At 37.2% G+C, this 121,896-nt stretch overlaps 11 protein-coding genes and 1 long non-coding RNA gene across 13 annotated transcripts in view; 8 read left to right on the top strand and 4 right to left on the bottom strand.

The window, feature by feature from the left end:
* Nucleotides 1–17,422: 17,422 nt before the first annotated feature.
* LOC147760838 (uncharacterized) lies at nt 17,423–51,549 on the top strand. Its single transcript, XR_015335507.1, has 3 exons — nt 17,423–17,505; nt 25,023–25,163; nt 51,402–51,549. It is a non-coding gene; the product is annotated as an uncharacterized LOC147760838 (long non-coding RNA).
* Nucleotides 44,370–46,651, bottom strand: LOC106151422 (uncharacterized). The gene is made up of 5 exons (XM_013524675.3): nt 46,552–46,651; nt 45,927–46,205; nt 45,404–45,585; nt 44,913–45,070; nt 44,370–44,696 (listed from the first exon to the last, which is right to left on the bottom strand). Exons 1-5 carry the CDS (start codon nt 46,557–46,559, stop codon nt 44,481–44,483), a joined length of 843 nt encoding a protein of 280 aa, XP_013380129.2. The 5' UTR covers nt 46,560–46,651; the 3' UTR covers nt 44,370–44,480.
* LOC112041354 (uncharacterized) lies at nt 47,567–50,487 on the bottom strand. The gene is made up of 4 exons (XM_024074435.2): nt 49,748–50,487; nt 48,858–49,039; nt 48,452–48,609; nt 47,567–48,330 (listed from the first exon to the last, which is right to left on the bottom strand). Exons 1-4 carry the CDS (start codon nt 50,041–50,043, stop codon nt 48,115–48,117), a joined length of 852 nt encoding a protein of 283 aa, XP_023930203.2. The 5' UTR covers nt 50,044–50,487; the 3' UTR covers nt 47,567–48,114.
* An 866-nt stretch (nt 51,550–52,415) lies between the features above and the next one.
* LOC106151429 (uncharacterized) lies at nt 52,416–65,317 on the bottom strand. Its single transcript, XM_087018018.1, has 17 exons — nt 65,014–65,317; nt 60,683–60,784; nt 60,078–60,189; nt 59,405–59,519; nt 58,937–59,000; nt 58,479–58,518; nt 57,739–57,784; nt 57,299–57,359; nt 57,037–57,130; nt 56,647–56,721; nt 56,198–56,261; nt 55,801–55,877; nt 55,416–55,497; nt 54,982–55,039; nt 54,747–54,772; nt 54,145–54,224; nt 52,416–53,845 (listed from the first exon to the last, which is right to left on the bottom strand). Exons 1-17 carry the CDS (start codon nt 65,096–65,098, stop codon nt 52,555–52,557), a joined length of 2,472 nt encoding a protein of 823 aa, XP_086874144.1. The 5' UTR covers nt 65,099–65,317; the 3' UTR covers nt 52,416–52,554.
* A 3,282-nt stretch (nt 65,318–68,599) lies between these two features.
* On the top strand, nt 68,600–79,196 carry LOC106151495 (sodium/myo-inositol cotransporter). Its single transcript, XM_087017507.1, is given in 17 exon segments — nt 68,600–68,837; nt 70,236–70,413; nt 70,757–70,828; nt 71,135–71,239; nt 72,089–72,148; nt 72,824–72,928; nt 73,240–73,345; nt 73,654–73,740; nt 74,005–74,210; nt 74,534–74,669; nt 75,114–75,221; nt 75,503–75,653; nt 76,112–76,280; nt 76,695–76,913; nt 77,299–77,470; nt 77,671–77,778; nt 78,241–79,196. Coding segments are annotated over 16 exon segments (2,184 nt in total). The 5' UTR covers nt 68,600–68,837; nt 70,236–70,263; the 3' UTR covers nt 78,471–79,196.
* A 4,726-nt stretch (nt 79,197–83,922) lies between these two features.
* LOC147760837 (sodium/glucose cotransporter 4-like) lies at nt 83,923–93,059 on the top strand. The gene is made up of 16 exons (XM_087017506.1): nt 83,923–84,133; nt 84,477–84,548; nt 84,850–84,954; nt 85,319–85,378; nt 86,113–86,217; nt 86,532–86,637; nt 87,877–87,957; nt 88,223–88,428; nt 88,763–88,898; nt 89,306–89,413; nt 89,686–89,836; nt 90,296–90,464; nt 90,906–91,124; nt 91,440–91,611; nt 91,812–91,895; nt 92,339–93,059. Exons 1-16 carry the CDS (start codon nt 83,984–83,986, stop codon nt 92,566–92,568), a joined length of 2,154 nt encoding a protein of 717 aa, XP_086873632.1. The 5' UTR covers nt 83,923–83,983; the 3' UTR covers nt 92,569–93,059.
* Nucleotides 93,060–93,270: 211 nt separating this feature from the next.
* Nucleotides 93,271–96,795, bottom strand: LOC106151496 (trafficking protein particle complex subunit 4). The gene is made up of 5 exons (XM_013524788.2): nt 96,362–96,795; nt 95,516–95,690; nt 95,022–95,125; nt 94,570–94,696; nt 93,271–93,709 (listed from the first exon to the last, which is right to left on the bottom strand). The coding sequence occupies exons 1-5, from the start codon at nt 96,534–96,536 to the stop codon at nt 93,637–93,639; spliced, it is 654 nt and encodes a 217-aa protein (XP_013380242.1). The 5' UTR covers nt 96,537–96,795; the 3' UTR covers nt 93,271–93,636.
* A 166-nt stretch (nt 96,796–96,961) lies between these two features.
* On the top strand, nt 96,962–98,718 carry LOC106151475 (uncharacterized). Its single transcript, XM_013524743.2, has 2 exons — nt 96,962–97,152; nt 97,559–98,718. The coding sequence occupies exons 1-2, from the start codon at nt 97,066–97,068 to the stop codon at nt 98,282–98,284; spliced, it is 813 nt and encodes a 270-aa protein (XP_013380197.2). The 5' UTR covers nt 96,962–97,065; the 3' UTR covers nt 98,285–98,718.
* Nucleotides 98,719–106,450: 7,732 nt separating this feature from the next.
* On the top strand, nt 106,451–112,691 carry LOC106151419 (big defensin). Its single transcript, XM_013524673.3, has 5 exons — nt 106,451–106,715; nt 110,405–110,559; nt 110,872–110,988; nt 111,291–111,422; nt 111,983–112,691. The coding sequence occupies exons 2-5, from the start codon at nt 110,412–110,414 to the stop codon at nt 112,072–112,074; spliced, it is 489 nt and encodes a 162-aa protein (XP_013380127.1). The 5' UTR covers nt 106,451–106,715; nt 110,405–110,411; the 3' UTR covers nt 112,075–112,691.
* A 1,425-nt stretch (nt 112,692–114,116) lies between these two features.
* On the top strand, nt 114,117–116,390 carry LOC106151482 (uncharacterized). The gene is made up of 2 exons (XM_013524754.2): nt 114,117–114,807; nt 115,278–116,390. Exons 1-2 carry the CDS (start codon nt 114,595–114,597, stop codon nt 116,082–116,084), a joined length of 1,020 nt encoding a protein of 339 aa, XP_013380208.2. The 5' UTR covers nt 114,117–114,594; the 3' UTR covers nt 116,085–116,390.
* Nucleotides 116,391–117,581: 1,191 nt separating this feature from the next.
* On the top strand, nt 117,582–119,842 carry LOC106151424 (uncharacterized). Of its 2 annotated transcripts, none has more exons than XM_087016583.1 (2): nt 117,582–117,892; nt 118,952–119,842. In XM_087016583.1, the coding sequence occupies exons 1-2, from the start codon at nt 117,689–117,691 to the stop codon at nt 119,768–119,770; spliced, it is 1,023 nt and encodes a 340-aa protein (XP_086872709.1). In that variant the 5' UTR covers nt 117,582–117,688; the 3' UTR covers nt 119,771–119,842. The 2 variants fall into 2 exon arrangements, with proteins under 2 accessions (XP_086872709.1, XP_086872710.1); XM_087016584.1 differs by lacking the exon at nt 117,582–117,892 and adding an exon at nt 117,906–118,012.
* A 2,022-nt stretch (nt 119,843–121,864) lies between these two features.
* Nucleotides 121,865–121,896, top strand: part of LOC106151425 (uncharacterized) — a 2,475-nt gene continuing 2,443 nt past the window's right edge. The window contains exon 1 of the mRNA XM_013524678.2: nt 121,865–121,896. This exon is cut by the window's right edge and continues 560 nt beyond it. The gene's annotated coding sequence lies outside the window, so the exon portion shown is untranslated.

The following is a 121,896-nucleotide window of genomic DNA, read 5'->3' as shown; positions in this document are numbered from 1 at the left end:
TTTCATATCTACTGCTTGGCATTTTCACCTTGAGAACACCCAGACGGAACATAGTGAATTATGAGAGCGTTACTAATGACGCCACACTAACACACTATTAGTGAAGAAAGGCAACCACTACATGTACAGCACTGTATCGGTCCCTTCAATATCATTTCTTATATGAGATTTGAGTTATTTGAAAAAAGAACGCATTTTTACCTTCTCTAATTGATGTACGGTTTTGGAGTGCACCCCCTTATTTTTGGATCTTCTTTATTTTGTTTATGTTGTTGAAGAAAGCGAGCTATATCTACATGCAGAGAGGACCAAAATCAGTTTAAATGTACCGGATTCAGAAGTGGGGTATTCTAGAATTGATCTGGTGATGATCCGTGATAAGGTTCATCAGGGTTTTGACACCATCTTGCTGACAAACAAAAATGACAGAGGCGAGTCACGAAGGTGGGAATAAAAATACATATGTTCTTGGATTATGCATGCAGTTTACATGCATTCATTCATTTACGTTTGACAAAAGATAAATTCTTTTAAGACCAAGGCGATAAAACCGATCAGAATAACTTCAGTTATTTTCCTTTTTCTAGTCTACCATTGTGCACACTTATAGTCTTATTTGTATCAGAGCATTTTTATCTGGCCTTGCCATTCTCGATTATGGCACCGTCAGCTGAAGTTGTAAGCCAAGACTTTGTTGAAATTAAGTTTCATTATTTTGTCATAAGGCGAAATACCAGATTCACTTTAATAACAACACCGCTGATAACAAAAGCAATAAATAAAGGTAAATATAAATAAAGATAAATAAAGAAATTGAACAAGAAATACAGACTTGACATTTAATATGGAATATTTCAGTTTGAAAGGTATGCCTAGGTAAAAATGCGTTCTTTTTTTCATAAAACTCAGATCTCATATAAGATATCTGACTGGAGAAGTGTGAAGTCAGGTGTGTCGCTACCAATTAACTGACTACCAAGTCTGTTGCACTGCTGCATTGTGTAATATGCGGTGATTTAATTGGGTAGTGCTCCTTTAGGCTGGTCAAAGCTTGGCTTTGGCAAAGCATGGTTCTGTCAAAAAAGTATCCATATGTCGGCAACTACTGCATAGAAGAATTTGAAATTTTGCATGTAAGCGGTCAGTTTTGCAGTGCGTAAAATGAATTAAACAATGTTTTACAGAAATGTTAAACTGTGCCAGAATGGCGCGAAAAAAACAGACATTGCCAGACAGATTATTGTGTCAAACGGAATAGTCTGCACAGTTTTATGAAGTTATGCCCAGACTGATGTACCTACACAGAGACCACGCCCAATGTATCGACATCTTACCACCAGGGCACAGGACTCACCGTCCTTCAGGATATGCTGCTGCAACTAAACAAAACCCACCCAGTCCGTTCAGAATGAGGGGCAAATTGTGACCAAAACGCGTTTTTCAAGGCTCTTAGCGAATATCAAACTGGTTTTAGCAGGTTAGAAAACCAAACGACCTCTGAGGAAGCCACTGTAAACAGCAGAACAGCGTCGTCTGTTTCTCTAATGAATTGAGGACCATGACCGTTTCTGGGTAGAACACTGAAACCGCGTGGCTTTCTTTATTGAGGTCAGATTTCGCCTGTACCGCTTAACTGGTTAAAACAGAGTTTACAGACATCCTGCAGAGGCCTACGACAAGGCGTGTGCCGCTTCTAAAGTGACTAGGGTCATTGACAGCGTTAGTATTTGGGGTGAATATCACATTGGTGCCAAAACACCAATGATAGTCATCGACGAAAACCTGAACCAGATCAAATAAAGGGATAAGCTGGGAACCATTTGACTATCATTTGATAGGGGGGAACTTAGGAACAATTTTAGGTTGCACGATGAGAGTGCCGGTTCACACAGCGCACTTTTAATGGCAGATTTCTTACAGAACCAAGGGAATGAGCAGATACATTGGTCATCAAAATCGCCATATTTGAACCACATAGACAATACATGGGTAGGTTATTACTCTCCGAATTAACGGCCTACATGTCCTAAAACAAAACTGAACCAAATTGGACAGGTTTTGACCGTTGCCTGGAATTTTTTTCCATATTAAACTCTAAAAACCTATCCTAAGGAATGCCTTGCCACTTGAAAGCTCTGGTAGCAGCCAGATGAGGTCAGGTGTAACGGTAACCGTTGCTGTGACAAGACACTAACATGAGGGTCCTTTGGGGGGCGCAAAACTCTTTTAAAGACGATAATTTCGAAAATATGGAGATCCAAAATATCGCTTTCAATGGTTGTCGTACGACTTAAAATAGGCAATGCATTTTTGTTTGCTTCACTGGCGAATTCAATTAATGAACTGATGTCACAATGACATCAAAGAGATAGATAAAAGTTATAAAAACACGATTTTAATCCTTATTTTCATTTATCAGTCATGAAAATATGAAAAAAACCGATGAAAAATAATTTGGAAAAAATATTCCATATTAAATGTCAAGTCTGTATATCATAGTAATACAGCATATATATAAGACTGACAATAAACTACAATTAAGATAATTAATTGTATTTATGTAGGAAATGGTTTGTTTTTAGTGGTGGTAATAGCTTTGTTGGTAATCCATCTACGCTTTGTTTATAGGAAGTAGTCTGGGTTTAGGTCTTGTGTCTGCACATTTTGATCTTAAGTAGTTGACCAAGGCAAGGTGATAACAGATGTCCAGGGTCAAATTGTCTTAGCTGCTGTGTATCTAGGCACACAGTTAATTTTATATGAGTTTTAGGAAACTACTTCTTGCGAGCTGCATTAGCGAGAAGTCATTCAGCCTTTTAGCTGCGATGATATGTACACGCAATTTCAGCAGCTTCACAGTATTATAATTTCTTGCGTTTCTTTATTTTAATTTTACATTGGTTACCAGCCATCAACTTTTGTGATTTCAAGATTTGGGGACGGCCAGTTTCTTGATACTTGGTGACTGTATTTTCTTCGGATATTATTCTGTTTTTCCAAGCCACCAGTTTTGTTATCAAGTTTCGGCGACGGCTGTTTCCTTTTATTTGGGAGACTTCAACTTCAAGTTCTTGGATCATACACAGGCCAGTAATTTTATATTATCTTCATTTCCCCCTTATTCACGTGTTCTAATAATCAGATTTATAGTCTGTCATGTGCTGCAGTTGTTAATTAATTTGTTTAGATGTCACTTTATCGTGTTATTCTTCAAAATTTTGTTTTCCTCTTTGTGTGTAGCTATTTTATTCATATTGATATTTTTACCGGGCCAGGAATTCCGCTGTTTTTACATTTTCGGCTGTCGTTGACATGCCGTAATCTGTACGTTTCTGTCTTCATATTGTTTCCGTGTCCGCATTACCAGGTGCCGTGTTTTTATGGGTTTCTGGTCGACTAGGCTACATGCATTTTTGGAGTTGTTATGCTCTTTGTTTTGGGTGTACTTCCCCGTTGTTTACTTGTTCTGGGTGTATTTCCCAGGTGTTTAATTGTTTGCCTAGTAGTGAGAGCCCTGTGTGGTATCTGGTATACTAGGTTCTGGGAGTTTTTCCCAGGTGTTTAATTGTTTGCCTAGTAGTGAGAGCCCTGTGTGGTATCTGGTATACTAGGCTCTGGGAGTATTTCCCAGGTGTTTAATTGTTTGCCTAGTAGTGAGAGCCCTGTGTGGTATCTGGTATACTAGGTCCTGGGTGTATTTCCCAGGTTTTTTAATTGTTTGCCTAGTAGTGAGAGCCCTGTGTGGTATCTGGTATACTAGGTTTTTATTTTGGGGAGTTGTTATACTCCTGGTTTTTGGGGAGTCACCCAGCTGTTTGTGTGTTTGTCTAGTCAATTTTTACCGGATATCCCTGTTTTCAAATGCAAGGCTGAGCTGAGGCTGTTGCCTGCTTGGATAGGCTCTGGCGGCGGACTAGGAAATATAATATATATATATAATTTTTTTTTTGTTACACTTTTAATAAAACTATGGCTTATGGCATATCTACTCAGGCTATTTGTGGGTAGATGCCGTTTACTTTATTTACCTGGCCCGAAGAATTTTCTTTCTGATTATGTCATATGTACATTCAGTTGCCTTAGTGTGACCTTATTAGTTTCCTTTGTCTTTAGTTACTATGCCTCCCAAGACCACTCCCGGGAGGAGTAGGCGGCCGAGGATGTCGGGTGTCTCCAATGCGCGCTCAGTTTCCAGCATACGACGACCGACCCTATTGGGCTCCCCTATTTTTATTCATGGTTGCCAGTTTCTATTCCTTCCCCCCAATTCAACTGTACATTTTCTTTCTAGGATGTGGATTTGCAGTTACACACTAAATTTTTATTTAGTAGCACATAGTTCAGATGTCAGATCGAATGTGGTTTATCATTCCAATCTTTAACAAGCACTCCTCGGTTGGCGGGGATGTGAGCTTCTCTCACATCTTATGGCCTTTTTTATTTTTATTTGTGCCAACTTTTTGCTCCTTAAGCTGTTGTTATTACTTATAATTTTCTTCATTAATTTGGTTACACTTATTACACTTTATTAATTTTATATTATGGCACTTATATAGTTGGGGAGATGTTATATTATCTCCCCAGTTTTGTAACTACGTATTTTATTAGCTTCGTCATTAATAAATGACAATTATCAATCATATGGACTTTTCTTATTTACTTTGGAGCAAAAACAGAGCTTCGTTGTGCTTGTTAACATTTGGCTACATAAAACTACAATTAAGATAATTAATTGTATTTATGTAGGAAATGGTTTGTTTTTAGTGGTGGTAATAGCTTTGTTGGTAATCCATCTACGCTTTGTTTATAGGAAGTAGTCTGGGTTTAGGTCTTGTGTCTGCACATTTTGATCTTAAGTAGTTGACCAAGGCAAGGTGATAACAGATGTCCAGGGTCAAATTGTCTTAGCTGCTGTGTATCTAGGCACACAGTTAATTTTATATGAGTTTTAGGAAACTACTTCTTGCGAGCTGCATTAGCGAGAAGTCATTCAGCCTTTTAGCTGCGATGATATGTACACGCAATTTCAGCAGCTTCACAGTATTATAATTTCTTGCGTTTCTTTATTTTAATTTTACACCCTCCGCCATCCCCTGTCACCTGCCTTGTGTTGTCTTTATATATATATATATATATATATTTTTTTTTTTTTGCATTTGTTGAAGCCTTTGATTTTCATTTATGCCAGCCTTTGGCTCTTACAGCTGTTGTTATTTCTTATAATTTGGCCTTTTTTATTTTTATTTGTGCCAACTTTTTGCTCCTTAAGCTGTTGTTATTACTTATAATTTTCTTCATTAATTTGGTTACACTTATTACACTTTATTAATTTTATATTATGGCACTTATATAGTTGGGGAGATGTTATATTATCTCCCCAGTTTTGTAACTACGTATTTTATTAGCTTCGTCATTAATAAATGACAATTATCAATCATATGGACTTTTCTTATTTACTTTGGAGCAAAAACAGAGCTTCGTTGTGCTTGTTAACATTTGGCTACATAAATCTGTTTCTTAACATTAAATTATGAAACACTGTACTCGAACATATTACCATTACAATTGGGAGGAAAAATCTGCCTCTAAATCTTTTAACGTACAAAAGGTGTTCACATGGCCTGTTTACAATTGCTTTCAAGATATTGAATTAACATATACCGCTACCTGTAGATATCATGAATTTAAAATAAAAAGTGACACATCAGTTACGTTTGTAACACTATTCTTGGGCGTTTGCACACTTATCAGGGATCACATCTCCAATTAAGTAACAGTAAGTTGAATTTTGTATAAACTTGACAAGAACATAAAGCAAGTTGTGATTATCGGGCTAAGTTTACTGATCATCTAGGTAGTAATTGAATTTGAATATACAGGTATAAAGACATTGTTCATATAAACTATAGGTCTTTTGTTTACCTTGATAATTTCAAATATATATATATATATATATATATACACACACACACACACACACACACACACACACACACACACACACAGAGGTCACGGTGCAACACGGTGCGACAAAAGTGAATATCTGACTATAATATGTTAAATGTACCTAACAGCTAGCACTCAAATAATCACAAATAGGAATAAAACTTACACATTCACTGTTATGTAACATAAAAAACGCATGCCATGTGCGTTGTGAATTCATATAGCAATATAGTGAATTCTCCCGGGCATTTCAATAATATTCCCTTTTTCCAATATCTTATCCAAAACATTTCACAAAAACACGATGTGTAAATCTGTTTCCAAGTTCTTAATTTCAAAATTTTATTGTCACAAGTCTCCATTACGAGAGTGACCCAAAATTGTATCAACTGTATCTATTCCTTTTTCCTTTTGGTTTATCGTTTTTTTTTTTTTTTAATTCCCATTAGTAAACGCCGCAACCACAGAGCGCCTCCAAGAGCCTAATGTTTCAACTAACAATTTTTATACTAAAATATCAATTCTTTCACGACGTAAAATTAAATAAATAAATAATTAAATAAATAAATAAATAAAACATTCATAGAGCACAGACATATGGGACCAAAAAAATTCGTTTGTTTATGCTCTTTGAGTGCGTCTTTGGTTGTGCCATGTTAGTATTGATACTCTAGTTTAGCTATACTTAGCTATTTTTCAGTTAGCGCTACGTTGAAACTTTCCAATTCAGATACATTTATCTATTATGGGAGAACAGTGTTGTTTCTTAAGGCCAGAGTAACTGCCAGCATGATAATGCCTTGGAGACACCTAGATACAGAGTCCAAGTAGCAAAAGTCTCCAACTGATGCTACGGACAGGCTTACAAAGATTAAGCCCACACAACCAGTCAAGGTTACACCAAAGCTCAAGAACACCATCTTATAGCAGGAATTTATGCTCAGTAAATTTGGATAAACAGCATATGCAGTTAACTTTCCGGATATTTTATATACAACCAGAACAATGCAAATCACCGCATTGAATAATGCAGCCAGTGAGGCAGGTGTCACTACGAGAAGAAGGTAGGATTGGATATTACCAAAGAAACATTTTCCTTGGCAGTAGAGCATTTTCACCGGGACAACATCCCACATGTCTGACACAATCCCAGCCGACATCATCAACAATGAAACTATATATGTAGTTCCAAAACATGTCAATAGATGTCTCTTTGGGCTTTTGCTCCAAGACAGACTGCCTGTGACGCCGTGTAATGCCGTTAAGGACATACTAGCTAGCCAAAGAAAACTTACCAGCCAAAAGAAATGGGCAGTAGCTATCAAAGCCATGCACACAGTGCCATCAGTTTTCACGGAGATCATTGCTGGAAGGGAGGAGAATAACTGAACCAAGAGAAATATGACTGTGAGGTGTATGATCATTCCATCTGCAATATTCTTACAACCAGACTGAATAACACATAAGATAAGGTGGACCAGAAATATAGCCAGTGAAATGGAAGGTAAAGCCCAAATTTCAAAAATAGTCACGGAAATTATATTTCCAGTCCTTGATTTAATTATGTTTTTATTTCTTGTTTGGGATATAGATTCTAGGAACTTTTCAATACCCTGCCTGCAGATAAATATGTTGCTCTCAAAAATAACAATCTGATTCCGGTTTATGGTGACTTTTTCTGCGGCATATTCAATATAAAAATTAAATACATCAGATTGAACGCTTGTAAGGTCTGCCATTGAAACAACAACAGCAGAGCATAAAGAAGAGTCTGCACCATTTGCTAGTCTGAATGCCTCACCTAATTTCGTCCAAGGCGCAGTTTCGAACACAGATTTATCATTTGCAACACGCATGGTCATATCTATTTTGTATTTTCCACTAAATAAATCAAGGGAAATGTTAACATTTGGCAAAGTGCTGGTTAAATTTTCTCGTATTGACCCTTCTGCAAATTGAATAGATTTATATGTTGGCTGTTTACCTCCTAGTCTTATTGAGAAACTTCCTAACACTTCTATTTGTGAGAAAGGTTGTGAGGAGAACGCTGCCTGGCAACAGACATCATTCCTGTGGTTTACATCAGCTATTCCTAAGTTACTGAAACTGTGTTTAATTGCAGAAGTAATAAATCTGTGATTGGTGTATACATTGATTGGGATGTTCTCATAATCCGTGAATGTAAAGATAATATCAATGACCGTGTGCACCCCAGAAAATTGCTGTAGCAAAGGTTTACAGTCTCCGTAAATGACGTCGTAGTTAAACTGAGAATGACAGTCTTCATTACCACTGGCACACTGAAAAGAGAATGAAAAAGGTGGCTAATTGGGTCGAGATTTGCATGACGGATATTAATAAATGCAACAGCGAATGTTTATTCCATAGTTTTTTTTACAGATTTAAAAATGCACAAATATGTACTAGTAGGTCTAAAGGCAAGGCAAATCTTTTTATCACGGATTTCCAGCCCAACGGCAAAAAATCCTTTTAAACAAATATTATAACGGATTTCCAGTGCTACTTTATGTTATGGGGCTTTAACAAAGAGAAACACGGTTGATCGATGGTCACTTTATTGCTATCGAGTAAATGAAGATTCTATTCTACGGATCCTTTTTTTGTTATATCTTCTGACAATACCCGAAGAACACAAGCGGAAGTCATTGTCATTTGGCAAAAGAAGTCAAAGCAACAAAACAGAGTGATGAAGTTCTGCTCTGCTGGTAGAATTATGAATAACAAGTATTATTTTCTGAACTCTGGATAAGAGTTTTCAACTGCAGTATTGTTCTCACTGACATCTTGGTGGTAAAGAATCGTCAAATATAATCGTCTTAAGTATGCTATTATGTACAGCGTCCATTTCTTCATGGGGCAAAAGCCCCTAAAAGAGACTTCTCTTGGTGTGTATTAGAGGCACACTGTTGTACGAAACACTAAGCGTTTTAAATCCCCACACGTTCTATTCAAATATTGCCTACCGAGTATATGTGGTGATATATAGTATTTTTATAACTAGAGTTTGCAATGCGTAACATTGTCTTTATTATTCACAATCACAATCATAGTTTTATGAAACGCATTATTTTCATATAAAATAAAATAAAAAAATGTATGTGGTTATTTCATTGCCAAATTCGTGACTGCTATATAGTATACATACCGGGTCGGAGCTGAACTGCGGGTGTTGTGAAACTCTGCAATGGTATCTATTGTTTTCTTTAGCCAATGCTGGGCCAACAGATAGAGTTGAAGAGAATCCCGTGGGATTGTACACGTATCCAGGATCCCCTGGCAATGTATGATCGGAAATGTGCCAAACATTTAACTGACATTTAAAACCAATTCCAGCACAAGATGCAAAAATGTAAGGTGTGTGTGTGTGTGTTTTTGCATGTGTATCTGTGTGTGTTTGTTTGTGTGTATTTGTGTGCGTGAGAGAGAGAGAGAGAGAGAGAGAGAGAGAGAGAGAGAACAATTTTATCTTCATTATATAAAAAAGAACATATAAGTAAGCAAAGCGCGTACGAGAATATTTGAACATGTTTAAAAAAAGAAAAAAGTTAAATCTCTTATTGTTACCTAAGAATGGAACACTAAGGGTAAACTGATTGTTATATAGAGGTAAGCCTATGGAAAGCTTATAGAAAAATTGATAAATACATCAAGAACAATATATAGATTTTTGTACTCACTGTTATTCTGACAGCTGTATGTTCCGAGAAAGTAAGGACCATCCCAACAAAGAAAACAGAATAAATTCCTAAAGAGTCTGCTTTGTAAGTTTACAATATTAGTTGGTCCTTCAAAGCACAGATTCTCCAGCACGTCATATGGTATACCCGTATTGACACCTTTCCAATAAATAAATTCAAAGTATTTTACCATCGGGCACTCTACTAGCATTGCTACACTTTCGTCAGCCGCACACAGACGCATGGCCAAATTTCTTGTAGAAAAGTAGTTGATGAAGCAATCGGAGTCGGTCTTCAAAACCTCCCGAATAGCTTCATCTGCAGATGACACGTTTTGGAATTTCAGTGGGCCTTGCTGATAACAGCCAAAGGTGGCATTCCAGGGATCAATGTCTGAGATACTGTGACATTGTGTACAGAAAATGTTCTTGAAAGAGAGTCCAGATACTTCGTCGTACACAGGGGTATAATGTAAAGCGAGGTCTGTCATATCGGGACTGTTACTTTCACACTTCATTCGAATGTCTTCATCTTGCCAACTTTTGGGGCATGTCGAGACAAACCAAAAATAGATTAGGTTGTTTTTTGAATGTGCCAGTGGAGCCTTCAGGCATTTCATTTGAGGTAGGGTAATATTTCGGTTAATAGTTTGCTCCGTGTGGTTTGAAGCACAGTCACGCTCCATTAGCCAACAACAATCATTAAACATGTGACAGTATTTGTCACAGGAACATTGTATTTGGAAGAACCTATCAGCGAGAGAATTTCCAGTAAGACAATATTGAACGTTTGGTTTTGGAATTTGGATGATCTTGGCAATCTCAGCTAGATTCGTATTGGCTCTAATGGAAGCTTCTGTGCTCGATGCAAGTATAACTTCATTATTTTCGGATTGATTCGGAGTGGCATCTGGAAAATCAGCCATGCCATCGGCCAATAAATGACGCCGAAACCTACCAGGTATCCAGGGCTCAGAAAAATCTAAACTTTGGATGGGGCGCCGTTTGATATGTCTTTTGGCCACTGCTCTTGTTTTGGTCCCCTCATGTTTAGCGTCCGATTTCGATCCTCTCCCAAGATACCCTCTCTTGTCTTTCATTAAAGGTGGGTTTACTTTTTCTGCCACTTCCAAATTTGCTGTCGATTTTCCTCTTGGCATCTGTTTGATAGCTTTTGAATGACAAAGGAAAACCATTACAAGGAGGAAAGATGTAACAAACACTTTTAATTTCCCCATTGGGAATTGCAAAATTGCAACCAACGAAAGTATGCCTTGTCAATAACAAAAAGTAAATTTTGCTGATTCGAACAGGTAGTAAATTTTGCTGATTCTAACAAGTAGCAAATCTGTGATGATTGGAAGCAGCGGAGTGCTTTAAATAATTATCGGTAGCTAACTTATGGCTTTGAAACAGACAACAGATGATAACTGTAATTAGTTTACTTGAACTTATAATGCTTCTTTAAACGTCACTATAGCCTTGGTTATTATCTTGTAGCAATGAAGACTGAAGCCTCTTTCGAAGGGTCCATTTATTAGAAGTCACCTTTCATAAGTAGAATGAGAAATATTCAATGTTTAACTTATTTAATTTATTTTTTATCAGTTTATTTTATTAATAATTTTTGTTTATTTGTTTTAATTTCAGAATATTTGACATAGGCTACATTTATGACCTTTTCCACACTTTGTAAATTCTTCTTGTCAAGTTTGGATGTTTCGTTATGCTTAATCATAAAATGACCATTGCGCCACAGGAAGTTATTAAGTTCTAGAAAATTAACTTTCATAACATTTCGCAATTAATGGGTTTCTCTGACGCCGAGTGCAAGTCGTTGAAGTCATGCTGTTAAGGTTTGGCCCGTCTTAGCTGTTATGCAACATCGGCGGAGATAGCATTTTACTTTTTTGACTAGAGCACGCGCTTATCATAGTTATGTTCTGAACATTAAAAGTCACTAATTCCCGCAATGAGGTAAGACTTTATGAATCATTTAGTAATTTAAACAGTTAATAAGAACTTTATAAGTTATAATTGTAACATAATTTAAGGATAATTTCTTAATTTGATGTATTTTGTTCATTTCAGTTTCTACGTGACAATTTCAATGACAAGCAAATAAAATAGATGTGAAAAGGACTAAAGAAGTTTGTTTATTCGTAACACGTGCAGGTGAAAAGCAGTTAACATTATGGTGGGCAAATTAGTCTCGTTTGCTTGATTTTCATATAATTGGCATCTGGTTGCATGAGGAGTGATGAGAGACAGGAAAATGAACTTTATGATGATGCCTTTCACGGGGTGATCATATTTATGGCCAAATTAGTTTCGTCTGCTTGATTTTCATTGGCATCTGGCTGCATAAGTAGTGATGAAAGATAGGAAAATTAAATTGGTTCTTCTTCTTTGTATTAAGAAGTTAATATCTGAGCTATCACTTAAGATGAAATTGGTCTGTAACTGCCAGTTTCTGCCAAAAAGTACCAAACTTCATCACTTTTTCATCATAAACTACGAAGCACGTAGAGTTTTATCGAAACATCATGTTTAAATTGGAAGTTTTCTGAACTCACCCGTTTTGGGGTTATTTAGTTCATTTTACAGGATACTGTCACCTTTCGCCCAAAACTCCTTATTTACTGCCTTAATGCCTTCTTTCGGGTAATATATATATATCATCATTGATCAGTGACTAAATTTATCAACATATACAGATATGTCATCTTACGGGTGGCGTCATAATTGCGTTTTTGGGTGAAAACTGAAAAATCGGTTTCTCAAATCTCTCTTTTAGGCCTACCTGAGCACCCGCCATCGCCTTTTCAACACCGATTTAATAAATATAATTACTGATGCATCTCTGCTGCAGGTATGCCCCATACCGATTGCTATATCACCTCAAAATAGAAATATGTTAAATTGACGATTAAAGCTTTGATATTTTCGTGGGGTTTTTCATTGTTTTAAATCATCCGAAGGTAGATGCATTATTGAATAATTACGTGCAAGAAAAAACTCATATCCGGTATCTGGATGATAACAAAGGGTTACAATATCCTTAAACAAACGTGATAATTTTAAAATAAGCTAGGTCCAATATGTGTTATATCCAATATAAAGTTTCATTCGATAAAAATGTAAAAAAAAAATGGTATACAAATGAAACACATTTACAAATACCAGATGTTTTGGTTAATCTCTTAATCTTTTTCTGCTTTTTCAAAATAATAATGCAATATATATAATGCTGATGAAGCCACTAGTGATGGATTTATTTTATTTTATTCTTGAGCTCAAGAGAAACTTAGAAAACGATGTGGCATGGGCGGTGAGTTGACAGGACAAGCGATCCTCAGAGCCATAGAAAAATTACACCGAACAACTGAATTATTGCCAATATGGCTAATAAAAAGGGGTCGGTACGTGAAAGTTTTATGTGTATGTAGTTTCTGTTTTTGGTTACTGTAAGTCACCATATGCATTTACAACTTTACAAACTTTTTGAATAGTGTAATTGCATCATTTGTAAATGAAACGTTTGTTATGAAATTGACTTTACTGATGGAAAAAATGACTTCTTATTTTGTTCGATGTGCAGATTTTTGCATATCTTTGGTTCGATTTATTTTCGTTATTTTCCTGCTGTTAATTCATTCAAACGCTTTTTCAGTAATAAATTCTGTAGTGATTACAGTCTTTGTTTATACACATGCGTATGTATGTACCAGTACATGTTGATTCTTCGTGCCTTGCATTGCTTTTTTGTTGAGTCAAATATACCCTGTACATCTCGCGGAAAAATGTGTGTTTCTCTAGTAATTAATTGGGATGTATCATGATTTATCTCAGACAAAAGGAAAGTGCTCCCCTTGCCATATAGAGGGTGGGATAACTTAGCATTCCAAACCACGAAACGACCATTTCCGGTGATATATTGTGGTTCCTTGGATTCGGTTGTGATTATAATTCTGCCGCCTCGAGGGTTTTCTCGGGATGTCTGGAAATATGTCAAAATGAGATGATTTCGAATGACTCCCTTACCTGTATCTATCATTTATGTCTTATATCTTATAACGTATGTAACGTTGGGTTTTTTCATATACAAGTACATATCATATTGTGATCATAACTTATGCATGTTTTTCGACGCAGAATCTACTTATGAATTTCAAAGTACACAGTAAGACGCCATTAAAAGTTCCAATTGTACGATTTCGTGTTCAAGAAACATTATTATTACTACACTCACATAAAACAGATATTCCCCATGGTAGATGCTATTCTTGCATGGTTCATCTCTGCCAGAGTAATCTGGTCCAGTTAAGTTGACTGGTTCTATTACTTCAATGATCCAGCCGGCGATACTGAAACGTTCTTATAAGACCAGCTTCCGTAGGAGTTTAATTCTAAAGAAGCAGCATGAACAAAAATATGTAGCACGTGATCATCCAGCAAATTATTATTGAGATAGTCTTTGGTTTATGCAGATGAGCGATTGATCTTGTTCATTCCTAATTGTATTTTACTCTAAAAATTTTGATTCATTTATATCTTACTTGATTGATCAAATAGATGCAGTTTACCTAATATCAACCTCACGTTTGCTCCCGGGCTGAAGTGATATGAATGAAACAACAGTTTTCCCCCAAGAAGGGGAACTCTCCCGTCGAGGAGATCGGTATCCTTCACCGGTGACGTATCTATCCCAAAATGGTCCTCAAAGGATTTGATGCGCTTTCTCCTTTCGGCAATGATGCTAGCATTGCTGTATGAAAATAACAAATGTAGGCCTACCCTAAATCTCTAAAGTTGCTGGAAGACACCTAGATATTTACCTTTTTTCATACATATTTCTTAAATAAATTATGTCATAGATTGAGACTATTCATAACAAGAGAATGGATAAAAAATGATATAGGCCTAAATCGCGCTTAACAATAGATTGCAAGCTATAGTAGGACCTCCTCCTTTTTAGCCGATGTCATACACTGTTAATTGACCGTTCTTTATATAGTGTGATCACACTTTCGTTCTTCCCCCTGTTGCACGCTGGAGTTAAATTGTCCTTGCGCCACTGCTAGATATTTTCTCCTATTCTGTAGTTTATATAAACCTTCTCATTTATTGTTGAATATTATCATATCATTACCCATTGTGCTCTCTTAGAAACGGGGGATTTAGCAATTTTTCTCATAACTATGACAGGGCGCCCTTTTTTCTCGTTGTTGTTTAAAAATGGACGTTAGTTTGTCGAGGTTTATTGCTTAGCTCTTATCGCGTTATATTTGTGTGCATCAAAAAGATGTGATGTCAATTTTTTACTTGACTATTATTGTCCGGTGTCGCACGTATGCCTTCTTACTACAGTGATCTAAAACAGTATTTAAATATAGCAAAATCTCGTTCGTTTCTCCACAGCAGCGGGACACACAGGCGTGGTTTTACATGTAGCTTGCTTGAGAATGATAACAATCGTGTTTAACAATAGATTGCGAACTATAGCAGGACTCCCCCCCTCCTCTTTAAGCGACGTCACAATTAACAGTACTATAATGTAAAGGCGACAAGTTATTAGATTGTCAGTCTTTTCCCCTGGCGCACATTGGTCTTCAATTAACCTTTCTCTACTGCTACATATTAGCTTTTATTGGCACCCCAAACATGTACAGAACCACCTCTTCCAGCTATGAGAGTGCGTACGCTCCCTGGGGAGAGCATGTTAAATGAAAATATCCAGGAAACAATAGCTGGAGGAGGTGGTTCTGAACATGTTTGGGGTGCCATTTGCAGCAACGGCATTTGCCCATTGCTTCCTCTGGACGAAAACCTTAACGCTGCCAGATACAGAGACATTCTCCAGCAGAACCTGAAGCCGTTCACAAGAGGGATATACAGAGACAATTTAAGATTGCTGTATTTAAAATTGCAACATGACAATGCAACTCCCCACACAGCCCGCTTAATTGCAGACTATATCCGACAAAACAACATTTAGCTGATGCCACAGCCAGCAAGAAGCCCAGATGCAAACCCAAATGAGCACATGTGGGACGAACTTGGTCGTGCTATTCAGAGGAGAAACCCTCCCCTGCAAATCTAGATGAACTGCGAGATGCCCTTCAAGATGAATGGACCAGAATTCCTCTCCAAAGAGCTGTAACTCTAGTTCACAGTATGCCACGCCGTCTGGCGGCCATTATCCAAGCTCGGGGTTGGGCATACCCGCTATTGAGATTAATAATGAAACTCTGAAGATGTTTCTTGACAATTCCCCCTAATTTCACATTAATTGTCAATCACAGTATAAATTTGTTTAATTTTTCACTTGGAACTGTTATGTAAAAAAAAAGTATTCTTTTGGGGGGCAAGAGAAAAAAAACCCCTAAATAAATTAACGCTTTTTTCACATTTGCATTGGTTGTTTCTCCTTGACTTTACCAATCCTCCAGCTTCACATATTTAACAATATAAACAGTATTAATTTGGTAATATCAATAATAATGAAAGAAACAGGGCGATGAGCATCCCAAAATTTCCGGGTACCAACCATTTTGGGCAAGAGTGTATATTGAGGTTCCTTGGATTCAAATTTTATGAGTACCATGCCGCCATAAGGGTTTTCTCGAGATGTCTGAAGAAAAAGACTAAGAATTAATTCGGCTATTAAGTGCATGGAAATAAATTGCATGATTTTATATGACATAACTTTTTTAACGTTAGGAAAATGAGTAAAATATGATAATATCATGAGATTTAATTCTCTGTTATTTTCGAGGGGAACAATAAAACATAGATATTTTTAATGATTTTTTCATATATAGCTGTTTTAAGCGCATTATCATGTTGCACTTCTTAATTTGCGAAAAAGGGATTAAACATGCAAGAGAAGTTATATTAGCTAATGTGTATTTTTAGGTAAAAAATCTAAAATGGTAAAACAGGCATTTGTGTTAAGGCGTCTTAGTGAGTTATCTGAATGAATTCAAGTATCTCATTATCATATCACACTAAAAGTAAACTGATTTTCCTTCACACTTATATCAAATAGAAACTCCCCTTGGTAGATGCCAGAACCGGCAGCCACTGAGCCTTTGTAACCCGGTCCGGTTATGTTGACGTCTTTTATGGCCTCTATAACCCAATCTGCATCAGACACTATCACGTTCTCGTAGGACCAACTCCCAAAACGATTAGACTATAAATGTATATCCGTTATTTAAAGAGCAGAGAAAACGGATATATTGTCAATTTTGGATGGTAAAAGAATGTCGTTTTGACATATCAACTCGATTATGGAACAATTCCCCAAAATGTATCTCTTTCTCTACAAATAGCTACCGCGTATTTGATACTTGTTTTTTTATCTGAAGGAGAGCACCCATAAGCTTCGACGGCCCTGAAACTAACTTGCAGTTGTCCTTTTATGTCTCAACCCTTCAGTATGCGCCATTTCAGGTCAACTCTTTTTTTTTTTTTTTTTTTTTACAAGTTGTTTGAAATCCCACCAACCAGATTCCTTTTTGTACTGCCCTACAACCAATACTTATACCATTTTTAACATACAAAAAAAAGTTGAATGCTGAGCACGCCTCTCAATCACCTTGTTTACTTCGCAGTAGTGTGCTGTGGGGAGGTTAGGGCCTGGTGCTTTATTCCTTGCAAAAGAATTTTGCAAGGCTATTGCTCGTTTGACCAGATTCGGCGTAGGAAGGCAGTGTATGGTTGTGCGAGTAGGTTGCCCCGTTATATGGCTTTTGTGCCCGTTAAAACGGAAGAGGCCGTTGAACGGCAACCATTACCTCGCCGATGAAACACGCAAATTGGACGTTTTTGACGTGGAAATCATTTTTAGAGATGAGGTAGGTGTTATACGGGGTAAATGTGTGCATCATATATCATCCGGTTGCTTCCGTTAGGCCACTGGGACGTTCAATTTGCAGTTATTATGTGTTAAAGTGCGGCTGGAAAACGACGGTTTACTCATATTTCAAGGTCAAGCACGAGTGAGATTCGAAGAAGGACTGTTTAGACAATCTTGTTATGGAATGTGAAGTATGTGTATTTTAGTGCCAAGATTTAGATGAAAAGGCCGGATAGGTCAGGCGGTAGAGCAGTCGATCTGTATAGTAAGCGGGAGGTTCCGGGTTCGTTTTAGCCCCATGGGTTGGCGCTGAATAAAATAGGTTTGTCGAGATTGAGAAGCAATCATTCAAACAATATAAGGGAATATCATAGGTAGCACTAGCTATCATATATTTGAAATATTGTGGATATTTCATCTTGTATTTGTCTTCATTTCAATTACAATCTTCGGTTTGAAGATTTTGTTAACGAAATTCAAATGTGCAATCAATATCAAGGTAGCAAAATGTAGATACCCTTTTTAACTCACATAAAATAACTTCAAACGGCTCTTCATTTTAAGCCGGATGCATCCACATTGCGTTTATTTTAAACAGGGAACCAATTCATTGCCATAGGCTTTAATAAGCACAATTTTGCGCTTCGCAAATAGGAGATGGAATACGTGTTCATATGTAATCAGGGTTGGATGAAATTGACACTTATCAGGTTGATGTTTCTCATTTGCTATACTTCCGTATCATGATGAGTCACGTTTCCTCTAATTGCATGACACACACACACACACACACACACACACACAAACACACGCAAAAATAATACATCCAGTTTAACGACAATAAAGGGCATCCCTGGAGAGAGGGATATACAGACTTGACATTTAATATGGATTATTTCAGTTTCGAAGGTGTGCCTAGGTAGAAATGCGTTCTTTTTTCTAAAAACTAATATCTCATATAAGATATGTGAATGGAGAAGTGTGTAGTCAGGTGTGTCGCTTCCAATTAACTGAATACCAGGTTTGTTACGCTGCTGCATTATGTATTATGAAGTAATTTAATTGGGTAGTGCTCCTTTGGGCAGGTCAAAGCTTGGCTTTGTCAAAGCACGGTTCTGTCAAAAAAGTATCTATATGTCGGCAACTACTGCATAGAATAATTTGAAATTTTGCATGCAAGTGGTCGGTTTTGCAGTGTGTAAAATGAGCTATGCAGTGCTTTGCAAGTTTGTTAATCTGTGGCAAAATGGCGCGAAAAAGACAGACATTGCCAGACAGTTAATTGCGCCAAACGAAACGGTCCGCACAGTTTTATAGAGTAATGCCCAGACTGATGTACCTACATAGAGGCCACACCCAATGTATTAAAATCTTACCACCAGAGTACAGGACCCACTGTCTTTCAGGATATGTGGTTGCAACTAAACAAAAACCACCCAGTCCGTTCAGAATGAGGGGTAAATTGCCACCAAAACACATTTTTCAAGGCCCTTAGCGAACACCAAACTGGTTTTTGCAGGTTAGAATATCAGACGACCTCCGAGGAACCCACTGTAAACAGCAAAACATCGTTGTATGTTTCTCTAATGAATTAGGGACCATGACCGTTTCTGGGTTGAACACTGAAACCTCGTGGCTTTCTTTCTTGAGGTCAGATTTCACCTGTACCGCTCAACTAGTCAAAACAGAGTTTACAGACATCCAGAAGAGGCCAACGACGAAGAGTGTGCCGCCTCTAAAGTGACTTAGGTCATTAACAGCGTCAGTATTTGAAGTGGATACCACATTGGTGCCAAAACACCAATGGCAGTCATCGACGAAAACCTGAACCAGATTAAATAGAGGAATAATCTGGGAACCACTTGACTATCATTTGATAGGGGGCACATTAAGAACAATTTTAGGTTGTAGGGTGGGATTGCCGGTTCACAAAGAGCACTTTTAATAACAGATTACTTAGAGAACCAAGGGAATGAACAGCTACCTTGGTCATCAAAACCGCCATATTTGAACCACGTAGACAATATGTGGGTAGGCCATTACTCGCCAAATGAATGGCCTACATGTCCTACAACAAAACTGGGCCAAATTGGACAGATTTCGACCGATGCCTGGAATGTTATTCCAGATTGAACTCTAAAAACATATCCCAAGGAATGCCTTGCCGCTTGAGAGCGCTGGTAGCAGCCAGAAGAGGTCAGGCGTAACAGCGACGGTTACTGTGACTAGACACTGACATGAGGGTCCTTTGTGGAGCGTGTAACTCTGTTACAGACAATAATTTGGAAAATATGGAGATCTAAAATATCTCATTTAATGGTTGCCGTATGAAGTAGAAAAGGCAATGTGTTTTTGTTTGCTTCTCTGGTGAATTCCATTAATGAACTGATGTCACAATGACATCAAAGATAAAATTAAAAGTTATTAGAACACGATTTTAATCCTTATTTTCATTTATCAGTCAGTAAAATAGGAAAAAAACTGATGAAAAATGATTTGGAAAAAATATTCCATATTAAATGTCAAGTCTGTATGTATATATATGCACGTCCACGATACTGAGTAACAACAATGAGACATGGGCAACATGGCGCCGATCTTGTGAGCACGGTTTGGACGCTTAGAATATGCATGTATTTTGCTTTATATTCATAAGTTTGGAAAATATCACATTAAACACATATAAAAATTATCAGAGAAGAGTACACTTAACTTCACAGAGTTGGGAAAGCACGCTGCGATCCTGAAACGGCGGTTAAACAGCAATGTCATGAAGTCGTTTTTCGTGAACTACACGCCAAAAGGTGTGGACGGGTATAACCAATTTAATTAGTCTCATTTAATATTCATGTGACCGGGTCATTGCGTCATCAGTGGAAATCTCCACTCTTTACTCTAAGTCCCTGGGCCATATCTGAATGGGGAAACGAAACTACACGCCAGCTGTGGTCTCGTTGTCGTGCGAGTCTGGAGGAAACGAAACCGGATTGAGTCGTAACATCTGTGATTACCCGCTCAGATGACAGGATTTTCTTACACATTGTTGTTTTATGAAAATCAGAGTGTATTTCATGTATTTAAATCCCGATTACACTTTGTACGTGTACTGAAGTTGAAAGGGGAAACGATAGTAACGCACAACAACCCGTTTTCCTTGCCCATCAAAATTTGCGCCGATGAGTAATTTTTGTTTTTCTCTAGCGTTTGTGCCGTAAATGATCCCTGACATGGCCAAAACAAGAGATTTCTTTTCCATAATGCAAAGCTTCAAAAGAGACTGGTATGTATGTGTCTCATATTTAAGCGATGTTTTAGTGTCATATTCGGCTAAGAATTTAAAGGTCAAAAATACACAGCAATGTTTGGAAATATAAAATTGTTTGTTGTACTAAGAAAAAGCACCCACACTGCAATCCAACGCACATGAATATTTTGACAGACTTTCTAAGATGATCACCCATTGCTGTTACCAAGTATCGTGGACGTGCAGATATATATAAGACTGACAATTATCTGTTTCTTTACATTAAATTATGAAATACTGTACTCGAGAAATATTACCATTACAGTTGAGAGGGAAAATCTGCCTCTAAATCTTTTAACGTACAAAAGGTGTTCACATGGCCTGTTTACAATTGCTTTCAAGATATTGAATTAACATATACCGCTACCTGTAGATATCACGAATGTAAAATAAAAAGTGACACATCAGTTACGTTTGTAACACTATTCATGGGCGTTTGCACAGTTATCAGGGTTCACATCTCCAATTAAGCAACAGTAAGTTGAATTTTGGATAAACTTGACAAGAACATAAAGCAAGTTGTGATTATCGGGCTAAGTTTACTGATCATCTAGGTAGTAATTGAATTTGAATATATACTGTAGGTATATGGACGTTGTTCATATCAACTATAGGTCTTTTGTTTACCTTGATAATTTCAAATATATATATAAAAAAAAATAATCACAAATAGGAATATATAACTTACACATTCACTGTTATGTAACATAAAAAACGCATGCCATATGCGTTGTGACTTAATATAGCAAAATAGTGAATTCTCCTGGGCATTTCAATAATATTCCCTTTTTCCAATATCTTATCCAAAACATTTCACAAAAACACGATGTGTAAATCTGTTTCCAAGTTCTTAATTTCAAAATTTTACTGTCACAAGTCTCCATAACGAGAGTGACCCAAAACTGTATTAGCTGTATCTATTCCTTCTGGTTTATCGTTTTTTTTTAAATTCCCATTATTAAACGCCGCAACCACAGAGCGCCTCCACGAGCCCAATGTTTCAACTAACAATTTTTATACTAAAATATCAATTCTTTCACGACGTAAAAATAAATAAATAAATAAATAAATAATTAAATAAATAAATAAATAAAACATTTATAGAGCACGGACATATGGGACCGAAAAATTCGTTTGTTTATGCTCTTTGAGTGCGTCTTTGGTTGTGCCATGTTAGTATTGATACTCTAGTTTAGCTATACGTAGCTATTTTTCAGTTAGCGCTACGTTGAAACTTTCCAATTCAGATACATTTATCTAGTATGGGGGAACAGTGTTGTTTCTTAAGGCCAGAGTAACTGCCAGCATGATAATGCCTTGGAGACACCTAAATACAGAGTCCAAGTAGCAAAAGTCTCCAACTGATGCTACAGACAGGCTTACAAAGATCAAGCCCACACAACCAGTCAAGGTTACACCAGAGCTCATGAACACCATCTTATAGCAGGAATTTATGCTCAGTAAGTTTGGATAAATAGCATATGCAGTTAACTTTCCGGATATTTTATATACAACCAGAACAATGCAAATCACCGCATTGAATAATGTAGCCAGTGAGGCCGGTGCCACTACGAGAAGAAGGTAGGATTGGATATTACCAAAGAAACATGTTCCTTGGCAGTAGAGCATTTTCACCGGGACAACATCCCACATGTCTGACACAATCCCAGCCGACATCATCAACAATGGAATTATATATGTAGTTCCAAAACATGCCAATAGATGTCTCTTTGGGCTTTTGCTCCAAGACAGACTGCCTGTGACGCCGTGTAATGCCGTTAAAGACATACTTGCTAGCCAAAGAAAACTTACCAGCCAAAAGAAATGGGCAGTAGCTATCAAAGCTATGCACACAGTGCCATCAGTTCTCACGGAGATCATTGCTGGAAGGGAGGAGAATAACTGAACCAAGAGAAATATGACTGTGAGGTGTATGATCATTCCATCTGCAATTTTCTTACAACCAGACTGAATAACACATAGGATAAGGTGGACCAGAAATATAGCCAATGACATGGAAGGCAAAGCCCAAATTTCAAAAATAGTCACGGGAATTAGATTTCCAGTCCTTGATTTAATTATGGTTTTATTTCTTGTTTGGGATATAGATTCGAGGAACTTTTCAATACCCTGCCTGCAAATAAATATATTGCCCTCAAAAATAACAACTTGTTTCCGTTTTATGGTGACTTTTTCTGCGGCATTTTCAATATAAAAATTAAATACATCAGATTGAACGCTTGTAAGATCTGCCATTGAAACAACAACAGCAGAGCATAAAGAAGAGTCTGCACCATTTGCTAGTCTGAATGCCTCACCTAAGTCCGACCAAGTCGCACTTTTGAACACAGATTTATCATTTGAAACACGCATGGTCATATCTATTTTGTATTTTCCGTTAAATAAATCAAGGGAAAAGTTAACCTTTGGCAAAGTGCTGGTTAAATTTTCTCGTAATGATCCCTCTGCAAATTGAATAGATTTATATGTTGCCTGTTTACCTCCTAGTCTTAATGAGAAACTTGCTAACACTTCTATTTGTGAGAATGGTTGAGAGGAGAATATTGCCTGGCAACAGTTACGTTTCCTGTGGTTTACATCAGCTATACCTAACTCACTGAAACTGTGTTCAATTGCAGAACTAATAAATCTGTGATTGGTGTGTACATGGATTGGGATGTTCTCATAGTCAGTGAATGTAAAGATAATATCAATGTCCGTGTGTACCCCAGAAAATTGCTGAAGCAAAGGTATACAGTCTCCGTGAATGACGTCGTAGTTAAACTGAGGAGGGCAGTCTTCATTACCACTGGCACACTGAAAAGAGAACGAAAAAGGTGGCTAACTGGGTCGAGATTTGCATGACGGATATTAATAAATGCAACAGCGAATTTTTATTCCATAGCTTTTTTACACATTTAAAAATGCACTAATATGTACTAGTAGGTCCATAGGCAAGGCATTTTTTTTACGGATTTCCAGCCCAACGGCAAAAAATTCTTTTAAACAAATTTTAAAACGGATTTCCAGTGTGTACTTTATGTTATGGGGCTTTAACAAAGAGAAACACGGTTGGTCGATAATCACTTTATTGCTATCAAGTAAATGAAGATTCTGTTCTATGGATCCTATGGATCCACAAGCGGAAATCATTATGTTGTCGCTTATGACAACAATTTGCGTTTACAATCGTATCACTAGTCAGCTTTGTATTATTATGCAAATCATTTACTCTGTATATATACTGTATGCAGCAGTTCTGGGCGCGGCCACGTTGTATTTGACGAGCGAAGGCTCAGGTCGTCGAGACTGAAGTTTTAGTAGGCAAAATTTGTGGATCAACACTGGACGGGAAAGCCACATTTCTCTGTACGTATTGTATTCAATTCTATTGTTAATCATTTGCACAACATTTCCGTTTCTTATAATTAATTTATTATTTCTTTTTATATTTGTAATCAATTTATGTTATATTTGTGTATTTTGTATAATTAGTTTGGTATTTATATTTCATTATTTTGTTATTTTTAGTTTCACCATATCCATGTCAGTGTGCGTGAAATAAAGTGTGAACATTTCCCGTCGTTTGTTTGTTTTGGTGTGGGATCCGCAACACATTATCATTTGGCAAAAAGAAGTCAAAGCAATAAAAACAACAGAGTGATGAAATTCTGCTCTACAGGTATTGGTATTGTTTTCTGAACTCTGGATAAGAGTAATAAAGGTACTGCAGGCTTTTTATTTCGACTGCAGTATTGTTCTCACTGACATCTTGGTGGTGAAGAATTGCATATGTAATCGTCTTAAATATGTTATAATGTAGAGCGTCCATTTCTTCGTGGAGCAAAAGCCCCTAAAAGAGACTTCTCTTGGTGTGTATTAGAGGTGTATTAGAGGCACACTGTTGTACGAAAGCGTTTTAAATCCCCGCACGTATGTACAGGGTACTGTTCAATTATTGCGTACTGAGTATATGTGGTGATATATAGTATTTTTATAACTGTTATCTAGAGTTTGCAATGCATTACATTTTCTTTATTATTCACAATCACAATCATAGTTTTATGAAAAGCATTATTTTCATATAAAATAATAAAAAATGTCTGTTATTTCATTGCCAAATTCTTGAATGCTATATAGTATACATACCGGGTCGGAGCTGAACTGGGAGTGTTCTGAAACTCTGCAATGGTATCTATTGTTTTCTTTAGCCAGTACTGGGCCAACAGATAGAGATGAAGAGAATCCCGTGGGATTGTACACGTATCCAGGATCCCCTGGCAATATATGATAGGAAATGTGCCAAACATTTAACTGACATTTAAAACCAATTCCAGTACAAGATGCTAAAGGTAAGCTGTGTGTGTGTGTGTGTTTGTGCATGAGTGTGTGTGTGTGTGTTTGTGTGTATTTGTGTGTTTGAGAGAGAGAGAGAGAGAGAGAGAGAGAGAGAGAGAACAATTTTATCTTCATTATATAAAAAAGAATAAGAAAGAACATATGAGTAAACAAAGCGCGTACGGGAATATTTGAACATGTTTAAAAAAAGAAAAAAGGAGTTCGATCTCTTATTGTTACCTAAGAATGGAACACTAAGGGTTAACTGATTGCAAAATAGAGATAATTAATCTTTTCATTTATCCCTTTTTTTAGAAAAATTGATGAATACATCAAGAACAATATATAGATGTTTGTACTCACTGTTATTCTGACAGCTGTCTGTTCCGTAAAAGTAATGACCATCCCAACAAAAAAAACAGAAGAAATTCCTAAAGAGTCTGCTTTGCAAGTTTACAATATTAGTTGGTCCTTCAAAGCACAGATCCTCCAGCACGTCATATGGTATACCCGTATTGACATCTTTCCAATATAATTCAAGGTATCTTACAGTCGGACAGTCTGCTAGCATTGCTTCACTTTCGTCAGCCGCACAGAGACGCATGGCCAAATTTCTTGTAGAAAAGTAGTTGATGAAGCAATCTGAGTCGGTCTTCAAAACCTCCCGAATGGCTTCATCTGCAGATGAAACGTTTTGGAATTTCAGTGGGCCTTGGTGATAACAACCAAAGGTGGCATTCCAGGGATCGATATCTGAGATATTGTGACACTGTGTACAGAAAATGTTCTTAAAAGAGAGTCCAGATACTTCGTCGTACACAGGGGTATAATGTAAAGCGAGGTCTGTCATATCGGGACTGTTACTTTCACACTTCATTCGAATGCCTTCATCCTGCCAACTTTTGGGGCATTTCGAGACAAACCAAAAATAAACTAGGTTGTTCTTTGAATGTGCCAGTGGAGCCTTCAGGCATTTCATTTGAGGTAGGGTAATATTTCGTTTAATAGTTTGCTCTGTGTGGTTTGAAGCACAGTCCCGCTCCGTTAGCCAACAACAATCATCAAACATGTGGCAGTTTTTGTCACAGGAACATTGTATTTGGAAGAACCTATCACCGAGAGAATTTCCAGTAAGACAATATTGAACGTTTGGTTTTGGAATTTGGATGATCTTGGTAATCTCAGCTAGATTCGTATTAGCTCTAATGGAAGCTTCTGTGCTCGATGCAGGTGTAACTTCATTATTTTCGGATTGATTCGTAGTGGCATCTGGAAAATCAGTCATGCCATCGGCCAATAAATGACGCCGAAACCTACCAGGTATCCAGGGCTCAGAAAAATCTAAACTTTGGATGGGGCGCCGTTTGATATGTCTTTTTGCCACTGCTCTTGTTTTGGTCCCCTCATGTTTAGCGTCCGATTTCGATCCTCTTCCAAGATACCCTCTCTTGTCTTTCATTAAAGGTGGGTTTACTTTTTCTGCCACTTCCAAATTTGCTGTCGATTTCCCTCTTGACATCTGTTTGATAGCTTTTGAATGACAAAGGAAAACCATTACAAGGAGGAAAGATGTAACAAGCACTTTTAATTTCCCCATTGGGAATTGCAAAATTGCAACCAACGAAAGTATGCCTTGTCAATAACAAAAAGTAAATTTTGCTGATTCGAACAGGTAGTAAATTTTGCTGATGCGAACAGGTAGCAAATTTGTGATGATTGGAAGCAGCGTAGTGCTTTAAAAAGTTATCGGTAGCTAACTTATGACTTTGAAACAGACAACAGATGATAACTGTAATTAGTTTACTCGAACTTATAATGCTTCTTTAAACGTCACTAGCCTTGGTTATTATCTTGTAGCAATGAAGACTGAAGCCTCTTTCGAAGTGCCATTTATTAGAAGTCACCTTTCATAAGTAGAATGAGAAATATTCAATGTTTAACTTATTTAATTTATTTTTATCAGTTTATTTTATTAATAATTTTTGTTTATTTATTTTAATTTCAGAATATTTGACATACATATATGACCTTATCCACACTTTTTAAATTCTTCTTGTCAAATTTGGATGTTTCGTTATGCTTAATCATAAAATGACCATTGCGCGACAGGAAGTCATTAAGTGCTAGAAAATTAACTTTCATAACATTTCGCAATTAATGGGTTTCTCTGACGCCGAGTGCAAGTCGTTGAAGTCGTGCAAGTGAAAAGCAGTTATCATTTTGGTGGGCAAATTAGTCTCGTCTGCTCGATTTTCATTGGCATCTGGTTGCATGAGAAGTAATGAGAGCTAGGAAAATTAACTTTATAACGCTGTCTTCCTCGGGGTGATCATATTGATGGGCAAATTAATCTCGTCTGCTTGATTTTCATTGGCATCTGGTTGCATAAGAAGTGATGAAAGACAGGAAAATTAACTTTTCAATTATGCCCTCCTCGGGGAATTGGTTTTTCTTCTTTGTATTAAGAAGTTAAAGTCTGAACTATCACTTAAGATGGAGTTGGTCTGTAACTGCCAATTTCTGCCGAAAAGTACCAAACTTCATCGCTTTTTCATCATAAACAACAAAGCAACGTAGAGTTTTATCGAGACAGCATGTTTGAATTGGAAGTTGTTCTGAACTCACTGGTTTTGGGGTTATTACTTCATTTTATAGGATACTGTCACCTTTCGCCCAAAACTCCTTATATTTACTGCCTTAATACTTTCTTTCGGGTAATAAATATATCTTCAGTGTTCAGTGACTAAATTTATCAACAATTACACATACATCACAAATTAATTTATATCTTACATCTTATTTATATAACGTATATAACGTTGGTTTTTTTCATATACACGTACATATCATGTTGTGATCATAACTTATGCATGTTTTTCCACGCAAAATCTACGAATGAATTTCAAAGAACAGTGACGCGCACAGAAAGACGCCATTAAAAGTTTCAATTGTACGATTTCGTGTTGAAGAAACATTATTATTACTACACTCACATAAAACAGATATTCCCCATGGCAGATGCTATTCCCTGGTTCAACTCCGCCAGAGAAACCCGGTCCAGTTAAGTTTACTGGTTCTATTACTGCAGCCGGCATCAGATACTGAAACGTTCTTATAAGACCAGCTTCCGTAGGAGTTTAACTCTAAAGAAGCAGCATGAACAAAAATATGTAGCACGTGATCATATAGCAAATTATTATTGAGATAGTCTTTGATTCATGTTGATGACCGATTGATCTTGTTCATTCCTGATTATATTTTACTCTAAAAAATTTGATTCATTTATATCTTACTTGATTGATCAAATAGATGCAGTTTACCTAATATCAACATCATGTTTGCTGCCGGGCTGAAGTGATATGAATGAAACAACAGTTTTCCCCCAAGAAGGGGAACTCTCCCGTCGAGGAGATCGGTATCCTTCACCGGTGACATATCCATCCCATAATGGTCCTCAAAGGATTTGATGCGCTTTCTCCCTTCGGCAATGATGCTAGCATTGCTGTACGAAAATAACAAATGTACCCTAAATCTCTTAAGTTGCTCGAATACACCTATATATTTTACCTTTTTTCATACATATTTCTTAAATAATTAATGTCATAGATTGAGACTATTCATAAGAAGAGAATGGATAAAAAATGGAAATTGAGACCAGATTTTGAAAGATCATATAATTTTATCTTCATTTTTACTTTATTTTAGATAAAAGATAAAAATAATTACTATTGGTTTCAACATATCTGGTACGCCAAACATACCCTGAAATAAATCATCATTACAAACGGAATAATATTTTTTTCAAAATAAGAAAAGGATTGAATGTGTCAGATTTACACGTTTAATAGACATGGGTTTTCTTAATGCTGTTTTGTCTTTACAGGCCGGTCCGCAAGCGTGAAATATAGGCCTATTGACATGGTTTGATGTTTATGTTGACCTTGGTGATGAAAAAAGGAGAACGCTTTACAAAAAGGCCCCACAAAGGTCGTATAAAAGGTATATATACTTACTCGCCTCTGCCTGCATATCTATGGTGCTCCTTGAAACGGGGAAATCCTGGTCAGTTATACTAAAATGTCCTCTATTATTTGTAAACACAAATGCCTGTGTAACTCCAGTGTTATCTGGTAAACTCCTTGCCTCGCATTTCTCCTGCGGGCCATGAAACCATCTAAACAAGCGATAAAACGACCATGGTGTGGACCTATCTAGTAACCCCCCGTGGGCTGTGGAGGTTAGACAACCGCACAGAAGGGAAAAAGCGAGTGGTATTAACAGTTCTATTCTGGTAAAAAAAAAATAAAAAAGTAGAATAAAAAATATGCAGACCTGCCATAACGACCACTCGCTAATGCGTATAATATTGACATTTTACTTAAACGACATCTCTGTTTTATATATATTCGATTGTAAGGTAAATTTCAGTACAAGACAGTGACCGCCAACTTGCCTGTATAACACGCTCTTACCTCTTTATCTCACTTACCATTCTATTTTCTGCATTGTGTATTTCTACTAGTATGTATTTTTAACAAAGTCCAATTTGTGGACCCTTTCCCAGATTGGTTATTTGGTGAACTGTATAAATACTGTTGTAAGATGGCATTGGATGGCGGTTTGCCATGTTACGAGTTTATACTCGTTTGTACAGGAAATTGAATGGCATGATTTCTTTATTTATGTATCCTCTTCAGATGATCTTGCTAGCATAATTTCAACACTTGTCGCTCAAAATGAATAAAGAAAAAATCACCAAGTAAGTCGAACCAGAAAAAGCTATTGGACATAGTTCTGATTGGAAGAATAAATGGTTATTGCTGCACAATAGCATAAAATAATGATGAAATTATATTTATTTAGATGTCGTGGTACTGAATAACCACTGTTTATTTTAAAAAGTTAACATAAAACAGGCATGATGTAGTACGTCTGTGATAATCATGACTACCCAGCGGGCAAATTATGTTGTTTTAACGTTGAAACAACGTTGAACCATAACGTTGATAATACGTTGGATTAATATTGGATTTGAAAGTTGACTCAACCTCAGATAACAACGTTATATCAATGTCAGATAACAACATTGTATCAACCCCAGTTGTTAGACAGCATTCTTGCATGAAAAGACATTAAAATGACCTGAAATGTTTTTATTTTTGGTACAAAACACAGGTACACAATTATAATGTACACCGTAAAAACATCCAAGTGCCTGCTTTGTCTGATTTTTTCAACGCATTTAGCTCCTAAACATGTTTTGCACCTAAGTATGGTACACCCTTTTAGCCTGGATGTGTTTAGCAGTAGGACATGTTTGATGGAGAAATATATATAGGGTATATATGTATGGCCTTTAAGTTAAAATTTCCAAGATTTATATATATATATATATATATATATATATATATATATGTGTGTGTGTGTGTGTGTGTGTGTGTGTGTGTGTGTTTAACAAAGTCACAGTCACCTCAACCTATCTATAACAGGGTATTGAGAACTGTCAACTTTATTAACTTCATTCCACCACATTTACAGCAAAGTATTCATCCTAGTGTTAGCTGACCTTGCAAGGAATTCAGTTTATTGGAATGTATTTATGAATAACAAGCTAAGAAAATTCACTAGTTCGCTGAAGACACAAAACAACTGTCACTTTTACTTTAAACAATTTTTTATTATTTTGATAAAGTTAGTTACAGTATTGATAAACAAATTATCACGTTTTCAACAATTAATATTTTAAAATACAATCCATGTCTGCAAGGTTGTGTGAATGACCAAAATACAACGTTGAGTCAACGTCACATTATGACGGTGTTTCGATGTGGCTGGACCAACGTTGATTTTACGTTGAATTTAGGTAGATCAACGGCAACCTGTTTTCAACGTTGATCCAACGCGACTATGCCTGCTGGGTAATTTCACAGTCAAAAGTCAATTGCAAATTCTTTTCAAAACGAATATCTCTTCTTAAAATGAATATCCCGTGTGCAATTGTATGTTTAATAGAAATATATATATACATCTTAAAAAAGCAATTTATATATTTGTTTAGCTAATAATTATCATTAAATATCTTGTCTACCAGCGTGCACGTTTAGACTCCATTTGTATGACAACGTGTACCTAACATTTACCACAGGGTAAGGTTTATTGGTATTCTTTATATACAGTTTTAAAGGTTAAAGTAACGTTTGCTGTAAGATTTAGTGTAATGTGACTGTGGTACTTTGATATGTAGTATATTATGACATTCCATGTACTGTGGAAGGTTAAGCGTATTGTAGCTTTTCATGTACTGTGTTTATCAGTATGTTGTGACAGTATGTATACTGGACCTTTCGTGTAATGTGATGTTGAGTGTTTTTTTTTTTTTTTTTTTTTTCAAAGAAAAGTTTAAAAAGAACATCATTATCTGAAACGTACCAAAGGAAATCTAGAATTTCATCAACAAAAATTAAATGTACTACAGTGTGTCATATGTCTTTTCCTATGTTTCAGGGGTTGTAGAATCCATTTCTGATGTTAATACTGAGATTGGTACTTTTTAAAGTGAGTTAAGTTACCATGCGAGCTGACAGTTAACTGTCAAGCTAGGCTTAAGAGCCAGAATCTTGATAATGGGGACAATGAACCTCCTCAGTCATCTAGCTCAATCAAAATGAGAAGTGATAAGATTTCAGAATTCCCTAACATCTGTTGGTTGGGAATTATAATGAAGAATCAATTATCCATACAAAAATGAGAATATTTTTAACTATTACAATAGGATGTATTATACTCCTTTGTTTTACATGTATGAAGCCGGAAGAAATTTCTGTCATAAGCTGAGGCCAGCATAGAAGTTGCCAAGGAAATCTCCAATGTCAGAATGTCCAAAAAGTGATTTTCCTATCTTTGTGAAGAACATTCTCAACAGATATATGTTGGATTATAATATATTTGTGGAACGACGTACAAGGAAGCATTAACTGTCTGTTAAATACAAGGATTAAAAGTGGTGATATATGAAAGTGAAATAGTTCAATTAAAACTTGACCAAGAGTGTTTATGATACAAGATGCATCATATACAAGCACAATGCTTTTTACATGTAGCCCCAATATGCAGTTTTTCTGTTGGAAATGTTCTCAAAGAGAGGAAAGATTTTCTTGGACATCCAGACATTGGATATGTCCTTGGCAACTTTTTTGCTGGTCTCAGTTCATGATAGTGATTGCTTCTCGGGATTATTTTGTGCAGAACAAACATATTCCATCCATCTCTTTTTAATAATTTAAAGACATTCACCCTTAGGTTGCTTGAGGTTAGGATAATTCTGATTCTTCCTTATAATTCACATGCAGCAGAACTTGAGATATCCTATCACTCCTTGCTTTGACTGACTGAGATCTGGCTCTTCCATCAAGCTTGACCGTAAACTATCAACCAACAAGGTAACCAAACTCCATTTAAAATGTCAGAATGGCAAAATCAACATAAGGGAAATATATTTTATAACCCTAAAAACATAAGAAAAGGGATATTACAAACAGAGGGACGTTTAATTGTCGATGTTGCAACTCTTGTTAGGGTGTTTTGTCTGCCATTTTGTAAATCGTTATTTTACCAAACTAAATGGCTGTTGTGAAAATACTGTAGTTGCACATATGTGTTAAGTATCATTTTCTGCCATAGAAAACACTAACTTATCCAAAATTTGTGCTTCAATCAACCCTATTCAATACAGGTATATACATGCATGTAGTTACTACAGTTACTGTATATGTAGTACACATGCTTTGTATGCGTTTCCAAAATAGTGAAATTACCGACCTAAAGAATGTTCCTAGCTCACATTTCTCATCTGAAATAAACTTTTTGACCCATTTAGCCTCTAAAATCACTTGTTCCTCGAGAGATTTCCAAAAAAGTTATTGTTTACCCTAACCTAAATATAGTCTTAGGTTTTGGTGATTTTGTTTGGGAAATTCAAATGTGCAATCAATATCAAGGTAGCAAAATGTAGATACCCGTTTTAACTCACATAAGATAACTTCAAATGGCTCTTCATTTGAAGCCGGATGCATCCACATTGCGTTTATCATATACGGGGAACCAATTCATTGCCATAGGCTTTAATAAGCACAATTTTGCGCTTCACAAATAGGAGATGGATGTTCGTATGTGTTGGAGGAAAGTGACACTTATCAGGTTGATGTTTCTCATTTGCTATCATGATGAGTCACGTTTCCTCTAATCACATGACACACACACACACACATAAATAAATAAATAAATAATACAGCCAATTAAACGACAATAAAGGATATTCCTGGACAGAGGTTTACGTGGGAAACGGCTTTGCATTCATATCTACTGCTGAGCATTTTCACGGTGAGAACACCCAGACAGAACATAGTGAATTGTGAGAGCGTTACTAATGACGCCGCACTAACACACTATTAGTGATGAAACGCAACCACTACATGTACAGCACTGTTTCGGTCCCCTCTATATCATATCTTGTATTAGATCTGAGTTATTTGAAAAAAGAACGCATTTTTACCTTCTCATATCTTTGAAACTGAAATATTCCATATTAAATTTCAAGTCCATATCTACCCATCTATCTTCTTTTTCCCTGTAGTAGGTAGAGAGCCTTAATAAATGTAAAACGTTCCAGTGGTCAATAAAATAATTATTATTACGGCCCAAGCACATCCTGATGAGCGAACTATCAATAAATCCCCAAATCCCCAAAAGTACATCATCTGATGGTCTCGGGAAGATAAATAAAGGGGCAGATTGATAAAGGGATGATTCCCGATATCTGTGATGTGATAGTTGTTTGGCATTACGGTGTGATTTACAAATAGGTTTCGACACTGAAGCCAATTGTACATTATATGGTTTTGGGATCTCAAAACACAAACAATATATACATTGGATTATCAAAAGCACTATATAATTAAGTGTTGCACATTTTCTTAAAAATTTTTATAACTGTTTAGTTGTGAAATTACACCATGTATGCAATTATGCGACTGAAGAGCAAAACGCAATTAAATAACAGTGACATTTTTTATCCTTAATTTCAGTTTCCGGGTTTTATTTTTTGATAATTAAATTATGGTACTGAATATAAACCTAGGCGCTAAAACCGATCAGAATTTCTTCAGTTATTTTCCTTTTTCTAGTCTACCTCTGGGCATGCTTAGTCGTCTTTGTATCAGAGCATTTTTATCTGGCCTTGCCATTCTTCATTATGGCACCATCTGTTGAAGTTTTAAGCCAAGACTTTGTTGAAATGAAGTTTCTTTATTTTGTCATATGCCGAAATACCAGCTTCACTTTACACTTTAATAACAACACCGCTGATAACAATAGCAATTAAATATAAATAAATAAATAAATTGAACAAGAAATAAATCACGATAAATCTTCAATGCTATAAAATAAATAATAGTAATACTATATATATATATATATATATATATATATATATATATATATATATATATGCACGTCCGCGATACTGAGTAACAACATTGTGACATGGACAACATGGCACCGATCTTGTGAGCACGGTTTCCGCTTTGAATATGCATGTTTTTGGCTTTGTATTCATAAGTTTGGAAAATTATCATATTAAACACATATAAAAATTATCAGAGAAGAGTACACTTTACTTCACAGAGTTGGGATAGCACGCTGCGATCCTGAGACGGCGGTTAAACAGCGATGTCGTGAAGTCGTTTTTCGTGAGTTACACTCCAAAACTTTCCAATTCAAATACATTGCATCTATTAAGGGGGAGCCATGTTGTTTCTTAAGGCCAGAGTAACTGCCAGCATGATAATGCCTTGGAGACACCTAAATACAGAGTCCAAGTAGCAAAAGTCTCCAATTGAGGCTACGGATAGGCTTACAAAGATCAAGCCCACACAACCAGCCAAGGTTACACCAGAGCTCATGAACACCATCTTATAGCAGGAATTTATGCTCAATAAGTCTGGATAAACAACATGTGCAGATAACTTTCCAGATCTTTTATGTACAACCAGAACAATGCATATCACCGCATTGAATAATGCAGCCAGTGAGGCCGGTGCCAGTATGAGAAGAAGGTAGGATTGGATATTACCAAAGAAACATTTTCCTTGACAGTAAAGCATTTTCACCGGGACAACATCCCACATGTCTGACACAATCCCAGCCGACATCATCAACAATGGAACTGTATATGTAGTTCCAAAACATGCTAATAGATGTCTCTTTGGACTTTTGCTGAAAGACAGACTGCCTTTGACGCCGTGTAATGCCATTAAGGACATTCTTGCAAGCCAAAGAAAACTTACCAGCCAAAAGAAATGGGCAGTAGCTATCAGAGCCATGCACACAGTGCCATCGGTTTTCACGGAGATGATTGCTGGAAGGGAGAATAATAACTGAACCAAGAGAAATATGACTGTGAGGTGTATGGTCATTCCATCTGCAATATTCTTACAACCAGACTGAATAACACATAAGATAAGGTGGACCAGAAATATAGCCAGTGAAATGGAAGGTAAAGCCCAAATTTCAAAAATAGTCACGGAAATTAGATTTCCAGTCTTTGGTTTAATTTTGGTTTTATTTCTTGTTTGGGATATAGATTCTAGCAACTTTTCAATACCCTGCCTGCAGATAAATATGTTGCCCTCAAAAACAACAACTTGTTTCCGGTTTATGGTGACTTTTTCTGCGACATATTCAAAATAAAAATTAAATGCATCAGATTGAACGTTTGTAACGTCTGCCATTGAAACAACAACAACAGAGCATAAAGAGTCTGCATCATTTGCTAGTCTGAATGCATCACCTAAGTCCGACCAAAACACAGTTTTGAACACAGGATTATCATTTGAAACACGCATGGTCATATCTATTTTGTATTTTCCATTAAATAAGTCAAGGGAAATGTTTACCTTTGGCAAAATGCTGGTTAAATTTTGTCGCATTGACCCCTCTGCAAATTCAATAGATTTATATGTTGCTTGTTTACCTCCTAGTTTTAATGAGAAACTTGCTAACACTTCTATTTGTGAGAATGGTTGAGAGGAGAACACTGCCTGGCAACCGATATATGTCCTGCGGTTAACATCAGCTATTCCTAACTTATTGAAACTGCCCTTAATTGCAGAACAAATAAATCTGTGATTGGTTGGAACATTGACTGGGATGTTCTTATAGTCAGTGAATGTAAAGATAATATCAATGACCGTGTGCACCCCAGAAAATTGCTGAAGCAAAGGTATACAATATCCGTGAATGGCGTCGTAGTTAAACTGAGGAGGGCAGTCTTCATTATCACTGGCACACTGAAAAGAGAACGAAAAAGGTGAACAATTGGGTCGAGATTTGTAAAATGATGCATGATGCATGATGGATACTAATAAATACAACAGCATTTTTTTTATTCCATAGTTTTTTTAAAGATTTAAAAATACACTAATATGTAGGTCCAAAGGCAAGGCAAATAACTTTTTTTAACCAATTATATTAGTACGGATTTCCAGCTCAACGGCACGGCAAAAAAAATTTTTAAACGAATTCTTATAGCAGATTCCCAGTGTTTACTTTACGCTGTGGAGCTTCAACAAAGAGAAACACCATTGATCGATAATCACTGCTCTGGTATCGGGTAAATGAAGATTCTATTCTACGGTTCAATTTTGGTATATCTTCTTATAAAAACCCGAGGGACACAAACGGGAGTCATATGGCATTTGGCAAAAAGAAGTTCTGCTCTGCAGGTAGATTTATGAATAACAAGTTATTATTCTCTTAAGTCTGGATTAAAGTCATAAAAGTACTGTAGGCTTTTTATTTCAATTGCAGTATTGTTCTCACTAACATCTTGGTGGTGACGAATCGTTATACCACCTTAAGTATGTTATAATGTAGAGCGTCCAGTTCCTCGTGGAGTAAAAGCCCCTAAAAGAGAATCCTCTTGGTGTGTAATTGAGCTACATGTACACCTGCACTGTTGTACGAAACACTAAGCATTTTAAATCACCGCACGTACTATTCAAATATTGCCTACCGAGTTTATGTGGTTATATATAGTACATTTTAAAGCCATATAAAATTACTTAAAAATTCATGTGGTTATTTCATTGTCAAATTCGTGACTGCTATATAGTATACATACCGGGTCGGAGCTGAATTGGGAGTGTTGTGAAATTCTGCAATGGTACCTGTTGTTTTCTTTAGCCAATATTGGGCCCACAGATAGAGTTGAAGAGAATCCTTTGGGATTGTACACATAACCAGGATCCCCTGGTAATGTATGATTGGAAATGAGCCAAACATTAACTGACATTTAAAAACATCTCCAGAACAAGATGAAAAAGATAAGGTGTGTGTGTGTGCGTGTGTGTGCGTGTTTGCGCATGTGTGTGTTTGTATGTGTGTATGTGTGTGCTGCGTGAGAGAGAAAGAGAGAGAGAAAAGGGGAGAGGAAAAAGAACAATTTTACCTTCACTACTTAATAAATATTAAGAAAGAACATATAAAGGAAAAAACGTGTACGGGAATATTTGAACATGTTTAAAAAAGGAGAAAAGAAGTTCAATCTCTTATTGCTCACTAAGAATGGAAAACTAATGGTAAATTGATAGCTAAAAAGAGGCACGCTTTTTTAGTATCTTTTTTTAGAAAAATTGTTAAATATATGAAAAACAATATATAGATGTTTGTACTCACTGTTATTCTGACAGCTATCTGTTCCGTAAAAGTAAGGACCATCCCAACAAAGAAAACAGAAGAAATTCTTAAAGAGTCTATTTCGCACGGTTACAATATTAGTTGGTCCTTCAAAGCACAGATCCACCAGTGCGTCATATGATATACCCGTAATGACACCTTTCCAATAAATAAATTCAAAGTCTTTTATCATCGGGCAATTTACTAGCACTGCTTCATTTTCTTCAGCCGCACACAGACGCATGGCCAGATCTCTCGTTGAAAAATAGTTGATGAAGCAATCTGAGTCGGTCTTCAAAACTTCTCGAATGGCTTCATCTGCAGATGTCATGTTTTGGAATTTCAGTGGGCTTTGGGTCGCGCAGCCAAAGGTGGCATTCCAGGGATCAGTGTCTGAGATACTGTGACATTGTGTACAGAATATGTTCTTGAAGGAGAGTCCAGATACTTTGTCGTACACAGGAGTATAATGTAAAGCGAAGTCTGTCATATTGGGACTGTTACTTTCACACTTCATTCGAATGCCTTCATCCTGCCAACTTTTGGGGCATTTCGAGACAAACCAAAGATAGACATGTCTGTTCTCTGAATGTGCCAGTGGAGCTTTCAGGCATTTCATTTGAGGTAGGGTAATATTTCGGTTGATAGTTTGCTCAGTGTGATTTGAAGCACAGTCCCGCTCCCTTAGCCAACAACAATCATTAAACATGTGGCAGTATTTGTCACATGAACATTGTATTTGGTACAGCCGCTCAGTGAGAAAAAATCCAGCAAGACAATGTTGAACATTTGGTTTTGGAATTTGGATGATCTTGTCAATCTCAGTGATACTCGTATCAGCTCCAATGGAAGCTTCTGTGCTCAATGCAAGTGTAACTTCATTATTTTCGGATTGATTCGGAGTGGCGTCTGGAAAATCAGCCATGCCATCGGCCAATAAATGACGCCGAAACCTACCAGATATCCAGGGCTCAGAAAAATCTAAACTTTGGATGGGGTGTATTTTGATATGTCTTTTTACCACTGCCCTTCTTTTTGTCCCCCTGAGTTTAGCTTCCGTATTCCATCCTCTTCCAAGATACCCTCTCTTGTCTTTCATTAAAGGTGGGCTTACTTTTTTCATTACAGGTGGGTTAACTTTTTTTGCCACTTCGAAATTTGCTGTCGATTTTCCTCTTGGCATCTGTTTGATAGCTTTTGAATGGCAAAGGAAAACCATTACCAGGAGGGTAAATGTAGCAAGCACTCTTAATTTCCCCATTAGAAATTGCAAAATTGCAACCAACGAAAGTATGCCTTGTCAATAACAAAATGTAAATTTTCCTGATTTGAACAGGTAGCAAATCTGCGATGTTTGGAAGCAACGGAATGCTTTAAATACTTTTCGGTACCGAACTTATGATTTTGAAACAGACAATATATGATAACTGTTATTATTTTACTCTAACTTATAATGCTTCTTTAAATGTCATTTGGCTTGGTTATTATCTTGTGGCCATGAAGACTGAGGCCTCTTTGGAAGGGTCCATTTATTAACAGTCACAAGAGTAGAATGAGAAATATTTATTTAATTAATAATTTTTTGTTTATTTATTTTAATTCTTTTTTTTTTTTTCAAAAATTTCAGAATATTTGACATACATATATGACCTTATCCACACTTTTTAAATTCTTCTTGTCAAGTTTGGATGTTTCATTATGCTTAATAATAAAATTACCAATGCATCACAGGAAGTCATTAAGTGCTAGAAAATTAACTTCCATAACATTTTGCAATTAATGAGTTTCTCTGACGCCGAGTGCAACTCGTTAAAGCCGTGCAAGTGAAAAGCACTTATCATTTTGGTGGCCAAATTAGCTTCGTCTGCTTGATTTTCATTGGCATCTGGTTGCATAAGAAGTGATGAGAGCTAGGAAAATTAACTTTACAACTATGTCGTCCTCGGGATGATCATATTGGTGGCCCAATTAGTCTCGTCTGCTTGATTTTCATTGGCATCTGGTTGCATAAGAAGTGATGTGGGCTAGGAAAATTAACTTTACAACTATGTCCTCCATGGGGAATTGGTTATTCTTCTTGTATAAACAAGTTTCTATCTGAGCTACAGGTAGCATTTAAGATGGAGTTGGTCCGTAACTGCCAATTTCTGACAAAATGTACAAAACTTCATCACGTTTTCGCCAAAAACTACAAACCACGTAGAGTATTATCGAGACAGCATGTGTTCTGAACTCACCGGTGTTGGGGTTATTTGTGCATTTTTAAGGATATTGTCAGCCAAAATTATTTATTTACTGCCTTACATACATTCTTTAGGATAAATTATATATCTTCAGTGTTCAGTGACTATATTCATCGACATTTACACATATGTCATCTTACGGGTGGCTTCACAATTGCATTTTGGGGTGAAAACTGAAAAATCGGGTTCTCACATTTCTCTTTTACCTGAGCACCCACCATCGCCGTTTAAACGCCGATTTAATTACACGATTTACAGGGTAGTACTCCAAAACACTGCCAGCGAAAGTCTTAGTTCAGATTTTATCGTTGATGAAGCAAAATAATGCCTTTGTTTAATGAAAAACTGTAATTGGGGGCTCGCATCTCCATAACGAAAATTTATACCAAAATGACGGCACGGGATTGTAGCATATACACCTCATTTAAACCTCATTTTCTGTATCTGGATGATAATAAAGGGTTGCAATATCCTTAAACAAGCGTGATAATTTTAAAATAAGCTAGGTCCAATATATGTTATATCCAATATTAAGTTTCATACTATAGAAATGTAACAATGGTATACAAATGAAACACACTTATACCAGATGTTTTTGGTAAGTCTCTTAATCTTTTTCTGCTTTTTGAAAATAATAATGCAATGTATGAAATGCTGCTGAAACCACAAGTTATGAACTTATTTTATTCTAGAGCTCAGGAGAGACTTAGAAAACTTGATGTGGCATGAGACAGTGAGTTGACAGGACAAGCGTTCCTCTGAGCCATAAAAAAATCACACCAAACAACTGAATTATTGCCAACATTGCTAATGTTAATTCATTCAAACGCTTTTTCAGTAATAAATTCTGTTAATGGTTACATTTTTTGTTTATAGACATGCGTATGCATGGACCAGTACATGTTGATTCTTAGTGGATTGCATTGCTTTTTGGTTGAGTCAATTATGCATCCCGCGGAAAAATAAGTGTTTCTCTCGTAATGAATTCGGATGTATCATGATTAATCTCAGACAAAAGGAAAGTGCGCCCCTTGCCATATTGAGGGTGGGATAACTCAGCATTCCATACCACGAAACGACCATTTCCGGCGATATATTGTGGTTCCTTGGATTCGGTTGTGATTATAATTCTGCCGCCGCGAGGGTTTTCTCGGGATGTCTGGAAATGTGTCAAAACGAGATGATTTCGATTTTTTCAAAATTCATTGAGACACTTTCATGTATATATAATTTTTGTCTTACATCTTATTTATATAAGGTAGGTCACGTTGGGTTTTTTCATATATACATGTACGTATCATTTTGTGATCATAACTTATGCATGTATTTCGACGAAGAATCTACTAATGAATTTCAGTACAGTGACGAGCACAGAAAGACAGAAAGGCAATTTCAGTACAGTGACGCGCACAGAAAGACAGCATCAAATGTTCCAATTGTACGATTTCATGTTCAATAAACATAATTATAACTATACTCACATAAAACAGATATTCCCCATGGTAGATGCTATTCCCTGGTTCAACTCTGCCAGAGTAACCCGGTCCAGTTAAATTGACAGGTTCTATTACTTCAATGATCCAACCGGCATCAGATACTGGAACGTTCTTATAAGACCAGCTTCCGTAGGAGTTTAGCTCTAAAGAAGCAGCATGAACAAAAAAAAGTAGCACGTGATCATATAGCAAATTATTATTGAGATAGTCTTTGGTTTATGCAGATGAGCAATTGATCTTGTTCATTCCTAATTATATTTTACTCTAAAAGTTTTGTTGCATTTTTATCTTACTTGATTGATCAAATATGTGCAGTTTACCTAATATCAACCTCACGTTTGCTCCCGGGCTGAAGTGATATGGATGAAACAACAGTTTTCCCCCAAGAAGGGGAACTCTTCCGTCCAGGAGATCGGTGTCCTTCACCGGTGACATATCAATCCCAAAATGGTCCTCAAAGGATTTGATGCGCTTTCTCCCTTCGGCAATGATGCTAGCATTGCTGTACGAAAATAACAAAATTTTAACTTCATTACTATTTTATTTTAGATAAAAATAAAAAAATAAGATTAATAACTATTGATTTCAACATATCCGATATGCCAAACACACCCTGAAATAAATCAGCGTTACAAACGGAATAACAATTTTTCCAAAATAAAAATAGGATTTAATGTCTCAGATTTACGCGTTTAATAGACGTCGTTTTTCTTAATGTTGCTTTGGCTTTATAGGCCGCCCTGCAAGCGTGAAATATAGGCCTATTGACTAACATGGTTCGATGTGCACAAAAGTCGTGTGAAAGGCATATGTACTTACTCGCCTCTGCCTGCACATCTATGGTGCTCCTTGAAACGGGGAAAATCCTGGTCAGTTATACTAAAATGCCCTTTATGTGTTAACACAAATGCCTGTGTAACTCCAGTGTTATCTGGTAGACTCCTTGCCTCGCATTTCTCCTGTGGACCATGAAGCCATCTAAACAAGCGATAAAACGACCATGGTGTGGACCTATCCACTATCCCCCCATGGGCCGTGGCGGTAGGACAACCGCACAGAAGGGAAAAAGCGAGTAGTAGTAACAGTTCTCTTCTGGTAAAATAAAAATAACAAAAACAGATTTAAAATAAGGGTTATTTTTCATAGTAACCATACCGAATTAAGAAATACATAATATGATACCGAACTTATGTACACAGTGTATGCCCACAGACGTAAGAGTCAACATTAAAAAAATTTCATGAAGCAGTAGATGCCATCCATGTATTAACTCAAATTGCCATTATTATATGTTTGCCTCCTGGTTTAAGCTATCATGTATACGTGGCTTTTTGAAAAAAAATTATATGCCTTTTATATCTTCAAAATGTAAAAGGAAAAAACTTACCTTCCCATTACTTTGCGAACTCGAGTTAACACGCTCCCCGACCGAGCTGATTTCATACCTTTAAAGACTTACAGCCTACCAAAATATGCAGACCTGTCCTAACGACCACTTGCTAATGCGTATAATATTGACATTTGACTTAAACGACATCTCTGTATGAGCACACCTGGGACTTGTTTTATATACATTCGATTGTAAGGTAAATTTCAGTCCAAGACAGTGACCGCCAACCTGCCTGTATATAACACGCTCTTACCTTTTTTATCTCACTTGTCATTCTATATTCTGCGTTGTGTATTTCTACTAGTGCGTGTTTTTAACAAAGTCCAATTTTTTACCCATTCCCGGATTGATTATTTGGCGAAGTGGATAAATATTATTGTAAGATGACATTGAATGGCGGTTTGCCATGTTATGAGTTTATACTCGTTTGTACAGGAAATTGAATCGCATGATTTTTTTTTATTTATGTATTCTCTTCGGATGGTCTTGCTAGCATAATTTCAACACTCATAATAAATAAATAAATAAATAGTCATCAACTCAGTCGAACCAGAAAAAGCTCTTGGACATAGCTCTGATTGGAAGAATAAATGGTTACTGCTGCACAATATGATAAAATAATGATGAAATTATATTTCATTTAGATGTCGTGACACTGAATAACCACTTTTTTTATTAAAAGTAAACATAAAGCATGCATGATGTATGCTAATCTATGTTAATCTATGTCTATGTTAATCATGACTTATTTCACAGCCAAACAGTCAATTGCAAATTCTTTTCAAAACGAATATCCCGTGTGCAATTGTATGTTTAATAGAAATATATATATATACATCTTTAAAAAGCAATTTATATATTTGTTTAGCTAATAATTATCATTAAATATCTTGACTACCAGCGTGCACTTTTAGACCCCATTTGTATGACAACGTGTACCTAACATTTACCACAGGGTAAGGTTTGTTGGGATTCTTTATATACAGTTTTAAATGTTAAAGTAACGTTTTCTCTAAGATTTTGTGTAATGTGACTGTGGTACTTTGATATGTAGTATATTATGACAGTCCATGTACTGTGGAAGGTTAAGCGTATTGTAACTTTTTATTTGCTGTGTTTATCAGTATGCCTTGACAGTATGTATACTGGTCCTTTCGTGTAATGTGACCTTTAGTGTGTGTGTGTGTGTTTTTTTTTTTTTTTTTTTTTTTTTTTTTTTTTTTTTTTTTTGTTTGTTTGTTTGTTTTGCGAAGAAAAGATTAAAAAGAACATTATTATCTGAAACGTGCCAAACTGTCCCCAATACCTCTCTGTGCTGAAATAAGAGAGACAGAGAGAGAAGCTTTAAGCAAATCGAACTTCTAGCTCCATAAGATTTATTAATCAACGTCTGGAAAATTAAATGTATGTTATGACTTAATCTCTGTTAAGTATTAAAAAGTACATCGATCACAAAATGTAGCTTAGCGATTATGCATCTACTGGGAAGGTTTGCACTTCTCTGCTTGCAAATTTGGATGTAACAGGATCTGCCTCTAAGAAATGGACAGTACGCCCCTTGCCATACACAGGATGGGATAATTCTGCTTTCCAAATAAGGAAGCGACCATCGTTTGTAATATATTGAGGTTCCTTGGATTCAAATTTGATGAGTACTCTGCCGCCGTAAGGGTTCTCTCGAGATGTCTGAAGAAAAAGACTAAGAAATTAATTCGGCGGTGAAGTGCATGGAAATAAATTGCATGGTTTTATATGACATAACTTTATAAACAATAGGAAAATGAGTAAAATATGATAATATTCCGAGATTTGATACTCTGTTATTTTCGAGAGGAACAATAAAACAGAGATTTTTTTCATGAACCAGAAGTGATTTGTAAACTGATTTTTATTCACACTTACATCAAATAGAAACTCTCCTTGGTAGATGCCAGAACCGGCAGACACTGAGCCTTTGTAACCCGGTCCGGTTATGTTGACGTCTTTTATGGCCTCTATAACCCAACCTGCATCAGACACTATCACGTTCTCGTAGGACCAACTGCCAAAAGGATTAGACTCTGAAATAACAGCATATCCATTATTTAAACCGTCTATTCGCCAAGCGGGTCTTAGCGGTAGTACGTGTATATATATGTGAATTCAATCCCACAGCCTCTTTACCTTATACCTACCGTGTAGGTTTACATGTACGCCTTGAATCCTGCCTCCAGGATTAAATGTACAACATCGAGAAAAGCAACTATTTAAAACTACGTACACAAGTACTAGGACGCTACAGGTAGGCCTACAATAAAAGCACACAGAAATACCTAAATTGTAATACATATAGCGCGATGGTATGACAATAAAGCTTAATTACTTTTACAAGAATGGTTGATAACGGCATTTACCGAGAATAACTCTACAGTCTATCGCTGGGCTTAAGCGATATGGACGAAACAACAATTTGCCGCCAAGGAGGGGAACTCGTCCGTCAAGAAGATCTTGGTCTTTAATGGTGGATAAATCTATCCCATAATAATACTCGAATATCTGGATGCGCTTTCTCCCTTCAGCAATTATACTGGCGTTGCTGTAAAAGAATCACACTTCTTAAAGCTTTGATTGAAACTGAAATTCTATTAAACAACAGAAGAAAAAGATTAAAACAATATTAGTTCACCTTGTATGGCAGTGTTTTTACATACCACAACACAATAAGACTGAACACTGGTAGCTGTTAGGAAACAGTACACTTAGAAACATGACAAAATTTCCATTTACTACTGTTTTTATTTCAATAGCGAACTTTTCTTCTAATCCTTTTCGTCAGCTGGCTTAGCAAAGGCATTTTGTATCTAAGCAGTCTGATTTTTAGATATTCATTCCTATTTACAAGGAAACGTTAATAAGAACACAGTAAAGACCACTCACTCGCTTCGGCCTGCGCATCTATGATGTTCTTCGAAAAGATTAAAATCTGGGTTAACCACATCATTTAAATTTCCACTGTATGTAAGCACCAACGCCTGCTTAACTTCACTGTTTTTCGGCAGACATTTTGCCTCACATGTGTGTTGTTTGTTAAGTCCGGGAAGCCATTTAAACAAGCCATAAAAGGACCATGGTGTAGACCAATGCCCATAACCAGCGGTAGGGAGGTTTCCGTATACAAGTAGTGTATACAACGTGAACACTATAAATGTTTCTCGTCTGGTAAAAAATATATCAGATAATTTTCAAAATTGTAGGCCTACGGTAGGCCCCATACCTGTACTTTAAGCTTGTTTCATATTAAAAAGCGCCTAATTTGTAGACATTGCCGTTTAGCAATATAGTCAAATGAGTCATTTGATTTACAGTTACATAGGAAAATATTTAACTTTAAATTCTATATGGCTGCTATGTACATGTATGCGCAACAGAATATAATTTAGGCAGAAAGATATCAATTCTGAAATGTATTCAAAACATTGCGTATATTGTAGTAATAGCAATACATACTAATGTAAACCAATGATTTAAATGCTGCCCTTTAAAACAAATAACATACCAGTACCTGCCCATTTCTAATCTTCACTTAATAACACTGCACTACAGTAGCATGGGCCTTTCCGACTGCTGCAATGCTAATAGGGGCATATTGACATTTACTGCGATGTGGTTATAATGTCCACATTCCATGCAAATGATACCTCAAGTGATTTAATTGGGAATAAATAGTATAAACACAACATTAAATTAGGTTAACCTTCTGCTTGCTATTCTAATGTACATGTAGCAGCCCCGCGAATGAAGCAAATTTCAGTATGTTGGGTAGAACGTTGTTACTTGTTACTGTATAGCTGCGGTTGTCGCTAGCAGACGGCTTCGTTTTGTGAGGGACCTGGAAAAAAACCTGATTGTAATTGGTCGCTCGGAGGAAAAAGACCTACTGGGTGCCAGAGAACCACTCACGAGAGGAAGTGTGTATATTGAGAGTGTGAACGGTTTAAAAAAAACAACTGGCATGAGATCACGTGGACTGATCTAGTCCTTCAAGTGTACAAGCAAGCAGTTAGACGGGCCAATGGCATTTTGACTTAGCTACGTCAGAGCTGACCCGATGTGACAGAGATGGAGGTCCTCCAGATCAGGAACCGTAGTTCGCTCTCCCTTACTTTGTATAGCTGATATCCGTCCCATATACTTCCTCCATAAATTTAATTGAGAAGGCATCTATTAATATCAACTATAATTGGTATAAAGCACCCGGATTCTCAGCTTGGGTGCCTTCTTCAGGGACAAAAAAAAACTACTCAGCTTTATATAAATTTTAGTTGATCTTAACAGATGCATTTTTAATATATTTATTTCTTATATGAGATCACACGTCGATTATGATGAATCTTTATATTCTAACCCCAATACTCCAACTAACCCTAACCTGTACTAACCACATGGGACTCAAAACTTTATTCCCACGACTACCATTCCTATCTCACCGGCACCTTGAGTGATAGATAGATTGGCGCTTTACAGTTTATTCAAATACATTTTACTAGTCCAAGAACCGGAATGATTACCCCTGATTTTTGAAATGTTTTTATAAAAACTGTTTGTTGTTATACTTGATTATTTCCGCTATAAAATCGATTTTAAATGCATTTATCCAGTTTATTGGTCGCATAACATAAAAGCTTTTAGAAAATACACATGAACATCATGCTCTTTCATATCGCAGTTATACACATGCAGTAACAAATCAAGACGCAAAATGAAACATACATGTATACCTTTGGTGAATATAAGCCAAGTAAGTACATATGTATGTAAATAAAATTATTGTTTACGGCCTCTTCTTCACTCCCAACACCAAATAAAGACATCAAAATAAAACAATTTAATATCTAACATATTTTAACTTTCACAATTCTGAGCCGAACGAATACCGTATTGAATTTGCACTATTGTAAGTTATAATAGATCATATTACTGCAAATTATTGGCCAGTGTCGTGTTTTTCATATTAGGCCAGCAAATGGTTAGAATCCATTGAACGTCGTTTCTATACAGCATGTATTTCCCCTTCCATTCTGCTGTTGTTGACTGCTGTCTTCTTTCCCATTTTACCACCACTCATTTATGCATCTGGTGAAAAAGTCAGCACCTCTCTAGCAGAAAATCTTCCTGTGACAGGGTCCAGCTCAGCCACGTGGGCATCACGTCCCTTTCCGTACACGGGATGAAACGGTTCAGGGTTCCAGAGAAACAAACGCCCATTCTCAATCACATAGCTGGGTGTTTTGGACTCGTATTGGATCAAAACTTTCCCGCCGTGTGGGTTTTCTCGAGATGTCTGAAATGTGAATTTAAACAGCTAAGCGAGATAAATAAAAATGGCACGGCAAATGAGCAATCCTATCTGGCTTGGTCCTACTTTTTTCTGATATATTGTACATATAGACCCCGATACTTACATAGAACAAGAACTCTCCCTGGAAGATTGCAGACCCTGGCATAAGAATTCCTGAAAATCCTGGACCACTAACGTTAACAGTCTGAAGGGCCTCTACCATCCACCCGGCATCTGACACTGGGACGTTCTTATACGCCCGGCTCTCATGCCGATTTGAGTCTGAAAAGAAAGACATAAAACCATATGAAACGCCATAGTGGTGCTGCCTTTCGGTTGCATATGCAAAGTACCTGTATGAGTCGTTTTGCTCCAGAATGTCAAACATGGGGCTATTTTTTTCTTCTTTGAGTTGTTTTACTTTTACCGTGTATATATTTTACAAATACTTCATAAGTCCTCTTTCTTGTTTATCTTATAACACGTGGCCTCATAAAATGCATATTTTCTAAAAACAATTCCCATCTTACCTAAGATAACTCTACATTTGGCTGCTGGGTTGATGTGGTATGGATGGAAACTTAGTTTTCCTCCAAGCAATGGTACTTTTCCGTCTAAGAGATCTTGGTCAGTTAAAGCCGGCAACTTCATTCCAAAATGCTCCTCGAATATTTTGATACGTTTTCTTCCTTGGGCAACAATACTCTCGTTACTACAACAAATTGTTCGCATGATTATTAAATTATTGTGCTATGCCAAGTAATATTATATCAAGATTTCATTCAAACCGATCCTCAAATTTATGACTTTCTGATGATCTTCATATATAAAAATAAACTCAATTTTTGTGCATAATAATTAAGTGATGAGAAACAATACCAATTTCTCTCACCACAGAACGATTGCAACAGGACATTAGATACGACATTAGAGGACGGTTAAGTCTAGGATGGAAGATAGTTTGGCTTTTATTTTAAGTGGATATATACATTATCTTGTGAAAATAAGAGACGGTATTTTAAGCATATTGCAAATGTACGCCTTATAATCACCGTGTATTTTGTTGTCTACATGTTTGAAATACTCTGTATGGAGATATAAGCAAGCAATTTTTCTTTGCATGTTTGCTGAAGGAACATGTGATAAGTTGGCGTAAAAACAGTTTGCTTCTTAAGATTCAAGTATTGAGTAAAATAAATGGCATGAAGATATTAAGAGAAATTAACCTGCGACACAGTCAATTAAATAGCTAGAAACTACATGTAGAAGTTTTCAACCCACTATATTAGTAAAATAAATCGGTTAAATATAGACAGTGGACAATGACACATACGAAAAGCACAGTACCAATGAAATCGTTAGAAATATGGAACGGTTACACCACACCGCCTTTTACATAACAAAACAAAAAATAACTTACTCCTTTCGACCAGCGCAACTGTGATGCTCCTTGAAGCGAGCAAAATTTTGAATATCTAAATTCCAGTTCCCTTCATAAGTATACACAAATATTTGACGATAGGCGATGTCGCGTGATATTTGTCTGGCCTCGCATGCATCCTGTCTGAAGAGTCCATGGTACCACTTGAGCCACCTATGCATGGCCGATGGCCAGAGTGAAGATAGTGGGGCGTGGTTCCCAATACTACCTCCATTGGCCGTTGAAGGGATTGATAGGTAAACCAGTAGCATGTACAATAAAGCAGACATGACCATATATGTCGCCTTTAATAGATACAAATATATAGAACAATGAGGTAAATTGTTGTCGATGAATCAATTAAGGCAACTGCAGTGCATCTTTTTAGTTTATAATTCATCGTCGAGAAACAAAATTTTCTCCAGCCACCCATACACATAGTTGAAATATTAAAGGAGAAAAGGGTTTAAACTGATTTAAACTACAAGATGAAAAGAACATACCTTCGAATTCCCCATGAAATTACACAGGGATTGTCTTACAGAGAAGGCATTTACTTGGCATTAAGAACATTTTATACATTAGTCTGGCCTATAGACCACTGGCCTAGTGCGGACACAAAATATTTAACCTACGCTACATTAAGACTAATGTTGTCCATAAAATCAAAACGATTGCCCGTCACCATCGCATAAAGTTAGCCATTAATGGCGATTATAGTTAAACCTAGCAGCATGGGAAAGGTCAGACAAGGCACCTAACAAATTCCAACACTCACCTGTAACAATAACATTTCGTAGTGGGAGTTAGGTGGGATTGAACAGATGAAGACTATTTTAATAAATGTTAAAAACTGTACCCTGTACCATATTCCATATTTCATAGACCTCGCCAAGAACCACAAGGGATGGGAAGGGACTTGTAAGAAAAATGTTAGTTTGATATTGAAATGGTTTAATCCAAACAGGTTATTTTTTACATAAACGATCAGTAAGTTAGGTATTGCAGTGGTTTCCTGACAGGCATAATCCACGGTCAAATTATTTCCGAAAAGGGGGCAGGAACTTGTCCTGCATGTTATAAAGCATCTTTAAGCTAGCGGTTTTACTGAACTCCAGGTGTCAGAATAAACATTGACTATGCCCACCTGTGCTTTGGACTAATGAATTATGTACTGCTTTATTATTTACACAAGATAGCTGTCCGTGATTATGTATGAATTATGTTGACAGTTTTTGAATTGCCAAGTTCAAAGTTGCTATAAGTCACAGTAATCATGACGCACTAGATGTGACATAGACTTGGACTTCATTCACCAACTGACCAAATGTGTTTAATTTTTGTGAAATGATATATTTTTATGTCTGGTGACCAAAAACACGTGCGCATTCCTTATATCTGTGACATTCAAAGCGCTACTTATTGTAAGGAAAGCGGTCGCTTTTAAAAGCGGTAAAGTGAAGGGATTTATTTCCAGGTTGCGGGGTAAAACACATGTTTAAACAGATATATAACTTGGAGCTCTTTTTCGGTTCGTTTCTCTTAATATGTAATGACGCGCAACATTCAATATGGTGAACAATTCGGGCTCAGTAGGGCGACTATGAGATTAATATAATTATATTGATTTCAAATCGATTTGATTTTCTTTCAGATTGAAAAGCCACTGACACCGGTACCGAGTTTGCTAGAGTTGGCCAAATTTCGTCTCCAAGTGGTCGCCAAAGCAAAAGCAACAGGTCTCTATTATGTCAGAACGCTTGAGATTATATTAAGAACTATACGTAGAGATATGTTGTTGTAATAAATTGGATTTTATTATCACCAGTCAAAACAGATCAAAGTCAGCTCCGCAGACATAACATTTCTGAGTTGTTCAACTTATCAAACTTAACATAATCCATGTTGTTATGATGAGTGAATCAGTAAAAGTCACCAATATATGTATTGCGCTGCCATAACACAGTCGACGCGGTGGATATTCTGAATAAGGTGGCAACCATCCCTTACACGAGTTGACTCGACTCCATGTTGTACAGAGATCAAACAGTCTTTTTCATCTCACTTCAAGTAGCCCGTTCAAGCATTAGGCCTACTTCAATTTCTTGTTAAACATTAAAATTATTATTTAAGCACGCCTTTGTGGAAGCCATGTCCACTTCGTATATCTCACTCTGGTATCAATTGATTTTCTTTGCGGCCACGCCTGCATGGTACAATATCATTTATCATAGCTTTCAACAAAAATATGAGCACCGTATGATGACGATGATGATGGACATATGCCACTTCCTAGGCCACGCCCATTCGACTATTTTAAACCCAGATATTACACGGTAAGTTACGTCATTATGGACGGATAAGACTGAGGTATAAGGATATATCTGTCAGTGATTTGCACACGACAGAAATGCCATGGTACAATGTAACTGCAAAGTATCACCACGTTAATTCGAATTTTGTAGTGAACATTTGTCAGTATAGATATGGTGGGTCGTCTTCTTCGTTCATTTAACTTGAAGTCCAAGAGTAACTAAAGTTGATAACTAGTCAAAGACATTTCTCTTTAAGTTCATTTCAAAAGCGATGAAGACCGCTTTAATGATTATCATTAAAGCAATGAAGACCGCTTTAATGATAATTGTTCATATTCCAAAGAACTCAAATATAACAAGAGCGAATGATATTCTTTTTTCAATGATTGTGAAGAGTGCCCATTGAAATGAGAGTCATCACTACATCAGATTAATGAATGCGTCGCAACGGTAAATATCAGCATGTAACTGTCGGTCGATTCTCTTTCACATTTAACAGCCCACGTAAAGAATTGCATTTTGACATTCCATACTTTCTGATGTTGGAAACGGCACTGCAGCCGTAGTTGTAGTTGTGGGTGTGGTTGTAGTTGTAGTAGGCGTGGTTGTGGTTGTGGGCGTAGTTGTTGTGGTAGTAGGTGTGGTGGTAGTGGGCGTGGTTGTAGTAGTGGGCGTGGTTGTGGTAGTAGTGGGTGTGGTTGTGGTAGTTGTAGTAGGTGTGGTTGTAGTAGTAGTAGGTGTGGTTGTGGTAGTTGTAGTAGGTGTCGTTGTAGTAGTAGTGGGTGTAGTTGTTGTGGTTGTAGGGGTAGTTGTCGTCGTTGTTGGTCGCTGCGTGGTGGGTGCTGCTTGTGGAGCCCGGAAGAAAAAGGGATTTCTAAAGAAGAAAAACCATGGTGGCCGTCGGGTGGTGATAGAATCAACCACGGGCGCCACAGTGGTCGTCGAAGTTGTTGACGTCGTCGTTGGCGTCGTTGTTGTCGTTGTTGTTGGCGTCGTTGTTGTTGTTGCTTTGGTAGTGGTCGTCGGCTTAGGAGTTGTTGTAGTTGTTGGTCGTGGTGTCGTGGCGACATTAGGGCTTCGGTAAAAGATCGAAAACTGTCTCCAATATCGACGAATCAATTCATAGAAATTTATAGCGACATGCAAATTCGCCTCTCCGTTTCGTTCCAAATCTTCTCTGATGTCATGGAGGAAATTGTCTTTAACGCTCTGCTGTTTGTGAGAGTTGATTATGTAATTTTGCAGGTCCGCGATTGTATTAACGCCAGATCTTTGTAGGTCCGCGGAGACCTCTTCTAAAATGGCCTGCACAGCCGGATCGTCGATGGATAATGGCTTTGCAGTGGAAGGAGGGGGAGTAGTGGTTGTTGGTATAGTCGTGGTTGTAGGCGCAGCAGTAGTAGTAGTAGTAGTAGTAGTAGTAGTAGTAGTAGTAGTAGTTGTAGTTGTAGAAGTAGTAGTAGTGGGTGGAGCAGTGGTTTGAACAGTCGGCCGCATTGCAAAGATGTTTCCGAACCTCTTCAGCCAGTAGTTGTGAATGAACCCAAACGATGGGCTGCCCCCTGCTGACCTACTTCCGCTTGGTCTCCTTCCGGGTGACCTATTTCCATTTGACCAGCTTGGGTTTCGGTTGTTATTATTGTTAAAATTATTTAGCTGCGAATTTCCTTTATTCGATGATCCAAATCCATTTATAAAGCCATTGACAACCCAACGCTTTTTGCGACTGTTTGTGCATTGCGCACTCTTAGTATCAAAATTGCCTATCCTGCCTATTGTCGCTCTGAAATTTGATAAAGGTTAAATAACGTTTGTCAGGACCATCCATTGGTATATTTGTACAGATGAAACACAATTTGAAATTGGCGTTTACACTACAGTAAATTGTATATGGTATATACGTTGACATTCTTAAATCACCAATGTGTTACCCAAGACTATGGATCACTAACGTAACCGCAAAAATAAAGTGCACACAGGCAACCAAGAATTGCTTATATATATTAATTACCATACTGCAAGTAGCACACGGTAGAATGTTTTGCAAAAAAGAAGGGGAAAGTTTGGAATCTGATAACAAACCTTGTTAAAAGATATCTCTTTATACCCATGGTACTGGTGTCTGGCGGGTTGGAAGATAAATAAATGGCGGCGGCACCTGCCTGTAAACGGAAACGAGAGAATTTACATTGTAATAGATGCATGTACGTACATGTACCGGTATGTACATTTATGTGAATGTGTATGTATGTACTGTACATTTCACAGAGCTTAAAAAAGGAAGACTTCATTATCATTCCAGAATTATTTCCCGATTGTTTTTTGGGATACGTAGATTTTATTTTTGACTGACATGGAGCAGATGAATTTACACTGTAAAAATCAAATAATGTTATTTGGCAGAGATAAACTACCACTGAGGGACCATTCCCACAGATATTTGGATCGATCTATGTCCCTAGGGAGTCTCACTAAATTGCTATCAAACTAACCGGCTTAAACGTCTGTCACGCCTAGTAAAACTGTTAGGGGGTAATTATCTTTACCCCTAGCTGATTCGGTAGGCGTTACAGACATTTAAGGCTCTTGAGCTGATAGCAATTTAGCGTGAACCCCCAGGGAGTTAGGTCGATCCAGATGGATTGATGTAAGTATGGGAACCCAGTCTGGGAGGCGACACTTACCACCATGGGAGAGGCACCAGACGTTCCTGTAATTGATAAAGAATATTTCTTAATATTATTTAACAACAAACTGCGTAAATATTAAATTCCACTTTAAACCTATCTCATATCACACACACACACGCACGCACGCACGCACGCACACACACACACACACACACACCTATATATATATATAGAGAGAGAGAGAGATGGGCTGTTAATAACCGCTATCGACTTTTTCCTAAGTTCTTACCTGTCATGGTAACTGGATCAAAATCAGTAGAACTGCTTCCGCCAGTTATGGACTCTCCCTAGAAAAGTAACAACAAACAATACATGCATATGCTGTCGAAAAGTGGATTTAGATTTTAAAAAAAGCATTTTGCAAATCAGCCTTTTTAGTTTTCGTTTGCATATAGAATTAATGATGAGCGAACCTCTGTAGTCTAACTGCGTACCTCTAGGATCTTAACACAAAAGTTTCTATCAGGCAATCTGAAGACAGGTAGTAAAAATTACTCCATTACACGAGGCAACGGTAGGTATTTTAAAAGCTATTACTGGCTCTAAGCTAGGTCACAGACACACACACATATATATATACTGGTATACAGTGTATGTAAATATCATTTTTAATAACAATAGTAATTGCAGTAAAAACCAACCAAACCAAATGCCAAAGCTTACCGGTGCATAAATTGTCACGCATTTGCCATGATTAGAAAACATTGATATCCTGTCAGCTCTGCTAATTGATCCGACGGATATCCTGTAAAGATCACAAGAAAAAACTTTGTTTCGCGTGGTGCCGTCAGATGTGTTGAAATGCTATATGTATCTACAGGACGCAGCGGGTACGTACGTTACCTCCAACAGCTGCCCAAGTATGTCAAGCAAAACGAGTCAATATCAAGCATTTTCCATCCTTGTACACAACGCATTACAATAAAATTGTCGAAACCTACTAATACACAATATTTATGCATATTTGCCAAGCGAATTAAGAAACATTTTTGTACTTGTCACCCCACCCAAAGCATATGGCATTTATAAATGGCGGAGGCACACTCACACGTGAGTCGCACTGGAAGGGGACCGGGTACAGGCGTCTGCATTCTCATTGCCGGCTGCACATACAACAGTAATGCCCTGTAATTATGGAACGGATTATAAAATCATATGACAAACTGATTTCCATCTAGTGTGGTCTAACGTCCACACGGACAGAACAATTTTTGCTTTTTTACATTCTTACTTTAAAAATTTTCTCAGATAATACAAACAGTCACCGACTAACAGTGCCTTCCTTCTAAAGTATAAAGTTCTTAAAACATAGCTGCTTGTATAGTGATTTTCTTGAAAGTGAACTGTGAAAAGGACACATGCCCATACGGTACATGTACTAGACATTGTAAATCACCCAAAAATTCGCCTTCTTTGTTGTTTTAAGTACAGAGAACATGACCTACCGCTTCCGAGGCATCATTAGTGGCTGTGTTCAACGCGTTGCTGAAGGAACCACTCAGCGACATACTGGAGGAAAGAAACAGAAATATTTATCAAAACAAAAATTGCCCTCAATAGTGTCATTATTCTTCATGCAAAAACAATCTGAAGAGAAAGGCCGCCAATAGTATAGTGAGTCTTTGTATAAGATGATTATCTTAAATCAGAATATTTTACGCACATTATTTTTGTAATATGAACTAGAAATGGACCCTTCTTATATACCGTAGAAGTGGTATATACCGTTGTATTATGAACTATAAGTAACTTCATGACACAGTGTGTACTTTTAACGGCTATCGCCAACATTTTGATCGTCATTAGTTCCTCTAACCTGTCATTATAAAAATGGCTACAAAAAAGAAAGAAAGAAAGAAGAGAGATCGAGAGAGATCATGTAGCTGCCACTCACTTGATTACACTCTTTCTTGTTTTACCGCTGCTCCGGGCGTGAGAAATCACCACGTCCATTGCCGCCACCACGCCACTGTAAAATATATAACAGGCAACATTATACAACAGGCAATATAGAGCCTTCCAACGGGATAAGAACTGATAGCACTCGATACAAAACCCATCTTTACATCTACGATTTCTGGTTCAATGAACAATTATCTTTATCGTTGTGGTTTAAGCTACTGTAGTCTACATTGTAATAACAAACCAAATTATATCTTGGACACAGCTTCAAAATGTTTTAGACGGCTGGGGTATATACATGTACCTTGGCGAGAAAGGTGAGAGCTTCGTGCTCAGCAAAACCCGCTGAACTCCCTTTTCATGCTTTAAAACGTTCGCCTACCTTACGGTCCCGACTCCTAGCCGTCCATCTAGCACCTTTACTGAGAACACCGTGGCCCTCTTGGCGATCCCGTGAACGGTACCGGCGGCAATTACTGAAACAGGGAAGGAGAAACATGTTCTAAATATAGCCATGGGCTTGGCGTTTCGAAATTGTGGTGAGTTGCCTGTATTTTCTTGTTGCTTTTTGCGGCGAGGAATATATTTGTAAGTAGACACGTTACGCCTGTGTATAACTGATATTATTGACACAATTATCTCACCTGCAGTCCAAGAACCATGACCGTTGTTGTCCTCTTCTGTAGCAAATAATCCCGTTGTCACCTATAAAAAGACGGACAGCATGTTCTATCTCAGAGCTCTGTTTGAATGGTGATCAATGTATTGTCTTCAGTATGTTGGGAAGGTGTGAATGAGTTTATAAGGGTGTGTTACATTACTTTCAGCAATTTTAACTTTTTTTGAAAACACATCGATCTGTGTTTTGGTGTATATAGTGCTATTTAATTATCTGTTGTTGAACTTAAAATGACATGCTGATGATTTGCAAAATAAAGATAAACTACCAACACAACCACAATTGCGGTAGGTGCGCCAATCATTGACAAATGCGACATCGGTCTCAAATGTCCTCGATCACAATGGCAATTTTATTTTGACACCCCTGCTTTTCCTTTTATATACATAAAAAGTATTTTCTTACCCTCTGTACTCTCCCTCTTAGCTCGTTAATAGTCATCCTTATTCCTCTGAAAAAGACACGTAAAATGATAATAAATCACACAATCAAAAGTGTCTAATCAATAAAGTGTTTTTATGATATAATTTATATTTTATAAACCATGGCTTTTGGCTGCTGCTGATGAGTATATTCATTAATATGATTCAGTGTTACAGCATTGATATATCTAACCATAGTTGAAATATACGACATTCAGTAGGGTTTTGGCAAGAACGTTCAAGCAATATTTCTCGGAGACGGACGCTTTGGCTATTTTGAAAACGATTAGGTTATGCAATTAACGATTTTTTGTTCGAGTATGGCCCTTGGTATGTCTTATTGTATGGCCAGCACTTTATTAACTTCACAATTCAAAATAACACTCTTTTATAAGAAAAATTAATCTTCAACTGACTTCAGTCAAGTAAACGATTGCATGCATTCCGCGTTAATATCGTCTTTTGCAGAGGTACCCGGTACTGTTAGTCATCTCCCTACTTTGCCACATGCCTCAAAAAGGCAGCATAAAATACGTTACAATACACTATAAAAACGCTGGACCTTTTACCTAAGCGTTTATACTGTATAAATATCATTCTTAGTGAGAGTTTAGAAGAAAACTACTTGAGAATCCAGCTACAGCCTAAACGGGGTTTGAATAAACAATTCTCATTACGGTTTCATGCCCGTTATTCTGACTTAAACTGGTGTTTTGTACTTACGTATCCATCATATATATATGGACGTCATCCCCGCCATGTCCTAATAAGAGAAAAAAGATTGATCAGTACAAGCTATGCAAAAGGAAAACTGTTAACATTTCCAGTATTTTAATTGTTTCTTTCTTCTTCAAATGAAGGTTAAAGGTGCGTGGTATGCCTATACAAACTTTGGGATACATTTCCTTGGCAGTTACTGCTTGTATCTACGTTCGTGATTTTATACTTCCTTGATAGGAAAAAGGCTTTTGCGAGCAATTATACGGATCAGTTTATATCCTTGCGTGGTCTGCTAACCTGTCGGTTACTGGTACGGTTCTGAGTATTGCATTTTAATGTTAAAACATGTTAAAACATCTCTAAATCAGTTTAAATTAGATACGTTTTTCCTTGAATCTGATAGAATAAAAGTTGCAATAATGTGGTTGTTTCGTTATTTTAGGAAAGAACGCATATCCTACCTTCGGCTGCGAACTGTCCCCGGCTCTCAGTAATTGCTTCTCTCTGGTCAACTCTATCTATACCCTGAGAACAAAGATGTGATAGTATTATATATTTGGTTATTTTAAAATACATCAAATACAATTAGGTGGAAACAAAGACGGTGAGGGATCCAGGGTCATAATTAAGGGGAACACAGTAATGTTCTCGGTCTCGCTTCGCTTGTCGTGTCAGAATGCAAAAAGAAGCATACATGTATAACGGAGGCATGGGGCCATGTACGTGCCACATATATTTAATTTTAAAAAGACAGGGCATACCTACCATGTAAATACTTTTATTTATGTTACGGAACTGCAATATGTTGAGTTCAGTGGGTTAGGGTAACAAGTTGATTATAACAATTGTCAGAGTATTTAATTTAGGGGTTAAAATTCTGAAAATATATGTTTAATTGATTTTTTTTAGATAATTTACGGTATACATACCCAGTTAGAGAAAGACAAACTCATGGGTGAATCACATGTATGAGATACGTATACCACTTGGTCTGGCTCTACGTCTTCTATTACTGAATGCATTAGTTTTAGCATTCGCCTCGTCCTGTACAAAAAGTCAGAAAAATTATAAATAATAAAATTGCAATTACATTATAACGCACAGTTGCTAAGAAAGATTAACAGAAAATCAAATAGTTACAAGCGCCAATAATAACATACGCCTTCTCTATACAGTTTTAGCTTTTGCATCGTCCTGCTAAGATACAAAGAAGTAGGCCTACCATTTCATTTTCTCACAAATTGTGGCGTATTATAACGGTGAATTAATGAAATGAGAGAGGCTGTCCAGTCAGCGCCATTATGAAAATACGTCTTTGTAAAAACCAAAATTACTTTTTTTATTCTAAAATAGAGGTTTTTGATAAGATCGATTATAGTGATGGTGTTGCTCTAGCGTATTAAATATGCACATAAAGATGAAAAAAAGCAATTTTGGTCACTTTTGCATTATTTCTAAACTATTCTAAGACAAATTCTCAATTAAAGCACAATAAGGAATAATCAATTCCATGAATAAATAAAACCATAATAATGATAATAACCATAATTTGTAATAAAAACCACTCAATTGATTAATGTCCAATTTTTAAAGGACACCAACCTTTCGTTCATCCTCATACTGCAGTACAAACGATCCCCGATGTAGGATGTGTGCATATCAGTAGTGTCCAAAGTATAGCCAACAGTTCTGGTCCATGTTAAAAGACCACCCACTGAAATGATGTTTTAATTCAAAATATTGTTCAACATTTAATGTTTTTTAGTTATTTTTGCAGCTATGTCTCAATATATATAGGATCGTACGTTTCAGTATTTGTGTCAGACTTTACTTTCCGATATCCTACCTTTAAGGATAAATTAACGTGTTTCAGTACTTGTGATCCAATAGACACATTGCGTATCAGTTCCCATTACCGATCCGACTAACTCTTTTTTAGTTAGAGGGTGAATTATTATAATTCGTTTGTCAAAAAATAGAAGACCTTAAAGAAGAGTAATGTGTCATATATATCATTACTAATCTCGCAAAGTGTGCCTTTTATATAATTCCAACGAAGTGTTTGTCTACCTGTCGTATCAGAAACGTTTGAATGGATAGTATACACTTAATTACAGCTGGTATAACTTTAAAGGCAAAACAGAGACAAATAAAGTGCTATACACTTATTAAAACCTTAAAGGTAGACATATTTGTAAATAGCACACCTTGACTTTCCTTGACTCCCTTTTTGCCTATCAATAAGTACTGGTCTTTGACATCTGGTGTCCCATCTGGCAACGACCTTATACGCCTTGATTTATGCAGCTCTGGAAAAAAACAAACATTTTGTTAATATATGTCTTGATTCTTATCAGCATTTGGAATTTGTCAGAAACGATTCGATCAAATATCATAGTGACATCATGCATCATAGTCACATGAAGGCACCGTATTCTCTACAATCCAAAAATTAGAAAAGAAACAGCCGTAACATGGGGTTCTTTTAACATTTATTATAAGGAATTTTAAGATCTGCAGCGTATTTTCATTGACTGCATCATGGGCTGAAAAGACGTGGTAGAATATATATTCCAAACATCTTGCATTCGGTGGGCCATTTTATTTCTGTCCAAGGGAGAGAAGCATACTGTACTTTATACCAAACAATTATTCAGTTGCATCAGTTATCATTTATACACTTTGTCCACAATAATTCCGTAACATCACCTCCATATGCAGTGACTAATACATGGGCCATATTCTGATTTTAAAATTATTAGTCACCCCATAAAAGACCGTGACGATATACTGCTCCACTCTGTGGCGTTACGTATGGTACCTTACCTTACCTGTAGATATTTTCGTCACACATTTGATTGTATTACGACATTCTTCGGGTCATAAATCACAACGTGTATCTACCGGTGTATCGTTTGTTTATCGTATTCATAAATACATACCAGCACTGGTAACTATGACTCGTTCGGTAGGCGTGACAAACTGGGGTCAAAATGCTCGCCTTGAACATTCAAAAAATTTAAATCTATTACAATACACTTAAGACCTTTTATACGAATTGTTTGTACTGTCTTGAACAGTTATTTCCTTTATACCCACGACATACCTTTTACAAAAAATGTTGAAAAAAGAAAGCTACGTAAGCCCGTTTCCTACATAAAATTTTTGAGTCATTCTCGTAATGGGGAAAGAGGCTGACCAATTTCACTAGTGATGGTAAATGGTTGATATCCATTGTACATGTGTTGCTTTGATATTTCAACTTTTATTTTCACAATAAACACAATCGGGCGGATTACGTGGCATTAGAACCATTAGTTTCAATTCGGTTCTTTTGATAAAATGCAAAATCGTCATTTTATTTGCTGAAATAATATTAAACTTTCTTAAATAATCCTTAAAATTCCAAACAAAGGATAGTCAAAATTCGTTTAGTAAGATGGAACTTTTTAAATCTTCTTTAGACGCTGATTCGAAAACATGTAAAGAGACAGGTACATGTACCTGCTTCATTTACCGTTTTGTTCATTCTGTCAAAAATTAGATCGATAAACTGCAATATACAGGAAATTCACGTAGGTTTTTGAAAAGCAAACATGATTTAAAAATGGCCCGTCACTGACCGGTGTGACCGTGTGACGGGGTCAGTCCATGAGTAAGCCTTGAACGTGACTTTTGTCATACTTTGTCCCATGCTCGGACGAACTGAATTTCATCCATGACCTGTTGTAACTCTAGTATCGTGTCTGAAATGTAGTGCATATAGCGGCATTATAGAGCGTCTTCTTCCTTCTACAGTGTATCTAAGCAAAAACAGACACGTTTTTCCTTTTTTCGGCTTTATCAACCAGTTCCATACATTTCCTAATTGTTCAAATGAATAATGTTTTATAATGCAAAACAGCCGTTTAAAATGCATATGTTATTCTCTCTTTGTCTCTCATTGGAGAAAATACTACAAGTTGTCCTGGCAGTGCATTTATCATTCTGTGACATTAAATGACTAAGTAAACCGCAATTAATTAAAAAGAGTCTGCTTACAGAGGCATGTGTGTATGTACCGGTATGTAATTCAAATATTTATGACATTTTTACTTAAGTGGCTCTTTGTACGTTCACCAGGAAGCATTTCCTTATTTTCTACTCGTTCTTTTTTTCAGTGGCTTTGACACAGAGACGTGTCCTGAGTATGCAGATTTTAAGAAATTGCTGTTAGACAGTTGAAGCATAAAATATGTGCTTCGCACTTGCACGCCAACGAATGCACACACATGCATTCATTCACATGTGCACTCATCCGGTATCCACGCGTTTGCAAACATACATGCACACACAGTAATTTTATACAAACACACACACACACACACACACACACACACACACACCGAGAGAGAGAGAGAGAGAGAGTTAAATTCGTATAAATAATGTATGCCAGTACCGCGCGCGAACACACACGCGAACACACACACACACACACACACACACAAGTTGCCATACAGCCAATGCGATCAAGACTGACCAAAGTTACTCGGGTTGTACAGAATATATGACACATGTGTGACTGTTAAGAAGCGTTATACTCGTCCATACAAAGATTTAAGGCTTATTTCACCATGACATATCTTAGAATTCAATTAAGAGCCGGTGACTTCTTTAAAAATGCATTGTATACATATAAGTGGTGTCAAATACATCACCTCAGTTATATAGAGTACCCGGTACCATGCAGGGTGTAAGTAAGTGCAATATCAAAAGGTCACTCTCTTTAAATGTTGCTTTTAAAAATGGTCAGTCTCTGAAAATGTGACCTTACCAATATTTTACCAACAAAATTACGAAAACATCTCCATAAAATACAACCACAGCACTCGGGAAGGGACGTATTGGTAAACTGTTAAATGCTCCTTAGGAATGTAGCAGTTCGGGTGAAAATTATCCCAAATTGGTCCCAAAGGTCAAAAATTAATTTGCCTTACCGGGAAAGCTACTGAACTATAGTTATTGACCGTAGCCTATGGTATTAGTAGGACCAAAAGATAATATCATAAAAGTTGACAAATATTCACAAGCACGGTCTATAAAACAACATATACCATATGTCGTAAATCAAGATGGATGTTCAAAGGTAAATAGAGGACCATACGCGATTATATCTTATAAAGTGAATAATGAATATAAATATTGAAGACGTAGAGTGTTGTTATCTGTGGGTGTTACAGCTAATTCCTGGAATCGGTTATCCTGAAGCTCATCACCTACTTGTACATGATGCACATTATACTAGTAAACATACAATCGAACTGGACAATTTGTGTTCATTAAAACGTCTTATTGTCAAAGGACATTGCACAACAAGTAAGATATTTCATCAATCATTCGAATGTCGCACAGGGAATCAATTTCCAAACAACGTTATTTTTAAAAGTTGACAAAATACCTTTTCGGAATTTTTTTAAATCAAAAATGTCCTTTTCTGTGTTCCGTATTTTATTATTAATTCATACAAAAATCAAGGGAATTTGATTTTCACGAGTTCAGTTTGTGTCCACACATATGCATACATGGGTCTCCATCCAGTTCATGTGCAGTATTACGATGATTGCCGAAGCAATCTTTAAAAATGTAAGAAATCACCATGGGCCTGCTTGTCTATTTGTTACACGTACAACCAAAAACAGAACAGACTTAAGCGAAAACTGATAAAATCATTTAATGAATCTCGAAAGTAATTAAGAGTAAGCAGCCGAAGTTGATAACCAGAAAATTGTCACTGAACATCGTATGTTTTATGGGTCACAACCAAGATCGGTATACTTGTATATTCGTACTGTACATGTTTTGTACTAGAGCGAGTTAAAATCCTTTCATTTACCCTCAGGCATTAACACGACATCAGACCAAGGTGTGGTTGAAAATAAGACATGATATATAATTCCAAAATATGTATATAGAAAAAATAAAGAGAACAAATATTAACAATTATGACTGATATTTTCTGTAAGGTTTCGGTTAGTAAATAACAACAATGTGTGGTCGAATTAAGGTAATTAACTTTATCTTGGATTTCCATCATAAGATACCGACAGATCCGGGTAGAGCCGAGATGGAAACAACTTCTATTACTTTGTATGTGTAGCAATAAGCGGAGCAGTTAACGGATGAACAAAAAACTAAATTCATTTCTTTTTAGTCCAAATTTTGAAACATGTCACTCGCTGGTGTTACAATTTTGATTAAAATCATTCGAATGTCGTAATTAATTCCCAGATAACATTATTTTAAAAAGTTGACAAAATACCTTTCAGGAGATCTTTCTTTTTAATTTAAATGTCCTTGTCTGTGTTCCTTATTTTATTATTGAGGAAAAAAACGTGGAATTTAACTAACAAACTAACTATTCACAACTAATTTCCTTATACTGTTCAAAAGTAGTTGAAAATTAAAAAAGAAACCAGCGCCTGATCACTATACCGAACGGCGAAGACGTCCAATATTAGCATGTGTTGTAATTCTAATTTCAGACAAAACACACACTTACTTTGTCCAAAGGCAGTATATCCATATTCGGCAGAACAGATAAATAGCAATAATGTAATAATCCGAAATCCTTCGACCACTGCCATTATACAGTATGTACAGCTGTTGTTTGTGGACCGCAGTTATATTCACTATGGGGAGGTGGTATGGTATGTCTCTCTACCCCGAAGTATCTGTATGTCGCTATGAGCATAAAGATATACGGGAGATTACCCTTGTGTAGACCATTGCCCAACCAGCTAGGCGTGAAAGATGATACTACAGATATGACTGCGGCGCTCACGCGGTACGCGTAATTATTCTCAATTTGTAACGGTGAGAGTGCGGTCCCCTAAGTGTATCTTAAAATGAATCTGTAACCGCGTAATTATCGTGTTTTAAGGAGTCAGAATTTATGTGATTCTCGACTCCTCCTACCAAGCCGTGCAGACGTATACGGACATGCTGATGAATAAATAATATATTCACAATCCAAATGTCAATGCATACTTGCGAGTATGAGCAAGCAAGCAAATTAACACACGCGCTTCCACATCCTCACACCCACGTATACGCGTACGCGCACGCTCTTTTTACAAAACATTGAGCTTTTAACATAGTAGCGCAAAACCCAATCAAGCATTAACAGAAAAGAGCCTCAGAAGAAGCATTTTGAATATTTTTCCCGAGTAAATAAAGGCTTAGATAAGTTATCTGCTGAATGACATGCAAAATGGACCTAAAAACTACGGTCTCAAACGTATGCTTGAGTTCTTTGTATGCGTTCAACAGCGCACCAGGAGGGAAACATTGGATTGTCATCCCTCGTGCAATTTCTCTGTAATCCAGTCTGTTGGTGATTGGAGGGACCGTTCTATTTAATTTGAGGGAATACACGGTGTCTTTCTTTAAATTGTAAGATTTGTGAATCAGAAAAGGGACACGGATTTCTTTACATATCTAGATGTACTTTTTATCAAGCAGGGGGTTATTATTCCAAGTAAATCATGTATTATATCAAATGTAATTAAGTCGAAATGATTACTTTCAACAAAAATGGGGCAAAACTCAACAACATGTATGAATTTATAAATAAATAAATGTATTAACATTTTGCAAAGATGGGGCCATACTCCGTATGTAATCTATCAAAACTTCTCTAAACTGTGTTGTCTTTTTTTCATAAGGCCCAGTTTGATCATACCAGAAATGAATATAATTTCCTCGTGTAAACTCTAATATCTTGGGGAGACAGCAGTGGTAGAAATAACAAATATCATTAATGCATTGTTGCCATTGTTGGATGTGATCATTTTCCTAACAGCGTGATCATTATCGTAACTTCATTATCATCACTTAAATTATACATGTATAAATTAGAGTCACTCAGCTTATAAACATCTGCAATTACGCATACCTCCTTAATGTTATCAATTGAGATAGGACTGCTCTCTAACATTATGATCTATTAGTACAAATAAAGACTTTCTCCTATGCACATTTAATGACTTGATTATTATTTTACTTGTATGACTTACAGCCTGGACCTTTAAGTTCCTTCACCTGAATCAGGGACCACAGAATTGGGAAAGAATTTGTAATTAATATTTTTTTTAAATTCATATTATCAATTCAATCATTTGAGGTTGAAAGATGTTGGTCTTTGTCTGAATTATTTTGCATGCATATTTGATAAAATTCACACATACAGGAATTTAGGGTGCATAAGTAGCTGTCAGGAGCCACAGAATTGGGAAATAATTTGTAATTAATATTTTTAAATTCATATTATTAATCCAATCATTGGAGGTTGAAAGCCCACAGTGCCCAGCCTCTGGGGGTTTATATTAATAAGTGTTATTTAATGTTGTGTAGGGTCATGGAGGTAAATAAAAACGTCGGCCCTCACACAAGAAGGTGTGCATGTATCTACATGTATTTGTACATGAAGAAAAGCACAGATATAAAACATTTCCTCGTAGCTGGGCACCTTAAACCTACAATTTTTTTCTTTCATAATTACCTGACCCTTCCTTATCAATTTTAAAGTTCAGCAGAGATTTAAAGTGGCATGCAGATGGTCTGTGAAGAACGAGGAAACGTCGACTGGCAACCTCTTAACCCCAATTTTTTTTCGCAGCATCTTAAAAAGGCTTGCAAACTTAATCCAGAAAAAATGCATACTGACGCTTCAAGAAAACAAGAATGATTCATAAGAGAAAGTTATAACAATTGTAAGGCGCGCTGTTGTGATATGGTCGGTCTGTGACGTCACTTAGACCAATTCCGGTTTACGTTACATGTAGTGCGGGTGTTTTGAACAGGCATCCGCGTGCTGATTGTCGTTTGAGTTCACCAAGAAGTTATCTGGGATATTTTCTACAGTAAGCCTCGTTAAAACGCAAACGGAGCAACAAATAAGCATGCTTTCCGTCTAACTGGTTCTTTTAACTATAGTATTTATAGCGATAAACTCCAGTCAAGTCCTACTTAAATTAGTGGCATGCCGTTAAATGACTGACAAGATTGGCATCGGTTATCTGTTGACGCTTGCTTGGTTGTGACTTTTTAAAAATATCGTCTGGTTATGAGAACATTTAGAGTCGTCATGTTTATTCATTTTAAATGCAGGGTATCAAACTGGGCCGTCGAGCTATACTCTGTAAACTTGTAGATTAAATACCAGAGAGCTCCAGCTTGGTTGAGAACGATTTGTCTTTCCATTCAATCTCCAGGCACATCTAACGCAATGAAACGATTCGTAGCAAGTAAGGAAAATTATTGTTCAGCAACTGCATTCGATAAATGCCACGTCTAGCAGAACGTGGGCCTTGCTCTTTTTGGCTATCATTGTGAATTTTTTCGATTTATTTCCAATTGTTTTTTCCCATATTGGAGGTTACTATACTATAGTATAAAGCAGAGGATACAACAATATAGTATAAAGCAAAGAAAATAATGGAGCAAGTGGGTACTATGCACATATAACACAAGCCGTGTTCGTCACTGACGTGACTTAAAATCTTCACTTTTGGGGTGGGAAAGTGTGCCTTTTTTTATTCACAAAATGTATCTCGATCGTCAAAGGAAATAAAGGTAACTTCACCCGCTCATTCCCAGCGCTCTCTGTCCACATAATTAGTAAGATAAACTATTCCTGAAAGTATGTCGGTTTCCAGGGAATTATTGCATGGTCAAAGACCCACCAATGACTGTTTAGCATTAACATGGCAATCACGAACACATTGACGAGTATCATATTGCTGATATTATCACCTTAGCGTCTCCAGTGCAATCGTTTTTCATTTTAATACTCTCGATCAAGTATCCTAGCCACGAATTTGCACTCTTCTCTAAATGTTATAATACAGGTAGATTAAAAAAAAAAACGAGCGCAGGTAAATACCATCCACCACGCATGTGAAAGGCTACGCGTGTCCTATAGGTGTGAAAAGGTCCACACGGTTTTGTCCCTTCCTTGCAGTCGCAGAAAGGAAAGGTCATGTAAGGTCATTCATTCAGTGATATAGAAAGCAATTGTTTATACATGTACATATGAATGTATATAGATTTTAACAGCTTAAGTGGGTTTATATGACATAACGTATAGGGCTGAGTAACGGGTCCACTTAAATCGCGGGGTTTACGTAGAGTGTACATATATTTAAAGGAAAGCACATTCGCATTGATATTTACACGTTTAAAGGCAGTAAAGCAAGGCGAGTTTCAAGGACAGGTGTTTTTACACATAAGGCATACTGCGTCGTGCATAAAACGATTTTAGGGGACAACCTGCTCGTGCACTGATAGGCCTCTCCTGATTTTGTCTCCCTTTTTTATCATCAGGTAAATTATTTTTGTCAGTTCTACGAATACAGGATAAGAAGGATGCGATAAAACCAGGTAGATCGCGTTTGTACATCGTTAACGTCAATATAGTGTGGCCTAAGGTGTGCCAGAACATTGATGGTTTATTAGTTTTTTATGAAGGCCTCGCTTTATGTCGCGTATAGTTGCTGTCAACAGGTATATAGAGTCGCTCAACTCTAAATCTGCCCTAAAGGTGCAAGGTAATTGCTCCCGGTGTATACGATTGTCACATACTAATATGTAGGACTACCTTGTCTGTCGCTGCTGCGTGATATTTTTTATTTACTTCCAAAAAGATTGTTTGGCTGATTTCATAGTCATAGGTGGGAGTTACCGGTTTATGCAGTAGTAGTAGTATACTACCCACTCACTATAGTGCAAGGTACTAACAACTTTTTGACATGCAGTGCGTATTAGATGAATGTCTTGTGGTTACAAAGTGGGATTTTCAAAACCATAAACGTCACTTTTTAGAAATGTGCACGTTATTAAGACTGCACCTCGTCGTTCTTCAAATGCAGCCATATTTAAAGCTCGGTGTAATTCACCACAGAGCCATACTTTAACAGACTTTAATCGCATCTCTCTTTATTTTGTTATATCTTTATTTTTTAATTTGTGCGTTGATTTTTTTAAATGTTATGCTCCACGCACTTCTGATTTGAATATTCATCCTGTAAAGCATGCTCGCGCAGTGAGCAAAAGCTAAGACTGATCGAAATTTCCGTGATCTTATGGCTTGTTTCTCTCCATATACAATATATATATATATATATATATATATATATATATATATATATATATATATGTCCCAGTTATGTTTGTATACATGTTGACATTCAAGAATACCGTTAAAGGTAAGCTGTTAAACACACGGCTTCGCCTTTCTCTTAGGTTATTTAACAATGCAAATCTGGGTCATGGTGTTTACATATCTTATACACAAAAACTCAGCAGCGGGTGTCCTTTCTGCATATAGGTGACCTCAGGTAACGTTGTTATTGGTATTTTTCAGTTAATGGTGCATAAACGTACATGTGCGTGTTCATACATTCCAAGGTGATATAAATAGCGCATGTCGCATAGTTTATAAACAATTTTAATGGTGGTTTACGAGACGTTCGATTCTTCCCCTCCTAGTTCATACACCCGGCCCTTGTACTACCTGTAATTGGAATTCGAAAGCTGAACCCGTGGACGGCTTCGGGTTTATTTCAACCCTGATTAGCTGGCGCACTGACCTATGTTGGCCAATAGGTTGCATCTTCTGTGTGCTGTGAAAAGCTAAAGTTAACAGTTATTGGGTTAACAGTTAACTGTGATTTGAGGACGAGCGTGATTGCTTCCTCTTCCTTGTCATCAATTTGTTTTCAGATAACAAAACGTTTCAACCCGCCGTAAAATGGCAACGACAGCCGATACCGTTACCATGACGACTGGGGTGACAGACGACAATCCGTATAATCTGTATCCAGCCAATGAAGGTCTGGCTTCTTGGGACCTTGTGGTGGTTGCTGTTTACTTCTGTGCTGTCATTTGTGTGGGAATATTTGTAAGTAACATTGTTATTTTATTATTATTATTACTATAATTTTGGGTAACAACGGATTTTACCGTGTCTATGACCATACATTTTACACAGTATGAATGGATCAGCTTTAACATGGATACACTTGATCTAAATGCATAAAGCATATACGCCGTTTTTTTAACCTGTACCTGTATAACATACTTGAGTCACCACCTTGAATTCTATTGACTTTATCAAACAGGAAATGAGCATATCTAATAATAAATTTATACGCAGGAGATGGAATTTGTTGAAATTCTGATATGAGCTACATTTAGAAAGAGAGAGAAGAAAAATTTTGTCATTTTGTATTCCTCATTCTCAGGCCATGTGTCGAGCTTCAAGAGGGACGGTCAGTGGATACTTCCTTGCTGGACGCTCCATGACGTTCTTACCGGTCAGTTTCAGCACACGCTACACAGTGTTTGGGCGGCCATCTTGGAATTTGCTGCCTTTTGTAAAGTCTGTATTTGGTGCTTTGATTTATATACAGCAGTTTTGCATTTTAATCAGTTTTTCAGCATACTTATGTAAAATAACTTTCATTACCGACACTAAGAAAGTAAAATAATTCAAAAACAAATAAAAAAATGTCAAGTCTGCCGCACATTTTGATTGTAACCCTTATGTTAATATTAAAATCAAATCACTGTCAGTTTGTAACCATATTTATAATACATGCATTTGTTCCATCCTGTTACAGGTTGGTGCATCCTTGTTTGTGAGTAATATCGGTAGTGAACACTTCATAGGATTGGCAGGGTCGGGAGCGGCTGGTGGTATAGGTGTGGGCGCATGGGAGTTTAACGTAAGTATGAAAACTAAGGGCTCAGCTACCAGCTACCCCCCCCCCCCCCCCCCCCCCAGAAGCATCGGTTAAGGTCACACCGTTTTAAGACATACTCCAAACAAATTGTTTGAGACCCAGTTAAAAGTATGGACACGCTGGGCAGCCTAGGCTTTTCCTAAACTAGCCTCTTACCCAACTCCGCCACCCCCCACCCCCACTCCCCTCGTGCATGCAGAAAATAATATATTCCTCGTCCTGCGGTTTGTTTGTATCAGTTTTGGACATACCGAGGCTGGAAGCAATCTGTACAAATTTTGAATTTTCTTTGTACTGTAGATGAATTATACCAAGTTTTAAAAAAAATTCAGTTACAAAAACACGTGAAAAAAGAGCATAAGTACTTTTTCGCCAGTCATTAAAAAAAAAAACGTACCTATTAAATGACACAGGATACAGAACGTGAAACTGAATAAAAAATACGTGCTTTCTTCCATTCTATCTCCCCCATTTGATTATGCGGCACTTTTAAGTTTAAGGTTAACAGATAGATATGCGACACGATGTTTCATAAAACGCTTCGTGAAGCAGGTGAAATGTTCCCCTTACTTAACATAAGTTTAGAACACGTTATCATCCATGACGTCGAGCTCGGGACTCTTATTAAGGCATTCTACGAACTACCCTGTGCATGTATTTTAATAGGTGCAGCCGACCCATACGCACTTTTTCAAACAAGTAATAACTTAATTTTAAAAGAAATTTTAATTTTAATTTTAAAATAGAACACAATTTAATGATTGATATTTAATGAACAATAAACCCATGCTAATCAGTGTAATACTACATGTACTATTTCCCACTCTCTAGGCCATTCTGCTTCTCCAGTTGCTGGGCTGGGTGTTTATTCCAGTGTACATAGCATGCGGGGTAAGTACACCCTGGAATCAGGGGCTGCTTTGTAATCCGGCAACCTGATCTGAATTTTTAAACAAAAAATTTATTCTACTTTAAGTTTAACCAAAGATAAATCAGAAGTAGTCCAATATATAATGAGCCTGTTTTACAAGCAATAAAAAAGACACTTTATACTGTAATATAGATTGACTAATATCTTGAACTGGAATAGGTCAAAACTTTAGTTCTAGAGTTAAGACAAAACTTCGCAAAAAAATGAAATAATGAAAGTACAGCCGCTTTCATTCAAATAACTCTCTGTGACAAAACACAAGCACGGATGAGAACCGTAAAGAGTATAGAAGAATAACCCTTTGTGTAAGGCATTACATTTTTCTACAGGTAAATTCTCGTTAAATTAATTTTGCTACTTAGCATTCATTTAAGTGAGATAGAGTGGAGAGAATGATAGCATTGTGTGTATTACCTCTTACGACAGTAAATTGTGTTCACAATAGACAAATTACAAAAGGCATACACCCGAAATATACTAGTGAGCACAAGAGAGAAATGACATTCCTTGTATTAATTACCAAACGACTAATGTTTTCATTACACCCATTATGTGTGGGTAACTAAATGTTGCTTATGAATTTTAAAAAAATATAATGTGAAAAGTGGCTGATACGTTTTCTTTTTTCTACCCAGACATACACAATGCCCGAGTACCTGAAGAAGAGGTTTGGCGGAAGTCGACTCCGAGTTTATTTCGCTTTCCTCTCGCTGATACTGTATATCTTTACAAAATGTTCCGTGAGTGCATCCCAAATTTTCTTCAGTGATCCTTATTACATTAATTCCTAATAGATTATTGATGAGCTTTGGAGTAAATTAATTTTCATATTATTTCATATTTTCTCAAATGCTTCATTCTCACAAGGCAAAAGGCGGTGTAAATTCGGTAGTCGTATGGACCTATACACACACTATATACAAGAGTAAGGAATACAATTAATTCACCAAACAAGTCAATTTTAGGACGAAGGTGTAATTCATCCAGTTTTCAACCGTTTTTTTTTTCAAAGAGTACCTATATCAGTGAGATATCAATGTTTCGCTTTCAGGTGGATCTGTATACAGGTGGCTTGTTCATACAACAGTCGCTGAAGTGGGACCTTTACCTGAGCATCCTGGTCCTTATTCTGGTCACTGCTATTCTAACAATTACAGGTGGGCTCCACTGATGCATATGTAAATATACACATGCATATACATATGCATATACGTAAATGTGTAGCAAGCTTGTATCCAGGGAGTTTGGGGGGAGTCGGGTATCAATGAACCGTCTTTTTGTAGGAAAATGGTCCGTTCTGAGTAAATTTTGATCTAAACAGACGAAGGTGTCATGGTAAAAGGTCAAATTTTACAGAAAAAGAACATACCTTTGAAATATCTAGCTACGGATTTGCATTGTAAAACACTTAACTTTCTTGTCGCAGCCATATAATAAACATTGTTCAGTTTTTTTTCCAACATAGGTGGCTTGACTGCTGTCATATATACCGACACATTACAGGCTTTTTTGATGGTAGGGGGCGCCCTCATGGGATGAGTGATGGGAATGAGTGAGTACAACCCTTAACAGATTGTCTTCAGTAATTTTAACTCTTTTAAAAGTCTTAAAACTTAAAAGTCTACTTATACAATTCCTGGTAAGAGTGCTGAATAATTTTAACGTTTCTCTTTGGTAAAAATGTAATGTTTAACCTCAGGTTTAAGTATAATGATACACATCTAGTTACAAATATTCTACAGAATATATATTTTAAAGACAAATTAAATACATGTCGCAGTTAAATGTATCTTGTTTACGTTTTTTACAATTTCAGGTTTCTGGAAACTTGGAGGCTACGGTGAACTGGTTCGCACCTTCCCACAGGCCATACCGACAAAACTGGTTGCCAATCAGACCTGCGGCATCCCTCCGTCCAACGCCTTCCAGATGCTGAAGGAAGCCAGGGATAACGACATGCCATGGGCGGGGTTCCTCTTTGGGCAGACCCCTGGCTCCATCTGGTATTGGTGCAGCGACCAGGTGCGTGGGAGGACATATGTTTTCAGACGGGCACAGGATTTGCATATGTTTCTGCACACACTCACGCCAGCAAGCATATTATTCCGGCCTTAAAAATCAGATTAATATAACTCTTAAGTTCGTATTATTCCGGATGGGCAAAGTACAGGCAATGAAATCATAACGTTAGCATGAAAACGTTTACTTTGGACTTTTTTTGATAATTTTCGAGATAGCTGGGGTAGATGTCCATGAAGTATGTAAATAACGCGGTGGAAAAATTCGTAATAAATATTTTAAATTGACTCTTATCAGTGGGTTAATTATCTGCAATGTATTCCCAGGTTATCGTCCAGAGAGCGCTGGCTGCTAAGAGTCTTTCCCACGCACAGGGGGCGACACTTATGGCGGGATTCATCAAGATACTTCCGCTGTTCATGATGGTGATGCCAGGCATGATCAGCAGGGTGTTCTACCCAAGTGAGCTTTTATTTATTTATTGATTTATTTATTTGTTTGTTTGTTTATTGATAAAGCAAAAATATAATTTACCTAGCCCTAATTAATCGAGTATAAATATTGATCTACAACACTTAAAAAAGTTTAAATACTGCAAGAGTGAAACCCATTACTCTCACGGATACACAGTTTTGCAAAGAGGTGTCACATATACAATATACAAAAGTATAATGGAAAGAAAGTTTTGAAGGAAAGGGGAATAGAATGCGGTGCCTTCGAAATGAAAGGAATACTTAGCCCATTACGCCCCTCCCATCACATCACCACTGCAACAGAAATGTTTTTTTTAAATCTTTTTAAATTAATTTATTATTATTATTTTATTATTATTTATTATTATTATTATTTATTTATTTATTTATTTTATTTATTTATTTATTTATTTATTTATTTTTTTTTTTGTAGATGAAGTGGCATGCGCTGATCCAGAAGAATGTTACAAAATTTGCCAAAGCTATGCGGGTTGCACTAACATTGCCTACCCTAAACTGGTACTGGGAGTCATGCCCATCGGTGAGCTATCTTAAATTATATGACGTCACGATGACAACCAACGCTGAACATGTGACGTAAAGAGTGTCTCTATCAATTTGACGTCATACGAGTTGTGTCGTTATCAAGTGCCAAAGAAAAAATAATTCATGCATGAAATTATGTGTAAATTTAGTCATCGCAGCAGGACTTGGTACATGTACATGTAGTTTATGACACCCATCAATTAAAGATGATGAATTTTCATATCAACGCCTCAAATAACTAAAACAAGTGACGATTCGTTAATCATTGCTCTGCAGGTCTTAGAGGACTAATGATGGCGGTGATGATCGCTGCTCTGATGAGTGATCTGGACTCCATCTTCAACAGTGCCAGCACACTGTTCACCATTGACGTCTGGAAACGGTTCCGTAAGCAAGCAACAGTGCGCGAGTTAATGATAGTGGGACGGTAGGTAAACGTATACATCTAAGCATTTCCCGATGCTTCGTGTATTAAGTCATTAACTTTTAAGAATGTCACACAAAAGACACTTAATGCAAGTTTGGAAGTAAGGACTCTTAACGTTTTGGCTGCGAACACATGAGGGTGGGCTTGTATATAATCCAAATGTCACTGACTATAATAAAAATAATAATGATGGTGATCACACGGAGTTTCTACTATGGATACTTGTTTTAATACTTGTAATCATTCCAAAGCATGCAATTACTGTTTGTACTCTTACGGTAAGAAATTTGATTCTTCATGCCTTTCGTTTAAAAATCTGGTAGTGCTAATGCAAACCGTGTATAGTATCTTTTTTAAAAAATGAAAGTTTTTATTTATTTATTCAGCTAGTTATTTTGTTTCGTCAATACACAGCGTATGTATATTGGTAGTTGTGACAGATGTGCTGGTATTTTCAGGGTCTTCGTGCTCGTCATGACGGCTGTGGCGGTTGCCTGGGTACCGGTTGTCAAGGAGATGCAAGGTGGTCAGGTGTTCATCTATATCCAAGAGGTGACCAACTACCTAGCGCCTCCTGTTGCCGCTATTTTCATCCTTGGGGTGGTATGGCCCAGAATTAACGAGCAGGTAAGTGCAAATGTCATTGGATATTCTAGCAGCTCGTAGCATCTAAGTAGGAGGAAATCAAATGCGAAATGGTGAACCTTGGGGCATACCGGAATGATTGCATCCAAAACTTAAGAAAGTATTTGTTGAACAACTGTAGGTTGTTGGTTATATCTTCTGTTCTTTATCCTTTTAGTGTTTACAAAAAGACGCGTTTCCAAAGGTTATGACTTTAAAAAAAGAAGTAAGGATTTGAGCAATATAAGAAAAAGAAAAAGAAGAATTTGGAATTTGCCGAGTTTTAATACTAAAGGAAGTGATGAAGGAACTTATTCTTCCTCCTTTGAAAAAAAATTAAAATTTTATATGTTGTGCATCTACACAGTGCTGAGACAAATAAGGGCTGTTAATTTTAAAATTATTTCTCTACAACAGGGCGTATTTTGGGCATTAATGGTGGCCTTGCTAACGGGGGTCACTCGCCTGGTCCTCGTGTTCATTTGGCCAGGCGCACAGAAGTGCGGGGATGTCGACGACAGGCCGGCCATAATTAAGGATTTCCAGTACATGTACTTTGCCATGCTGTTGTTCTGGATGACTGTCATTGTCGCTGCCATCGTCAGTTACTGTACGGAGGCTCCGGAAGAGAAACACGTGAGTTTTTATACATTTTTTTTTTTATAATTGATATGGCATTTTTTGTCAGATTTTAATTTAATATAGTTAGAATATATATATATATATATATATATATATATATATATATATATATATATATATATATATATATATATCTTTACATGTATGATTGAAAACATTGAAATAAAAATAAGCCTATCTGTTTCAAGACTGAGGGCTTGTGTAGTCATTTTCTGTGTAGTCTACACGTGTATTTGTAGGCCTGTTGTTTGGTCACACAAAACAACAAACACGACGTAAAGGAGGCTATGTAAGATAGATAGATAGACAGATACTCTGTTTCTTTTAAACTAGATTCAAATGTCATATTCAAAAAGAATCAAAAGTATCTTTGTTGCAGTTGATCCGCACGACATTCTGGACGCGGCATGACAATCGTGACAGAGAGGAAGTGATAATGGAGTCCAAGTCCGGCATGCATTTCGACGATATCTCTAAGGCAACCACCAACTCCATGGAAACGGGGCTGGATAACCCTGGCTTGGAAAAGGGGGAAAGTAATTCAACCCTAGGTAAGTCGTATCCCGAGGTCCAATATGTTGATAATTATTTTAAGACAAAAGGCATCGCAAACTTTAAGACAAGAAGAAATTATTGTACCCTCCAAAACAAATCTTATCCGTGCCTTTTCATAGCAGAAACATATTTTCAGCACAACGTATGTCGTACCAAGATATGGGATAAGATCTACTATGTGTAATTTTATTTACAGATTCTGACAAACAAAAACCAGTGTTTACCGTGTCCGCGGAATCAGTAAACGGTCACCACAATTTCCGGGATCCTAGCTACATTCCTGGTAATACGTCGGAAGAAGTGGGTGGGTATACTGCAGCGATATAGCATTTTTCATTTATTCATTGCTTTATTTATTTGTTTATTTATTTGATATACCTTTTCAATAAAGTAGTTGGCGGAATTTTTTTAAAATTCCTTTTAGGTAAAAGTACACTTTTAACTTAAAGAGAAAGCAAGAAGTTTTTCAAGAGCTTTAATCCAACTTCTGTACCTCTTTTTAATAATGAAACGTCGTTATATTTCAGTCAATTACTTAATCTAACTTTTTAAAATTAAGCCACTGTCTTATTTCATTAAATTTTTTAGCCTAGGGTAGTAATCAAATTTCCGTTTTTTTTTTTTTATTTATTTCACAACAAATAAACAGTGACTGTATAAACGTTCATTTTTATTATTGTCATCATTATGATTTTGGTGGTAGTGATAATGGTGAAAAATAGTTGAAATACCATGGTTGCCATTACTGACGTCACATCTTTTCCAGAATGGGAGTCTCGTCCATGGTATAGCAAAGCCTGTGATTGGTTGATTGGTATTCACCAATCACCTGAAGAATCGCAACGTCAGCAAGAGCAACAATGTCGTCTGCTTAAGATAACGTCACTAAAACAATCACGTGCTGCAAAAATCGGTCTCAACATTGGACTGGTTTTTATTTTGTCTCTAGGTGTCGCATTGTATTGTTTTTGGTCCTACTGGCAATATGTTCCGTAAATTACGTGACAAATAAGCCCACCCTCCATCGCACGTGCGAGCGCAAACACACACACACACACACACACACACACGTAGTTAGCTTACTACTCTGCCACATGCCTCGAAAAGGCAACATAAAATACGTTTCAATACACTATAAAATGTTGGACCTTTTACCTAAGCTTTTGTGCTGTATGATCATCATGTCTTAGTGAGAGTTTAGAAGAAATCTACTCGAAAATACAGCTACAACATAAATGGGGTTTTAATAGCAGTCCTTATCGCGGTTTCATACATGTAATTCTAACTCAAACTGGCGTGTTGTACTCACGTGTCCATCATATATATGTGGACGTCATCTCCACCATGCCCTAATATAAGAAAAATATGTAATCGATCAATACAAATTATGCAAAAGGAAACTGTTGAAAATTCCAGGATTGTGTTTCTTTCTTTTTCAAATGAAGGTCAGATGTGTGATGCGCCTATACAAACTTTGGGATACATTGGTTGGCTGTTACTGCATGGATCTACGTTCGTGATTTTATACTTCCTTGATGGGGAAAAGGCTTTTGCGAGCAATTACCTGTATATGGATCAGTTTATATCCTTGCGTGGTCTGCTAGCCTGTCGGTAACTGTTTTTCCAGTTGGTACGGTTCTGAGTATTGCATTAGCATCTCTAATTCAATTTAAATTAGATATGTATTCCCTTGAATCTGATAAAATAAAAGGTGTAATACTGTGGTTGTTTCATTATTTTAAGAAAAGAACGCATATCCTACCTTCGGCTGCGAACTGTCCCCGGCTCTCAGTGATTGCTTCTCTCTGGTCAACTCTGTCTATACCCTGAGAACAAAGATGTGATAATATCATATATTTGGTTATTTAAATATACCTTTTTATTTTAGATTACATTAAATACAATTAGGCGGAAACAAAGACGGTGAGGAATCTAGGATCATAATTAAAGGGAACACAGTAATGTTCTTCGTCTCGCTTCGCTTGTCGTGTCAGAATGCAAAAACAAGCATGTAACGGAGGCATGGGGCCCACATATTTGCCACATATATTTAAATTTTGCATGTTACAAAAAACAGGGCATACCTACCATGTAAATACATTAATACAATATATACATTAATACAATACACTCGCCAATGACTGAATTGTACAAAACACGGTCTGAATAGGATATCACTGTGACTACTGCAGTGGTCGATTGTTAAGTAACTTTAAAATCAATTTTTGTATTTACATATGACAAATTAATATATTGGCGGCCATCTTGGATTTTGCGTTTCCGGTACAAACGGACACTTTTTCAAGAACAAAAAGAAATTCAAAATTCAGGTTCTTAACTACAAGAATTAATCATAAAGCCTTTGCCTAATTGGTTGTGCAGCCAAACTGGATTTTTTGGCCTTTGGCTCATAGACTAAAGACATCTTTTGTATTGGACAGGTGCATCATTTGCTTAGTTGAGACCTATGCATTTTCACATGAAAATTGCAGGCACATCTAATGCAATGAAGCTTTGTGTTTATTACAAACCAAAAGCAAGGAAATATTAACCCAACAATTGAATTCAACAACATACTTACACGTGGCCTGCCATTCGGTCCAGTATTTGTTCAGTAGGGGTGACACTTCTATTGTCCAATGTATGTATGTAACTTAAAAATTGTTCATCGGCCAATGTTAAAGCCAGCAACATCATATACACCAGCTATATTTTGTGACAAGAATCACAGATGACTTTGAAATGAGAATTATATCTCAAATTTACAATATAATCCATCACTTTAGCAAGAGTCTATAAAAGATGAATAATTTATTTGCCAAAACCTATTATTATAGTATTTGATGCAACATATATGGCATTGAATCTTCTAAAATCATCAGGTAATGAGCAGATTCCATTAATTCCATTTAGTCCAACTGCTCTTCTAAATAATCAAAATTTCCACATATTGTGAACAAAATCGATTCATTGATCATATGAGATGAAAAAATAATCTGAAACTGGGTTTCTATGTTGCTTGTAAATTAATTCATGTATATACACTGATTTTTTGTGTAAATTCTCAAAAAAAGCTTATACTGACATTTTTCTGTTGTATGGACTAACGTACGAATTATTTACATATACAATACTTGTAAACAGTTTTTAAATAGATGTATCATTATTCCGGTACAAAACACTGAAAACGGAGTAATATTATAAAATAAATTGATGGCTGAAATTGGGGAATGGGGTGTCGGAATTTAAGTTTAATGGCTCAAAAATTTTTCCCAGAGATGGAGAATCAAGAAAGGAGGATCAAAGGTCGGTTAAGCCAGATAAAAAACTTAACACCTGGAAAATCCGTTAAAAATTGCTTTTTGAGGGCCATTAGGATGGGGATATATATATATATATATATATACAGACTTGACATTTAATATGGAATATTTTTTCCAAATTATTTTTCATTGGTTTTTTTCATATTTTCATGACTGATAAATGAAAATAAGGATTAAAATCGTGTTTTTATAACTTTTATCTATCTCTTTGATGTCATTGTGACATCAGTTCATTAATTGAATTCGCCAGTGAAGCAAACAAAAATGCATTGCCTATTTTAAGTCGTACGACAACCATTGAAAGCGATATTTTGGATCTCCATATTTTCGAAATTATCGTCTTTAAAAGAGTTTTGCGCCCCCCAAAGGACCCTCATGTTAGTGTCTTGTCACAGCAACGGTTACTGTTACACCTGACCTCATCTGGCTGCTACCAGAGCTTTCAAGTGGCAAGGCATTCCTTAGGATAGGTTTTTAGAGTTTAATATGGAAAAAAATTCCAGGCAACGGTCAAAACCTGTCCAATTTGGTTCAGTTTTGTTGTAGGACATGTAGGCCGTTAATTCGGAGAGTAATAACCTACCCATGTATTGTCTATGTGGTTCAAATATGGCGATTTTGATGACCAATGTATCTGCTCATTCCCTTGGTTCTGTAAGAAATCTGCCATTAAAAGTGCGCTGTGTGAACCGGCACTCTCATCGTGCAACCTAAAATTGTTCCTAAGTTCCCCCCTATCAAATGATAGTCAAGTGGTTCCCAGATTATCCCTTTATTTGATCTGGTTCAGGTTTTCGTCGATGACTATCATTGGTGTTTTGGCACCAATGTGGTATTCACCCCAAATACTGACGCTGTCAATGACCCTAGTCACTTTAGAAGCGGCACACGCCTTGTCGTAGGCCTCTGCAGGATGTCTGTAAACTCTGTTTTAACCAGTTAAGCGGTACAGGTGAAATCTGACCTCAATAAAGAAAGCCACGCGGTTTCAGTGTTCTACCCAGAAACGGTCATGGTCCTCAATTCATTAGAGAAACAGACGACGCTGTTCTGCTGTTTACAGTGGCTTCCTCAGAGGTCGTTTGGTTTTCTAACCTGCTAAAACCAGTTTGATATTCGCTAAGAGCCTTGAAAAACGCGTTTTGGTCACAATTTGCCCCTCATTCTGAACGGACTGGGTGGGTTTTGTTTAGTTGCAGCAGCATATCCTGAAGGACGGTGAATCCTGTGCCCTGGTGGTAAGATGTCGATACATTGGGCGTGGTCTCTGTGTAGGTACATCAGTCTGGGCATAACTTCATAAAACTGTGCAGACTATTCCGTTTGACACAATAATCTGTCTGGCAATGTCTGTTTTTTTCGCGCCATTCTGGCACAGATTAACATTTCTGTAAAACATTGTTTGACTCATTTTACGCACTGCAAAACTGACCGCTTACGTGCAAAATTTCAAATTCTTCTATGCAGTAGTTGCCGACATATGGATACTTTTTTGACAGAACCATGCTTTGCCAAAGCCAAGCTTTGACCAACCTAAAGGAGCACTACCCAATTAAATCACCGCATATTACACAATGCAGCAGTGCAACAGACTTGGTAGTCAGTTAATTGGTAGCGACACACCTGACTTCACACTTATCCAGTCAGATATCTTATATGAGATCTGAGTTTTATGAAAAAAAGAACGCATTTTTACCTAGGCATACCTTTCAAACTGAAATATTCCATATTAAATGTCAAGTCTGTATATATATATATATATATATATATATATATATATATATATATATATATATATATATATATATATATATATATCGTTTTAATTTGCAACGCCGTCCTGAAAAGAAAAATAGATTTATGCCATCAATAGAAAACTAATAAACCACTTAGAAAAGATTAATCCATTTATCTTAATGCAGTTTTAAATCATCTCTTCTGTATGCTAGGTGGAGTTTTGATTGATTTCCTAACTTACCTCAGTTTTATCATTTCGAAGAGATTACGTTATAAAAAATAGATGTTTGCTATTGTCAGGCATATGGTGATGTTACACACTGTTACTGGTGCAAATCGGCATCTAGTCAGCTTAACACCAAAAATGGCATAGGAGTGCAATAGGCATAAAAACGGAATCTAATGTGTTAAGAAAATAGATCTCACGTTTGAAAATTTTAACATTTTATCCCAGTTGAAGTGGCAACCCATCAGCGTCAATATAGTGTGGCCTAAGGTGTGTCAGAACATTGGTGGTTTATTAGTTTTTTATGAAGGCCTCGCTTTATGTCGCGTATAGTTGCTGTCAACACGGAAAGTCGCTCAACTCTAAATCTGCCCTAAAGGTGCAAGGTAAGTCTCCACTGTGAACTTAATTTCTCTCGGTGTATACGATTGCCACATACTTGCATGTAGGACTACCTTATCTGTCGCTGCTGCATGATGTTTTTATTTACTTTCAAAAAGATTGTTTGGCTGAATTCATAGCCATGGTGAAAGTACTGGTTTATGCAGTAGCAGCAGTATACTACCCACCCACTATAGTGCAAGGTACTAACAACCTTTTGACATGCAGTACGTAAGACGAATGTCTTGTGGTCACAAAGTGGGATTTTCAAAACCATAAACGTCACTTTTCAGAAATGTGCACATTATTAAGATTGCACCTCGTCGTTCTTCAAATGCAGCCATGTTTAAAGCTCGATGTAATTCGCCAGAGAGCCATATTAACATACTAAGATATTTAACAGAATTTTATCGCATCTCACTTTATTTTGCTGTATTTTTATATTTTAATTTGTGCGTTGATTTTAAAATGTCGTGCTTCACGCATTTCTGTTCTGAATATGGCACATGTCGCAGTTTATAAACAATTTTAACAGTGATTTATGAGGCGTTCGATCCTTCCCCTCCTAGTTCATATACCCCTAGTACTATCTGACATTGGAATTCGAAAGCTGAACCCGTGGACGGCTTCGGATTGATTTCAACCCTTATTAGCTGGCGCACTGATCTACGGTTGTATGTTGGCCATCGGTTTGCGTTTTCTGCGTATATCGTGTGAAAAACTAAGTTAACAATTAATTATTGGGTTAACAGTGAACTGTGACTTGAAGACGAGCGTGCGTGCTGCCTCTTCCTTTTCATCATTTTTTTTTCAGATAACAAAACGTTTCAACCCGCCGTAAAATGGCAACGACAGCCGATACCGTTACCATGACGACTGGGGTGACAGACGACAATCCGTATAATCTGTATCCAGCCAATGAAGGTCTGGCTTCTTGGGACCTTGTAGTGGTTGGTGTTTACTTCTGTGCTGTCATTTGTGTGGGAATATTTGTAAGTAACATTATTATTATTATTATCATTATTATTATTATTATTATTTAGGGTAACAGCGGATTTTACCGTGTCTATGACCATACATTTTACACAGTATGAATGGATCAGCTTTAACATGGATGCTCTTGATCTAAATGCATAAAGCATATATGCCGTTTATTAATCTGTACCTGTATAATCTACTTAAGCCACCACCTTGAATTTTATCGATTTTATCAAACAGGAAATGAGCATATTTAATAATAAATTTATATGCAGGAGTGGGAATTTGTTGAAATTCTGATATGTGCTAGAAAGAGAGAGAAGAAAATGTTTGTCATTTTGAATTCTTCATTCTCAGGCCATGTGTCGAGCTTCAAGAGGGACAGTCAGTGGATACTTCCTTGCTGGACGCTCCATGACGTTCTTACCGGTCAGTTTCAGCACACACTACACAATGTTTGGGCGGCCATCTTGGAATTTACTGCCTTTTGTAAATTTTGCACTTGGTGCATTGATTTATATACAGCAGTTCTGCATTTTTATCTATTTTTCAGCTTACTTATGTAGAAAATTACTTTCATTTCAGACAATGAGAAAGTAAATACAAAAATAATGTCAAGTGTGCCGCACATTGTAATCGTAACCCTTATGTTAAAACATGTATAAATATCAAATCACTGTCAGTTTGTAACCATATTTATAATACATGCATTTGTTCCATCCGGTTATAGGTTGGTGCATCCTTGTTTGTGAGTAATATCGGTAGTGAACACTTCATAGGATTGGCAGGGTCGGGAGCGGCTGGTGGTATAGGTGTGGGCGCATGGGAGTTCATAGTAAGTATTAAAACTAAGGGCTCAGATTCCCCAGTAGCATCGGTTAAGGTCACACCGTTTTAAGACATACTCCAAACAAATTGTTTCAGACCCAGTTTAAAGTATGGACACGCTGGGCAGCCTATGCTTTTCCTAAACTGGCCTCTTCCCCAACTCCTGGCAATACTAAAATCTAGAACCTAGGGTACACTGTAGGTGCAACCGACCCATATGCACTTCTTCAAACAAGTAATAACTTTATTTTCAAAGAAATTAAAATTTTAATTCTAAACAAAAAACAGAATTTAATGATTGATATTTTAATGAAAAATAAACCCACGACAGTCAATATTATGTAATGCATGTAATATTTCCCACTCTCTAGGCCATTCTGCTTCTCCAGTTGCTGGGCTGGGTGTTTATTCCAGTGTACATAGCATGCGGGGTAAGTACACCCTGAAATCAGGGGCTGCTTTGTAATCCGGCAACCTGGGTTATGTGTTTTTCAGCAGATAATTAAAAAAAAAAAAGAAGATAAATGAAAGACTGGCAATTGATCTGAACTTTTAGACAAAAATTTATTCTCCTTTAACCAAAGATAAATCAGAGGTAGTCCAATATATAATGAGCCTGTTTTACAAGAAATATACACTTTATACTGCAATATATATTTACTAGTAGGCTATCTTCAACTGGAATAGATCAAAATTTTAGTCCTAGAGTTAAGACCAAACTACAAAAAAAAAAAAAATGAAATTACAGCCGCTTTCATTCAAATAATTCTCTGTGACAAAACACCAGCACGGATGATTATCGTAGAGAGTATAGAAGAATAACCCTTCATGTAAGGCATTACATTTTTTACAGGCGAATTCTTGTTAAATAAATTTTGCTACTTCGCATTCATTTAAGTGAGATGGAGAGAAAGTTAGCATTGTGTGTATTACCTCATGGGACAGCAAATTTTGCTCACAATAGTCATATTACAGAAGGCATTCACATGAAATATACTAGTGAGCACAAGAGAGAAATGACATTCCTTGTATTTTAATAATTAAAATTACCAAACAACTAATGTTAACTACACCCATCATGTGTGGGTAAGTAAAATATTGGTTACGAATTAAAAAAAAACTATAACGTGAAAAACGGCTGATACGTTTTCTTTTTTCTACCCAGACATACACAATGCCCGAGTACCTGAAGAAGAGGTTTGGCGGAAGTCGACTCCGAGTCTATATCACTTTCCTCTCGCTGATATTGTATATCTTTACAAAATGTTCCGTGAGTGCATCCCAAATTTTCTTCAGTGATCCTTATTACATTAATTCCTAATGGATTATTTATGAGCTTTGGAGTAAATTAATTTTCATATTATTTCATATTTTCTCAAATGCTACATACTTACCAGGAAAGTGGTGCTGTAAATTCGGGGGTCGTATGGACTGATATACACACTATACACGAGAGTAAGGAATACAAATAATTCACTAGTCAATTTTAGGACGAAGGTGTAAAGAGACAACCGTTTTTTTTTTTTTTCTTTTTTTTTTTCAAAGAGTACCTATATCAGTGAGATATCAGTGTTTCGCTTTCAGGTGGATCTGTATACCGGTGGCTTGTTCATACAACAGTCGCTGAAGTGGGACCTTTACCTGAGCATCCTGGTCCTTATTCTGGTCACTGCTATCCTGACGATTACAGGTTGGCTCCACTGATGCATATGTAAATACACACATGCATATACAGTAAATATGCATATACGCAAATGTGTATCAGGCCTGTATCCAGAGAGTTCGGGGGTAGGCGGGTATTAACGAACCGCCTTTTGAGGGAAAATGGTCCATTCTGAGTAAAATTTGATCTAAATAGACGAAGGTGTCATGGTAAAAGGTCCACTTTTCAGAAAAAGAACATTCCTTTGAAATATCTGGCTACGGGCCTGGGCATTCATATAAATACGTGGATATATATAGTTGTGTTTTAACTCTGTCATCTCAGTTGCTAAAAATATTATCGATAACAAATGGACCTACTAAACACGCTCTCGTCAATGTATTATGTGCGTCATTTTAATGCCTACGCATTGAGTTTGCATAAATGCAAAAGAAGAAAAAGAAAGAAAAAAATATACGTGTTTCTTCTTTTGAAAACGACTATTTATTCATTACTGGATTAATCACATTTTTAAAAAATGCTTAAAAACACGGAGGGCGAATCTGTAGTGCAAAACGTACCATTAAATCGGATTTGGAGCCGGTTGTGATACACTTTCTTGAACGCCTAATGTTCATTTCATCTACATAAAAAACTACATTCAACATAGTTTTTTTTAACAGACTGAAGGAGATTCATTGCAGTCTCATGTCATTTAGAATCTTCGTGCTTGGTTCCGAATATCAATGATTTTATATATAGCGAATGACCTAGATGAAGATATGTTAATGCAGCTTGAATATTGTGAACGTTGCATATGTAAGCCTTACATCTATGTACAAGATATTAATTGCGTTTCAGACACGAAATGATATCACGTTTCTCTGAAAAGTGAATAAGATTTATTTCTTTTTCATGGGTAGTTAGCAAAAATCTAGTGCATTAATCTCTTTTAAATTAGCAGCAAAAACGCCTGCATGGCGTAAAACATCACTGCGTGGTCATTGTTAATAATTTTAATTAAAATGAGTTTAAATATTTAGGAATATTTCAGTCACCCAAAGATACAAATTGCAGATTTACCTAATTATGACATAATCAATACGCCATTAAAGCATTTGAAAGAAATCAGTTGATTGTGCTAGCTAAGACTTTCCTTCATTACAATTTGCCATTCCGTGGGCGCACTATGGGTATATTTGTAATATTCATGACGACGTCATTTTTTTGTCGCAGCCATATAATAAACATATTGTTCAGAGTTTTTTGTCTATTTTTCCAACACAGGTGGTTTGACTGCTGTTATATATACCGACACATTACAGGCGTTTTTGATGGTAGGGGGCGCCCTCACTCTGATGGGAATGAGTGAGTACACACCTTAACAGATTGTCTTCAGTAATTTTAACTTTTTTAAAGTCTTACAACTTAAAAGTTGACTTATGCAATTCCTGGTAAGGGTGCTAAATAATTTTAACGTTTCTTTTTTGCTAAAATGCAATGTTTAACCTAAGGTTTAAGTTTAATGATACACATCTAGTTATAAATATTCTACAGAATATATATTTTAAAGACAAATTAAATACATGTCGCAGTTACATACATCTTGTTTACTTTTTTTTTACAATTTCAGGTTTCTGGAAACTTGGAGGCTACGGTGAACTGGTTCGCACCTTCCCACAGGCCATACCTACAAAACTGGTCCCCAATCAGACCTGCGGCATCCCTCCGTCCAACGCCTTCCAGATGCTGAAGGAAGCCAGGGATAACGACATGCCATGGGCGGGGTTCCTCTTTGGGCAGACCCCTGGCTCCATCTGGTATTGGTGCAGCGACCAGGTGTGTGGAAGAGAATTTGTTTTCAGACGGGCACAGGGCACAGGGATTACGCATGTTTGTGCACGCACTCACGCAAGCAAGCATATTATTCCAACCTTTTAAAAAAATCAGATTTATTTAACTCTGAAGTACGTATTATTCCGGATGGGCAAAGTACAGGCTATGAAATCATAACGTTAGCATGAAAACGTTTACTTTGGACTTTTTTTGATAATTTTCGAGCTGCGGTACATGTCCATGAAGTATGTAACTAACGCGGAGGCAAAATTCGTAATTTTAATTAAAATCTTTTAAATGGACTCTTATCAGTGGGTTATCTGCAATGTATTCCCAGGTTATCGTCCAGAGAGCGCTGGCTGCTAAGAGTCTTTCCCACGCACAGGGGGCGACACTTATGGCGGGATTCATCAAGATACTCCCGCTGTTCATGATGGTGATGCCAGGCATGATCAGCAGGGTGTTCTACCCAAGTGAGCTTTTATTGATTTATTGATTTATTTATTTATTTATTTATTTATTTATTTATTTATTGATTGATTGATTGATTGATTGATTGATAAAGCAAGAATATGATTTACCTAGCTCTAATCAATCGAGTATAAATATTGATCTACAACACTTTAAAAAGTTTAAAAATGCAAGAGTGAAACACATAGCTCTCACGGAAAATATACAAAAGTCTAATGGAAAGAAAGTTTTGGAGGAAAGGGGAATAGAATAGGGTGCCTTCGAAATGAAGGGAATACTTAGCCTATTGCGCCCCTCCCATCATTCCTTCACTGCAACAGAAATGTTATGCGATACTTTTTTATTTTCTAAATTTATTTATTTATTTATTATTGGATTGTTTTTTTTTTTTTTTTTTTTATTTTTGTAGATGAAGTGGCATGTGCTGATCCAGAAGAATGTTACAAAATTTGCCAAAGCTATGCGGGTTGCACTAACATTGCCTACCCTAAACTGGTACTGGGAGTCATGCCCATCGGTGAGCTCTCTTAAATTATATGACGTCACGATGACAACCAACGTTGAACATGTGACGCAAAGAGTGCCTCTATCAATTTGACGTCACAGGAGTTGTGTCGTTATCAAGTGCCAAAGAAAAAAATAATTCATGCATAAAATCATGTGTGAATTTAGTCATCGCAGCAGGACTTTGTACATGTACACGTAGTTTATAACACCCATCAATTAAATATGATGAATTTTCATATCAACGCCTCAAATAACTAAAACAAGTGACGATTCGTTAATCAGGTCTTAGAGGACTAATGATGGCGGTGATGATCGCTGCTCTGATGAGTGATCTGGACTCCATCTTTAACAGTGCCAGCACACTGTTCACCATTGACGTCTGGAAACGGTTCCGTAAGCAAGCAACAGTGCGGGAGTTAATGATAGTGGGACGGTAGGTAAACGTATACATCTAAGCATTTCCCGATGTCTCGTGCATAAAATCATTAACTTTTAAGAATGTCACACAAAAGACACTAAATGCAAGTTTTGGAGCAAAGACTCTTAACGTTTTGGCTGCAAGTACATGAGGGTGGGCTTGTATATAATCGAAATGTCACTGACTATAATGAGAATAATGATGATGATGATCACACCGAGTTTCTACTATGGATACTTGGTTTAATACTTGTAATCATTCCAAAGTATGCAATTACTGTTTGTACTCTTAAGTTAAGAATTTTGTTTGATCCTTCCAGCATTTTGTTTGAAAATATGGTATTGCCAGTGCAAACCATGTATGGTATCTTTTTTTAATGAAAGTTTTTATTTATTTATTCAGCTAGTTATTTTGTTTCGTCAATACACAGTGTATGTACATTGGTAGTTGTGACAGATGTGCTGGTATTTCCAGAGTCTTCGTGCTCGTCATGACGGCTGTGGCGGTTGCCTGGGTACCGGTTGTCAAGGAGATGCAAGGTGGTCAGGTGTTCTTCTATATCCAAGAGGTGACCAACTACCTAGCGCCTCCTGTTGCCGCTATTTTCATCCTTGGGGTCGTATGGCCCAGAATTAACGAGCAGGTGAGTGCAAATGTCTTTTGGATATTCTAGCAGCTCGTAGCATCTAAGTAGGAGGAAATCAAATGCAAAATGGTGAACCTTGGGGCATACCGGAATGATTGCATCCAAAACTTAAGAAAGTATTTGTTGAACAACTGAAGGGTGCTGGTTATATCTTCTGTTCTTTATTCTTTTAGTGTTTACAAAAAGACGCGTTTCCAAAGGTTATGACTTATAAAAACAAGTAAGGATTTCAGCAATATAAGAAAAAGAAAAAGAAGAATTTGGAATTTGCCGAGTTTTAATACGAAAGGAAGTGACGAAGGAACTTATTCTTTCTCCTTTGAAAAAAATCCAAAACTGGATATGTTGTGCATCTACACAGTGTTGAGACATATAAGGGCCGTTAATTTTTAAATTATTATTATTATTATTATTATTATTATTTCTTCTCTAAAACAGGGCGTGTTTTGGGCATTAATGGTGGCCTTGCTTACGGGGGTCACTCGCCTGGTCCTCGTATCCATTTGGCCAGGCGCACAGAAGTGCGGGGATGTCGACGATAGGCTGGTTATCATCAAGGATTTCCAGGACATGTACTTTGCCATGCTTTTGTTCTGGATGACTGTCATTGTCGCTGCCATCATCAGTTACTGTACGGAGGCTCCGGAAGAGAAACGCGTGAGTTTTTAAGCATTTTTTTTATAATTGATATGGCTTCGTTTGTCAGATTTTAATTTAATATAGTTAAAATATATATCTTTACATGCATGATTGAAAACATTGAAATAAAAATAAGCCGATCTATTTCAAGACTGAGGGCTAGTGTAGTCTACACGTGTATTTGTGGGCCTGCTGTTTGGTCACACAAAACAACAAACACGACGTAAAGGAGACTACAAGTATGTAAGATAGATAGATAGACAGATGCTCTGTTTCTTTTAAACTAGATTCAAAGGTAATTTTTAAAAGGAATTAAAAATATTTTTGTTGCAGTTGATCCGCACGACATTCTGGACGCGGCATGACAATCGTGACAGAGAGGAAGAGATAATGGAGTCCAAGTCCGGCATGCATTTCGACGATATCTCTAAGGCAACCACCAACTCCATGGAAACGGGGCTGGATAACCCTGGCTTAGAAAAGGGGGAAAGTAATTCAAACCTAGGTAAGTCGTATTCCGAAGTCCAATATGTTGGTAATTATTTTAAGACAAAAGGCATCGCAAACTTTTAGACAAGAAGAAATTATTGTACCCTCCAAAATAAATCTAATCCGTGCCTTTTCATAGCAAAAACACATTTTCAACACAACAGATATCCTACCAAGACATGGGATTAGACCTACTATGTGCAATTTTATTTACAGATTCTGACAAACAAAAACCAGTGTTTACCGTGTCCGCGGAATCAGTAAACGGCTACAATCCTTGTAATACATCGGATGAAGTGGGTGGGTATACTGATATGGCATTTTTCATTTATTTATTTTATTTATTTATTTGATATACCTTTTCAATAAAGTAGTTGGTGGAAACTTTTTTACCTTTTGGGTAAAAGTACACTTTTAACTTAAAAAGGAAGCAAGAAGTTTTTCAAGAGTTTTAATCCGGCTTCAGTATCTCTTTTTAATAATGAAACGTCGGTATATTTCAGTCAATTACTTAATCTAACTTTTTTTAAATTAAGCCACTCTCTTATTTCATTAAATTTTTTAGCCTAGGGTATTAATCAAATTTCCTTTTTTTATTTATTTCACAATAAGTTAACAGTGGCTGTATGACCGTTCATTATTATTATTGTCATCATTATGATTTCGGTGCTATATAGTGATAACAATGGTGAAAAATAGTTGAAATACCATGGTTGCCATTACTGACGTCACATCTTTTCCAGAATGGGAGTCTCGTCCATGGTATAGCAAAGCCTGTGATTGGTTGATTGGTATTCACCAATCACCTGAAGAATCGCAACGTCAGCAAGAGCAACAATGTCGTCTTCTTAAGATAACGTCACTAAAACAATCACGTGCTGCAAAAATCGGTCTCAACATTGGACTGGTTTTTATTTTGTCTCTAGGTGTTGCACTGTATTGTTTTTGGTCCTACTGGCAATATGTTCCGTAAATTACGTGACAAATAACCCCACCCTCCACCCACGTGCGCGCTCACAAACACACACACACATTGGAGCTACATGTATGTAAGCTGTAAATCGTAAATCACTCAAAAATGTCAAAGCGACTCAACTGCAATAATTATCTTTCGTCATAATAAGGCCTATTTTGATTATGTTGAGATTATTCCCTTTAATTATCATAAAAAAATCCATAGATCTTTATTGCATAAATGCACAATGGTATCACACCCCACCCCTCCCCCAATCTCTTAACATCTCATTAGATTGATAGATCTTGCAGGTTCTCTTTGCCAACTCAATTTGGAATTTGGATTCGCGACACGGCGGTGACGTGGGTCTCTGACGACAGTTCAGTGACAGGTTTATTACCCTATGAAAAAGTTACACGTAATATATTCAAGTCAGATCGTACTGAGACGTGTTGCTATATTTCTGAAAGAAGCACTCGTCTTAACTGATAACCGTGAGATAAAACCAGTAGCTGACCCCTCCTCCTGTAGTATAAAGCTTACGTCACGTACACAAGCATCAAATGACATTACTTCTTCAATACTAACCAAGAAAATATAGCATGAGGTTTATGTTATGTACTGAAGCTGCAAATTATATTACTTCTTAAATACTTATACTGATTTTTCAAAAAAAAAAAAAAAAAAAAAAAAAAAAAAAAAAAAACGAAGAAAGTCGCCTTTGTGAATTACATGTAATGATTTAATAATTAAATTACACATGAACAGAATGATATGAATATAATATAAATGTAAATGCCACTGTTATCAAGTGAAATCACCAAGTTATTCCATTACCACTTCAAGCATTGCACCCTGGCTAGGATGGAGCATTTCAAATCTCTATTTCTTCAGCCGAGCTCTCAAAATTCTTAACTAAATTGTCATCCAATCTATTTATCTAATCACAGTTTATTGCACCCAGAGTTTCAGAATATTGATGGTGTTTCTGTTCCATCCAGGATACGCGTTTTTTCATTATTCCAGCATGTAGTGATAAGGTAATATAAAATATTTGCTTAACTCAGGGTCAAATATGTCTGCATCTCAAATGTTGCTTATTCCAGTCCTTTCTGCTTGCTCAATAGCGGATTGTAAATTTTGCTCAAAGAGTTCACACCTAAAAAGAAAAAGTGGTACACTGTATATGAATTGTCTTTAGAAACTAGTCTAATATAATATTTTTATATTATATATCATATTCTGATATTATGCAGAAAAGGAAGAGTAAAAAGAAGTGAAAAAACAATCCAGTATGTATAGTATTGTGCTTTCCCATTTTTTAATTTGAAACCTACATGTCAAAGGTTGGAAACAAATTAATGTTTCTAAAGAAAAAAAAACATCCTTTCCTAGCTAGGCACAATCCACATGGTTTTTCTAAAGTTACACAAGAACTGAGCTGAATTTTTAGAAACTGAAGAGACTGATGGATAAGGTGCAGTTTTAAAGCTTTGTTTTTCCTGATAGAGTGATCACTCTTTGGCATGTCAGCTTTATTTGAGTTATGTGAGATACGGATAGCAGTGACTTATATGTGCTACAAGGAATCTACACTTGCTTCGTATGTAATTTTAATGAACTTAATTGAACCAATTAAATGCACTCACAAATTATTTTGCATTATCAATTTCATTAATGGACAATAAGTTTTTATATACAGCAGTAAATATGCTATGTAGTGTAAAATTTTCAAGAATTTATACTTTGATTTTGAAATAAAAGAGGCCATATAGCAAATTCTCATTATTTTTAATTTCTAGTACAATATACATCTACATTGTGATATATCAAAAACCTGTGAATGATATTAAGCATTTGATGTTTTCTTTATCCTAAGTAAAAATAATATTATGACAATTAAGAATGATGGGTTCAGAGAGTAATACTCAAGTAGAATCAAATTTGTAATTTACCTTTTTGATTTTTTTTTCATTCAAATAATAATAAGTTTTTAAGTGTTAGTTTCAAGTGTCCTACCTTATTGGCATATCTATGGAATAAAAAGGATTTTTCAGAGCAAAATCAGAGTAGACTTCATATAGTTTCTTCAACAGACCATCCACTGCCCCTTGTCGTAAATCTGTCAGAACTATAAATTTTATGCCTGAAAATATTGACAGAATAATCTATGAGCAGTTTGATGAAATGATAAAACATATATTAGTCACTGTCAATTGCAGACATAATCATTTAAGAGATGACTTATAAAGTTGTTTTTTTCATTTTACATTACAAAATCTTTTATTCACAGTGTCCATATATAAATTGCTAAAAAAGTTAAATTTGCAAATACAGCACATTATATTTTGAATTATGTATTTTTCTGAAACAGAATCATGCTACTTATAACTGAATGCTTCGGAAAAAAGCTCCATGTTACTTTTTCTTTAAAAGTGTTTTTAAATAGTTCACGGAGTACAACATTGTACCTGTCATAGTCTGAAAGCAGTGTAATTTAAAGACATCAGTTTCTAAGACTTCTATTCCTGAAGAGTGGGGTTCGGGTGACAGCTGGGATCCGATGGCAAACAACCTGAAAGACAGTTTTCGAAAAAACAGGCAAACTTCCTTACTGCATCAAAATATGCACATTTTGTAAACTACACACTGACATGTCAAAAATGTTACAGCAGATTACATACTCTAAAGGATTGAAATGTATATTTAGGGGTTTTTATTGGCCCCAAATTCAAAGAAGTGATGGTTTGTAAAAATCAGAAATTGCTAGGAACCCAAACAAATTTTCACACTGTATATATACATATACATGTAAACGGTATAATGGTACTCAAAAGCTGTTCTGCTATATATATTATCTTAACTTTTCCTCAAATTTCCCTTTGATGATTTTAACACAGACTTATCATTTATGTTTACAATATTTGTGTACAATAATTCATAAGCTACCCTGGGGACAACTTACGAGTGAAACATACTGGCCAGCATTATCTTTTCATTCACTGTTAACTTTGGTCGGCCAAACTTTATAGCAATGGGATAATTGTCCTCATCTGCAATTGTTTCCAGGATATCTCTTCCATCCTCTAACTGACGACCTGATGCACTCAAACCATTAATTCCTAACACAGTGTGGCCCACTGAAAAAAAGAATTCATATTCAGAAAATCTGAGACTGAGGACATACATGTTACTGTACATAAATGCCAGGCAGCAGTAGAGTCAACCAGCATTCATGGTCATACACAATTTAACCACTCAAACATTTCGGTTTCTTTCTTATGAAAACAAAGACATATTAGGAAGTAAATTGTGCCAAACTAATTCACTTGAATACATTGATCAAAGCCACCACAAAACAAAATTAAGATAAATATTGAAAACTGAGAGGGGGGCTACAAAAGTACCATGCACCTATACAAAGACTCTGTTGTAAAAATGCCCCTTTCTATTCAGCATTGGGTCTTGTTATCTGGACTGCAGATTGACCAACTTTGTTTTAAGAACTCTAAAGCTGTGTACAGAATAGAAGTTATCGCACTAGCAGGAATGATCTATCTCAGCGGGTATTCTGGCTAAAGCACAGTCAATGTAATCAGCTCAATTGTCTGACCCCCCCCCCCCCCCCCCCCCAATAACCTAAAGTACTTGGGTAAAGGCAGGATAACTTTGTGGTCCATGATGTTGTTCATGTTGTGAGGGGGTGTGCCAGACTTAGATAGATCGATCCTACTAGTATGATAACTTCTATTGTAAACACAGCCTAAGTCCTGCACCATGTGCTGAAAACGTGTCTCATCAGCTTTTGTACCTTTCACTCCATCTCTTTGACCAAAGGCCACCACGACTTTCTCATCTAACAATTTTAGCACCAGCTCTAGGGGATAGCTGAATGTTTTCTCTACTTCTATCTTAGGCATATTGTGGTCATACTGGTAGATCAGACCACCGGCACGATTTACTACGAATACAGAGTGAATCGTCATATTTGAGGCTTCGATCAGTGTCAATTGTGACTTGAAGTCAAATCGTTAAATCACTTTTGTCTCCTTGAAGATAACTTCCGCTGTACTGCTAGTTTGCACACTGCAAGTCCTCTAGAACAATTCAGAGATGCTGTTTTTGTAAAACAATACTGGTCCAAGAAAAACCATGTAGTCGATGAACACTATAATTTTATAAAGCGTTTGTTATTTTCCGACACCTTCCTCTCCTCCATGTAAGCTCATTTACTGGTCGATCTCAAGACAAGCCCAAAGACATTTATAACTTACCCCTAATGGACTCATGTGGCGTTGTCATTTGGCTGTTGATTTTATGAACACTAATAATACTGATAGGGAAAAAGTGTGATTTGTTAAAAAAAACATTGTTCGCAAATGACAAGGAAAACATCGATACCTTTTGCAGTATCGGTTACGTTACACTCCCATATAACCGGCAACTTCCGTTTTAAGTGAAAGTTTCTTAAAGCCAAACTCACATTTTATTCGTGTATGTTGTACTAATATTATTATGGATGACGTCAGAGAAAGGACACTTTGGTGCGGGAATCTATCGGAAGAAGTAACAGAGGAACTTTTATATGAGTTATTTTTGCAAGTAAGTGCTGTTAAACTACATGGTTTTAGTTGGAGATTGCCAAAGTTTTGTTGCAGTACCTAGCAGTAGCATGTAAAGACGAAAACTGAGGCAGACTTACATCAATAATCAGATTGATGGATGTCTGGATATGGTAGAGTCAGTCAAATCAAGCAATATTAATATCAATAGTAACTTAACTTTCCAAAACATATCTAAATCACCAGAAATAAAAAGGTTTTGGTTATTTCCCAATTGTAAAGGCAAAAACTTAAGTAGGTCTTATAAAAAAAAATTAAATAAATATATAAAGTTAGCATCTGCATCTTCCTTTTATAAACAAACGTTATTTTAATTTAGTTTTTAATTCAATAAAAAACAAGTAATTATTCGGATTAAATCTCAAAATCATTTCTCTTACATCAAGGCTGGCCCACTGGAAAAAGTTCACATAGCAAAAGACAAAGATGGTCGTAGGAAAAACTATTCATTTATACAATTCAAGCATGAAGAGTCAGTGCCATACACCATAAAACTCATGTCTGGAACAAAACTGTTTGGCAGACCTCTTAATCTGCAGGCCAGGACTGGGGCTTCTCATGGAAATGTTGGCACAGCAACACCACTTGGTGGTCAGATGCAAAACTACAATAATTATAACCTTGGACCCCCACAAAATAGAGGGTATAATCCAAATTCAAATATGAATATGGACATGCAAGGGCAACTACATATAATGGGGAATATGATGCAGCAAAACTGGCCTAATATGCAACAGCAACAACAGCAAGGATTGTTGGGACATGTTCCTGGGCGAAACACGCCAGCCCAAAGTCCTCAGGCCATAGGACAGCCATGGTTTGATCAACAACAACCTGGTAACCCTAATTTCCAAATGGACCAGCCCATGGATCCCATACAGCTAGAGCTAAAGAGGCAGAGGCTAATGCAGCAAATGGGGATGGCAACTCAGCTGCATCAGCAGTATCAGCAACAGCATCAGCAACATCAGGCTGGGAGACACGGAGGACATCATCAACAACATCAACAACGTCATCATCATCATCATCATCATCATCATCGTCATGGCAGTAGAGGGAGCCCACAGAGGCCACCACGGCAGAGTGGAAATTACAGGCAGAACTTTCAGTAGCCACTTGATTATATAATTTATTTTTTAATTGATGTGGAGATACTGTGATGTTTACATACAAAGCAATGCTGATTTATTGATTATAATGAGAAACAACTTAAAGTTTATTTCTTGCATTTTAGTATTTTTTCTGTCTTCGGCTTTGTTAAGTCATATTTTCATTTGCATATATAATTAAAAAGGCATTACTGTACGTGATACATGTAATATTGGACAAGTCGCCATATCTCAATTCTAAGGTTGAGGTGGTGGAGATATACTTGTGTTTGTTCAATTTTTTATATTTTGTTTTAAACTATGACGACAACTACTGTTTGGAGTAAATCCATAGTCACGTTTATAGGTCGCAATTTTAATGAAGAATGAATTACAAGTTTTTATGGTTCTGAATCCTTTTTTTCCCCGTAAAGAATAATAAAGAGATTATCTTAGTAGATTTTGTGTCACAGTGAACGCTACCTGTTGTCAGGCTACCTGCTGCGTGGATAGGGTATCCGAAAGTTCCTGTTTTTTCACTCGAGCTTGTTATCAAGAACTCTAGTTAACCTCATTTCAGTCCAGCAACCTGTTCAAAAATAACATCAAAAAGAATTTGGAACCCTGTTTGACACAAAAAAAAAATCGAAAAACCCCTTGGCACAAAGTATCCAATGTACTATTTACTATAACGTACCTAAGTATAGACCCATTGAGGCAGGTTAGAGTTTCAAGCCTTTTCGGTGCAGAGGTACGACCTGGGCGAGCAAGGATTTTTTTTTTTTTTTTTTTTTTTTTTTTTTTTTTTTTTTTTTTTTTTGTAAAATTATGAAATCTTTTACTCCACCTCACCTCACGATGAAAGGCTCAATGGGCAAATCATTGGCATTGGCCCGTGAAACAGATTTTGAATTTGCTTTGGAAGTAGTCTTATCGTAACACTAAATAATTACCGTCAGTTGCATTTGCCGACCCAGCGAGCACGTGTCACTCCCTTACCTCCTTGGGTTCCCATTCTTCCTTCGACCTCACCAAATATGTACAGTATGACGAATGGAAAAAATGCAATTTTTGCACGTCTTAACGGAATTGGAATCTCGTTTTAAATTTGAATTGAAACTTGTCTTTTGACAGAGATCTATGGTTGCCAAAGATGAACAGTCTTTTGAATGTGTACACTTTCGAACTTAGAACGCCGTTTTAGCCGTATTTACGGGTAGATTATAACTTTGTTTTAACCATATCTGTATACATTTGAAAAGATTCACAGATATTCATTGTGCTGCATTCTTTGAAGTTCAACTTAAAAGTAATTCTGGTTGCTTGAAATACCAATGAGTTTCAGGAACCGACTACAAGCAAACCACCTGTTACCAACTTTTTTCCTAACACGTTTTTGTACTGTTAATTTGCTTTCTTGTACTCATTTTCCGATAGTGTGATTTAAGGTCACAATTAGATATAAGCTGCATGTAGGTAATGCTTAGCGGTCAGCAGAAATGAGAAAGCCACAAGACACGCGGCTTGACTTAACAAAAAACAGCTCCGCTATGTAAAACCTGTGGTATATGTGATTAGTAACTGGCGTCACTATTTTACAGTAACTCCATGTATAACGGATAGAGAGAAACCACGGTTTGCAAATGTCTTTTACCGCGGTAACACGCCATGAAAACTCAACTAGTGAATCTCCATTTACTGTCGGAACTGTATGAGGGATGCAATGTACGTCAATGGTACGCATGCTAGTCGCAAGCTCACAAACTTTGAGGGTATGCCAATTACGTAACACTAAATTCCAGGAACCTTGTTTAAGTTAACGGAGCCCGCCCCTCAAGGCAACTGCTTTGAAAATTGGTCGATTTAATAGAAACTTAACTGGCAACGTCAAAAATCCTTGTTGGCCAGTTAGATACCAAAACAATCCTGCCCACCAATCCTTCGGGCGCTGACCGAAAGAGGAAGTTTAGAGTCCCACAAATAGTGGGTTGATTCTACCGACTTCTGTTGCAACACTTTCCAAGCTTATTTTTGTATATTTGAGTTCAACGGTAGTTGTAAATTCTTTTTATTTGGCAGTGAAAATGATAGAACGATTTGAGTATCCGTACACGGCAAACAAACAACCACTTTTATATTGAAGTGCACGCTCTCCGGGTGGACGCCCTTTTGCAGTTTAAAAAGCAATGGTTATGTAAGAGGGATTGTCTTCAGACTGAAAAAAAAGAAAATAAAAGGATGTGTTTAGCTCAGTAAAGGGGGATGGATTACTTTTCCAAGAATAAGAATTTAAACAATTCATCAGATCAACCCCCTCAGGTTGTATCTCGATTCAAATAAGAAGTTGTAGAGTCTCTACAACTTCTTGACTCAAAAGATATTAACCCGAATCGCAGAAACAGTGCTAGTTCTATAGGTGTGTATTAACGATCTCTGAAACTCGGCTGCATATGCTTGTTACTATTTCGATAGTGCTGGGGACGCTATTATGAACCGATTTATACATGCTGTTGGTTAAATATACACACTGGTCTAATGTGTCACATTAGACCAGTTTCATTGTCTCCATTAAGCTCTGAAACTCTAAGGTATATCCCTTAGAACACATTACCAAAGCAACGGAAACAACTCCTGTGCTGTATACGACCTACTAGACGAACATGTTACAACAGCCATTACAGGGAAATGTTCCCAGTGGGTTCTGAACCTCAGGGTGTGTGAGGGATCATTACTAGTTCAACGTATTCCTCTCCCCAGGGTACCAATCAAAAAAGTCAATCTAATAATCTTAACACGGAAACAACCCTGACAGCAGCTGTTGCAACGTGTGCCACTGGGGACTGTCAACAAAATTAAAACAGACGTGATTCACCTACACAACAATTGAGGATTTAACTTTATTTTTTAAAACAACAATTGCGTTCTGTAAATATCTCATGAACAAATTGCGTAACAAGCGAGGCAGACGGGGTTATCTGTGTCTCAGAAATGAACCCTGGACAATTCTTCCTCGGCTTAAACTTTGAAACAAGAGTTGGGCCAAACTTGCAATGAGCGCCGAACTAGGTATTTTACTTTTACTCTCTATGCTTGGTGCAAAAACTGAGGCGCATTATCTTTGTACAAATCTGACATCTTGTCTCTCGGATCTACATGCGCGCGTGCATCTACATGTGCGGAGTGGAAGATGACCCCCCCCCCTTTTTTATAGACAGAAGAACTGGCTCAACTCGCTTCCCATACTAAAAGGGGCTTTGTATGAGGCTGCATGATCTGAGGTCTTCAGTATTGTGTCAAAGTACATAACAACATTTTATTAACTTACTGATATATACATTTGTCTTGAAAAAATAAATAGACCGGGCTGTAATGTTTCCTTGGCTTTGACTACTGTGGTTGACCCCCCCCCCCCCCCCAACCCACCCACCCACCACTCCTGTAGTCAAATCTATATAAATATAATGGCCAATGCATGTACTTGGCCTGATGCTCACAATTGTAGCAACCCTTTCTGTGCACCCAGACAAACCAGCAAGTTATCCAGGTCTCTTTTTTTCAATTTACAAAAGTCGATGAATCACGACTTCGTATTGAACTTCTCTAGGGGATGATTCAGCTCCAACCGGCCTCCCTCTTCCTGATTTGTTCTTTTCCCAAATTTCATTTAAGCTAACACGCATTACCTTAATGAAAGTAATGGGGAAGAACAATAGGAGAAAGCGCACAACGGCCTAAACCCAGTCTATTCCTTGTTTGAATATCCTGACATTTCACTTATTTAATTCCAGGAATCTCTTTGGGTTTTTACTTTAAGTGTTAACACCCGCCCTCGCTTGAAGCTAAGCGTTTGGTAAGGTTTGGTATCTCTGCGGTGGGGCTCTCGTGTTAACCGGAAACCTTGTTTAAGATTTTGGGTTATTAAAGAAGACTCCCGACAAAACATGAAAGGAGTACAAGAAGGATGCGGCACGTACGAGTCCAAAATATTTTTTCTTTCACATTCATTCGGTAAATTTTGTGTTTGAATGCACGTGTAAGTAAAGGTGCACTTCGTTTGTAGGTTTAGAATATTGGGTCCAACTCATTTATTTACTGTAAATGAATATGATAAATGTCTTTCTTGGGTTAAGCTTTTGCAATATCTTTCATCACAAGAATCGTTTTAATTCCCTACAAGATAGCCACATACACTAAACATTCCTATGGCAGTTATATTAAATTACATTAGACCTTTTTTCGTTTGGCAGGTTGTCATGAAATTAAGTTTCAGCACGCCTGGCATTCTATTACCGACCCATAAGGGAATCCAAGCACATTGAGCTCCACGTGCCATGCTTCCCATGTCTCAAAAATGTGAAGAAAAATGTGAAGCCATGGGAGATGGGAAGTGGCTCGAAGGTAGTGTTGTTGCAACAGCTGTCACGCGGCCTCGTTAAGATGGCATGGCGCACATTTGTCGCTTTACATAACATATTCAGGGCTTATTCTGGTGTGCACTGGTATATTCTGGCTATTCTGAAAAATATTTTTGTACGAAGGGATACTTTGCCAATTAAAACAGTGTAGTTAATCATTTCTAATTAATAGATGTGTAAATAGACATTAAGCAGGGCCTCGTGTAGAGGGGAGCTAGCAAAAAGAGCCTGAAATTGTGAATTAATGCCGAACAATATTGGTATGGCAAAAGCCAATTTGATTTTACCTAAATTTGCCCAATGACTTATGATAAAACAACGCCCTGGTCATGGACTGCAATACAACGAAAATGTACTCCACTGAGAAAAAAGCATGCATAGATTTGTTTAAAACTCGTGCATGAAACCCTTACACCCGACCATTTCAATTCAGTTGTGACACCTATTTCACAAGAAAAAAATTGAAAGAAGATATCCAATTAATTTAAGTCAACGTGGGAGTTTTTTCACTTAGGACACGAACAGGAGTCAACCCAGTACAGGATTAAAGCATACCGAGGCTAGTTGCCAAGTATCTCTATTGGAACTTAACAGCGTGCATATGCCCATCTATATACGGTGTTGATTTTGGACCAAAAAGACATGAAGTGAGTCACTGTCGTTTGTGAAGAAAGATGTCAGGTCTTGACCTAACTCCCATCCCGAAATTTAGTATAATGGAGTATCAAGGAGTGTTTCTGGATTACTGGTGGTAATCTTGAATTTTGTCCACAAGACCAAATGTTTGTATTACCCGTGGTAATCATGAATTTTGTCCACAAGACTAAATGTTTGTATTATCGAAAGAAACAAAAAAAGAACACCACCATTAAGTTAAAATGTTGAGCCCCGTAATTTGTTTACTTAAGAATTCAACTTTTTATTTATTTATTTTTGTATTTTTTCTAGTCGTGATTTTAATTGTAAAATATTAGTTCAAGAGGTACATTTTACAACCTAAAGAGAATTATGGATCTTATTATTTCATCTGTAGAAGTACTGTACACGCGATTCTCAGTACGGGTCTATTGTTTGCGTGTTTTTCTTGTATTCTTTCTCTCTTTTTTAACACGTGCATTTTGATATGGTAAATAATTCGTATTTCCAGATAAAGTTCAAACTTTTTCGACCTGCAGGCACGCTGTTTTCTTTTTTTAATTTTTGGCACACATCACCATGCCACCATCCTTGACACTCAAGTTCCATATTTTTTTCACAAATTTCCGAAATGTTTTCCTTAATTAGTCCATGAAATAACCCCAACCACGCGAAGAACCCACGCACTGTTGTTCAGAGGCCTATATTTCCCGGCGTAAACATGATGTTGTTCCTGATATGCCCGGCACCCAGAAGCTGCCACTGCCATTCGTGCCATGTTTACGACCGCGATTAAAATCAATGTGACCGAGGATTCGACGACCCGCAAACTGTGTCACTAAGCCGAAGCGCAATTGCCAGTGGATGTGATACAACTTGCCCTGGCAGCAAGTAAAAAAGTGGAAATGAACTGTACTTCACAACCCAAAGAAGAAAGAGAGAGAGAGAGAAAGAGAGGCGGGAGCGGTGCGTGTGTGAGTGCGTGTCAATGCATTTATTTCAGGAAGCACACACACATTGTATGTCAGTAAAGGAGACAGACTTTGCCTGATGTGTGTGTGCGCGCGTGCGTGTACATGTGCACGAGTGTTGCTTTCATATCTTATGAAGTTACATATACAACGAAGAACACGAGTAAATCGGAACTAGGATCCAACATCCTGATGTTGGATCCTAAATCGGGAGGAAGGTAGATAACGCAGCTCAAAAATCTGTCCAGACAGGACTGAAATTCTGTCTCGTCTTCACTCATAAGGGGCCTTAAGTGAAATAAAATCCGAGTGAGTAAGTGAGATAGAAACTGGACCATCAGAATACCTGATTAATTCCCTATGATTGAATGGTCTAAGGCACAGCAGAGGTTTTTGTAATGCCGTTTCTTCTCAGAGATGGTCGGTTGTCCCTTGTCCAGTAAGATAATCTTGTCTGAACATCGATTGGCCTTCAGTCGTAGACCCATGAGAACAATTGGTGAATGATTCATTAATATACAATCCGGTTTAAAACTGCTTTCGGATTACCAAAACATTCAGCGAACCTCGTCTTTTTGCCCGTTTCTTGCCAACAAATATTTGATTTTGCTTGAAGGCATCAACAATTGTCACTTCCTTACCAACCACCTACCTTAGGCCTCAAAACATTTTAAGGATGATTACATTACGGCCACTACTAGTTAGTGGACGAAATACTAGGCTTTTTGTCATCTTGCGCCCTGTGCTTAGGGGCAAAACTGTCTTTTCTAAGAGTAATATACATAGGCATTAAGTGTGATCGACTCATAAACCATTAAGTCCATGTTTTCCTATTTGTATCTGGTCTGAACATATGCAAACATTGCCAAGTGGTCTACGGTCAAAGATCCAGGAAAACAATACAAGAAAAAACTCATCAAAAGAGGGAGAATAATCGACCGTATGATCCAATCGTGTTAAAGGCTTTACTTCGCTATTAAAGCAATGATCGTACCTTCATTTTTTGCTGTCTTTTGCCATATGTCTCGAAAGGCATACAGTTAAATTGCACTTCACCGAGTTTATAAGACACTTCGTGGGATTGGAAAAAGCTAGTAGGACGAAAAATTCTCTTTAAGTGCTCAAATAATTCCCAGTACTTACGAACTGCTGTAAATATACTTAACGTCATTTTTCCTTTGGAAAGTATTCTTTCATAAATTGTAAGCGTAACAGTCGATTTTTCGTAAAAAGGTTTTCACGAGATATTTGAGAAAAAATGAGAAAAATATGACAAGTCTGATTAAGTTTCGCTTTAAGCGAGCAAACAGAAAACCTCAAAACGTTAGGAGCTTTTGGATGCGCTTCTTCTGATTAGCTTCGATAAACAAATAAGAGAGAGATAGAAAGAAAAGGGAAAGAAAAAGCAACAGAATTAGATCAAACCGTACTTAACTTCATTGCTGTATTGAGAAATACATCGTACAGAACCAACAAAATCAGTTAGAGGAACAAATAAGTGTTCTAATGGAAACTCCTACGTTTATCACGCTGATTTCATGTTTATGTAATTTGGGTGATTGGAAGCAGCTTGTGTTGTACAATTGACGTATTTGTTAATCGTAAAAAAACTCGATTTAAACCCTTGACCTAAGCTTATAGTTGGTCCTTGGTGTCACTTAAAACAAATAAACATGTTTATGTTGGTTGTGTACAATAATTAAGTCCAGTTTATTCCATTAGCAGTCACAAACCTAAGTGAATGACGTCAAAATACCGTCATGTTTGTTACGTTTTCGATTTGAAGATGGCTGATTTTAGAATGACTCAGCGTTTTAATGAAAGGGAGTGGTGGCAGGTAATTAAAAGGAGTGGTTAGGATGACGTGTCGTATTTTTGATTGTTTTCTATTCTGAAACATATTCTTCCATCTTATCGCCCTCTAAATAAGATATTTTGTCTATCACGTTGGCCATATATATGAAAGGATAGGAAAATGGTAGGTGTAAATGCTCTCCGGGACCTCTCCACTCTCTACACATTCAGTAGAAGTGATTGACGGCCAAGTTCTCTGCAGTGGTGCCCCCAAATCTAATTTCCCCTCACCCTACGACAGTGAAAACAACCACGTTATCCAACCGGCCTCTCTCGCAAAGAAAGATAAATTGAAACAACGCAAAGTGGTAACCCGACACTCACCAGGAACGCTTAAAAAGCCAACGAGCCAAACCAAGGGCAGATTTGCATTCGCTGGAACGTTCATAGGCACTTAAACTGCTCTAGGTGAATCTTGTTCTGGTGCCGTTGCTTCCTGATTCTGATATTCGGTGAGATTTTGTTTCAAAGACTTTAGGACTATCAAACAAAGTTCTTACAGAGAGGAAAAGCGGGCTATTTAAGAGGAGGGCGTTGAGCGTTCCAGAAAAAAGATTGATACATTCCACAATTTTACAGGTAAGATAACTTTCGTGCCACCCTTGAAATAATTTATGATAACCACCATGAGTGACTATCTTAATGATCTAATATACGTCTTGGTATCTATACTGTCAGAAAACATTTTCACTTAGAAACCTAATCAATCTTCATGGATTTTTTTCCAAAATGTTCTAAATTTGGTCATCACTTGAATGTCTTGTCTAGAAATCCTTTTGTGACATACAGTTCAAACCTTCGTTTTGAATTAACAGATACCAGTAATTTCAGGAAGGTACAATTAATGAAATGAATAATGAATGCGTTCTTGCGTCCTGCGACAGGTTTAATTCATGTTATAGACAATCGTAATATAAAAAGTTTAACGTAAACTTTAGTGATGCAAACGGCAGCATGTATGGAAGAATGATTACGAAAAATAAACGACAAATTATAGGTGAATGCGTGTGCGTGTGTGTGAGTATGCGTGTGTGTCAAAACAAAAAAAAAAACTATATAGGAACGGAAACAGAGCGCACTGATCTATAATGGGTGGTTGAGAGGTAGAAAATTAAAGTTGAAGAGTGTTCCTTTTCTGACAAGTGATACTAGTGTCTGTAATTCAATATTTGCGGGAACAGGATGGTTCACATTAGTAATGAAGAGGCCTGTTATGTCATATACATAGCAGACAGCACTAAGCCAATGTTTTTTCTTCTGTCTATACCGCAGAACTATTGAATAAGACAATTAGAAAATCCACATACCGATCTCCAGGGGGCGACATAGGTCTGGTACATCTCGGCTCCCTAGGGGGCAGCACGACTCGTTTCAAGTCAGTCTGTATGGTGTGCCTAGTCGTTCTTTTGTATTTTTTGTCAGGTTGGAAGTTCACTTTTGGCAGCTGTAATTAATTAGGACTTCATATGTCACTATGCTATAACGCACTTGATGAGCTTCCCCCTTCCCCCGGAGAAAACACAATTTGGCAACCTTAAGAAAATTGATTTGAAGTTACACTGCACCAGCTACCTGTTTGTGTTCCCTGTGCTCAGGCGTATGTTTCTGATGTTTAAAGCTATTTTGCGTTTACAGGGTTTAGCTGATGTTAAAAGCACATGTTAGCATGTGCATCAATCCTGCACACCAAAGGCTATGGAGACACAACGTATTTCATGGTCAGTGTTTGCGTGGAAATTGAGAATATTTCGATTTTAATTAGTACCAACGTACAGACGATTTGATACTTTTCTCGTTCCATTTTCACAGCAGTACCTAAAACCTCTACTTAATTAATTGTATCCTTTCGCTCTTACACTAAGAAGATCGTGTATCGCATTTTCGGGATGGTTGTTACTGAAGCAACGGGACATGAAACTAAGACGGTAGATCATACAAAACCTTCTGTGCCCAGAGTACCTATAAAAACAGTCCCTAATTACCGCCTAGCGGTCTTCCGATGGCTGAGCATCTAAGTTCTGTTTCTAGATCCCCAAACAGCGTTTTTTTAAACCGTTTCCCCGAGGATAAAAACAATTCCGTTTCCAGAGATTTACAGTTTGCTGCGGGATATATGCTGGCATTTGGCTTATGGTGAATATAATGTGTGTATTTTTGTTTAATAAGCGGGTAAAGAACAATAAGATTATTTCGTTCTGTATATTGAAAATCTACATAATTATTTTCCTTTAAAGCACACAATATTTATTAAAATTTGTTGATTTCTATTCTATTCTAGATCTAGTCTTAATTATGTGGCAAATCTTGAATAATAATATCGCAGGAAACTTTTGTGAAACAATAATCAAAAGCAAGCGACAAGTTCCAATGTGTAGTTATATCAAGCCTGCATATAAACCCCATTGCAGTTGGTATTTAACAGACCTTAAAAACTTTACAGTAGCTAAATCAGATCAGACTGTATTGGCGGGAGTAGTATTATTGTAGCCTCCTCGGGCGACAGACTACCAATTGCCACAGGTGAGATGGATTTGACCAATCAAGACATTTTACTAGCAAACGTCTGTTAAAAATGCGACCGTGCGCTAGTACTTTATGGAAATTTGGCATTTCACGTGAACGGTGTATTTTTTTACATTTAACCAACTGGAACTTTTATTTGCATTGGCCTATATGCATGTTGGCACTTCGTGTCAATTATTGCATCTATTGTTATCACAGACATAAACTTTCATAGTCTTTAATGAAAACATCCAAAAAGTCAAATACATCGTTTAACGCGCTGTAACAGTTAACATTCAAAATAACGGGCGTTGGTTGTTTTGATACCACTGCACGCAAAGAATGTATTTTGTGTTTTGCGTTTAAGGGCTTTTGTAAAGGAAATGTGTAAAATGTATCGGGGCCTGGCAACAGTGAACGTCCATCATAGAACTCTTAGACATACGTCTGTTCTTTTAAAGTACTAATTTCTCGCGGCTATTTTTCTATAAACGGATCAAAGCAACGTGGTTCGTATTCAGGTTTTGGAGGCCGTTGGGGTTTCTTAAGGGTAACGTACTCTTTTAAAGTAACCTCCCAGACAGCCGCTCTCTTCAGTTTAACAAAATTTTCCCAGAGGGTTATGGTTTTCAAAGTGTCATATCATTTCAAGTGACAGACAGAACAGCAGTATTGCCCAAATATTCCTTATCACAAGTTATAGTATTGTTTAAAAAATGTAAGAACATGCCACAGGTTTTTCGTGTTACAATTTGGTAGGAAAATGCAAGACGCTCGGACGTTTGAAACATGCGTGCGCCAAAGCTCATTGTTGGAACTAGGATTTAACTCAATCAAACGGGAGAAGGGAAAAATGGAAAGCATATCTACACGCAAACGGAAAAGAAACCGGCCTTTTACCCCCACCGTCCACCGGTCCCCTTATGCCTTAAACTATAAATAGACATGCCTTGACTATTTTGTGCATACCCCAATCAGCTGGACAGTTGCTGGCAATCATCTGCCCCGCTGACTACATTAAAACGCAAATTGAATCTTGAAGTAATGACCACGGCAGCGCGTGGTGGCGAGGATTCAATTTGTGCGCCATTCAGAAGGCGTGGAGCGCGAGAGTTTGCAGGGGAGCTCCCTATAATTGGGCTTGTATGTCGCGGAGAATTCAAAACACCTTTTGACTTGGGGCCGATATAAAAATAGGCTGTAGATGTTGATTTCCGAGTAAATCTAAAGATAAATATTGCACCGATCGACGGGGCTGTATTTTAGATCATTCTCCCTATCCAACTTTGTCCAATGTATTAGATTTGTGTTTCATGAATAAAGCTGTTATATATAACGAGATAGAAGAGGAATTGCCGGAGTATATTTCAACCATTCTGAAATGTAAAATGAGGGTTAGTGCGAAAGAACTTGTAAGCCAACTACATATTAGGCCTATTGTACTCAATCTTGAATCTTTAAATGCGTTGTTCTTTTGTAGCTTTATAATAACAGGGGCGGATCCAGAGATATTTACTGACAGTCTTCGAAATTATCTTTGTTGACTCATCATCCAATTTTGACCGTCTTCCAGCAGAAAAAAAAATAGATACCCGTCAATGTAAACTTGAAAATCTTACAGTCTTCCGGAAGACCCAGAAGACGGCCTAAATCCGCCCCTGAATAAGCACTACTTAGCATTCTAAAAACGATGGTCTTGTCAGCCTCTTCGAAATCATTTTTATCAAACATCTCTTAATTAACGCTATTAATTTCGCATCTTCCAGATTCACCATGGACCTGAATCATCTGTTGCCAGTATTCCTGGTCGCCATACTCTCTTCTCTGTTCTGCCTTTCATTTTGTGAGGATGAATTAGACGAACGTGGAGATGAGCGCACTCTGGAGGAGAAAAAACGAATTATTCCCTACACACTAAGAGGTATGTGGAGACATGCGCACACGTGCTTGTACATGTAGGCACATATTCAGAAATGACCAACTAAAAATTTCTTGGATGTCGCACAACGATATTCGCTAACATTATAACATAAAACTGTGTCCTCCAAACTATAACAAACTGATAACACAAACCAACAAGCAGTTCAATAGGCTCGCAAGTAGACAGGGTTATGAACATTTAAATGTACGCATTCCGAACAGCGCGGAAATATAACTGAAGGAAGTATCGTCACACATTCATCTGCAGTCTTTGGATGTTTATGCAATTTTATTCTTTTCCTCTCGTTTCCAGGTATGTCTATTTCCCGTGAAGCGTACTCGTGGCTTACTGCGGCTTACGGGGCGGGCGCGATGAAGGAGGCAGGTGTTAAGCCCGCTAAGAAGAGATGGTATGCCAAGAGACACAAAGGTGAGGCAGGCACTCGATCGGCAAATATAATACAATAGACGAAGACAATCTTAAAATGACATATAGAGGACAGACATGAAAAATTGCTTGGTTTGGTCTGGTTTCTATTTTTCTGGGGGGGGGGGGATAAAAAGGTACCTGAGAAGCTAAGGGGATGGGGTTCTGGGGGGGGCACGTGCACATGACTTATAATTAAGAACTGATAAAGTACACTGGCTTTAATACAGGTACAGTGAAACCTAAATGAATAGAATATTTTGCCAGGAAAACAGAGTATTAAATCTTATATATACTGCTTCCAGTGAACTGCTGCATCGGGCGCTCTCGTCCTATGGTGAAAGATGCTCACTCCTGTCTTGACTTTGGTGGACGCTGCTGCTCCGATGATTCTGTCTACTATCCAGTGTATAGATACTACGGCAAAATAGGAATCGGTAAGTAACAACTATCACACTTTATCGGTAAAGTCGTGTTACCTTGGTGATTTGATATTTGACATTCTGTACACACAGGAAAAAAGAAGGAAATTGAATATAGTCATGAACACGTAGACAATTGGGCCTATTTAGTTTAAATATAACATCTTATGTGAAATGAGGGAGGAATTTGATTTCCTACCAGGTCCATTCCGTTGTTGTGAGGCCCCTCCCCCCCCCCCCCCCCACCACCACCACCACCACCACCAAACACCACACCCTACCAGTAGAAAAATCTCTTATCCAGCATTGATACATTATGATTATGCACTGAAATTAATACTGAAGTTTCGATGCGTCAGTTATAGAGCTAACATGGAATCCTTACTTTTATATTTCTTCCTTTCTTCAAAGTTTCAAAAACATAATTCAGTGTGATTTATTGTGCAAATTTGGATAAAATTTTTTTTGATATTCTTTTAAGAATATATTAAAATATATTTGAACATTATTGTTTGATGTATCTAGCTCTGTGTTTCTTCGTTATCGTTAATGTGTTAGCATTTTCTTTATGACAGTTAACCCGTTCCCCATCAAGAAACATGCAGACACCAGCAGACCTTGCGGACAGTGCTTCACCGGATATTCCACGCGATGTGTCATCCGCTAGGTGGAGCTGCTAAACGACCTTATGCAGACGACAGAAAATCCTCAAAAGAGGGAGCCACAAGATGGAAGATGAGTGACATTGGGTTACTCGTTCACATATTTATTGACTACACAAATCAGTTCAGGTTTTCTGGTGCAATTTAGAATAACCAAAGCACCCGTAGACCTAACAAATCGACAGCGATCTCCTAGGTCTTTGTTGCTATGAAACTATTGTCAAAAAAAGGCGTGATTTTTTCCCGTTAGTCTCATTAAAGGTGAGAGTGATAAATGTCGACCAAAGACGCATCATCTTGTGTGATCCGTACATTTTAATATTATTATATATTAATCAGCAACTGTAAATGGTTTATTTAGTTCTAAAGCTGTTTGGGACGCAGAGTTTGATCTTAAATATGTATATAAAATTACTGGCAACGTTTTGTTACGAAGTGCCAATCGAACTTATAATGGTGACGAATGACATGTATACACGTGGAATACACCTTACCATTAGTTCTTATGCTTTGCGCTAAAATATTGTCTGTATGAAAACTGATGAAGCGTTGTGTGCTATATGTAGCTACAAAATACTAATCTGTAAATATTGAAAATAAACATTTATTATTATTATTATTATTATTATTATTATTATTAAATCATTCAAAGGTATGTTTTGTCTCAACACCCGTCTGTTTTTTAGTCGGGCGCACCTGTGGAATAAACGGCCATATCCGACTCGTAGGGGGTAAAGCAGAAATAATCCTAGTAACTTCGCAGATGTATGGGTTGTTTAATACTTTTAAAGTGGTAATTTCGCGTCGTACTTAACATATTTAAAGTGGATTAATTGAAATTTTAACGTACGAGATCACAACGATCAAAAGTCTTTTCTACTGGAACACTGGAAGCTGGCCTACTATCATGAAAAAAAAAAACAATTGGTGTTTCAAAGAAAGTTACGGAAATGATATCAACATCTTTTGAAGTGCAATCATTTCAATGTAATCATGCTCTTAAAGTCATCGTACCGATGGGGAATTATATAGATGGATAAATTTAGAATAATCATGAAAGAAAGATTGACAGATAAATTTGACTTTATGACTAGTAGAGGATGGTCTTAGTTACTGTATGTATACACGTGTCAGTTGATTGCATTTGCATCATGGCATCGCCTCACGTTGCCTGACTTCAGGATTATGCACCACAGTAACTGTCTTGAGCCCTTGATTATCACCGCATGTCTGATACCAGGGACCTGGGTCATTGCTCAAAATACACCCATCGTTTGTGTTGGGGGAACGGGAGGCCACTTTTGCAATGAGGAGCAGATGTTTTTCCTTTGAAGGGAGGACTGACGACCCATGTCTTCATCTGCTTCAGTCTTCGCTATAGGTCTATAGACATTGCGTCCTAATTTTTGTTGTTATACTAACATATAAAATAGACTAAACAATAACATTGCGTCTTATTCCAGCTCGAAATGGCGTTACTTGTATCTGTAAGGTGGTGGGATTTTGGGGTTACCTCCGCGACAAGAAGTAGTGCAGTTAGTTTTATTTTTAAAAATTGCACGTCGGTTCAGGGGAGGATCATAGTTTTGTTGAATAATCAACAATGATAGGGTTGAGATATTTTTTACGAAATGACATTCATTCAAAAATACACTGAAACCTTCAATGAAAGCACAAATTCGAAAATACCCAGTTTATCATGATGGCGAGTTGTTTTGCGGCGTTTGAGAACTGTTCAATTTTATATAAAGATAAACACAAATATACGTTTATTCTTTTAAAAGGCAATTAGAAATATTGGCATTTTTCCTTTTTTTTTCGCCTTACTATATGCATGATGTGAAAGAGAAAAAATTTAGGGTTTCAGACCTAATGAGAAAAAGAGATATCAACAATTCTCTTTCCATTATGTAAAAAAAAACTTCTATGCGATTCGTGAGGGTTCAATAAGTTTGACAATTCCCCCAAAATAAAATTTAAAATTTAAAAAGACCAAAATATAATGTTATGTTGAAAGAGAGAGGACAGGGTGTTTTTCTAAAGTAGCTTACATATGATTTCGAACCAACTTGGACAATTTACAAGTTTTCCCTGCTTTTCAATCAGTTTATGACGCAGTAAATAAAAAGAATATCAACTGTCCATACATGTACGAGATTCATAATTTCACAATAAATTCATTGCAACACATACATATTTTATATATTCCATCTTACCACCCAAGCATCATTTATCGCCTTTGAACACAAGTCCTTTTACTATATGTCCTTTAATGAGGTCACGATAGATTGACGGACTTTACTGCGGCGACCAGCAGGCCCTACATAGGATGACATATGCCTACTCACTACCAGTATACGTCTGTACATAATAAGTGCGTCGACCCATTTTGGTCCTACGCCTGATAAAGTGGACAAAGCATCAAAGGCATCAGCACAACTCGCAACCAACTTCCAAAGTTATCTATATAACCAAAAATATTTTTGAGTGCAGTGCTTGTTGTCAACAAGTGAATATCAACCGACATGACGACACCGAAAGGAGTAAGTTTGGACTCTTTGCCGGTCATCGATCTGTCCAAGATTCACAGTGACCGCGAGGGCCTTGCCGCCAAGCTTGTACACGCTATGGAACATGTCGGCTTCGTGTACTTAGACAACGTGCCCGGGTTTAACTCCACCGAGTTGCTTCGAATGGCATCTTGGTTTCTGACGCAACCTGAGCAGTGGAAGAAACAGGTGTGTTGTTTTCTTCTTCTCTCTTTCAAACTCTCTCTCTCTCTTACAGCTGTGTTTGTGTTGACCTTACAGTTATAGCCCCGGTTTAGTGAGCCATTTGATGCCCAATAAAATTGGGGCAAAGGTAAACCCAGCACCTGTGCTATATTTAATTCGCATATTTGGGACGAAGAAAGAGCATGCACTGTGTGTTGAAGTGACAAAATTCCAGAATTATCAATTTACTCAACATAATTCCGTCTTGGGAGCCAACCCTCTTAAAGTAGGAGAGCTCTGTTTAAAGACTTGACCCCACAACGTTAACTTTTCGTTCTCTGTGATTCTGCGTATTTTTCCAGAGACCTCGAATTAAGTCAAATTTGTTTTACATTACGTGCAATTAAACTAAATTATGTGCCATTAGCATACAAGTGATTCATGTTGAGAAGTGCGCATTTGAATAATTATTACTTTTCTGCTTTTAACCTCAGGTGGCTACTAAAGTTTGGAACCCGAACCCCGAAGTCAAAAATCTTTACCGCGGCTATTTTCCTGTTGATCCCAAAGCCAGTTCCTACAAGGAAGGCTTCGAGATCGGCATAGATCTACCTGGGGACGACCCAGATTCGAAGATGACCGTTTTGTATGAGCCAAATCTATGGCCGGTGGAGGATGCCACCTCACCTACGTTTCGTCAATATATGACAGACTACTACAAGAACATGACTGAGATCGGCATTGACATCATGCAGTTGATTGCAATTGGTCTGGGAATTGAAGAAAACTCTTTTACGAGGATATTCAGCGAGAAACCGTTGTCAACCCTGAGGCTTATTCGTTATCCAAGACGTTACGACACGCCGCCAGAGGTAGCTCACGGTTGCGACGGTCACCCGCTCCACTGCAACGAACATTCTGATTCAGTTTTTCTGACCTTACTGGCTACATTCAACTACGCAGGCCTGCAGATTCAGAACGAGCAAGGCCACTGGGTAAACGTCACTCCACGTCCGAACGGGCTCGTCATGAATATAGGCGACGTCCTTCAGCAGATGACTGGCGGGAGATTGAAAGCCACGCGTCATCGCGTCCTGGACCTTGGCGTAGAGCGCATGTCAGTTGCCTTTTTTCTGGAGCCCAACTACCATGCTGATATTTCCCGTGCTCTGATTGAGCCAAAATTGAAAGATGGTTCACATTTAACTGACTCGGCGAACACAACGTATGGTCCTTGGTTGATCAACCGAATGAAGAATACCAAGAAAAATGCGGAATATAAAGACGCAGATTTTTACTAAGTTATAGCAGAATTGAATATAGGCCCTACTATTATATTTTGAATCATCATAAGATAAAAATGTAGATGCAGATGCCCTTTTGAAGACTCATTCATTTTGTTCTAGTCGATTCTCCGTTACCAGTTTATCCAGCTACATGTGCCAGTATGTGCGACTACAATTCATGTTTTTAATACTGTGCAGTTACCTTCTTACCTTTCTTTCTTTCCTTCTTTCTTTTTTTTTTTTTATAGAACACTCAATTACATTTCTGATTTATCTTCATGTTGAAGTGAAAAAAAAAGAAAATAAACAATGTTATGGTCATCAGAGAAGTTCTTTATTTCTTCGCCAATTTCAAGGCCAATCTGTCACAAATATTAGACGGCATAATTTAAGAAACAAGCTCTCCTGGAATGATAATACCAGTTATGGTCTAGCTTTGCAACGTGTTAGAAGAAGGTGATATGTACGACCTGCACCACAGATGAACATTTCAAACGCTTAAAGAAAAACTGATGGAGCAGTGAGAAGGCGCTCCGGTGGGAATCCATTTAAGTTTTCAGGATTGAGAATTCTGCAAACTAAACTGTGGAGCAGCAGAGTGAGGCAGCTTATTTTTTCCCTTATCTGCCCTTGAGTGGTTCTTCTCTAAACCGGACCCTTATCTGCCCTTGCCCCCCCCCCCCCCCCCCCAGTTATTACTGATTAAGCCTGTTGAACGTGCTATGGGGATTAATGATATTATACCCAACTACTGTCTCGAGTCAGAATCTAGTGCGGTCCGCTGTCAGAGTTTTACAGGTGGTTTGCGTCCCATCACTTTTAGTTATTAACGTGATATTCATCGCCCGACGTGATATATACACTTCTTGTGATATCGAGTACATTAATATTGCAGGAATTATAAAGTATTGCATGTATAGTAAGCAAATTATGAACAAACAGACTTTAAGCGCAAGTAAATAAATAAACGAATAGATAAATATTATTGACCTATTTTCCTGGGGGCCCTAACAATTATCCGGTACTTACCGACCCTCTCTTTACTGAGTCCTTTACTCCAAGAAATAATTAAAAAGCACAATGAAAGCCACTTTCGTCACTGAAAATCATGTATAGCTAATTTTTCTGGACAAACAACGAGCTCGGTGTCTTGTAAAGGGGGGGGATGTAACAGTAATGTTACAGTGAATGTTAAATTACCACAGAAACAGCCGTCATGCTACACAGCAAAACCACTAGCTACAACTCTAACTACACCGTGCTTGCGACCGCTTGGAGAAGAGTTTTGGTCCACCTACAGTGTATCACAAGGATGAGTGCGGGCCAAAATATGTTGTAATGACGGAAGATGGAAAGTATAACCTTCCTACCCTCCCCCTGCCCCCCCCCCCCCCCCAAAAAAAAAAAAAAAAATGTCAGGAAAGCAACTGAACGCGACCCACCATAAGTTTGCCTTGGCTTGTCGAGAACTTGGTGACGTCACAAGGTAGGCGGAGTCTGTCGTGATCGACAGTTTACCTTGCATTTTGAGCACTCCACTGAACACAGCGTCACTGTGTGTCTGTTCACTCGATCCATAATTCAATACCCAAATAATATAGCCATAACGCTGGTATAGAATGGGTTCCACGTCCAAGCCGTGCTTGCCGATCATAGACTACAGTAAGGCTAAAACTGACCGCCGGGCGGTGGCTAAAGAGCTAGTGGATGCGCTAGAGCATGGAGGTTTCGCCTACATTGACAACGTGGACTGTTTTGAACCGTGGGAGTTGCTGAAGAGGGCAGAGTGGTTCTTTTCTAAACCGGACGCTTGGAAAAGGAAGGTACGTAGGATAGGCCTACTTGCACGTTAACAAGAATGTGACCGACATATTTTAACATTCAGGCCCATGGTCCGTGAAACAAAAGGCACTTGTTTTGGCTCAGATCGACTTAGAATACAGGTATCTTGATTTGAATTCTGCAAGGCCTGTGGCCCCTAACCTTTGGGGTGTTGGATGTAGAGGAGAGGAGGGGGCTTTGAAACCTGAGAAAAAGGAGTGACCAGCACTTACCACACTAGGCCGTCATTTAGGCAACCGTCACTTATAAATACGTTCTGAGAGAGGTTTACATGGTTGATAAGGGCCAAAAGTGAGAAATCTAGCAGCGATAGGAACGATCAAGAATTGCAATGAAAATTGATAATTATTGGAGTGTTTTCAGATAAAATGCATTTATTTTCTCGTGAATAATCATTAGGACGGCTGTATTAAACAGCAGCCCTTTTTAAAGTGGTTGATAGCAGTAGCTTAATTGGTGACTTCGTCTCATAATTTGCATGTGCCAATAAATTTCTTCAATTATAGCCAATGGCAATTTGTACAATATGCCGTGCCGACAAATAAAAAGAAGACCCTGACCGCCCGAGCTTTTCTGGCAGTTTGGTGTCAGATCTGTCAAAATAAACCTACTTCCGTCAAGGCCACCGTATCATTTAACGATAATAGCGTTTTAGTGTGACGTAAAAAAAATCTGCCTGCAACTGTGAGAATAGAGCACGTGTTGGGGGAGGGGGGGGGGCGGCATAGATGTTCGGTGAAAGGAAGAAAATAACCTAGCAGCCGTGTAGCACACATGCCGCTTACAATATAATATCAGTCTGACATTTTAGGCATTACACCTGTCAATTCATACCTTCTATCCCAGGTTGACATAAAATGTAACAACCGACATCCAAACTGAACAAACATTTGATAACAAAAAAACCGTTGATACAGTAATAGACATATTAGCCGTCACAAAAAATTAGTTGGGTTTTACCTTACCCTTCTTCCAAGTTTTGCCTAATTTTAAGATTTAGACCCATTAATTTTCCTGCTAAAGTTTATCTTCTGTTTTAGGTTGGAACCAAAAACTACAATCCCGATCCAAACTGTAAAAATGTTTATCGCGGATTCTTCGCGGCGAACCCAGTGGGGAACTCGTATAAGGAGGGTTTTGAGTTCGGCGCCGAACTTCCGCTAGACGACCCCGTCATGACGCGCACGCTCCTCTACGAGCATGTCACGTGGCCAGAAGAAGACCCTGACCGCCCAAACTTTTTCCGGGAATACCTTCAGAACTACCAGAAGAAAATGGCGGCAGTTTGTAAAGATATACTCCACATGATTGCCCTTGGTTTAGGACTGGAGGAAACGGCCTTTGATTGTTTGATTGAGAAACCACTGTCCACGATGCGCATGCTACGGTATCCGGTGCGAACAGGTCCTCATCCGGAAGCCGCCGTGGGGTCTGACGGGAAAAAGCTACACTGTGATGAGCACACCGACAGCGACCTTCTGACACTGGTGGCAGCGTTTAATTTCCCGGGACTACAGATACAGAAGGACGACGACAACATCGCCATGACTGAATGGCTGACCGTAGACTGCCGCCCGAATAGCCTCATCATGAACATTGGCGAGTGCCTGTCGCGCATGACTGGCGGGAGATTGAAAGCCACGCGTCACCGAGTCCTTGACCTTGGGGTTCAGAGAATTTCGATGCCGTTCTTCATGGAACCGAGCTACGACGCTGATATTTCGAAGGTTTTCGTCGGGGACAAGTCACACGGGGACAAGTGGATCACAGACCCAACGTGCACTACGTATGGACTGTGGTCTCTCAAACGCTATAAAGCCAAAAGTAACACCGAGTACGCAGGCACAGATTTGTATTAACACTATCCTAAACTTAAATCGCCCTGCCTCTTGAATATTCCTTTTGCAAAAATAAAGATGATAATACTACAACCTTTTTGGTATGCAAGGTGAAGTACTATGTACTTCAGTCGGATGCAGCTGAAAAAAAGTATATTTGAGACAAGGGACTGTCTACTTTAAAATGTTTTATAACTAAGAGTATTTTGTGCTCTTCCAAGTGGGACTTTGGTGCTTATTTAAAGTAGATTTAGAATGTAGGATATATATTTTTTTGGTATATGGGATACATATAATAATAATAATAATAATGATAATAATAATAATAATGTTCATTTTCAACTATAATAGATGGATTGCACAGTGATATAAATTGTTTATTTCTCTAAATAAAATAAGATAAATAAAATTGGTTATTTTAAAAAGTGTTAAGATGAAATAAAATATTCGGTTCTCGAAGAATATTTAAAAAATACATTAAAATAAAAGTCATCACAACACACTTAAAGTTTTTAAAAGGTTTTCAGTCTCCATGGTATGGGTGTCTTTGGAGATCTGATAGTTTCAATTTTGGTACGGTGGACATGTGGATCACAGACCCAACGTGCACTACGTATGGACTGTGGTCTCTCAAACGCTGTAAAGCCAAAAGTAACACCGAGTACGCAGGCACAGATTTGTATTAACACTTTGGTATATGGGATACGCCTAATAACACACCAGACCCCGCTCTCTGTCTTTTTTCCAGACATGAACGCGAAAGGTTGCATTGTTATCAAAACAGATGGTTAATACAGGGGCGGATCCAGAGCTATTTTCTGTCAGTCTTCCAAATTATCTTTGTTGATCCATCCTCGAATTTTGACCGTTTTCCAACAGAAAAAATAGATACCTGTCAATGTAAACTTGAAAATCTGACCGTCTTCCGGAAGACGGCCTAAATCCGCCCCTGTAATATACAGTGCATGTTTGGTGTATGAAGACAATTAGTGTTTACATATGTTTTAAAATAGAAACTTATAAGAACTCTGTTGAAGGGCTGCTATGAGAAAGAAAAACATCGAAATACAGAATGGGTGAAGAATTTGTAGTCTTCATGGTAATATGTAAAGATGTAAAGTTTTAGCGAAAACCAAGCGTCGCAGTACCTCTTACTTAATGGTACACCCAGAGGAGGGCACAGCAGTCACGTGACCTACCTAATTAGCTTCTGGGCCTATCCCCTTCGTCCTTTCGACTCTCCCTTTAAAGGTTAATCGAGCAACATAAGAGAAAACCAAGCAATTCTTGCCATTACTTTGCCCGACTTGCCTGCTGTATTAAATATGTTTATGCTCGTGCTTCCCTCCCTTATCAGTTGGACTTAATGCTCTCAATTTTGAGTTTTCTTTATTCATTGTTCGAATTTAAGTAAAGACACGCGGTCAGGTTTTTGTGTGTATAGAAATTATATGATACAATGTAATAAATCTTAAAGTGCATGCTGAATACATTTCGACTTTTGTCGCTATCGCGCGCGTTTCTAGTGACATTTGAAAAGTCTGGCTGTGTCACTTCACTTTTATATATGTAGTGTTTTATCGTTATTTACAATGCTCGCGCACGTCTTGTCCTATGACTTTATCATACTATCTCCTTGGGACAGGTGTTTTAAGTCACAGAACTTTAACCTGTACATAATGTGGTTATCAACGACAGCAGTTCAACAAGTAAAGCAAATTTATGCAGGAAACAGGTGTTCGCTCCAGCCGCACGATCAGATAAGAATATTATGCAATAATTCGGATGATGAAATAATAACGGTTACACGTATTAAAATCCCTTCACCACGCTCAAAATAACAACAACAACTAAATAAGAGAGTAACAATTATTACCTAGGTAGAGAAGCTACTGGTAGAGGTTTATTCCCAGGTCTTGTGAGAAACTGAAATATTGAAAAACATTGGAATGGTTATAACTTATTATAGCCGTTGTTTGGAAATCTGTCATTGTAATTTTGAGTGCATAATACATTATATATAAATGTAGAAGACATCGTTTGCTGGATCCTCAATTACACCTTTCTGCTCCCTCGCTATAGCTTAGTACGGACTGGTAATATCTCATGAGTCGCTCATTAAACTGACTCAGTTTATGCATGATTCC

The sequence above is a fragment of the Lingula anatina genome, chromosome 7 (genome assembly GCF_051362555.1).
Source record: "Lingula anatina isolate TDL-2025a chromosome 7, LinAna3.0, whole genome shotgun sequence".
NCBI lineage: Eukaryota > Metazoa > Brachiopoda > Lingulata > Lingulida > Lingulidae > Lingula > Lingula anatina.
Note: the sequence above shows the minus strand (reverse complement) of the source record. Positions and strands in the feature narration are given on the sequence as shown.

Bases quoted from the DNA above. Each gene is read 5' to 3' on its own strand.
- LOC106151422 (XM_013524675.3), bottom strand. The intron at 45,071-45,403 runs GTAAATGCCGTT...CTGTTATTTCAG, and splicing joins AGACTGTAGAGTTATTCTCG to AGTCTAATCCTTTTGGCAGT. The intron at 44,697-44,912 runs GTAAGTGTGAAT...CTTTTTCTTCAG, and splicing joins AAGGAGAGTTTCTATTTGAT to ACATCTCGAGAGAACCCTTA.
- LOC112041354 (XM_024074435.2), bottom strand. From the start codon at position 50,043: ATGGTCATGTCTGCTTTATTGTACATGCTACTGGTTTACCTATCAATC. The intron at 48,610-48,857 runs GTAAGATGGGAA...CTTTCTTTTCAG, and splicing joins CAAATGTAGAGTTATCTTAG to ACTCAAATCGGCATGAGAGC. The intron at 48,331-48,451 runs GTAAGTATCGGG...TTCACATTTCAG, and splicing joins AGGGAGAGTTCTTGTTCTAT to ACATCTCGAGAAAACCCACA.
- LOC106151429 (XM_087018018.1), bottom strand. From the start codon at position 65,098: ATGGCAGTGGTCGAAGGATTTCGGATTATTACATTATTGCTATTTATC. The intron at 57,785-58,478 runs GTAAGTACAAAA...TGTCTTTTTCAG, and splicing joins CATATATATATGATGGATAC to AGGAATAAGGATGACTATTA. The intron at 57,360-57,738 runs GTAAGAAAATAC...GTCTTTTTATAG, and splicing joins TAAGAGGGAGAGTACAGAGG to GTGACAACGGGATTATTTGC.
- LOC147760837 (XM_087017506.1), top strand. From the start codon at position 83,984: ATGGCAACGACAGCCGATACCGTTACCATGACGACTGGGGTGACAGAC. The intron at 85,379-86,112 runs GTAAGTACACCC...TTTTCTACCCAG, and splicing joins CAGTGTACATAGCATGCGGG to ACATACACAATGCCCGAGTA. The intron at 91,125-91,439 runs GTGAGTTTTTAA...TTTTTGTTGCAG, and splicing joins AGGCTCCGGAAGAGAAACGC to TTGATCCGCACGACATTCTG.
- LOC106151496 (XM_013524788.2), bottom strand. From the start codon at position 96,536: ATGACGATTCACTCTGTATTCGTAGTAAATCGTGCCGGTGGTCTGATC. The intron at 95,691-96,361 runs GTACAAAAGCTG...TCTTTTTTTCAG, and splicing joins TCAAAGAGATGGAGTGAAAG to TGGGCCACACTGTGTTAGGA. The intron at 93,710-94,569 runs GTAGGACACTTG...TTTTCTTTTTAG, and splicing joins TCCATAGATATGCCAATAAG to GTGTGAACTCTTTGAGCAAA.
- LOC106151475 (XM_013524743.2), top strand. From the start codon at position 97,066: ATGGATGACGTCAGAGAAAGGACACTTTGGTGCGGGAATCTATCGGAA. The intron at 97,153-97,558 runs GTAAGTGCTGTT...TCTTACATCAAG, and splicing joins TATATGAGTTATTTTTGCAA to GCTGGCCCACTGGAAAAAGT.
- LOC106151419 (XM_013524673.3), top strand. From the start codon at position 110,412: ATGGACCTGAATCATCTGTTGCCAGTATTCCTGGTCGCCATACTCTCT. The intron at 110,560-110,871 runs GTATGTGGAGAC...TCTCGTTTCCAG, and splicing joins TATTCCCTACACACTAAGAG to GTATGTCTATTTCCCGTGAA. The intron at 110,989-111,290 runs GTGAGGCAGGCA...TACTGCTTCCAG, and splicing joins GTATGCCAAGAGACACAAAG to TGAACTGCTGCATCGGGCGC.
- LOC106151482 (XM_013524754.2), top strand. From the start codon at position 114,595: ATGACGACACCGAAAGGAGTAAGTTTGGACTCTTTGCCGGTCATCGAT. The intron at 114,808-115,277 runs GTGTGTTGTTTT...TTTTAACCTCAG, and splicing joins CTGAGCAGTGGAAGAAACAG to GTGGCTACTAAAGTTTGGAA.
- LOC106151424 (XM_087016583.1), top strand. From the start codon at position 117,689: ATGGGTTCCACGTCCAAGCCGTGCTTGCCGATCATAGACTACAGTAAG. The intron at 117,893-118,951 runs GTACGTAGGATA...CTTCTGTTTTAG, and splicing joins CGGACGCTTGGAAAAGGAAG to GTTGGAACCAAAAACTACAA.